Here is a 144,179-nt window from a genome sequence, read left to right as displayed (position 1 = left end):
TGGTCTAAGATTGGTGCTGTCAAAGGACAAATGGAACTTGGTTTATACGCCTCGTTGAAGATGTGTTAAAGGTTTTTCTGTCGGCTATAAAAATGCCATTTTAGCGTAGGAATAATTTATTTTTAAATAACAAAGGACTCAGACGTTGGGAAATTTACGAAACCTTTCTGGTCACGCACGACATGACTGAGTTGTGTTACGAGTTTTAGCATAATACGATTTCTTAAGTAAGAATATTTGCAGCATACTCTAGTGTTAAGGTGTTCTCATGATGGCGATCAGCAATGCCAGTTACGAGAAGGTTTTCTCGAATAAGTTTTTCAAATACAGGTAGGTTATATTTGGCTATAACACTATCCCTTCAACACGGTTCATCGCTTTTGCTAATTTAAATCGTACTCGTAAAATTTCAAAGATAAAATTTGAGCTTAATATGTTTTTATATGAAGGAGTATAACCAAAATTGTTTAATGATTAGATACTTTCTCCATTTATCTCCAATTTAAAGGGAGGGTGAGGAGGAAAACCAAGTGATCGATTCCTCTCCTTATTATAAGACCATTCTGCATAGTGAAACAACCAGGAAATGTCTCCGAGTTATTTTAAAATTCAAATTACGTTCATATTTTATAGGTAATTTCAAAATAAGGACCTCCGAGCAATCGCGTAACTCCCTGCCTTCTTGTTGACAAAATTTCCGTTGCACGCTCTACATCTCACGCCACGATTGTCACATCGCAAGCAACTTCTATCAAATCTTGCGCTAAATTTCATTCGGCATGAAGCGTACCACGAGAATTTTGTTAACAAAAAGGCATGGCGTTACGCGATTGGTCGGACGTCCTTATTTCCAATTTTTCTTAAAATCAGAGCCTATTTTGAATTTTAAAATCATTCGGAGATATTTCCTGGATGTTTCACTATGCAGAACTGTTGATTCGATAAAAAATCAATTGGATTTCCACTTCACCCTCCCTTTAAAGGGTTAACACCTCTTATACGAGAATAATTTAATTTCATAAACAAGTCAAGATACTGTTTTATAAGAATAAACATATTTAATGATAATTCTATAATTTTAGTTTAGAGAAAGTCTGCTTGGTTCCGATAAAATATTTGTTCTGATAGTCTTAAAATATTTTCCGAAGTTATTCTCCTTTCCCCTTTCGACTTTGACAAGTTAAATTTTATAGTTTAGTATATTGTGGGTGGGTTTATTGGGGAAAGGCGTAATTTTACCTAGTTCATAAACTGATAGAATTAATCTTAAGTATTTTTTATTAATTTTTAAAAGTATAAGCTTTCGGCGCCGCTCCGATCACTGCCCCCTCTATAGTCGTTTGGTAAAAACACGAGCGAAACATCTACATTACCCCCGCTACCCTCCTCTCACATGGAGAAATAGTAGATTTAAACCTAAAAGTAGTTTTCATACTATTTTGCATTTTCTCTAATTTAATATTTCTCATTTCGATATAGATGCTTTGAAAGTTATAAAAGAAGGTAAATAGTTTCACTGTAATTTTGGCGTTCAAAGTAATAGCTTTACTATGTTTAATTGTAAAAAAATATGTTAAAGTTTAGATTAGGGCCATTAAGCTAAAATAAAGCCTTACCATTATTATACATGGAACCTAAGCCGTGCCAAAATAGCATAAAAATGTGAGGTTTTGGACATTACTTGTAAAAATTTTGACAAATCGCTATCATCCTTACTCTACAATGTAACCAAGAGTTAAGAGAACAAAGGATGATAAACATGAAAACTCAAAATTATGTTTACAAAGGTCTTCTCAAATACGTGCCGCTTCCCAGTGGGCCGGTGAAGGTGAAAAGCTAGTATACAGTGGTCTAGAGCTCCCTAAATTCTCCTATTTCCAAACAACCAATGAGTCAAAGTCCCATTAGCAACGTCACTACGCCGAAAAACAAGTTGGGCGGTATTTCGCGGCTGGTTTGAATTTCAAACTATCGACCGTACTTTTCTTAATTTTAAACGTTTTATTCGATTTTTCTGACCCACATAATTTTAGGCACATTTTTTTAACTGAAACTGCTCTCATCTTGTACTAGTCGGAAAACAATGAGAGTAATACTTTAACCACAATAAGATAATCAACAACCAGCTTAAGAATGAGGGTATTGTGTGTCAGGTTCTCGCTGACGAACGTCTCATCTCGGGTGTTCATAAAAGTTAACATCCCAAGGAGAGGCCGAACGTATTTACTGTAGAGTAAACAGCTGTTGAACACCCAAAGTTTTTCTCTCCTAACATATTTCTCGGCCCAAACTAAAGCTTGCCACGGAAAGCTGGGTCTCCTTAAACACAAAATTCGCCACCCCCCTTAAAGAGACGAAAATTGAATTTTTTTGGAAAGTAGGTTTGTTCCGCAAATGATGAGCTACTCAGCCAATACGTTTCATTTCTTAAAGGGTAGGTGAAGCGGAAAATCAAGTGATTCTTGGTCAATTCTTCTTCTAATTATAAGACCAGCCTGCATAGTGAAACATCCAGGAAACAATTCTGAACGATTTTAAACTTAAAATTAGGTTCAGATTTTTAGGATAATTTGAAATTAGGACCTCCAACCAATCGCGTAACACCCTGCCTTTTGTTGACAGAATTCTCGCGGCACCCTACATGTCTTGCGCCACGATTGTCACATCGCTCGCAAATTTTATCAAATCTAGAGCTAATTTTCATTCGGCAAGGAGCGTGCCACGAGAATTTTGTTAACAGAAAGGCAGGGCGTTACGCGATTGGTCGAAGGTCCTAATTTCAAATTATCCTTAATATCTGAACCTAATTTGAATTTTAAAATCATTCAGAAGTGTTTCCTGCATGTTTCACTATGTAGACTGGGATTGCACTTTATCTAACTAACTCAACTAACAGCGGTTTCTGACTAATTAGACCACGGGGAGTTCGGAAAAAATAGTAAAAAAATTCTAAACCTGCCGCAAGTTGGTCAAAAAAATTTTTTAAAATTTTAAAATTGCATGTATTTACCATAACCCCCGAGAATTCCAGAAAAACCTAACTCCGTCGTCTGCAGCCGAGCTCGATCTTACCAAATGGACTCGCGACGAAAATAGTGTTATAGCTCATTCTAGAAAAGGTAAATCTACAAAAATATGAGATTTATGCTAATAATATTTGAAAAGGTGGATTTTAATTGAGAAAAAAATTAGGAAAAGGTCTCATTTTGTTTGAGTTGTTAAAGAAGTAAGCATCAAAATTTTGGAAAAGGCGGATTTTAGTTGAGAAATATTTCAGAAAAGGTTGCATTCTATTTGGGTTGTAAATGAAGTAATAATCTAGTTTTTGCAAGAGGCTTCAAATAATTTGGGAAGCAAATGAACGTAAAGGCAAAATTATGGAAAATTACGCGAATTATTTGGAAATTAATGGTAATATTTGGAAAAGGCGTCATATTTTACAGCAATATTTTGGAAAAGGCGTCATATTTTAAAGGAATATTTTGGAAAAGGCGTCATATTTTACAGGAATATTTTGGAAAAGGCTTCATATTTTACAGCAATACTTTGGAAAAGGCGTCATATTTTACAGCAATATTTTGGAAAAGGCATATTTTACAGCAATATTTTGGAAAAGGTTTCATATTTTACAGCAATACTTTGGAAAAGGCGTCATATTTTACTGCAATATTTTGGAAAAGGCATCATATTTTACAGCAATATTTTGGAAAAGGCGTCATATTTTACAGCAATATTTTGGAAAAGGCGTCATATTTTACTGCAATATTTTGGAAAAGGCGTCATATTTTACGGCAATATTTTGGAAAAGGCGTCAAATTTTACAGCAATATTTTGCAAAAGGCGTCTTATTTATTTTGAAATGTCTAAACACAAACAGCAATATTTTGTAAAGGGTTTCAAATTACCAGAGAAGAACTAAATACAATTAGAAATTCCAAATATATATTTATGGCTATGCCGTAAGTGTGGCACTCAGCGTTACCCGAGAAACACCACTTGGAGGAGGCCACACTTCGTTTCTCAAGGAGAGTTTTTTTATGATATTGCTGTAATATTTGACGCCTTTTCCAAAATATTGCTGTAAAATATGACATCTTTTCCAAAATATTTCTGTAAAATATGACGCCTTTTCCACAATATTGCTGTATAATTTGACACCTTTCCCAAAATATTGCTGTAAAAATTGACGCCTTTTCCAAAATATTGCTGTAAAATATGACGCCTTTTCCAAAATATTGCTGTAAAATTTGACGCCTTTTCCAAAATATTGCTGTAAAATATGACGTCTTTTCCAAAATATTGCTGTAAAATATGACGCCTTTTCCAAAATAATGTTGTAAGATTTGACGCCTTTTCCAAAATATTGCTGTAAAATATGACGTATTTTCCAAATATTACCATTTATTTCCAAATAATTCGCGTAATTTTCCATAATTTTGCCTTTGCGTTCATTTGCTTCCCAAATTATTTGAAGCCTGTTCCAAAAACTTGATTCACTTGATTACTTCATTTACTACCCAAATAGAATGCAATCTTTATGAAATATTTCTCAACTAAAATCCGCCTTTTCCAAAGTTTTGATGATTACTTCATTTACAACTCAAATATAATGCGTCCTATTCCTAATTTTTTTCTCAATTAATATCCACCTTTTCAAATATTAGTAGGTAGGGTTAGGTTTGGTTACTTATTAGCTAATTTACCACCTTTTCCAAAATTTCTGTTTGCGATTAGGCCTAGTTACTTAAAAACCAAATACAGCCTTTTTTCCCAAAATATTGGTTTACTTACAAGTTTAATGCATTTTTTTAGAAACTAAAATATTGCTAATGTAAATTTCGCCATTTCTCGCCAATATTCTCCTTTTCCTTATTTTTGGCCTTTCTAAATTTTTCTTTACGCAATATTTTGGAAATTCCTCAGATTACTTTTCGATCCCAGTACCAAAAATTAATGGTTTTGATAAATTCTGTAGGTCTTAAAATTTTCATAGCTATACTTCCGTCGCGAGTCCTTGAAGTTCTTATAGTTGCCCTACCCCCCCCCCCCCCGGCATATTATCAAAGATTGAGTGCATAATGCGTTTAGTCTATAGCGGAAAGTACATGCAATTTTAAAATTTTCAAAAAATGTTTTGACCAACTTGCGCCGGGTTTAGAATTTTTTCACTATTTTTTCCGAACTCCCCGTGGTCTAATTAGTCACTTAGCGCTGTTAGTTGGGTTAGATAGATAAAGTGCAATCCTACTTCTTGCTTTCAGTTTAGAACTCGATATTACTATTCTTACAGGGTGGAGTAACAATTTAATTCCTTCCACTCTTCACCAAAGTTATACAAAAACAAAACATCAGTATCCCTATGCAAAGGCTTAGTGTTTAAGGGGAAGTAAACGTCATCTTTTCTCGAAATTATTATAGCATTCGTTTTCAATACTGAATTGCGAGCTACACTAACTTCTAAATCGTCGTCTTGTTTTACAGTTAGAGAAATTTCCGCTTCTAAAATGGCAAATTTCTCGCACTTCCCGGCCATTTCCGAGCTGAAACTGAATCAGACGACAGCTTAAAAGGTCATGATCTCGACTCTGTCCTACACATTCGCATAACCAATGAGACGCGAGGAAAGAGGAGCAGGCAGGGCTCTACATAAGGATATTTTTTTTAGTAGTCAGCCCGACAAGTGAGCCCCCAATCCCAATTTTTTTAGTAGTCACTGACTACCGGTGAGACGCATGGTTTTCGAATATTTGGGACATTTTTTACTAGTCAAGTTGACTAGTGAACACCCAGATTTCGATTTATTTTAGTAGTCAAAGCATTTTTTTAGTAGTCAAATGCCTTGACTAGTGCCTTATGTAGAGCCCTGGGAGCAGGCGGTTTAAATGTTTTTGGCTCTTCCCCTCACAGTCAATCAGATATTTGTATGGGGTCTATGGCCTCTTAAAGATTCAAATCCTGGTTAAAGCCGGATATAGGATCTTGATGTTGATTATCTTCAAGATTGTGATAAAGTGAATTCCTTACAAAGAATTAATATTTTAAAACGAATAGTATAAAAATTAAATAAAAAACGCTTAATAGTTCCAACAAGGGTTCCCTACCATTGAACCGAATTCCCATTCGATCAAAACCAAAATTTGGGGCCCAATCGACCGAACTACCGCACTTTTGGCGGTTTTCGAAAAGTGATAAATAGCCTCAAAAGACTGCACTCAACGAAAGTGTTCGATGCTATTTTCTCTCCAATAATAACAGAGTAGCAATGAGTTACAGTTTGAATGCTTATCTAAATATAAGGGTAAAGTGAAATAAGAAATATTTTAATATTCCATATCATTTTCCTTGATATTATTGTAAAATGATGCTTAAAAAGATAAATTTATATTGAAATCAGGGTAAATTAATAAAAACTGTCATTGTTGACAAAGACCGGTAAGTGTGAAAGATAAGTGTAGAAAATTAACTGCTTGAAGTAACAGATATTACAATTTTCACTTTAGAAGACATGATTATAAAACATCACTTATTTTAAGAAATTCTTATCTTACTTTTTTCACCAAAATTACTTCATTAAAATATTTTATTATTATTAAATTACCAGTCGTCGGTTATCTAGTTTAATTAATTAGGTTTTTATTAATACCTGTCACTAGAGTGTTCATAATAATTAAAAATATTTAGAAAACATAGGACAAAAAGCCTTAAGGCGTTGCGCGTCCATCGGTAATCTAGCTTAATTACCAGTCGTTAGTAATCTGGCTTAATTACCAGTTGCCGGTAACTCTTCTTAATTGCCAGTAGTCGGTAATTACCATCCGTCGGTAATCCTGCTAAATTATCAGCCGTCGGTTATCTAGTTTAATTACCAGTCGTGGGTAATCCAGCTAAATTACCAGTCGTCGGTTATCTAGTTTAATTAATTAGGTTTTTATTAATACCTGTCACTAGAGTGTTCATAATAATTAAAAATATTTAGAAAACATAGGAGAAAAAGTCTTAAGGCGTTGCGCGTCCATCGGTAATCTAGCTTAATTACCAGCCGTCAGTAATCTGGCTTAATTACCAGTCGTTAGTAATCTGGCTTAATTACCAGTTGCCGGTAACCCTTCTTAATTGCCAGTAGTCGGTAATTCAGTTAATTACCAGCTGTCGGCAATACAGATAAAATACCAGCCCTAGGTAATCTAGCTTAATTGGCAGTAGTAGGTAATCTAGCTTAATTGGCAATAGTCGGTAATCTAGCTTAATTGGTAGTCGTCGGTAATCTAGCTTAATTGGCAGTCGTCGGTAAACTGGCTTAATTACCAGTCGTCGGCAATCTGGCTTAATTACCAGTCGTGGGCAATCTGACTTAATTACCAGTCGTTGGCAATCTGGCTTAATTACCAGTCGTTGGCAATCTGTCTTAATTACCAGTCGTCGGTAATCAGGCTTTTGACTAGCCGTTGGTAATCCGGCCCAATTGCCAGCCATCAGTAATCCGGCTTAACTACCAGCCGTCGGTAATCCGGCTTAATTACCAGCCGTCGGTAATCCGGCTTAATTACCAGCCGTCGCGAATCCGACTTAATTACCATCCGTCGGTAATCCTGCTAAATTATCAGCCGTCGGTTATCTAGTTTAATTACCAGTCGTCGGTAATCCAGCTAAATTACCAGTCGTCGGTTATCTAGTTTAATTACCAGTCGTCGGTAATCCAGCTAAATTACCAGTCGTCGGTAATCAACCTTAATTACCAGTCGTCGGTAATCAACCTTAATTACCAGTCGTGTTAATCTAGCTTAATTACCAGTCATAGGCAATCTAAATTAATTACCAGTAATAGCTTAATTACCAGTCATAGGTAATCTAGCTTAATTACCAGTCATAGGTAATCTAGCTTAATTACCAGTCATGTGTAAACTAGCTTAATTACTAGTCATGGGTAGTCTAGCTTAATTACTAGTCATGGATAATCTACATTAGTTACCAGTTGCCGGTAACCCTTCTTAATTGCCAGTAGTCGGTAATTCAGTTAATTACCAGCTGTCGGCAATACAGATAAAATACCAGCCCTAGGTAATCTAGCTTAATTGGCAGTAGTAGGTAATCTAGCTTAATTGGCAATAGTCGGTAATCTAGCTTAATTGGCAGTCGTCGGTAATCTAGCTTAATTGGCAGTCGTCGGTAAACTGGCTTAATTACCAGTCGTCGGCAATCTGGCTTAATTACCAGTCGTGGGCAATCTGGCTTAATTACCAGTCGTTGGCAATCTGGCTTAATTACCTGTCGTTGGCAATCTGTCTTAATTACAAGTCGTCGGTAATCAGGCTTTTGACTAGCCGTTGGTAATCCGGCCCAATTACCAGCCATCAGTAATCCGGCTTAATTACCAGCCGTCGGTAATCCGGCTTAATTACCAGCCGTCGGTAACCCGGCTTAATTACCAGCCGTCGCGAATCCGGCTTAATTACCATCCGTCGGTAATCCTGCTAAATTATCAGCCGTCGGTTATCTAGTTTAATTACCAGTCGTCGGTAATCCAGCTAAATTACCAGTCGTCGGTAATCCAGCTAAATTACCAGTCGTCGGTTATCTAGTTTAATTACCAGTCGTCGGTAATCCAGCTAAATTACCAGTCGTCGGTAATCAACCTTAATTACCAGTCGTCGGTAATCAACCTTAATTACCAGTCGTGTTAATCTAGCTTAATTACCAGTCATAGGCAATCTAGCTTAATTACCAGTAATAGCTTAATTACCAGTCATAGGTAATCTAGCTTAATTACCAGTCATAGGTAATCTAGCTTAATTACCAGTCATGTGTAAACTAGCTTAATTACTAGTCATGGATAATCTACATTAGTTACCAGTTGCCGGTAACCCTTCTTAATTGCCAGTAGTCGGTAATTCAGTTAATTACCAGCTGTCGGCAATATAGATACAATACCAGCCCTAGGTAATCTAGCTTAATTGGCAGTAGTAGGTAATCTAGCTTAATTGGCAATAGTCGGTAATCTAGCTTAATTGGCAGTCGTCGGTAATCTAGCCTAATTGGCAGTCGTCGGTAAACTGGCTTAATTACCAGTCGTCGGCAATCTGGCTTAATTACCAGCCGTGGGCAATCTGGCTTAATTGCCAGTCGTTGGCAATCTGGCTTAATTACCTGTCGTTGGCAATCTGTCTTAATTACCAGTCGTCGGTAATCAGGCTTTGACTAGCCGTTGGTAATCCAGCCCAATTACCAGCCATCAGTAATCCGGCTTAATTACCAGCCGTCGGTAATCCGGCTTAATTACCAGCCGTCGGTAATCCGGCTTAATTACCAGCCGTCGCGAATCCGGCTTAATTACCATCCGTCGGTAATCCTGCTAAATTATCAGCCGTCGGTTATCTAGTTTAATTACCAGTCGTCGGTAATCCAGCTAAATTACCAGTCGTCGGTTATCTAGTTTAATTACCAGTCGTCGGTAATCCAGCTAAATTACCAGTCGTCGGTAATCAACCTTAATTACCAGTCGTCGGTAATCAACCTTAATTACCAGCCGTGTTAATCTAGCTTAATTACCAGTCATAGGCAATCTAGCTTAATTACCAGTCATAGGTAATCTAGCTTAATTGGCAGTAGTAGGTAATCTAGCTTAATTGGCAATAGTCGGTAATCTAGCTTAATTGGCAGTCGTCGGTAATCTAGCTTAATTACCAGTCATGTGTAAACTACCTTAATTACTAGTCATGGGTAGTCTAGCTTAATTACTAGTCATGGATAATCTACATTAGTTACCAGTTGCCGGTAACCAGGCCTTCTTAATTGCCAGTAGTCGGTAATTCAGTTAATTACCAGCTGTCACCAATACAGATAAAATACCAGCCCTAGGTAATCTAGCTTAATTGGCAGTAGTAGGTAATCTAGCTTAATTGGCAATAGTCGGTAATCTAGCTTAATTGGCAGTCGTCGGTAATCTAGCTTAATTGGCAGTCGTCGGTAAACTGGCTTAATTTGCAGTCTTCGGCAATCTAGCTTAATTACCAGTCGTGGGCAATCTGGCTTAATTACCAGTCGTTGGCAATCTGGCTTAATTACCTGTCGTTGGCAATCTGTCTTAATTACCAGTCGTCGGTAATCAGGCTTTTGACTAGCCGTTGGTAATCCGGCCCAATTACCAGCCATCAGTAATCCGGCTTAATTACTAGCCGTCGGTAATCCGGCTTAATTACCAGCCGTCGGTAATCCGGCTTAATTACCAGCCGTCGCGAATCCGGCTTAATTACCATCCGTCGGTAATCCTGCTAAATTATCAGCCGTCGGTTATCTAGTTTAATTACCAGTCGTCGGTAATCCAGCTAAATTACCAGTCGTCGGTTATCTAGTTTAATTACCAGTCATCGGTAATCCAGCTAAATTACCAGTCATCGGTAATCAACCTTAATTACCAGTCGTCGGTAATCAACCTTAATTACCAGTCGTCGGTAATCAACCTTAATTACCAGTCGTCGGTAATCAACCTTAATTACCAGTCGTGTTAATCTAGCTTAATTACCAGTCATAGGCAATCTAAATTAATTACCAGTAATAGCTTAATTACCAGTCATAGGTAATCTAGCTTAATTACCAGTCATAGGTAATCTAGCTTAATTACCAGTCATAGGTAATCTAGCTTAATTGGCAATAGTCGGTAATCTAGCTTAATTACCAGTCATAGGCAATCTAGCTTAATTACCAGTCATAGGTAATCTAGCTTAATTGGCAGTAGTAGGTAATCTAGCTTAATTGGCAATAGTCGGTAATCTAGCTTAATTGGCAGTCGTCGGTAATCTAGCTTAATTACCAGTCATGTGTAAACTACCTTAATTACTAGTCATGGGTAGTCTAGCTTAATTACTAGTCATGGATAATCTACATTAGTTACCAGTTGCCGGTAACCAGGCCTTCTTAATTGCCAGTAGTCGGTAATTCAGTTAATTACCAGCTGTCACCAATACAGATAAAATACCAGCCCTAGGTAATCTAGCTTAATTGGCAGTAGTAGGTAATCTAGCTTAATTGGCAATAGTCGGTAATCTAGCTTAATTGGCAGTCGTCGGTAATCTAGCTTAATTGGCAGTCGTCGGTAAACTGGCTTAATTTGCAGTCTTCGGCAATCTAGCTTAATTACCAGTCGTGGGCAATCTGGCTTAATTACCAGTCGTTGGCAATCTGGCTTAATTACCTGTCGTTGGCAATCTGTCTTAATTACCAGTCGTCGGTAATCAGGCTTTTGACTAGCCGTTGGTAATCCGGCCCAATTACCAGCCATCAGTAATCCGGCTTAATTACTAGCCGTCGGTAATCCGGCTTAATTACCAGCCGTCGGTAATCCGGCTTAATTACCAGCCGTCGCGAATCCGGCTTAATTACCATCCGTCGGTAATCCTGCTAAATTATCAGCCGTCGGTTATCTAGTTTAATTACCAGTCGTCGGTAATCCAGCTAAATTACCAGTCGTCGGTTATCTAGTTTAATTACCAGTCATCGGTAATCCAGCTAAATTACCAGTCATCGGTAATCAACCTTAATTACCAGTCGTCGGTAATCAACCTTAATTACCAGTCGTCGGTAATCAACCTTAATTACCAGTCGTCGGTAATCAACCTTAATTACCAGTCGTGTTAATCTAGCTTAATTACCAGTCATAGGCAATCTAAATTAATTACCAGTAATAGCTTAATTACCAGTCATAGGTAATCTAGCTTAATTACCAGTCATAGGTAATCTAGCTTAATTACCAGTCATAGGTAATCTAGCTTAATTGGCAATAGTCGGTAATCTAGCTTAATTGGCAGTAGTAGGTAATCTAGCTTAATTGGCAATAGTCGGTAATCTAGCTTAATTGGCAGTCGTCGGTAATCTAGCTTAATTGGCAGTCGTCAGTAAACTGGCTTAATTACCAGTCGTCGGCAATCTGTCTTAATTACCAGTCGTGGGCAATCTGGCTTAATTACCAGCCGTCGGTAATCCGGCTTAATTACCAGCCGTCGCGAATCCGGCTTAATTACCATCCGTCGGTAATCCTGCTAAATTATCAGCCGTCGGTTATCTAGTTTAATTACCAGTCGTCGGTAATCCAGCTAAATTACCAGTCGTCGGTTATCTAGTTTAATTACCAGTCGTCGGTAATCCAGCTAAATTACCAGTCGTGTTAATCTAGCTTAATTACCAGTCATAGGCAATCTAAATTAATTACCAGTAATAGCTTAATTACCAGTCATAGGTAATCTAGCTTAATTACCAGTCATAGGTAATCTAGCTTAATTACCAGTCATGTGTAAACTAGCTTAATTACTAGTCATGGGTAGTCTAGCTTAATTACTAGTCATGGATAATCTACATTAGTTACCAGTTGCCGGTAACCCTTCTTAATTGCCAGTAGTCGGTAATTCAGTTAATTACCAGCTGTCGGCAATACAGATAAAATACCAGCCCTAGGTAATCTAGCTTAATTGGCAGTAGTAGGTAATCTAGCTTAATTGGCAATAGTCGGTAATCTAGCTTAATTGGCAGTCGTCGGTAATCTAGCTTAATTGGCAGTCGTCGGTAAACTGGCTTAATTACCAGTCGTGGGCAATCTGGCTTAATTACCAGTCGTTGGCAATCTGGCTTAATTACCTGTCGTTGGCAATCTGTCTTAATTACCAGTCGTCGGTAATCAGGCTTTTGACTAGCCGTTGGTAATCCGGCCCAATTACCAGCCATCAGTAATCCGGCTTAATTACTAGCCGTCGGTAATCCGGCTTAATTACCAGCCGTCGGTAATCCGGCTTAATTACCAGCCGTCGCGAATCCGGCTTAATTACCATCCGTCGGTAATCCTGCTAAATTATCAGCCGTCGGTTATCTAGTTTAATTACCAGTCGTCGGTAATCCAGCTAAATTACCAGTCGTCGGTTATCTAGTTTAATTACCAGTCATCGGTAATCCAGCTAAATTACCAGTCGTCGGTAATCAACCTTAATTACCAGTCGTCGGTAATCAACCTTAATTACCAGTCGTCGGTAATCAACCTTAATTACCAGTCGTCGGTAATCAACCTTAATTACCAGTCGTCGGTAATCAACCTTAATTACCAGTCGTGTTAATCTAGCTTAATTACCAGTCATAGGCAATCTAAATTAATTACCAGTAATAGCTTAATTACCAGTCATAGGTAATCTAGCTTAATTACCAGTCATAGGTAATCTAGCTTAATTACCAGTCATAGGTAATCTAGCTTAATTGGCAATAGTCGGTAATCTAGCTTAATTGGCAGTCGTCGGTAATCTAGCTTAATTGGCAGTCGTCGGTAATCTAGCTTAATTGGCAGTCGTCGGTAATCTAGCTTAATTGGCAGTCGTCGGTAAACTGGCATAATTATCAGTCGTCGGCAATCTGGCTTAATTACCAGTCGTGGGCAATCTGGCTTAATTACCAGCCACCGGTAATCCGGCTTAATTACCAGCCGTCGCGAATGCGGCTTAATTACCATCCGTCGGTAATCCTGCTAAATTATCAGCCGTCGGTAATCCTGCTAAATTATCAGCCGTCGGTTATCTAGTTTAATTACCAGTCGTCGGTAATCCAGCTAAATTACCAGTCGTCGGTAATCAACCTTAATTACCAGTCGTCGGTAATCAACCTTAATTACCAGTCGTGTTAATCTAGCTTAATTACCAGTCATAGGCAATCTAAATTAATTACCAGTAATAGCTTAATTACCAGTCATAGGTAATCTAGCTTAATTACCAGTCATAGGTAATCTAGCTTAATTACCAGTCATGTGTAAACTAGCTTAATTACTAGTCATGGGTAGTCTAGCTTAATTACTAGTCATGGATAATCTACATTAGTTACCAGTTGCCGGTAACCCTTCTTAATTGCCAGTAGTCGGTAATTCAGTTAATTACCAGCTGTCGGCAATACAGATATAATACCAGCCCTAGGTAATCTAGCTTAATTGGCAGTAGTAGGTAATCTAGCTTAATTGGCAATAGTCGGTAATCTAGCTTAATTGGCAATAGTCGGTAATCTAGCTTAATTGGCAGTCGTCGGTAATCTAGCTTAATTGGCAGTCGTCGGTAAACTGGCTTAATTACCAGTCGTCGGCAATCTGGCTTAATTACCAGTCGTTGGCAATCTGGCTTAATTACCTGTCGTTGGCAATCTGTCTTAATTACCAGTCGTCGGTAATCAGGCTTTTGACTAGCCGTTGGTAATCCGGCCCAATTACCAGCCATCAGTAATCCGGCTTAATTACCAGCCGTCGGTAATCCAGCTTAATTACCAGCCGTCGGTAATCCGGCTTAATTACCAGCCGTCGCGAATCCGGCTTAATTACCATCCGTCGGTAATCCTGCTAAATTATCAGCCGTCGGTTATCTAGTTTAATTACCAGTCGTCGGTAATCCAGCTAAATTACCAGTCGTCGGTTATCTAGTTTAATTACCAGTCGTCGGTAATCCAGCTAAATTACCAGCCGTCGGTAATCAACCTTAATTACCAGTCGTCGGTAATAAACCTTAATTACCAGTCGTGTTAATCTAGCTTAATTACCAGTCATAGGCAATCTGGCTTAATTACCAGTAATAGCTTAATTACCAGTCATAGGTAATCTAGCTTAATTACCAGTCATAGGTAATCTAGCTTAATTACCAGTCATGTGTAAACTAGCTTAATTACTAGTCATGGGTAGTCTAGCTTAATTACTAGTCATGGATAATCTACATTAGTTACCAGTTGCCGGTAACCCTTCTTAATTGCCAGTAGTCGGTAATTCAGTTAATTACCAGCTGTCGGCAATACAGATAAAATACCAGCCCTAGGTAATCTAGCTTAATTGGCAGTAGTAGGTAATCTAGCTTAATTGGCAATAGTCGGTAATCTAGCTTAATTGGCAGTCGTCGGTAATCTAGCTTAATTGGCAGTCGTCTGTAAACTGGCTTAATTACCAGTCGTCGGCAATCTGGCTTAATTACCAGTCGTGGGCAATCTGGCTTAATTACCAGTCGTTGGCAATCTGGCTTAATTACCTGTCGTCGGTAATCAGGCTTTTGACTAGCCGTTGGTAATCCGGCCCAATTACCAGCCATCAGTAATCCGGCTTAATTACCAGCCGTCGGTAATCCGGCTTAATTACCAGCCGTCGGTAATCCGGCTTAATTACCAGCCGTCGGTAATCCGGCTTAATTACCAGCCGTCGGTAATCCGGCTTAATTACCAGCCGTCGCGAATCCGGCTTAATTACCATCCGTCGGTAATCCTGCTAAATTATCAGCCGTCGGTTATCTAGTTTAATTACCAGTCGTCGGTAATCCAGCTAAATTACCAGTCGTCGGTTATCTAGTTTAATTACCAGTCGTCGGAAATCCAGCTAAATTACCAGTCGTCGGTAATCAACCTTAATTACCAGTCGTCGGTAATCAACCTTAATTACCAGTCGTGTTAATCTAGCTTAATTACCAGTCATAGGCAATCTAGCTTAATTACCAGTAATAGCTTAATTACCAGTCATAGGTAATCTAGCTTAATTACCAGTCATAGGTAATCTAGCTTAATTACCAGTCATAGGTAATCTAGCTTAATTACCAGTCATAGGTAATCTAGCTTAATTACCAGTCATAGGTAATCTAGCTTAATTACCAGTCATGGGTAAACTAGCTTAATTACTAGTCATGGGTAATCTAGCTTAATTATCAGTCATGGGTAATCTAGCTTAATTACTAGTCATGGGTAATCTACATTAATTACCAGTCGTCGGTAATCTAGGTTAATTACCAGTCGTCGGTAGTCTAGCTTAATCACAAGTCGTCGGTAATCCGTCTTAATTACCAGCCGTCGGTAATCCGGCTTAATTACCAGGCATACTTATCGCATCTTACATATTTCTAACATGAACTTTGGCAGAAGCGTTTGATAGAGAAAGAATTCGGTAAAACACCCAACTTTAGTTCTTTCCCTGCGTAAATTTCGAAGTGTATATTTTATAGAAAGTTTTTAGGTTTTTAGAATAGTCACGGCTTAAAGCATGAGAAATTTTGAAGACAGAGTAAGATTTCACATTTAATGTAAGGCGATTTGACAGATTTGTGTTCTTAAAATACCAGTGCTTGCTCATTAATATTATCACCTTAACACAACTTCTCCCTTTTCATTCTAGGTGGTTCATTAATATATGCATAGTGCATTCGCAATCCACTGTTATATACAAATCATCATAGAATCAAATATTTTAAAAATAGGAATAAAATTGTTCATATTTTAAAAATAGGAATAAAATTGTTCATATTTTAAAAATAGGAATAAAATTGTTCATATTTTAAAAATAGGAATAAAATTGTTCATATTTTAAAAATAGGAATAAAATTGTTCATATTTTAAAAATAGGAATATTATTGTTTTAATGTGGCACTATATTATTACTAGTTTTAAAATGTTTTAAAATAATCTGAATCAGTTATGTTTGACTTAAGTAAATAATTAATGTTCTGTTTTAACATTCCTGTTTTTAAAATTAGATAAAAATTTAGGCATTCGGCGAATTAAAAGGTACCGAAAAAATTCTCAGGGGAGCGTGCTCAGGCGTGTATTAATAATGTTGGCGAGGCTTGAATACTGGGCGCGTGGTATATTGGTGAGAGATATTGAGTTTTGCACGGCAGAACCATGGGTCGTAAGTTCGATTCCACACGAAATAATTTTTTTTTACGTTTTATTTTAATTAAAGATGTTTCGGGACGAAATTCATCTTAAGATAATAAGGAAAAAGTTTGAAAATTATAACTTAAGTAAATTTATTGAATGATTGCGCTGTTAAAGAATTCGCAACGAGGGGCTACTCACTCACTTCTATTATTGTGTTTAGAGATGTGAGTCGGTAATTTACCGTCCGTAAATTACCGGTAATTTACCAAATACCGCGTAAATTACCGTTTTATATCTTACCGTAATTTTACAATGGTAATTTACCGGTAAATTACCGTGGTAAATTGCCAAACATTTTTATTGCGCCTTAAAACTTCATTTTACACTTAAACGATCAATTATTTCTGTCTTTACTTCCAAAATGACTCACCAGGCGCTACACGCTAGCCAGTATTTACAAAGTTGCCCTAGAAATTAGTCTTTTAATAAATTTTTAGTAAGAAATCAGATAAGAAAGGCCACGGCTACCGTCTTGGTAGCAAAAGCCGCAAATACGTGTAAAGCAGTCAAGATAGTGCTCACAATTAAACGTTGTTTAAAGTAATGGATTGTAAGTACGGGGAAATATTTATTACCAAAAATTACCGGCTGAACGGTAATTTTTGTTTTCCCTGAATTTCAATCGGTAATTTACCCGATAAATTACCGTTTTTAAAAATTACGGTAATTTCACATCTCTAATTGTGTTGCACTATTAGAATAATAATAGAAGTAAATAAATTGACGTTAGAAATACGGGTAATCGTTTTAGCATAGTTACTGCTATTCACGTAAATTTTCTATACGCCTTTTAAGTTCGGTACGCTGTGGCTACTATTATGAGTCCATCCCTGGGCCATTTTTTGATAGTAATAATAGTAATTCGACAGTTGCCGTGCAAAAGTATTCTGTGCCCAGCCGGGCACATCTTGTTTTCTCGACGATGACACAGCTTAAAATACAAGACCGCCCAAGGGCTCGTATCGTACGAGTGAATAGCCCCTTTATAACTTACCCTAATGAGTGGATAACCTCTCTCTACCTTACCCTAATGAGTGAATAGCGCTATCTTTTACAATGCTTAAATGATTTACCATACGTAAAATCAGAGTGAATAGCCCTTCGATGCCCTACCCTAAACAGTGATAAAATTATTACCCGTATAAATTTGCTTGTGGTATAATTGTAATATTCCGGCGAATCGAAGAACAGATAGTTTTAGTGATAATCCCCTCGATGAGTTTACAACATAAACTTATGCTGATGCACACTTATCGCATCTTATAAGTTTCTAACATGGACTTATTAACAGAACCTTTTGGAAGAGAAAGTGATTACCCATTTTAGTGATTATCCCCTCGATGAGTTACATTTAGCAATGCTAAATTGATCAAACGCATAACGCCGAGCATAACGCTCACACCCAACTTGAGTTCTTTCTTTGTGTAAACCCCGAACTTTTTATTCTATAGAAATTTCGGATTCTTAGAAAGGTCATGGCTTAAAGTATGAGGAATTTTAAAGAGAGACTGAAATTTTTCGTTATAGGTAAGGCAATATGATAAATTTGTGTGTGTTCATAAAATACTACAGATATTACTGTTTGCTCATTAATATTTTCACAATGCACCCGCATTGTACTGTTAGAGATATATCATAAGCCAATTATGAAAAATATTACCTTAACACAATGTATCCCTTTTCACTCTAAGTGCGTTCTTTAACACGTGCGTTGTAAATTCGCATTGCACTGTTATAGACAAACCATAGTCCCCACCCTTTGGAAATCAAAAACCCCCTTTTCACTCTCCCTTTAAAAAGACGAACGATTAAACAGTGCTAACATAAAGGCTTAAAAAATAAATAATAGTAGCCACATCGTTATCTATTTAATTAGCACATAAATAAAAAGAAAAGAAACATAAATCCCAAAAGACACAAATTCAGAAGTAGCCGACCCCACAAATAAATAGGGCCCTCCCGCATTCCCGACCCTTTAGAGATAAATTAAAGGAAGAAAATTCGCTATTTTTGTCAAGCCCTCGTTGTACCAAAGAGGAGGGAAATAGGGAGAGAGAATCAGCATGCATAGTGAGAAGAGGGGAAAATGTACCGTACGCCGCGGCTCTTAACGCGCAACTTATTCGCGCACAGTTGACGTTACAGGTTCTCCTCTTTCGGGCTACCAATACTAGAGAGAAATTTCAGTTACGTAGGGGATGACAGAGACAGAGGCGGTTAGGTCCGCCCTTGCGCGAAAGAAGTGCGTCCTAAATCTTATCGTACCAGAAATGTTTGTTACTACTTGAAGGAGAGAGTAATGGAGTGGTAACCCCCATACCTTAAGCGTTGCCTTTGTACCCCCACCTACGGCACCATAGTCCTCCCATCATCCCCAGCGGTTAGGTAGGGTCGTGCCGGACGAAATTGTAAAGGACGCTCCCTCTATCTCAAAAATAGAAGCTAGTTCTCATTCAAATAAAATGGCGCTACGCGGCAGCACTTAGCAATCGCCTACGGAAGGGTAGGGGCGTGCGCGAGGTACACTAGGAGAGATATGGTGCCGCAGGTCGCCCATCATCATTTCCAATCCATCTGACTCCCTTATCCTAGGTTACTACTCCCCTTATTTTTTCCATTTTTCGGCAGGGTTGCCATATTGGGCTGGAAAGCCGCCAATTGGGCTTCTTCTCAAAAATATTGCCTGGAAATAAAAGGGTTGGCTGTTGGCTGGAAATTGGGCTTGTCAGGGTTTTTCTTTGGCTTTCTTTACTTAAAATACCGCCAATAGGCAAAGATCATTAGAATGCCCAAAAAACTGAAAAATGGTGTTGTCAAACCTTTTGAGCGACTAATAATTCGTCAATTCATGATTAAATGAAATAGTTTCATTTTGTTTTGGGTTTTGAAAATGGTGTCAGTATAGAATATGCATTGAAATTTTTAATAGAAAAACTAATTTCAAATTTTCATGATAAATTTTTGGCTGGTTTTTGGGCTGGATAGCCTAGATCTTAGGAAGTTTTTGGGCTTCTTTTCGAAATACAGATTGGCGGTTTTTTGGGCTTGTTTCCAATTTGATTTTGGCGGGTTGAAGGTTTTCAATCTGGCATCCCTGTTTTTCGGCGGATTTTATAGAGCGCGTTTCTATCTCCCTATTTCCCTCCTCTTTGGTTGTACAGTGGTAAAGTGACTTACTGCGTGAGCAACCCGGGTGTACTATCAAATTCCTTTTAAGCTAAAATCTAACGATAACAAAGGGACAACCCCGGTCACTACTACTAATTTGAACGTAATTAACGTGAAATTAAACCGAAATATACATTTTTTTGGATGAAAACTCAGATAACTCTTAAATGATGTTCTTGATTAAGATTGTATCTACCCAAGCTGTTGGTAAAGCCTCATGTTTTCTCTTTCACACTTAAGCTAATTTAAATTATCTCCAAAGTACCTTAATAGGCGCGAAATTCAAAACTTTAGCGTAAAATGAGAATCGAAAACTCCACTAAAAATTGCAATTAAGGTGAAGTATAAATTTAAACTCATTTTATAACCTAAATGTACACTGCCAAAACACAGTCCTACGTTAATTTTAACTCAATTAAATATAATTAACGTGAAATTACAGCAAAATATACATTTTTTTGGTGAAGCCCAATATTTTCTATTTCACACTTAAGTTAGTTTAAACCATCTTTAAAGTACATTAATTGCCGCGAAATTCAAAAGTTTTGGGTTAAAAAATGAATATGTGGAAAAAATATTAAACTGCACTAAACATTGCAATTAGGGTAAAAAATTCAAATAAATTTTAAGCTTAATCCACTCTCACGAACCACGCTCAAATTAAGAGTAAAACATCACAAGTTTTTCGTACAGCCACAGTAGTTTCCCATTTCACTTTCAAATTAATTTAAATGATCGTTAAAGTACATCAAAAGCGCATACATTAAAATTTTAGGGTAATTGCAATTAAAGTTAATATTTTATTGAAACTTGTATTATAAACTAAATCCACACTAGATAATCAAGATAAGCCGTTAAATTAAACTTAATCAAGTATAATTAATGTGAATTTACCCAAAAACACAAATGTTTTGGGTAAATTCATGGATACCTTATAATTAAACTAACAAATTAGAATTAAAACTACACTTATCTTTCACCCAGCCTCCATTTTCCTGTTTAATTCTTAAGATTAGTTAAGTTGTCATTTAAAAGCATTTTCCCATTTTTAAAAGAGAGCCATTGAAAAGGCGCGATATTTAAAAGTTTTGGGGCAAAATAGTGATTGTAAGAGTCAAACAGTCACTCTCTTAAGTTTGCAGTTTAGGAGATTTTCTTATTCAAACTCGTATAATAAAATGCAATGACACTAATAAAAGAAGATAAGCCGTTAATTTCAACTTAATAACCATATTTAACGTGAAATTAATCGAAAACAACAGGTTTTTAGGGTAACTATAGATAACCCTTAACTGAAATGAGAAAATAAGATTGAGCTAAGCGAGTTGTTCTTTCAGCCTAAATGTTTTACTATTTAACACTAAAATTAATTACATTATCACTATAATGCATTAATAGGCTCCAAATACAAAATTTACGGGTAAGGAATGTGTCAAAATGTAACTTTTCTATTTAAATTTTAATATATAATTAACATAGTTCACCAGCAACAATTTAATCTGGCAACATTCAATGTAATAATGTTGCCAATAAAACAAGGGCGTCTAGCCCATAACTAAGCCACATCGCTAGCCATCTCTCGCTATCCCTAATTCAATAAATTTTCTTCCTCTGAAATAGCACCTAGCATACCAGTCAAGTGGGGGGAGCAACAGAAAATTTTAAAGCACAGTCTTACGATTAGTCTTGGAATATGGGCCTCAAATTACAACCTCAAATCTGTTTGGTACACATCAACGTCAACGTAAATGTTCATTGTGATTACCATTGTGGTGCAGGCACTCTTCATCTGTCCATGTCTCACAATAACTTTACAAGCAACGAACTCATGACGCAGGAAGTCCAAGTAAATGCCTTCAGAGATTCTCTTAACAAGAAAAAGGGTCCGATAATTTGGTTTCCGAGAATGCCCACCCAAAAATGCACGCTATGAAGGTTGAAGGTACCATCCCTAAATAGCTTCGTCAGAGAACAGTACCTTTCTAAAAAATAATGGATCGGCTTCAACTAGTTCACGCAAAGGTTTTGCCGTCTTCGTAAACATCATGTTCAATTTGCCTGGTTTGAATACACTGGCATTTTGCCAAAAGACGAGACTAACTAATTAAACTTGATCCTAACTGCTACGTAACGACGATTACTTTTCACTACGGCCTTTTTTCTCGGTTCCACAGACAACTCTGACCTTCTTCAAAGTTATTCCCAAAAAAACCTTTTCTTTCTTTATTTTGTCCAAAGTTTAAGGTTAGGAGTGTTTAAAAATTGGCCAACCATTATTACAATGGTTTTAATTACAGTATTTGTGCCTTTTTAGAAGGCGTATTGTTACAATTGTAACACTACAGACCTTGTATTTCCAATGAGACCGGCAATACCGCAACACTGAGCCGAAAAACTAGGATGGTATTTGTTTGCGCCTATCGGGTCAGGACATTGGAGGAACAAACATACCGCGGTGTCACGTGTCGAACGTTAAAGCGACCTTCACCATTATACACACCATGACCTGCTCTAGCTGGCAAACTTTGAAAACTCAACTTTGTGGAACTTCCGGTCTCTTTAGATATACAGGGTCTTTCAGTGTAGCAGCTAAGTAGTAGAATTACAGTAGTTAGTCTCGTTTCCTAGCAAAATGCCAACCTGTTCTAACCAGGACAAATTGGACAGCACGTTTATTATGGGTGAAGGTCGCGGTAACGTTCAACTAAAGGCAGTGCGGTCTCCACACCGACAGCATTCGGGTGCGAGCACCTTCGTGATTTCGGTAGTGCAAGATCGTGAACGTAGAAGAGACTGTATAGTCTGTAATGAGGATAGAGACTTTGACGTCGTAGAAAGTTTTCAAGCCAATCTCATGCTAGTATAGAGCGGTGGAACAAGAAGTTGCACTAAGTCATTCTACTGTTCGTGCCAGTTTACAAGGGCATTACTACCGGCATTATCGTACCCCCTACATCAAGCCTTAACGGACGAGGATTTCCTAAGACGGCAATACCATTAGTCTTACCATGCGTCATGAGTTTACTGATTGCAAATGTATTGCAAGACATGGACAGTCGTCTGGATGAGTGCTTCAACCACAATGGTAGACACTTCGAATATTTACGTTGAGCTGTTTGCCAAACAGTTTAGAGGTTGCAATTTGAGGCCCAGGTTCTAAGACTAATCGTATAGGACTGTGCTTTAAAATATTTTGTTGCATTCAGGCATATTCTCCAGTATTCTTTTGGTACCTTGTCACTCGTTGTCACTTGCATACAGTAAAACATGAATTCTAAACATTTTTTTACACCCTGTATAATTTAGTATGACATCACCCGTTGGCAGTATTGGGGGTTGTACATAAAGGAAGCTGTTGGTCTGATCTCGACAACACTGTATGTGTATACAGTGTACGAAACAAATATTTTCTTCCATATTTCGAATACCGTCGTTTTTAAACTTCTTTCATAAATAAAGTACAACATTATATGCTTATCGAAATTAATGTTATTGGATATAAGTTAAATGTAATTAACGATAATTAAGTACTTCTTTAAGCAATTAGAAATAGATAAACCCCAAATGTATGACGGTAAAGCAAAAATAAAATTATTCAAATTTTAATTACATTAAGACTGAAGTGACAGATATTATAAAAAAACGTCTTGGTTTAGACCAAGGCCGAAAAAACAAACGATATGTGTGGGGTTTATCATTTGACTGAAGTTTCAGATATTGAAATTGTTTTAGTTATTTTTATCCATTTAATCCTTATTCAATATTAAATTGAATCAACTAATTTTACTGTTAATCGGTCCATTCACTCTAAATTAATTGAAAAAATTACATATCTACGCTTTTTCAAGAACAATTACATTTTCCGAAAACATTTTATCATGAAATTAATTATTTTGAAGGGATTTCGAGTCGATGATTACTAACTTTAAAGCACCTTGACGGGTATAGTTTTAATTAAGGCTGGCTTGACAAATTTTAAAGTTTGCACCAAAAAAGTTTAAATCTGTAGTAAGTTTCTGAGAAGACTGATCTTCAAGAAATTATGATAAATAACTTATTTTGCTCAAACTAATTTATAAACTAATGTCGTCAGAAGTAAATAGGGGGAAGTACGTTTCTCCAGCTTTAGCTAGTGTAAGGCGTCCCTTTATTGTAAAATCACGCTTTGCGGCCCAAAATTTGAATTCGTCCAATGAGAGTGAGGCAACTTATCCAGGGAAATTTTCTATCATGCGCCACCACTCGGTCATAAAGTTCACTATTCAGGCTAGTTGTGTTGTTAAGCTTAGGCAGAGGCTTAAGTTCATTTTAAAATTTTACGCATCTGATCATTCTGATTCTAATCACATCTAAATTAATATAACCAGTAAATATTTAGTTTTATTATTCTATTTTTTTATTTAGAAAACATTCAGTTATTATTAAAAATGTACTAAAACAGGATATCAGGCCGAATAAAATTTACGCTGTTACTAGGGCCAGGCAGTCGACTCCGTACTCCCGGTCCCGGTCCGTAGCTTGCCGGGCCGACTACAGAGCGAAGGTACGGAGCCGACTTGACTCAGGAGCAGAGGAAAAGAAAATAGTTTCGGGGAAATGTATTCATCCGCGAGTTGCCGCCAAAAACGCGGTTGCGGAAAGGCGCGAAAAATACCATAACTCGACGCCTCTCGAAACCCCCTTTGATACGTACTTCACCCTATTTACTTCTGATGTCGTCTTCTTAAGACAAAGCAAGAACGTTTATCCTGTGTGGTTTCTTTTAGTAGGGGCACTCTGTAGCATACGAAAAATATATTATTTTATTTTAAAGTATGCGCTTTTGATGTAACTCACCCCCCCCTTCCTCATTATTCCAAATATATACAATTTTACAATCACCAGTGGTTACAGTGTATGGGTCATCTGAGCCGTCGCAACACACTCAGCCAATATTATCATATAGTTCGGAACCTTTTCACATTAGTGAACGGTACATGACTCTCCGGACTTGCCCGCCAACCTAAATAACCTAAAATTGTAAAAACATTCGTGTACATGAATGATTGCGGTTGTGGCTTGACACTCGCTAGCGTCTGAAGCCTGAAGTACCGATCACTCAGTGTAATCGGTGTACATTTGTAAGTGAGTGGACCATTTTGGAAATTACATACAGATAATTAAAACACAGGGGTCATGACACCATTGAGGTCTTATCTCTCTTGCCTACACAGAAAAAACGATGTTTAGATTCTAAACGTTTTCCTAAACGGGAAAATGCAACGCCTTTTTAAACACGAGCCCAGCCTATACGCGTTTAGTTCTGAAATTTTTATTTTTCAAACGCGTATAGTTTGAAAATGTTTACGTTTCAAACGCGTATAGTTTGAAAATGTTTACGTTTCAAACGCGCATAGATTGAAAAAGTATCTGCTTCAAACGCGTTTAGATTGAAAACGTTTATGTTTGAAACGCGTTTAGATTGAAAACGTTTATGTTTCAAACGCGTTTGTTTTGAAAACGTTTAGGTCTCAAACGCGTTTAGGTTGAGAACGTTTATGTTTCAAACGCGTTTAGATTGAAAACGATTATGTTTCAAACGCGTTTAGATTGAAAACGTTTATGTTTGAAACGCGTTTAGATCGAAAACGTTTATGTTTCTAACGCGTTAAGATTGAAAACGTTTATGTTTCAAACGCGTTAAGATTGAAAACGTTTATGTTTCAAACGCGTTAAGATTGAAAACGTTTATGTTTCAAACACGTTGAGATTGAAAACGTTTATATTTCAAACGCGTTCAGATTGAAAACGTTTATGTCTAACCCGCATGTAGTTTTCCAACGTTAATGTACAGATGTGGTATAGCTTAAGTAATATATAAACAACTATTTCAAATTATAATATAAAAATTATTCTTGGAATATCAAAATAAAACGAATCTTTATAGCTACAAAACTACCAAAGGCATCGAAATTGCGAAAAATATATCTATATATTACTTTTAAATTATGAAAAAAGAAAATATTAAGGTTTTGTAGGATTTCTTTACACGAGGCGAACTGCTAACGCGTTGCACTAGTGTAACAAGTTCTAAAAACCAAAATATTACCTCTCCGAGTCAAGAGGAGGACTACTACTACAAACTTATTAACCTAGATATAGACTTATTTCTCTTTTTTGAAGTAAAAATTTACGAATTTTTAAACCAGTATTCCGAGCATAGCGAATATACAGTAAAGCAGACGACATTTACATCCAATAATGATACGTCTTGGACACATTTAATAAGTAAATGGGAAAAAAACAGGAAATGAAGTGTATAGATTTTGGAGAGATATAACCTTTATGTCTTTGAAAAGGCCCAACTGTCTATGCCTCAACTGTTAACCCTATTTTCTTATAGCTACATTCACAACTGGTTAGCAGTATAAACACTACACTCAGAAAGCATTTGATTAGGCGCTGCTCCTGCGCGCGGGGGCATCTACAGCGCCCCCCCTCCTGCCATCATCCCTGTGCCCAAAATGGTACCTGCGGAACCGCCGTCAAGGCACACGGGATCGGCCAGCGGGCCCGGCAACGCCCCTTAAGCAGGTGACAGAGGCGGGACACCGTCGGCGGCGAGCCCAGCCAGGAGGTGGTCGGTGACAGGGCTCGGACCAAGGCAGCAGAAGGCTCGAGGGGCCGGGGGATCGCCCTCCGAGCACAGCAGTGCCATACAGTCCAAAAATGTATCCGCGACCCCCAGAGGGTTGCCAAGAGCTGGGGATGAGCCATAGCAACACCTGGGCGGGGGCGAAGCGGCCGAGCAAAACGTTCGCGGAACGGGGCAGGGAAAGGTCCGAACCAAGGGCGAACCCAAGGAACCATCCTAACCGGCACGCCGAACTCGGGCCCCCTCCGCCACGACAAGGCCTTTTGCTCTACTCCCAAGGGGGGGCACCCAAGGGAGCGGGAGGGGGCAGTATAAACACTACAGTCTCGTGTCACCTCAACGATTTTCTAAGTTTGCCAACATGAGTGTTAACGTTAAATATCACCAAAGCTGACTTGTGGTTGGACGCACTGAAAGTCAATACGCACCATAATAAGAATTAAAACTTCTAAGCTATAACCCAATAACGATTAGCCCTTCCACTGATCTAATTGCCACCATGATGCATTCCGTAGCTAATACCCGTTTACCATTAGGCTTTTCACTGGTCTAAATGCCAATATGATCTTTTCTTCTGTTATTAAATCTAAACCTGATTATTTAAACGTGTAAATAACTTTCGACTCACTCTGAACCGTTAATGTCCCTTCATTACAGACACGAAAATAAAACCCACAGTTTAGTTCACCTTAAGTCTCAATTATTTACTCTTTGGTTCACTAAGCCTATTGCGGATAATATTTGATTTACCCGATTGAGTCCAGGCCTAAGCTTCCTTCTTGAAATCTTTAGATCAAGGATTATTCTATATACAGATATAGTATAGCTTAAGGAATATATAAACAGCAATTTCAAATAATAATATTAAAAATATCCTTGGAATATCAAAATGAAACAGAGCTTTAAAGCTAGAAAAGTACTAAATGCATCGTAGTTACGAGAAATATTTCCACATATTCACTTTATATTATGGAAAAAGTGAATATTAAGGTTCGGTAGGATTTCTTTACACATTAAAGCAAAGCGAACTGCTAAAGCAGCGCGCTAGTGTAACAACGGACCGACACACACAGACAAAAACATAGACTGCTTTTTAACTCTTTCCGTATTAATTTTGAATTGAGAAACAAAATTATCTTAAATATTAAAATAAATATATAATTAATATTTGATATTTTATTCGTTAGTTGTTCGCCTTATTGAGCTTTACATCGTTTTAAAAAAGAACAATTAAACATTCTTGAAAGACTTGACTAATATTGACGTTTGAAATGAAACATACGTCTGTTGCTTCGCCTTACTCAAATAGGTAGTATATAAAGGATTCGAATCGCAGCTGTAGATAAGAACATCGCAATTGCGTGAACCTTTGGAGGAAGACCCCGCCATTGGAAGGCTAGACGTTTCTCGTAACCCTTGCCGATCGCCGCGTACAAATATAAGTACCCTGGTAATGGTAAAACAGTCAACGTGGTCGTCCCCTAGCAAAAACGTTGAACTGACCGGTCCCAGGTGCCTAGAAAGGCTTAAAATAGTGTTAACATATTCTATACACTAATTTGCAAGTTTAGAATCGTCTTGATTTTTAATAGAAAACCCCATTTTGATGTTTTTACGTTGGTACGCCAAGATAACAAATAATATATTTTGATCGGTTATATGTACTAAACCTCTGATCTAAACTTACAGTTCACAACAGAAATGGTCACTGAAACATTTTTGAAGGCAATTTTAGCGTGAGTCAAACCGTTTAATGAGCAACACTTTTCTAAAATTAGAATTCATAACTCAAAATTAAACCCAGTTATAAACCAAACTAATATAAAAATAAAATTTTATTTATTTACTAAATATGGGCGAAGTTCTAATACGGCTTTTTTGTGAGTAAATTCTGACTTTTGACGTGTCAAGCACCAGCGAATGAATGTACCCCATTCCCAAATTTCTGAACCTTGGCCTCTCGGCATGAGAAGGGGTTAAAACCGATTCACCAAATAAAATATTAATTATTCTTCCTCAGATGCTCGAGTTAACTACATGACGTCAATATGTTTATATCCTTTACACCTAGAGTAGGTTTTGAACACGTTTAAACCCTGGCGTTTCGGTTTATGTCCACTTTACGATAAGTTTAGATTTTAAACGTGTTTTTAAAGGCTTTCAATGCGCTGTTGTGTTTAGTTTTTATATGTTTAGCTATTACACCCATTGGTACTAGTTGGTGTTTAGTTTTCGTACGTCAAATCTAGGGGTTTAGATTTTCAACATGTTTAAATCAAATGGATGTGCTCAAAACCTAAACGTTGTTTTTTCTGTGTAGAAGCACCGCTATAGGCAGTGAGAGTTGACTAGCCTCTTGCCTGTAGTGAACTTTGTAACAGTCTGGCGGTGACCCTTGGTGTGAGGGAGAATACCCCAATGGTGGCCTCGCCCCTGTGTGTTTTCCGAAATGGTCTTTATGCGTACTAAAATGATTACCCGTAATACGTAACCGGTGTACAAGTAGCGCCAACAATGTAGAAAGGGGTGGTGACGTTTCAAATGAAGACTGAATTATGACCAAGAAATTCTAAAGCACGGAGAGGGAAATTGCAGTGCAATCTTTTCTTCATAGAGGAGACAATAGAAATGTAGCATTTCGATATACGAAATTAAATGTGTAAATTCGTGCAACACCCTTGTTTGGCATCCACTATTAAATATTTACATTTTCCTTTCGAATTATTGAAACCTCAACACGTACTCCCTTCAAAATAATTAATTTCATGATAAAATGTTTTCGGAAAATGTAATTGTTCTTGAAAAAGCGTAGATATGTAATTTTTTCAATTAATTTAGAGGGAATGGATCGATTTGTTGGAATGTGGTACTTAATATAAGCAACACCAGGGGGAAGCACTTTACGTGGCCTTAAGCCAAAGCTCACTGTTTATAACTCTATTTTGTATTTGTAGTAGTCTGTCTTCGTGTAATCATTAAAGTGTGTTGATTTTCTGTTATTCAGTTCTCAGTTCTTGTCATTATATTGTTTATTCCACTACTACGCCATAAAACAATAGGTTATGGGTTCAGCAACGCACTGCGGTTTTAGTTCCAGTCAATAGTATGTTTATTTCTTTATCAACTACGCGGTATTATTAATATTGAATATAGTCGCCAAGGCTTAAAAACTGTCACGTTATTGCATCATTCTGAAGGGTGTGGTCTGAACATTAAACTTAAAGAGTCGAGTTAAATTAGTTAAGACTATCATGGCAGCAGTATTAAAGATTACACCGCTTGAAAAGGACAATTTTGACACATGGAAAATCCAAGCTTAAGCGCTATTTGTGAAAAATGGTTCGTGGATCTACGTTAATGGCATGAAAACTCGACCTGTGGCTGGAGCAGCAGCGGATGATATTGAAGCATGGATAACTGCAGATTCAAATGCTATGTCGGATATCATTCTATCGATGAGCCCAGGAGAACTCAAGCAAATTAAATATTGTGAGACATCTAACGAGATCTGGAGTCAAAAGGTCCCGCTAAGAAGGCTTCGCTTTTGAAAATACTTATTCTCAATAATTTAAAGGAGGGAGAAAACGTTAGGGAACACACGAGACAATTCTTTGATGCCGTGGATCGACTTAAGGAAATGGGACTCGACGTCAATGATGAAGTTTTGGCTATTCTACTATTGTATTCCCTACCTAGCAGTTATGAAATCTTTAGATGCGCCATTGAGACTCGTGACGACTTGCCAACGTCAGATATCTTACGAATTAAGATTATTGAAGAGGCTGATGCACGTAAAAGTCAGAATGGAGCTGCTAATGCACTATTTGTCAAGAAGATACACAAAAAGGGCAAAAAGACTGAGCAAACTGAGAAGATAGCGAAAAGCGCAAAAGAAAAACCAAAAGGAGCTTATGGAGGTGTTTGCTACGTTTGTGGTAACGGAGCCTCCGGGATGAACTAGGCCCATGCGTGTGGCGAAGCGAGAATATTTTTCTAACTAATTTAGTTCGCCGTGTTTTCCCGTTTGGGGGCGCTGATACGACCGAAAAATAAACAAAGTTCAACCCCGTGACCCTGTCGACTGCTTAAGTATTTGGGCCAAGGTCGCGGATTGTAAGTATACGTTTTTATAACTCTTACTGAATTATTTAAATTGAAATAATTTATTTTGTTGTCATCAATACCATCTAACCGAAAGATTCAGTAAAAAGTGAATAGCCCCAAAAACATTTACGTTAATTTTAGGATGAAACTTTTCTCTATCATAAAAATTTTAAGACTGACCCCTAAAATATCAACGATAATTTAAGGAAGACCCCTGTCACAACGGAAAAATAAGCGCCATCTACACTGTAAAAAATAATGGTGCATTCTTACACCATATATGCTGTTTTTTTCGGTGCCAAAATTGACACCATTTAAGGTGTACTTCTACACCATTTTTATGATAAATTCACGCCATTTACAAATATTATTTGCAAGTATGAACGAAATATTAGGCATTTATGCACCATTTATAGTGCTTTTTAACATCTTTTTCAGGAAATCTTTTGAACTCTAATATTACTACTTAGTTTAATGGTGTTAAATGTAGGCAAAGTTACGCCACGTATATCACATTACTACACCAAATGAAGTGAAGGTGTTAAATATTTTTTCTATATTTAGCACCACGTTTAAGGTGTAAAACAAAGCCATTAATACACCATTTCAAGTCTCTGTTCACTCCATTTTAAAGCCCTATTTACTCCATTTCAAAGCGACTATTTACTCCATTTCAAAGCCCTATTTAATCCATTTCAAAGCCCTATTTACTCCATTTCAAAGCCCTATTTACTCCATTTCAAAGCGACTATTTACTCCATTTCAAAGCCCTATTTACTCCATTTCAAAGCCCTATTTACTCCATTTCAAAGCGACTATTTACTCCATTTCAAACCCCTATTTATTCCATTTCCAATCCCTATTTACTCCATTTCAAACCCCTATTTACTCCATTTCAAAGCCCTATTTACTCCATTTAAAAGCCATATTTAGTCCATTCACACCTCAATTTGCTCCATTTCAAACCCCAATTTACTCCATTTCAAACCAAGTTGATTTTACTACGGCAATTAACAGATTGTCTTCCATTCGGCTGAAAAACCCCGCAATTTGGCGGATTTTGGATTCGGTATATTATGATTAAAAGTTCCCGATGGAAATAGAGTAATTCTCGGGAACACGAAGACTCTATACCCGAGATAATCTGATTATCTAATGAAGATTGAGTGGTTAGGTAAAATGAGCAATAATTCCATGTATTTTTTTAAATATTAAGCAAAATTTAGAGTTTAGAAGAACGAAATATTTTCAAATCGAAGAAATGTACCTTGATAAAGCGATTAGCAAATTGTTATATTTAAGTCATATGCATTATGTAACACAGTAATGAAGTTTGAACATAGAATGAGTACCCAAAATCTATTTTCTAACGTAACATAGTTCCTCTAAAAAACGACATTTCATTTTTAAACGCTGTCACCGATAAAATGTTTATTATCATTGAAATGGTTTTAAAATTTTTAGCATTTATAGGATATGAATATATGCATACGCTTATTATCACGAGGTCAAATGCTTAATTTAGGAACCGTAGGTCTCAAAGACGCCTAAGCAAAACTAACCTATATGCCTTTCCTAACCCTAAGGAAAGGTAGTGAAGTCCCACCGAACACGACAATAATGATCCCAGTAAATGGGGTGAATAGGGGTTTGAAATGGGCAAATAGTGACAAGAAATGGGGTAAATAAAGACTTGAAAAGAGGTGAATAGGGGTTTTACAATGGTGTAAATAGGGCTTGAAATGAGGTAAATTTAGACTTGAAATGGGTTACATTTAGACTTGAAATGGGGTAAATATAGATTTTAAATGGGATAAATAAGGACTTGAATTGAGGTAAATAGGAGTTTTCAATGGCGTAAATAGGTTTATAATGGGGTAAATATAAGGAATTGAAATGAGGTAAATAGGGGTTTTGCAATAGTGAAAATAGGACTAGAAATGGGGTAAATAATATAGACTTGAAATGTGGTAAATATAGGCTTGAAATGGGGTAGATATGGAGTTGAAATGGGGTGAATAGGGACTTTAAATGGGATAAATATAGATTTGAAATTGGGTAAATAGGAGTTTCGCAATGGTGTAAATAAGGCTGGAAAAGGGGTAAATAGAGACTTTAAATGGGGTAAATAAGGGTTTTGCAATGGTGTAAATAGGGGTTTTGCAATGGTGTAAATAAGGCTTGAAAAGGTGTAAATAGGGGTTTTGCAATGGTGTAGATAGGGGTTTTGCAATGGTGTAAATAGGGGTTTTGCAATGGTGTAAATAGGGGTTTTGCAAAAGTGTAAATAGGGGTTTTTCAATGGTGTAAATAGGGGTTTTGCAATGGTGTAAATTGGGTTTTGCAATGGTGTGAATAGCGGTTTTGTAAAGGTGTAAATAGGGGTTTTGCAATGGTGTAAATTTGGTTTTGCAATGGTGCAAATAGGAGTTTTGCAATGGTGTAAATAGGGGTTTTGCAATGGTGTAAATAAGGCTTGAAATGGGGTAAATATAGATTTGAAATTGGGTAAATAGGAGTTTCGCAATGGTGTAAATAAGGCTTGAAAAGGGGTAAATGGGGACTGTAAATGGGGTAAATAGGGGTTTTGCAATGGTGTAAATAAGGCTTGAAATGGGGTAAATATAGACTTGGAATGGGCTAATTAAGGACTTAAAATGGGGTAAATAGGGGTTTGCAAAGGTTTATTTTCGTATTATTTTAACACCATTTAATGGTATAATCGAAGGTGTTATTTTAATTCATTTATGTATAATTTGAGCATCTTTTATCGAATGATGTTTTATGAATCCGTTTTTTGCACCATTCAGTTTCGCTAATGGTGTTTGTAAAATATCGCACTATTTTCAAACAATTTCAACACATTGTCAAGGTGTACAAATACTGCGGAATAAATTTTACAACACTACAACACTTTTTAGGTACCTTAATTTAGAGTGCATAACTCCATTTTCACGTTATTTCACCATCTTTTATATGAGTCTTGCTCACCTTTTCGAGGATGAGGTTTCTTCAGTCGTTTCTTACACCTTCTATTTAAGCGAAAGGTGTTTAAAAGATAACTCCATTTTCACATTATTTCAACATCTTTTTAAGGGCCTGCGAAGGTGTTATTTTATATCAATTTCGCACCTTTCCGAGGATGAGGTTTTTTCCGCCCTTATTTACACCTTCTATTTAAGCCAATGGTGTTCAAAACATAACTCTATTTTCACATTATTTGAACACCTTTTATATGGGCCTTGCGAAGGTGTTATTTTATATCGTTTGGGTATCATTTGTGCGCCTTTTAATGAATGAGGCTTTTTCAACCCTTATTCACACCGTTTATTTAAGCGAATGGTGTTTAAAAAATATCGCACTAATTCTATGCCATTTGAGCACCATTTAATGGGGTATTCAATGGGGTTATTTTATATAATTAAGGTATCATTTGCACACCTTTTAAAGAATTATGCTTTATAAACCCATTTCTACACCATTTGTTCAAGCTAATGGTGTTATTAAAATATTGAACCATTTTCGTACTATTTCCGCACCTTGTCAAGGTGCACAAATAGTGCACATTGTTTTAACACCATTATGGCACTATTTAGACACCACAATTTTTTACAGTGTATGGTGAAAATATTTTTCCTAACAAACTGGATATTTCCCCACATAAAATTTGACATGCATGGGCCTAGTTCATCCCGGAGGCTCCGGTGGTAAAAAGGACCATAAGGCATACACATGTCCAAGTAGAAAAACCGGAACTACAACTAGTTCCAACTCCTCAAGCATGGCTGCTTCAACCATGTTTGTCGCGGAAGTAAGCGCTGATGCTACAAGCACTGTTTCACAACTGTCCCAAGATAAATGGTGTGTTGACAGCGGCTGCACGTCCCATATGTTCTCAAGAACTGATGACTTTGAGCAACTGAGTCCACGATCTGATGTAAGGTTACACCTCGCCGATAACAATTCTACCACTACAGTAGAAGCAACTGGTCGCGCAAAGATTATCGTAAATGATGGTACAAACAAGCGTGCCATCAAATTGGAAAACACACTCCATGTTCCCAACTTACGAACAAATCTACTATCCGTTAGCAAGATGATCGAAAGAGATTATACAGTTGTATTCCAAAAGAACAAGGCATACGTGATGGATAGCAACGAGACGGTCGTTTTGCTCGCTGATAAACAAGATGGACTTTACTTTGTACGGACATCATTAGAAGAAAGTAGAGAAGAAGCTAAAGCAGTAGCTAATGTTCCTAAAACAAGGTTACAAAATTGGCATGAAAAATTTGGACACCTTCACGAAGCTGCTCTACGAGACGTGTTGCAAGTTAATGGGATCAAAATTTCTCCTAATGAATACCTTCCACCGTGTAACATTTGTATGGCTGGAGAGATGACGCAAGCACCTTTCCCAAAGGCACTTGACCAACGTACCACAGAACCACTCGAGATCGTACATACTGATATATGTGGGCCTATGCGTACAAGATCTTTGGCTGGATCATTGTATTTCGCCACCTTCATCGATGACAATACTCGTTGGTGTGAAGTACACATTTTTGAGGTTAACTATACCTGTACATTTAATTTGGGAATTTAGGTTTTGGGATTAGATAAGCTAAAGTGTAAATGATAATTTGATGTTTAATTTTGTATTGGCATTCGCAATGAAATATTTCTATTAACGTTTGATTACTCAAATAATCCTGATAATAAATTTTACGAAGCACAAGCACTTTCTAAGGTTCTTTTCACTTTTCAGTAACAAATTTTGACAATGAAAAATTATCATTTCAAGTTTAAATTTGCCTAAAACCGATAATGATAATTTATTTAATTAACTCTTAATTGGGTTCTTTTCAGTTACATATTTGCCAAAGACAAAATATCGTTTCAAGTTTAAATTTACCTATAAACGTTAATGAGAATTTATTTAATAAACTCTTGATTTTAACTAATAAGAATAATCAATTACTAATCATCACTTATGATCACTAACTTTAAGAAAAAATGTTCAATATTATTTTTATAAACGTAATCAAACTAAGCATTGTTAACATGATAATTAATAACCTAATACTACAACTTCACATTAAGTAATGAGTTCAGAAATAAATGTACTTGTTTCTCTCACCAGAAGGAAAACAATTATCTAGACATCAAGAAACAATATCAATATCATCATCCCATTCGTAAACGCAACAGTTATGAACCAAATTTCAAAATTTGCACAAACTATCTTCGAACTTACTTCCTTGCAGATTGCAGACGCTTTTCTATGCCTACGCAGCCTACCGGCGTTTCCCTATTGTAGCGTCATCTACGTACACTACTTTTAGCAACAATTTGGAAGAAATAATTATTCATTGTTAACTATCTATTAAATTTAGTTTTTAATTGTAAATTTTATGTATGAGCAAAACAGTTTAAAATTACTTTGGCATATGTATTAAAATTAGGCCGACATGATGGCGCTAAATAGAGCCTAGATCTGACTTAGATAACCAGCCTTCATTCGACCATTTCCGACTCTCCACCCCATTTTTCCTTATAACTACTCCCCCAGTTCAAAGAATTCGATTTACATGTATAAGCGCGACTTTTGAAGAAAATTCGAAGGAACTGAAAATTAACATTAAGTTTTATGGGAGGAGGTAGGTTTTTTGCCAGATCCTTCCTTTGTCCTATTGATCGAAATGACCTTAAATTGTACTGAGACGTGTGTTTCAATGTGTTTTATTATACTAAGAAAGATTAAAGCTTTTTTGTGTAAAAATTATTTTCCAAGGCCAAACTGATGATATCTTCGGATCTACTGATCCAAATGACCTGAAATTTTACCCTGAGGTGTGTACCGTGTGTTTCAATCTATTCTATTATATTAAGTAGGACAAATATTTTAATAAAAATGGATTTTTAATGTAAAAATTGTAAATTCAGCATTTAATCCACAATTCAGTACTTACAACCATTTTCCAAGAAAAAACCCATCCCCATCCTTGTCCAAAACAGGCCTTTTAGAGAGTAATAGATCATAAAACCCAGACCTCTTGAACCAATATTCTTAGATTTGTAAACGTGCAGAGGGGCAAGTCTCGCGAAACCTGATCAGTTGAATAACACATATAATGAGAACGTTCTGCGTTCGTATCCAAATGATACTGATTAAAAATTATTGCATTAAAATGTAAGGTCTACCTCGCGAGAAGCTTCAGAATGTCATCGAAAAAGCAGAGTACCGCTGCGAGGAAGCTTTTTTCTTCTTGGACCTCCTTGACAACTAAGTATTATTTAAAACTATATCTCAAGTAAATCCTGGTTTTTTTACCAACAGTAACTGATATTGTGATACTTTTCCCCCACCCTTTCAGTTAGTTTCTTAATCATGATTTTTCTACTCTTCATTGTTTTTCAAAATATGTAATATTTCCAATAAATACAGTTTTGAACTAAAATTGCGTTTACATAGTAACGTTTACTTGGTAGAAACACAAGGGCTCTTCTGAACTTTCCCATTTAGGTGTGTTGTAAGCTTTATGGCCTGTAATTTGGTTTAGTTACAGGATTTTTAGTGCCATGTGTAAGCGATTTAGTGCCATGTGTAAGCGATATATTTAATCTTGGAAAGGGCCTGAAAGTACTAAATTTATTATTTTGACAAAGCTAATTAATTTGAAGGTTTTTAACCATTTTTAGATATAATAGATTGTAGCACATCTCTCATTAAAGTTTCATTGCATTTGGACCATTACACCTAAATGTATTGTGGATTGAATACTGAATTTACAATTTTGGCATTGGATATTATTTATCAACAGATAATTAAATAAATTATTAAGAACGCTTACAGGCAAATTTAAACTTCAAATAATAATTTTGGTTTGTCAAAAATTGTATGTGAAAAGAACCTTACAAACTGCCTGGTACAATTTATTATTAAGGGTTATTTGAGTAATCAGACATTAATAGAACGATTTTGTTGCGAATACTAATGCTTATAATTTAATCTACAAATTATCATGTGTGTTTATAAAAAAATTGTAACTGAAAATAACCGTTGAAAGTGCTTTGTCGAAACTATCATTAAGTTTATCAAACCGCACTAGAAAGATTTTATTGTGAATACTAATTCAAAAAAGTTTGTATAGTATAAAAACAACTGTAATTGTTTTTGTTAAAGAATTTATTTTAAGGTCAAAATGATCAGTGATGTTTATATTAAACCAAAGTCATACTAAATTGATTTTGTTCATAATCTAAAGGATATTTGATAAAGAAAAAGAGAATACCGCGAAAAATATTTGCCGGAATCATACCAGTTCTAGCCAATAGAGGGCGCGCAAAGCATAATATGGCCGGGGCCATCTTGTTTTTTAAATCTGGCACTTAGTCATTCCATTTTTAGCCACATCGTAGTATACGATGAGGCTCTTAGTTTTACCCGAGCCGTAGTAGTAGTAGTAGTGGCCGGGGTTGTCGCTTTCGTTATCGTTAGACCTTAGATTAAAAGAAATTCGATAGTAGGGATAACTGAGCTCAGTTAGAGATTTTATAATAATTAAAAATTGAGGCTTGTCCACAAAGGAAGGTGTTGGTCTGATCTCGCCCACACTGTATGTTCGTTTCTAGTTTGATGACAGCCTTCTAATGGAGTCCTGGCAAAACTAGAGTCATTAGGGTTTCCTAAAAATACTCGTTTTATTAAGTTTTGTGATTATTCATGTCATGAATTCAAACTCTTCATTAGTTAGAAACATCCAACTCTTAGTTGACTAGTTGAAATAACACGGCTTTATTAGACCGTTTGAAAAATAACAAAATTTTATTTTATTGATATCACACCCAATATTGGAACTGCTAATTAATGAAAAAGTAATCCAAGAGGGAACGTTTACATTTAGGCTTACTGTATCCAAAACGTTGACTTTGCAATTATGCAACGTTTTTTATTTCATGACATCGTAAACTGTAATCTTATTGACCCGTAATATACACATAGTGTAACATTTTGTTTTCGATATCCCCGTAATAACAAATATTATTAACAAGTAAAATTCGCTTTCATCCCAAGTAGCACGTGAAGTTCCAATAACAGTCGGGATATGGTCTCAGCAATTGGGCTAGAGACGTACAATTTTGAAATTTTATTTGAGGCCAAAGTGCCAAGTCGGACGACAGCGTTTTTCAGTGTATTTCTACAAATTAATCTTGTCTCTAATGATATGTTGTCCATATCTTTGAGGATTACAGTCCAACAAACCGACTAAAGTTTCAAAGTTTATTTGGCATAGTTTAGTACAAAAGCTCATGAGGAGGGACCAAGTCTTCAAGCGACTTATTGCCCTCCTTAAATTTCTTAAGATTAACGTCAATTGGACAACAAAATTAGATAAAGAACATTAAAAGAGAATAACCATAAAAAAATATAAATTAAAATTTAAATAAAGTTTTGCAAATACATGAATATAGTTTAATATCTTTTGTAAAGCATGACTTTTTTACTTCGTTTAATATAAAATATAAAAGACTATTCAGCCGACTCTCCTTTTGATGGTCGGATTGATTAGTCGGTTGGCAGTCTGCCCGAAATTCCAACTACAGGTACATATTGGATCACGTGGATATCCGGTGCCGAGTTGAAATGCCCTACCTACCAAACCGTCGGCCGACTTCTTCTATCTTGAATGAAAACAGACCATTGTCGTTCTCTTAACTGTCATGTAGGCCGAAGAGAATTTCGCTAGTTAACCGATTCCATACATGAAGGCAAAAAAATTCATTAGCCGACTTTAGTATCCTAGGTCTTCCGACTTATGGCCGTCCGAAATCTTAAATTGTGTCCAACTTCGAAATGCCGTTATAAAATCAATTGGTTTGGACTTAATTTATAGGTTTGCTATCTTAAACGTGTTATTCCTAAACCTAAAATGAGTATATTCTGAATAATCATGGTTGTGTAAGGTAAGAACAGGCTACCATAGTTTTTTGGTGTCCTCCCATTGGATCGAATCCCATTCGACCCCATTACCAATCGACCGACTTTATCTTAAATATGACTTGAAATCTCGCCGTTTGTGCGGTTTCAGCTTATTGGGATTTTTTTATATTTTACTTATCTATTTTCTATATCGATATAAATCAACGTCCTGACTGACTGTCTGACTGATAATCAACACCCAGCCCAAACCGCTTGCCCTAGAAGGCTGAAAATTTGCACGAACGTTACTCATATGTAGTAAGCGCGTTCTAAGAAAACTTTTTCCAAACCATCTTAAAAAACGGCGCACAGAAATGTAAAAAATCTCTGTGCAACAAAGTCCGCGCGTTTCAACCGATTTCGAAAATATTTAGTACACTGGTTTCCTTTAACTTATAGACGGGCTGAAAGGTCTTTCGGGTTCGATTTATCGCTATCTTTTTAAATGACGGCCAAAAACTTAAAAACCTTTCATTGTGAAATAAGGTCCGCGTGAAAAATAATAAAAAATAGTGATGCCGCGAATATTGATTTTGCCGAATACCGAATACCGAATATTCGGCCATGCTCTCGGCCGAAGCACCGAATATTCGGCCACCGAATATTCGGCCGTGAGATATGTGCAACTCGCGCGAAACCGGTTATGAGCTGTAACCCGTTCCGCGAAATACGTACATCCCCCGCACGGACCGCAATAGAGTGCTGTCAGTTGTGACGTCAGATCCAAGGTTAAACGTCATGAGTCTGCCTTTAGCAATGGGCGGCCATGACAGTTACCGTTTTTTCTTTATGGGAAAACAGCATGGGTGACGTCACACCGGCGCTTCTGACAGCACTCTATGGGACAGGTCTCATGGTGAGGTGAATAGGCAGACGGCTACGCGAAATCAAGGAAGATGTAGATAGGGAAGTTTGGTCAGTATAGGAATCTCTCTTCACGAAATGTAGCAGGTCACGTGACTTATATTCGGCGTTTGAACTGCGCAGGAAACCGGTAGTGCCGCCTATCCTCAACACGATGCGCGAGAAAAGTGCGGCGCGTGCGCACATGCACATCCACACCGAAAACGGGATTTTTGGGCGACCGGAGTTATAGCGTTACACGAAACTTCCCTATCTCCATATTCCTTGGCGAAATGTAGGGTCACGTGGGAAAACTCTCCTCTCCTCTCGGCACTAGCTGTAACGCGATTACTGCTCTGCGCAATATTGGCGCGCAAGCAGAGAGAGGGATACACTGTTTAGATCCGCTCTCTACCGCCTCTGCTACAGCGCGCCTGCGCGGAAGCTTTCAACGTTGGTGATAAACTCGGGAAGGAGGGAATGAAAAGGGCGATTTTTCAACGCGCTCTCTTTAACACTATAGGACCCGTCTATAACGTCTTTAGGTTTTTGGTTCATTTGCGAGTAGATCGTGTCACTATAGGGAGAGGGCAAACCCATTCTTGCCACGTCATAGGCTTATATCTCTTACCTTGATTCCATCCCCCTAACGGGGGAATTTCAGTATCGCGCCTACAAACGCTCCCCTAAGTAGAGGTATAAAACGACGTCGGATGTTCTTTCCCTCCCTGACAAACGCCCTCTCCCTATATACTTTTTTTTATTCATCACAACTTACCACTGATAGATTATAAATATTAAAGTAAAAATTGTTATTGAAATAAATAATTTTTTGAGTAATTTTTCCGTTTTTTTCCTTCATGATTGGATATTCGGTATTCGGCCGAATATTACGAAATATTCGGCCGAATACCGAATACGAAAAAAATGGCCGAATAGGCCGAATACCGAATAGTAACCGAATATTCGTGGCATCACTAATAAAAAATGTCCCGACGGGCAACGCCCAGTGCCTTCGCTCCGAGGGTGCTACAAAAATATTAGTCATCAGTTAAATCTACTCATTCTTTATATCTTTTTGATGGAAGTTCTTATTACACGCGAGCGACGCCGCGGGTAACAGCTAGTAGTGCTATATAATACAACGTCAAAAGATAATTTAGCGATAGAAGGGTTCGTCTCACCGTGGTGCAGTGGAAGAGTATCGGACTATCGTGCGACAATCCAAGGACCGAATCCCCGAAAGTAAAAGTTAATTACGTAATTATAGTTTCGAGCTGTTGATTATTAATTTATTTTGAACTTAATTGCAGTTACGTTAGATAGTGTGGGGAACTATTATTTAATTGCCACCATGATCTTTTCTTTCTATTATAAAATCTAAATCTGATTATTTAAACGTGTATTTAACTTTCCGCTCACTCTGAACCGTTAATTTGTCTTCATTACAGACATGAAATCAAAACCCCTTTTTTATTTCACCTCCGGCTTCAATTAGTTACCATTTGATTCACTAGGCCTTTTACGAATTCTCGAGGCAGTCTTGATTTAAACGATGAGTTAAGATATATTTATAGCCAAATTTATTTTTAAGGTCAAAATATAAGTCTTTAAGAGACTTAATAGAGATCAGCAACCCTTTTTGAAAAATTTGTAGGCATTTCGTTCCTTTACACCTCATGTCATCTATTAGATTAGACATTTCATTCAATGCCTCTAACTGCTCTGTTAAATGAACACCAAACGCACATTTAATTTTAACAGGATCATTTTCAGTGTAGGAATTGAAAATTTGAAACCACGCATTGACCTTTTCTATGAATTTGGATAGATTTTGGTAGTCTTCAAGATTTTCATCTGAAGAATGACTTTGTTTTTTAGAAATGTAAATTGAATATAATGCTTTTGAAACATTGTTAGATAACAGCTGAGCAGCTAGTTTTACATTTTGCCTTGTTGGCCCTCGGCATTCTAAATGAATTGTTCTTAGTTTGTGACACATTTTAAGTTCGTTAAAGTCTAATTTTAGTAATTCGTCTAAAGGTTTTCTATTTACATAAACATCCCCATCTTCCAGAATAAATCCCTTTTCGAATTATTTTTGTGCATGGGGTGCATCTGCGAAGCAGTAAATTAATTGTTCACTAACACTAGGATGATAAAACCAATTTCTGTTAATATTTACTCCAAGTTCACGCCACAACCCCATGTTCCCTCCACCCATGTCACAAACTGTTGATACAACAAGATATCCAGCTTCGTGAAGCTTGGCAATAATTTCTAACAGTAAGGTTTTCGTCATTTTTTGGTCAAAGCCAATGTATATTGGTTGTTTCCAATTTCCATACAGCCCTCGGACCATAGCCACTTGCATTTGTTCATGTTTGCCCACTACCTGGTCTGCTTTAACATCATACTCATATTGACTTTGAACTTTCATTTCATCAAATGTCAAAACTGCAAGTTTCTCACGCGTGGGTTTTACACTACCAGTAACTTTCATCAAATTTAAAACATCTGTCAATATACCTTGTCTTAAATTAAGTTTAGAGGCGTAAGCTCTCAAGGTAGATAGACCTGGTAGGGGAATATGAAGGTCCTTTTTCAAAAATACGTTGGCTCGTTTGCTAAAATAGCGCAGGGTGAATGCATTTTGTAAATCCTCAGAACCCCAATTAACCCTTTTTTTCCTCAAAAGTCTCTTTATCTGACTATCTGAAAACACCACCCGCAAAATATCAGCTAATTTTGAATTATACTTTGCTTTTTTGTTTTTCTTGGTTTTTAAGATCTTTAAGAGCTCTTTTAGAAACAAGGGTTTGCATTGAAAGTTGTACTTTCAAGTCTCGAATTACTGTGTCTTTTTGCTTACGTTGCTTAATTACTCGACTACGACTCTTTTCTAAAAAGCTTATTCTAGCCTTTAAGTTCTTGATTAGATCAATATTTTCACTGGGTATTTCTACAAGATTTCTTGGTGTATCTTCTTGGATTAGAGAAATTTCAACCTCCACAGCATTTTGGTTGTTAACCATTTCTGGCATTTCATTACCTTCTGATGCAACAGACGTTGATGCTATGATATCTTAGGCAGTTTTTCTTCTGTTTCTTCTACATAACCTTGCCTCTCTGTCACACAGAGAAGCAGTTTTTCCAGTGTTACGTTGTAATAAGTTTTCAGTTGGCACTGCATTGAACTTCAAAACTTTGCGTTCAGGAAGTCCTAAAAGTTCCGCTTGCATATCACGTTCAAAATTATCATCTTTGAAGTGTTTGGAACAGATTCGACTAGTCGATGGATTCCATTTCCCAACCCTTCTACATTTGTTGACCCAAATTTTTCTAGGCCCAGGTTCTTTAGGAAAAGAATAATAACGAATATTGGCTGTAGACTTATTATTTTTGGTTTTAAGCAGACTATTGTTACACACGGCAACTGCACATCTTGTTCCCGGCATTATTTACCAATTTACACCTTCCCTAAATAGAAAATAATTATAATCTATTAAATTACAACCGTATAGAGAAAGTTCTGACAGAAATTATCATAATGGCACAACTGCTTAAAGTTCTTCAACAGAAATTATTACCAATTTATCTACTTTTGTTATTACCCAAACGCCAAACGTCCAAAACCATACCAAAAGTCTTTACCATAAGCCTTGCCCATTGCGCTACTTTTAACTTTAAATTTATAAGAACTCAACGGATGTAACGTTTAAAAACCTAATTAAGATAATCTACAGATCAATTTCAAGAGTTAAAAAACTTACAATTCAATAAAATTGGCACGCTATCTTAACTCTAAATCCTATCAATCAGCCATCACAAATTCAAAATCATCGAGCCGTTTGTTTTTTGGGTCTCTCAGTGACGTCAAAACTAACAGCCAATGAACAATCTTTAAAAAAGATAAGCTTTTGCCCTTGATTGAGCAAACCTATTATAGCGATTTTATACTTTACTAACCTTGGTGTGTAGAAGCCAGTGCGTCCAGGCTGGTGTCCATGTGGGATGGACAAAGAGCAGTTGATGATTTGAAGCCAGTAAGTACAGACTGGTGTTCATGTGGGATATAAAAGGAGCAGATGATGGTGGTGATTAGAAGCCAATGTGTATAGGCTGGTGTTGTGGTATTTTGAGGAGGATTTTGTAGAACAAAAAGATGTGCAAGACGATACAGTTGTGCAAACCATGTTAAAACTTCAGTTGATGTTAGATTAGTTTCAAAAATATAAGGTGATGCTTCCAATCAAGTATACTATTTTCTGAAGGGTTTTCAGAAAACAAAAAATGTGTACAAGAGTAACAAGACGCCAAAGCTGTGCAAACCACGATGAAATTTTGCATTATTTTCGAAAGGGTTCTAAATAGCTCTCCGTGACGTCATAGTCACTGGGACAGGTATTAAAATCAATTGTCCCGTTGAGGGTTGTTGAGCGCAGTCTTCTTGAAATTGTGATCTTATAAGGAAAATAAGAAATTTAATCCAAGAAAATAATCAGCGTTCTAATGTTTGTAAGAATATTGTCTCTAAATAAGTATATAGCGGCTTAAAGTCTCTTTCTGAATTCAGTGGTTTATAGTCTGTCAAACGAAAGAAGAGCCCTGAGAAATTTGTCCAAAATGGTGTCGCCACCATCGACTCCATAGTACTTTATCAACTTGTTTTGTTTTGTCAATAGTCGTCTGTAATATAGTCTGCTATAAACAGATAGGCTTAATCGCAATAGAACCAATACATTTTGCAATTTATATATAATATGTTTATATTGTCTATATGGTTTTTTACGATCATCGAGTATTAAAGAATATAAAACAAAATTAACGACAAGACACCAGTTTTATCTTTGTTGAACTAGCATTGCAATATATTTTAATGACATAAGTTAAAGTACTTCTCCATTAGTAGTTCAGCATCAAAGCTTCTTCAGTCCACGTCTTCATCAGAGTCTTCGCTGTCTTCTTGCATATTAATTTTAAGAGGTTCAATTATGGTTTCGATGATGGGATCTTTTTCCCAATACTCATGCATTATATCAGAAGGGAATAAGAGAGAAGGGAGACATTAGAGCCTGCTTTGGTAACGAGAGTCCAACCAACCTCAAGAAAACCGCGAAAACTTTGCGCAAGTACACAGCTTTTAACCAATTTACTGCAAAAATAGTTCTTTAAGTTCTCCGCGGTATCGGCCCATTTGTCTGCTAGATTTTCATTCTCCAAAGGCTTAGGGCTATCGATGTTCCGTTCTTGTGTAATTATAGCCTCAAGTATGTATTTTATTGAAACTAATTTGTATTTTTTAATATTAATTCAGAATAATTAGTTTTCATCTATTTATTACCTTCAAATTATCTGATTTTGGTATGCTTTCAATACCCGTGTATCTAAATTAATTGCGCAGCTTGATTTAGTTTATCAATATGAAATTTGGCCATTTTTATCTCCTTCAATGTAAAGTTGTAAACAAAACTACTTTTTATTCGTCAACCGAGACGTCACAGCTAAGGCAGAAGTTACATAGCCAATCAGTGAAGGGTAGTTGATTTGAGGTTAGTAAGACTGTTGTTACGAGTGCAAAGCATTATGGAGATATAAAGTGTGTCCCTTCTCTCTTATTCCCTTCTGATTATATTCTCGACGTGCTCTATTGCCATTCGCAAATTCTCTGGTGTCACACGTTCAATGGCCCTCAATGTTGCGTCTTTGACCGTCGAGAGTTTTAAACCAGAATTCTGCTTCGCAACGTCGTTCTTCACTTGTGCCGATATTAGTTCAATCGGGTTAAACTGGCAATGGTACGGAGGAATCCTCACTACCGTGTGACCTCTACTTTTAGCAACCTCGTCAATTTCGTACTTCAGGGTACTGGACTTGTGACGCTTTATTATTTCATAAAGTTCACGTCGAGAATATAATGTATGAGTATTGGGAAAAAGATTCCATCATCGAAACCACAATTGAACCTCTTAAAATTAATATGCAAGAAGACAGCGAAAAATCTGATGAATACGTGGACTGAAGACGCTTTGATGCTGAACCACTTATGGACAATTACTTTAACTTTTGTCATTAAAATATATTGCAATGCTAGTTCAACAAAGATAAAACTGGTGTCTTGTCGTTAATTTTGATTTATATTCTTTAAACCTCGATGATCGTAAAAAACCATGAAACATAAACATATTAAATATATATTGCAAAATGTATTGGTTCTATTGCGATTAAGCCTATCTGTTTATAGCAGACTGTATTACAGACGACTATTGACAAAACAAAACAAGTTGATAAAGTACTATGGGGTCGATGGTGGCGACATCAATTTGGACAAGTTTCTCAGGGCTCTTCTTTCGTTTGACAGACTATAGTAATGTTCCTTCATACATACTTAATAGTTTCTAATGACATTTTGAACCTAATTTCCAAAAAGATGATTAATGCGATTTAGTTGTTTTAATACATTTTCCATCGAAATATTATAGTCGCAGTGACTAAAATCTTTCGGATTCAATGCTATTTCGGATTTGGAAATATACCGTATACAATACCAGGCATAGATTTCATTTTAGAAGTAGGAATGGAGAACGGTTAGTATTTACTTCAGTCCGACTCATAGCCCGGTAAAGAGCCCCTCCCTCCAACACGTAACGAATAGTTTAAATTATCTTATTGGCTCACTCAAACTACGTTTTGATGACGTGGCTGACGGGGACGGCGAAAATACGTAATTCCTTTTTACCTCTGTCGCTATGAGCCGCCTCTTCTTTCTTACCCCTCCGTCCAGTGGAAGGGGATCCGGGACTTTGACGCGCGCCCAGATTACTCTGTTTTCCATTCCTACTTCTAAAATTAAATCTATCCCTGGCAAAACCTAAGTATAAGTATTGAACTTGTATTTTCATTCATTTTCCAAATAGATTTACTCAGATGGTTATTGCCACTTTTGCAATAACAAAGGTAACAATATATCTTTTCTACATGAATTGTTATAAAAGGGCACCACCAGAGGCTTGCGGAAGCTCTGTGCCTACACGCACAAACGGCTGAGCCGCGGACTTGCTTTTACTTGTTGCAAAGCTACCGCGCCCGCAAGCCTCCAGTGGCGCTCATTAATGCATTGTAAACACACGTTGTTTTTTCTTGACAGGAATCGAAAATGTTTCCTCAGGAAGTAGAAAGGCTTATGTACATCACTGAGTATTTGGAAAGAGTCCATAATTTCACGTAAATATATTAACAATAGAGCAATTTTATATTCGGCATTAAACGTTGATTAACTTGAGTCCGATAAAATTTAAGATGCAAAATACAGGATACTTCGATCTGGTTTTAGAGTCAATTCTGAAAACTTTACACATGTACAGTCACCCGTCCATGTCCGTCGTTGAAATAAAAATATATACCAGTATGATTCTAGATTCTCTTCCAATGGACCGAATTCTCATTGGACTGAAACCAAAATTGGGAGGTCTTATTCGACCGAACTCCAGCAACTTGGGTGGTTTTCGATAAGTGGGAAATTGCCTCAAAAGACTGCACTCCAAATATTTTCTTAATTTTCAAAAGGAAAATACTTAGTGCGATCAAATCCGAATTTTCACATCAGAGCGATCACCGTAATCAGTAATATTCAACATGAACGATGGGAATTATAGTTAAAAGATAGAGATGATTCCGAGGTTTAGTGGTGCCCTTGAAAGCCTTATCACACTGGAAATATTATCGACGAAAACAGAGTTTTTTTTAGTGCAAAAACAAAAAGGCCATTGCAGCGTTGTTTCCTACGACACATCCCCACTTTTAGTGGAGCACCACACCGGGCGTTGTCTTCAATTAGTCTATTCATTCCAGGAAAAGTAACATTTATTCACCTGTTACTTCAATACTACTAATTCCTACAAAACCAAACTTTCAGGATATTGTAATCATGTACTGAGATAAATTTACGCCCGAGATTTATACAAATCTTTTTTTTATTAGAGAATCAGGGCCGATCGGGATTTATACAAATCTGGGGAGGGGGTAAGGCTTTCAAGAGCACCACTAAACCTCGCGATCGTTCCTCTTTTAACATTGAAGCCCATCGTCCAAGGCGAATAAGAGAGTAGGGGTCACGGTATAAACCGAAAATTTTTACCCCCCTTCTTTCCACCCTTTCAGGGGGGGGTGGGTAAAATTTTTTGGTTTATACCTTCACCCTTTAGGGGGGGATAGGGGGGATTGATGACGTCACGTGATGTTGTTGACGGGAAATTTGAATTGTTGTACCACCTGGCGGTGGTTTTCTTGATGACGTCACGGCTAATTTTTTGATGACGTCACGTGGCTGATACCTGTACGGATAGGCTTATGCTATTGTAGGCTTATGCTATTGTAGATGCTTGTAGGCTTATCCTATGGTAGATCCTGAAAGATAGGCTTTTCCTAGGTTATTCTAGGCTTATTATTATTATGAATCAGATTTTAAATCAAAAAACATTTAATTAGCGTGATAATAACATACATAATTAAGTTAAATTAATAATAAATTGGTTAAATATTTAAAAAACCTCCTTAAACTTGATTCAAGCCGTATCTAAAGATGTTTTTTTTTCTATACCGGACTAATAAAGCGCCGTTGGTAGGAAGTCGAACCCTGGAATCGAAACTCAAATGTTGTTGAAACAACACAGAGCTGGACGCAATGCCACCAGGCAACCACACGGTTTGTTAATAAGCTCCTTTTACACTTTTTTAGTCGCCGTATGTGATTTTGAAATTGTTTAGCAATTTTCATATCGTTAATTTTTCGATTTGCGGTAAAAGCTTTTAGAAAAGCTTTCGTACTTTTCTTCTTACTTCTATGAATAAGATAGAGGGCGCTATACTGCCCGCATACGCTACTTTCTAGCCTCTGAAGATGTCGTTTACCAAAAGTTCATTTTCTGCAGTTTAAAGATAAAAATCTTCTTGTACTAGGCAGAAATGGTGGTAAACCGTAGCTATCGAAATAATACCCTACACGAGATCCGTCTATAAAGACCGAGACCCGGTGAGACCCCTTTTCATAGTGCTGATCTAAATTTATAAATAACGATGCGGGATATCTGGTAACCTTAGGTAACCTATTTGACGCGAAAACACCCAAAAAGTTGGGCGTATCTGATAAAGCGAGAATCAAGTCTACGGTGATAGTTGTTGACATTTTTATAATCTACAATTACGTTTCTTTTTTTATCGATTTGAATCATGCTTTGAAATTCGGCGTGTACAATGCAGACTGCGGCTTCGGGCAAAGGTTTAGCGAATCCCATGTCCAATCTTAATTGTCTTTGCTTAACGGGGTTCCAGTGGTTTGTTTCGCTAGCAGATAGGTCCAGTGTCAGACCAAAAGCGTACAGAGTTAACCCGTTGGCAAACTCGTTGGGAGTAATATCGTTACCGTCGTCTTTATAATGAATACCCGCAGAAGAAAATAGGGGAAGTGGGTAGCCGTAGCCTTGAGCCATACAAGTCGTCCAGTGATTCTCACTTACAATGGTCGATTCCCCTACCACCCTTAAAATTTGAATCTGGCCAATCGGCCAGAAGCATAAAATAGTACCAGATTTCATTGCGAACGCCACCATGTAGCGATCTGTGGAACTAACTTGTGAAGTCTGCTTATATTTCTGCTGTGCTTCAGTTTGAGTTAGGGTTACGTCAGGCAACGGGTTAATGCGGATATTGGTTTAATTATGGACGAAAATTCGGTTATTTAATAAAATGAATGTCGTTAAGAGTACGCAGTGTGATTTAACGTACAAGGAAACTACCGATAAGAAAACTCAGGCTGTGTTGAAAGGAAAAGTAAGATCTACCCAAACCAATCCCAATGTTAAAAATCAAACTACAACAACTTGGATACAACTTTATTACTTTGAACTCTTCCCTATCACAGTTTAAAACTTCGGACAAGTTAATTTTTTCCCTGGAACTTAGAAATACCATTGTATTTAAAAATAAAGACATATTTTAAAATAAGTTATGAATTTAGTACTTACCTCTCGATTCCAGCCTCTGCCATTCTGCCTGAGTGCCTCACTGCCTCTAGCAGACGCCTCTAGTCAGTTGGAAGGCGTAGGACCGTACTGTCCACAGAATTACGTCACTCGTGTGTTAATGCGCGTAAAAACCTATCTCTCTTCACCCCCACGGGGAGGGAAATGGCGCGAAAAATCCGTAAACGGGACGCCTCGCGAAGTTGCCCAAGCTACCCACTTCCCCTATTTTCTTCTGATACCCGTGCCCGCGAACAATGTTTGATATGCTCTTATATACAAGTTTTTACCGAAATCAGGATTCAACGGTTTCGAAGGTATTTGTTCGTTATCGAGGTACAGAGACAAAAAATTTAAATCGTAAGTTTTAAAGTTAAAGGGATTCAGAGCGTAACTGCCCTTGAACGCCGCGTTGGAGACTATTCCCGTAATGACGCGATTAGGCTGAGGGCCTAGATATATATTGTTAAAACTCTCGGTGCTACTTCCGCTAGAGATAGTTTTAGTTTTAGTTTTAAGTTCGGTGCGCGTAAAATTATATTTGGCAGTACCGTTATTAAGCGCTGCTTCATGGGCTAACAATATTTTAGGACTGAGTTTAACTTTACGTACTGCGAGTGATGCGTCTAGTATCTTGACTTTACAGTTTTTGAGAGTGGCTGTATCTTCACACATTATGGTAAACTCGTCCTTGTTGCGAGTAAACACCACTTTAAGGTCCAACCCGTTTAAGAGATATTCGGGAATATTAAACACGTCGATAAACACGGGTGTAAAAAATTCAATCACGGCCGATTTAGCAGTTTTAGCCATTCGAGCGACGAAACCTTTATTTGAAAAGTCGTCGAACTTTCCGGCTTCGTCCTTTTCCCATCCGGCCATCATAAGGTGAGATTTTTGGCCGCGGGTCCGTAATTTGAGACAGTTTCGATAAAAGAAGTGAAGGCGTAGTTTTGAGCGGCTGAAGAAACTCGGGTATTGTTCAAGAAAACATCGCAAGTTCTCCACAATGCGTGGCCAGCGTTGTTCACGAAAGCTACCACGGCGGCATCGGGAAGATCACTTCCATCTTCGTTGGTGATTTTGAGTTTGTTGTAATGCATGGTGTGGGCTACATCGATGTAGCTATCTCCATTGCCCGAGATGAGGTATTCGAGGGTAGAGCTATCACCAATGGCCGCCAAGGGTTTTGCCCATACACATTGAGCATGTTCGACACTAGTTTGAATCGGCACAGGGGCAAAAATATCCAATTCACTCTTAAGAGCTTGGAGAGAAAACATGATTTTTTCAGGAGCTAAATATATCGCGTGGCGTCTGCTTTGAATGACGGTGATAAACTGATAGGCGTTTAACTTTGTGTCTCTTTATCTTTAATCCTGAACCTTGCTGAGCAGCAGTCATGTTCTCATAAGTTTCCTACAATCTCTTTTTCGCGGCACTTTTCACATTCTGACCTTGGATTACGTCACCAAGAATCTTTTGTCCCGTACTAATGGCTCTAGGTGCCAAATACTTTGCACCTCTAATTAATAAGGGGCGTGCCCATCTAAATAACCCTTTCAGGGCGCTCCCTATCCCGTGCCCTTTTTGGTGGGTGGTCCCGACAAATACTTTTGACACCCCTCCACCCCTACCTGATCTAAATAATACCTCCTATACTCGCAACGAGACTCTAATGTTTGGGGTTTTGGCATGGTCTAAAGTGTAGTTTACAGGTCGACGTTCCAAACTCGAATGACGCGGCTTGGCCTAAACTATTCCTTATATCAATGTCTATAGTATCAAAGTAACGTTTAGCAACTTTAACGTAATGGGGAGAGTTAAATGATTTAGTTATAGTCGAACCGTGAGGCTTTTCGCTGTCTACGCCTACTATACGAAGTAGCGGGGCTACCGTATCGCCTATAAGTTCATTAGCTACTATATCGGAATAAATAAACAATTGGTCGGGAATATTATAATTTAAATTAGCGGGAACAGAGCTTCTATACGTTTGGCAGGTTTTAGCGGAAGGGCAAGAGAAATACGTACTTTGGCCTTTTGGGGTTTTAAATCCTAATATCCTATTCAAAGTGGGAGAAAGAGCCAGTATACCGTTAGGTTGAATAGTTAAAGAAATGTAATCAGAGAGGGGATCCGAATCAAATTTAAACTTTGAACCGTATTGAAAGCCGTTTAATCCGGAAGCTATCTGCTTAAGGAGGTCTTCTAATGATTTGTAATAACCCCCAGGAACTATAAAGGCCTCGGCTTTAACTATAGGCTGTGATTTTCCGTCCCTACCTTTTTAATTTTCATGCGAGACCACCTGCACGTGACCTTCCTCACTGGGTATGTTAAAAAAGGACATTGGGTACAAAACTTCTACTATAGCAACCTCCCAGTCATCCCCGATCAGCTCTATAGCCTGGGGCAACTTGGAAGTGTAAGAACAGATCTTGTTGTTGTCATAAATTTTCATGCTAGCGTTGCTTGGTAGCGTTAGGTAAAAGGGAGACTGCATCATTAGCCGGAATCCAACAATTCATAGAAGGGGGATAAGCCTAACCACTTTACAAAGAGCTCCTTTTGTCCTCTCCTAGTGCGCTTACGAATTACTTTCTCGATCTTGTACGTCTCGGGTCTAACTACCGACTGAAGTTCCATCCCGTAAAACACCCCCTTTATTGGTTCCCCGTTTAAATCTTCTAGTTTGAATACCGGAGGGCGTCTGTCTATTTTTCCCACTATTTTAAAAACCTCTATTGTGTAACTTCGCTCGTACCCTTTTTCAAAAATCATCTTATTTCTACTTACTCGGACGTATTCGCCCACCTTTAATTTTTTCCCGTAAACTTTCTTTTCACTTAAGTACTTTCCGTATACATTTTTAAAACCTGAAGGACATTGGTTCCTGTAACTTCCAAAGGAGTCATTTTTATCGCGGAATGCACCGAGTTATTGTAAGAATTTACCAGATCATCTGGAACATCTATATATCTATTGGTATTCTTTTCTGTAAAATACCTGTACATGCGTGACTTTAAAGTTTGATTTAATCTTTCTACCATACACGCTTTTATATCGTCATTCTCAGTTGTAAAAAATATAACCCCTTTCTCCTTCAAGTATCCTTGTAATTGGGAATTTCTAAATTCGGTACCTTTATCCGTCTGTAGCTTCCTAGGAACCCTTTCTCTAAAGACAGACTTAAAAGCCTCAACCGTTTCAACACCGCTTTTTGATTTTAAAGGTACGGCCCAAGCTCTTCTGCTAAAGCAATCTATTAAGGTTAATATGTATTTGTACCCGTCGTTGTACTGACTCAAAGAACGCATGTCGTTCAAATCCGCCTGATATTGATCCCCTATGTTAGTTACAACCACCTTGTTTCTTTTAAACTTTCTAAAAACTTTCTTATGTAAAGTGTACGCGTCTTTTCCCTTTAACAAATCTAGTACTTGTTTCTTACTAATCCCCTTTAATTTTACTGCTAAATATAATTTTTCAGCACCCCCGAAACTGGCGGGGTGGGAAGGGTTAAAGTAGATACCTTATAAAATTTTGGAGATTTTACGTACGCTGCCCATTTCGGAGGCTCGGTTTTAAGTTTTTTAACTGCTGCCTCAAGACTAATGTCAGATTTAAGTTTTTTAGCTGCTATCTTGACACTAACTTTGGGAGCTCTAGTTCTTTTGATTTTAATTTGTTTGGGTATAGTATACGAGGTTAGAGGGGAAAAACTAGAAAGTAGGTTTGTAAATGCGTAAAAACCTCTAGGTTTTGGGGCTTTGTTAGAGGAAGGCTTGACAAATTCTAAAGCAATATCTCTAATATTCGAGCCGGGTATTATTGTATCATTAACTATAACTTCCCCACTATCTGTCCACCTAAGCTTTTCAGGACTAGTGGAAATCTGATCAACGATACTATGTACATGACCTATATATTTAAGGGGGATATCGTCTAACCAAGCCAAGTTAAAATAGTTGGATGATGATTGGGGGACTGTGGGTATAGGTTGCTTAGCGATAATAAGTATATTATTATATCTTTGTAGAGTCTGTTTGTATAAGCGCCATTTTGAAGCTTCGTCTAAATCTTTAGGAGCTAAAATAACATTCATCTCATTGTCCAATTCCGAAACTACCTGTTGTTGGGGGTGTGGAAAGGGGTCGTTTTTAAAGGTAGAGCTAGGGACAAGGACCATTTTCTCAGCGTACTGCATTTTTTTTTACTGACTACCTCCTGTTATGGCGCCGATAATAGAGGAAACGAGAGGAAAAAGGAAAGAAAAGAAACTACCACCCTCCTGAACTAATATATCACGTTTTGTTTTCCAAGATATTCTATTATTAGCAATTTTTCTAAGTTATGCGGAATGCCTAGCTAATCTAGCTTAATTTTTGACTTTTATTTAATTTAACGTTACCGCGTAAAGTATTTTCAACACACTGCGATTGCGTCAATTAAGGGTTTCTTGGCGTTACGTTGTTTTCGAGGGGAATTGGCAATAACGGAGAGCAAATTTCTTTGCGACCGTACGGCATAAGGCATAGTGACTAAATGAAGAGATGGCTAAACACCCGTCTATTATTATAATTATTTGGGAATGTAAACTTCGCAAGGGTTGTCGGGAAATATTCCAGTCCTTAGTCTAAGATTCTCGGGGCATCTTTGGTGTAGATCGAATAATAAATATCCGAAAGGTAAACTAGTAGCGTAACGGTAGGCGTCGACAGCGAAACGCCATTTATCGGCAAACATTGGTCTAGCTATTATTGAACTTTGCAATTTGTCTCTAGGAGATTTCATAAGAATAAGATAATGAGCGTTCAAAGAAACATCTCTAGAATCTTTGGATCGTTGGAATACGTTTTGGACGATATAAATTACGCTCAAGTTGCGATGATGCGTTCCCTTGGTAAAAAGAGAACCAACGTCTCCTTTGTTCTCGGTCATCAAGTCATCGATGATTAAAAGGCAGGGCTTACCGCCTGTATACTCTGATAAATCTGGCATACCTTGTTTGAAAACCACAAATTTTCTCAAGCTTTCGAAAAAAGGTTGCCATTCACCGTAGAACCAATGTATTTCGCTTATATTAGGGGAAAACATGGCTTCCATATTCTATAATATTTTTAAAACTAATTGAGTTTTCCCGCTTTTAGACGGGCCTGCTATGGGACCGTCCATAAACTACGTCACACTCTTATGGGGGGAGGGGGTTTTCTAAATTTTTTTGACGGTCCGTGACAAGGGGGAGGGAGGAGTTCTTCGATGCGTGACGTCACATTTAGCATTAATTTTGTTACGAAGTCAGTAAGAGGCCGATTGGCTCTCTTATGTTATAGAAGAAGAAAGACAACATTCCATAGTCCACCGTTACAATAATTTACCAAAATTGTTATTCTATCATCGCTTAAATAGTAGAAATTTAAGCAATTATCTACTATTTACACCTTTATATAGCCAATTTAAATAGCGCATTTAAAATAAACAGCGTAAACTCTCTTATGTCTCTGTTTATTCGCCCCTATTATTTGTGAGGATGAATCAAATCTCCCTGCCGATTGAAATGGTTTCGATTAGAGATGGCCGATACCAGGCTTAACCCGATACCGATCGATACCGGTACAAATATGAACCGATACCGATCGATACCGATATTTACTCACTATGATCCAAAACCCGATACTTCAACCGATACCGATATGGTATCGGTTCATCCCTAAGAAAGATTTTCGCTTATTAGTTGTTAGATAAACCGAATTCAGGTACTTTATATATAAATGAGAACTCGTCACGATTGAAATTCATAGAAATGAGATATTATCAACACCATTACGTTACCAAAAGACTTAAAAATGTCATGTTTCGAGTATCGGTTTAGTATCGGTATCGAACCAACCGATCCGATACTATCGGGAAACCCCGAGTATCGGTGCCGATACCGATACGGTATCGGTACCGGTTCATCCCTAGTTTCGATTCTTTGGCAAATTTTCTAAACCTCAAGCTCGATTAGTCTGTTTTCGGTGACAGTGTCGAAACCTAAAAATTGTGCCCCTTTAACTAAGCTTTATGGAACTATTTTGAAACTTATAAAAAGCACATCGAGACATTAAAATTCTAAAGGTCAATCAGAGGGAAAAAGCTTAAAACGGAAGAGAACTTGAATTTTCAGCCGAGCAAAATATTTCTGAGAGGGCGGCATATCACTCAAGAAATTTATCAAATTAAATTTGTAAATTAAGACAAATCATAGTGCGGAGTGGGGAGTTAAAGAAATGTGACGTGGTTTTTAGGGGAGGGGTCTGAGAATAGCGTGACGAAGCGTGATCTGCGGGGACGGGGGGTCAGAAAATGCTTTTTTTCGCGTGACGTAGTTTTTTGTCTGCAAGATCGCTTATTGGGTTTTCGCTACTTTGCGCAAGGGGTCCGACATTCCCAAAAGAGAGTATGGGATTTCGTGATTTCTTCAAAGATTTCATGATTTCACGATATCGGAAAGATTTCTTGATTTGATCTTTGATTTCGTGATTTTGAGAAAGATTTTCCGATTTCTTCTTTGATTTCGCCTAAATTTGGAGATTTCTTCTTTGATTTCGAGAAAGATTTGACGATTTCGGGATTTCTTCTTTGATTTCGCGATTTCGAGGAAGATATCGTGATTTCGCCAAAGATTTCGTAATTTCTTCTTTAATTTCGCGATTTTGCCTAAAATTTCTTCCTTGACTTCACGATTACGCAAATGATTTTTTGGTTTCTTCGTGGATTTCGGGATTTTCTTCTTGATTTCACAATTTTTGCCAAAGATTTCGGAATTTCCTCTTTAATTTCGTGATTTTGTGTGAAAAATTTCGCGATTTTGCGAGAAGCGTACGGGATTTCGTGTAAATGTCGGACCCCTCGAATTTGCGTCCTCATCGCGAAGATACAAATTTCTTGCAACTAGGCCAAGAATTTTGCGCCTTCGCAACAAAAGCACCAATCACAGACGAGAAGAAGGGTGGTTTGTCGAGGGCGTCGATTAGTTTCGTTATTGTCACTTTTTCCTAATGGCGGAAGCAGCGTGCAGCTCAGTGACCCAGCCGAGTCACTATTAATTAATATGGACGGCGTAGATGGCGCAATGATTGGTCAAATTCCATTGGCTCTCAAAATAGGAAAATAAAAATTTGCGTGTATCTGAACAGTAGAGCAAAAGTCTTTCGTGATCTGTTGCGAAGATGCGAATACACAAAGGCGAATCTAATTTGGACAAAGCTTAAGACTTAAAGGAAACGCCTGCTTTTCTCTTTAATGCTTAAATCACTAGTTTCTAAACCATTTTAATTAATAAACATTATAGTGAAGTACAGAACAGATATTAGTAAAACTGTTTTTGTAGGCAAAGATACGAAAAAGTAAGAGATAAGTGTAAAAAACTAATTATCTGAAGTACAGATAATGAAATTATCAGTTTTAAAGGCATGATTATAAAACATCTATTATTAGGAAAATAATTTATTCTTGGTTTTCTTCACTTACTAATTTTAAGATGATGCACATATTTCCTAAGAAAATATTTTTATTGAAGAAATGGTGATAAAATATAAGATTAGAAATTCCTTTTCAAAAATTGATGATTTATAATCATATTTTTAAAACTGAAAATTTTAATATCTGTATTTCAGGCAATTAATTTTCTACACTTATGTTTTCTTTTTCGCGTCTTTCTCTACAAAGACAGTTGTTATTAATTCATTTAAAAGTTTATCTTTTTACTTTGAGTAACATAATCTTAAAAAATTAATAAACACTGTCTTTGTAGACAAAGACGGGAAAGTTTAAAAGACAAGTGTAGAAAATTAATTGCCCGAATATTCAAATACAGATATTCAAATTTTCACTTTTGTAGACCTGATTATGAAGCCTCAATTATTTTTAAAAAAATGTTTTTCTTAGTTTTTTTACCAAAATTACTTTAGTACTAATATTTATCATGAAATATGTGCATCATTTTAAGAAAAGTATGCGTATGCATTTTTTTTTCTTTCATAAATATAAAATTGGGTTTGAGGATTTGGTCCTATAAGGAGAATAAAATATAAAATCGTTGATAGCTGTTAAAATAAAAACCGTATGAAAACTTAACAAAACATGTTCGTTAATTTTAAAGTTTCAAAACTAACGCGTTGTATAGCTCCAAAATGATCACTATCAATCAAATCTTTTCGACCTTAATAACTATATCACAGTGAAATGGCCTTTTCTATTTTCCGCTTCGCAATATTTCCAATTATAAAATTTAAACTCATTAAACTCAGTTTTTCAGATATCCGAGAATTGAAACCTCCAATGTTAGTCAAAGTCAAAACCTAGTATCTAGCTAGTATCTCTTAAAAATACCTGAAGATGCCAGTTTTCAAGAACTACTATTGAGAGATTTATGCTCGTGTATATAATGTTGAAAATATCTTGGACAAATGAAAAATTGGTGAAAAAATTTGGATAAAAGAAAATTTGAATATGTGGACTTCATGCAATTCATTTTCTACACTTACCTTTTATACTTTCCCGTCTTTGCCTACAAAGACAGCATTTATTAATATCTGAACTTCAGTCTTACTATTTATTAAAATTGTTGGAAACTTTAGAAGAGTAAAAGTCTTAAAGCGTTGTGCGTCCATTAGTTATCGCGTTTGTACTAACCAACCATCTATTAAATGACTGGGAATAGTGACTGCTTGACTTGACAATCAACGTCCAGTCAAATTCAAATTGCTTTCCCGTCATTTTCACATGCAAATCACAGAGGAAGCTTTAGTTATACCACAAAAATATTCCGTAGACCTGTACAATAGACTTGTGCACCAACTCATGTCATAGACTTGTAAACAACACATGCCATAGACTTGTGCACAAACACATGTCATATAATTATCTAGTTTAATTACATTTGATCGGTAATCTAGTTTAATTTCCTTTGATCGGTAATTTAGATTAATTTTCTATGATGGTTAATCTTAATTACCTTTGATAGGTACTTTAGTTTAATTACCGGTAATCGGTAATCTAGATTAATTTCCGGTAATCGGTAATCTAGTTTATTTTCCTTTAATCGGTAATCTAGTTCAATTTCCTTTAACCAGAAATTTACCTTAATTTCCTATGATCGGTAATTTAGTTTAATTACTGGTAATCGGTAATATAGCTTAATTTCCGGTAATCGGAAGTAATCTAATTCAATTTCCTTTAACCAGTAATTTACCTTAATTTCCTGTGATCGGTAATTTAGTTTAATTATTGGTAATCGGTAATATAGCTTAATTTCCGGTAATCGGCAATCTTATTTCCTTTAATCGGTAATCAATTTCAATTTCCTTTAACCAGTAATTCACCTTAATTTCCTATGATCGGTAATTTAGTTTAATTATTGGTAATCGGTAATATAGCTTAATATCCGGTAATCGGCAATCTAATTTCCTTTAATCGGTAATCTAATTCAATTTCCTTTAACCAGTAATTTACCTTAATTTCCTATGATCGGTAATTTAGTTTAATTACTGGTAATCGGTAATGTAGTTTAATTTCCCGTGATGGGTAATGTAGTTTAATTTCCCGTGATCGGTAATCTCGTATAATTTCCTTTAATTGGTAATCTAGTTTAATTTCCTTTAATCAGTAATCTAGTTTAATTTCCTTTAATCGGTAATCTAATTCAATTTCCTTTAACCAGTAATTTACCTTAATTTCCTATGATCGGTAATTTAGTTTAATTACTGGTAATCGGTAATATAGCTTAATTTCCGGTAATCGGCAATCTAATTTCCTTTAACCAGTAATTTACCTTAATTTTCTATGATCGGTAATTTAGTTTAATTACTGGCAATCGCTAATGTAGTTTAATTACTGGCAATCGGTAATGTAGTTTAATTTCCCGTGATCGGTAATCTCGTATAATTTCCTTTAATTGGTAATCTAGTTTAATTTCCTGTAATCGGTAATCTAACCTAATTATTGGTAATAGGATACCTAGATTAATGACCTATAATCGGTAATCTAGCTTAATTACTGGTAATCCGTAATCTAGCTTAATTACCGGTAATCCGTAATATAGTTTAATTTCTATTATCGGCAATCTAGATTAATTTCCTGTAATCGGTAATCTAGCATAATTTCCGGTAAACGGTAACCTAGCTTAATTACCGGTAATCCGTAATCGAGCTTAATCTCCTTTAATTGTTACTGTCCCTAGGCAGTCAGGACGGCATCAGTTTCGAATTTTGAAAATATTTTTTTGACCAAGGCTTCAAAGTTTATTTAGCATAGTTTTTTACATTAACTCTTAAGGAGGGACCAAGTCTTCAAGCGACTTATTGCCCTCCTTAGCAAAATCAATTAATTATAACACAAATTATCGGTTAATTCTAATTTTTACCTTAAAAGTGTTTTTTATTTTAATATCATTAAGTTTTTGCTACGAAATGTAGTTGAACCAGAACAAAATACCCTACACTTTTTTCACTTAGTTGATAAGAGCAGTTTGGACTCGACGGTTTTAGCAGGCTGAAGGTGCGATTACTCAAGCTTAAGGGGGAAGTCTAGCGTTTTGAAGTAATAAAGGCAAATTTTCTTGAACTAAATACAAGATAACTAAATAAGATAGAACATCGCGGTTTGTTTTAAAAATAAATTTAATGACCATTGTAGCGATTGATATAGTTTTGAAAATATTTTAAGTATAATTACTATTAGTTAATTTTAATTTAAAATAAAGAACTCCCTGAACTGGAATCTCCAGTTCTAAACACTCGAATTGCAAAATTCCAATTGTCAGCAGTCCGTACCGAGGTTTTGTAGCGAATGATTTGCTTTGGTGACTCTAGCTTAAATATATTTAAATTAAATGCGAAATTTGTAATCCGAAGCCAGCTTTTCAGGTTTTCTAAAGATGGCACCACTATGTATGAGTTGGCTTTTGATATAAAACTTATCTCAACCCTGGCCGAGTTCTAGTCCTTCCTGTCAATCATTCGTCCACGCCTTTGTATAACCCCATGCTCCCCAAATTTTACCGTCATATTATCTTTCTCTACACCGTCCTTCCATTGAATGGGGAGGGAGAGACTTTTTTCTGAATAGGCTATTCTTGTGTATATAGAGCTTTTACCTTGTGTATCCTTTCTCGAAGGTGGGTGAATTTTGTAGCTCTTCATATATGGTTTGATAGATACCAAATATTTCTCAAACCCCCACCCCCATCTTCTTTGTCCTGTTAGGGATTAACCTTCAATGCTTTTTCTATGAAGGGTTCGACAGTTTTACCCTTCATTATTTTATTTCCATAGAAATAGTTTCGCCTGCATTAGCAGCTTAGATTGTCGCCATGAAGTTTATTTAGACATGATATTTTTCGCACCTCCCCCAATCCGCCCTTATCAAGAGACGATTTTTCGAGCCATCTATATTTATATCTATAGTGGCTTATCTGCGTACTTCAAATCGCTAGACTTCCCCCTTAATTCACCTTCGTTAGAATAGTGGTGGAAAATTTTAAATCTGATTTTGCGCGTTTAAAGGTATTGACATTATCAGAATAGATAATGGATGGTACACCTCGTCTAGAAATAGCTCTTCTCAATGCCATCAGGAATTCGTAGGTACTTAGGGATGGAACTAATTCCAAGTGTAACGCTCTTGTTTTAGCGCAGGTGTACAGGCAGATATATATGCCTTCTCTGTGGTATTCCCCATTTTTACTAGAAGTGGGCCGGCGAAGTCTACTCCGACAGCAGTGAAAGGTTCCGATTGGTAGTAGTCCAGTAGGGGCAGTGGCTGGCTTAGCCGCGTACCTTTTGCATTTGGTGCAATTTCTGACTATAGTTCTAGCTAATTGACGTCCGCCAATCTCCCAGTATTTTTCTCTTGCTTGTGAAGCGGTAGCTTGAATACCAGAACATTTGAAGAACTTCCTCGTGACATCTTTGCATTAATTTTCGGGAAAGCTCTTGGTTTTTATTTAAAATAATTGGATGCTTTGATTCAAAACTGAAGTCCGACTCTTCTAGTCGGCCGCCAACGCACAAAATACCATCTTGATTTAGCATTGGTTTAAGTGTTAGAATGGGAGATGTTTTCGGAATGTCTCGTTATCCTTTTAGTGCGTTAATTTCGTTAAAATAGCTTTCTTTTTGGACGTCTTTTATCAATTTATTTTCGGCGTTGAGTAATTCTTCGGTTGTAATTGGGCCCGTAATCATTTTTTTATATTTAGCTTTCTTAGCCACGCGGTATAAGCAGGCTATTATTCTCAGCGCTTTGTTGAGATTCCTGTATTTATTTAAGTCTACGACTCGTTGAATTCCACCAGGTTCTTCAATTTTCACAGCAAGAACCACTTTCCTTCTTTCCTCATCTACTTCTTGGTAATTTACTTCTGGAAATGGTACAGTGGGCCATTCAGATTTTTCTTTTGAAAACCTAAGACCATTAAACACAGATGGACTAGAATGATAAGCTAAAACCCCTATCTTGAAATTTCAGCGCGTATCGTAGCCCCTAGCGGGAGACTCCCGAAACATTTCGAGGCATCTTTGTGACCTTTATTATGTCGTCTGCTCTGTTGAATCTGTATGATTGTATGGTCTAGGCATGGTTAGGTTTTTCCTCTCCGCTTTTTCGCCTTTTATGTTCGTTTTCTTATATGAAATTTAAAGGATTAGTTTGGGTAATTAAGATGCCAAGCAAAAGGTGCGTTTTCGAAGTTTGTAAAAATGATCAACGTTATTCTGATAAATCCCATATGAAAGGCATTACTTGCTACACAATACCAAACCCCAAATATCAACTTTCTAAAAGTGAACTATGGATTAAGGCTTGTATAGTAATTCTTATACCTATTAAAATAAAAAAGATAATTGAAAGTAACTTAAATTCAACTAAACACTTTCTCTAACTTAGGTTACGTTCTAACCTAACATAGACTTTCGAGCTTTAACGGGCCTAATGTCGTCTGCTATTTCACGCGCCTGGAAATAGTTTCAATATTGGTCGCGGCGTGGCGCTAAAGAGACGCTTCCCACAAGGAACCACCGCCCTATCTCCATTCCAGTCATCTGTGTTTAATGGTCTTAGTGAAAACCAAGATGGTCCCTCGAACCACACATTGTTTTCCGTCAATTCCCGTGGAGTTGACCCCCTAGTATGTAGGTCTGCGGGGTTTTGTTTTCCTGGACAAAAACTCCAACTTTCTGGTCTAATCAATTTTTGAATGTCCACAATGCGATTTTGCACAAAGGGTTTCCATATTTTGGAGGATACTAATATTTTTTGTGTTTTGGGTTCTAAACTGTCCTCGAATTTTACGGTGGAATTAGCGTCTTCCTTTTCTTTTTTCCAAATTTTTCTTAGGTCTTCGCTAATTGTATTCCATTTTCTTAGTGTCATGTTTGCTTCTTTAAGAATTTCTGATGACTGCTTAACTAGGTTCCAAGCGCCTTGTACGTCATCTTTACCACTAATTAGGTCGTCTACATATAGATCCTGGCTCAGATCTTCACACGTGTCGGGATATTTTTCGACATAATTTTGTACGTGAGTTTTTATAGTCGCAGCCAAAAGAAAAGGACTGGAAGTGATTCCAAAGGGAACCCGAGTCATTCGTAGAACCCTGAACTTCTTTTCATTTACTTTTCCGCCATCCTCTTCTTTTGTCCATAGGAAACGAACGGAATTGCGATCTTCTTTAGCAAAACCGACCTGGAGAAAGGCCTTTTCTATATCTCCAGTGACAGCAATTCTATGGCCACGAAACTTGAGAATTAAGAGTAATAAATCTGGATTCAGATTAGGGCCGCTATGCAAGCAATCGTTTAGAGAGGGAGCTCCTTGGATATGGGAGGAACCGTCCATCACGACTCTAAACTTGGTGGTCGTGCTACCTGGCCTCGTTACACCCTGGTGCGGGAGGTAATACGTTCCCAGTGGTTTATCTTCGGGTTTATCTACGTCTTCGACAATTCGCAAGTTAAGCTGGTTTTCCACGACCTCTTTGTATTTTTCGTAAAACTGGGGGTCTCCGTTGAACTTTTTGACAAGGTACTCCATTCTTTTGGTCGCCATGCTTAGGTTATCCGGAAAGCTGCTTTTACTAGTGATCCAGGAGAAATTAACCTGGTATCGGTGATCTTCAAACTATATTTCTTTTTGGAAATTTTCGAAGATTTCCGTCCCAGTGGAATCTATTTCTTCATTTTCTTTGACTCCCATTATATCCAACGAAAAAATGATTCCATTCTTTTTGATATTTCCTTTTCGGTTATGCTGACATCTTGGATTTATAATAGAAGCTTACGCTTCATGGATATTTCACTGTAGCCTTCAGCAAGGCATTTTGATTTTAAACACATTTATGTCATAAAAATTCGCCCGGGTGGGGACTGGGGGGGGGGCTGATGACGTAGAAATTGAGGTAAACTATTTTCATTCGGCGTTATTCAAAATTAGAACTCGATCACGTGAAAAACTTCAACCCCCCTCTGAAATTGCCTCAAATTCTACGTCACAAACGCGCGTGCCAGGCTGGTACTATTTCAGACGAGGAATAAATGTTGTGCGCGTTTTAAGGTGAGTCAAATATCCAGGAAGCGTAAGCTTCTATTATAAATCCATGCTGACATTCATAACTCTGACAGCGTAGCTTACTACTGCTAGATTTCCCATGTTCGCGGGACCTCCAATAGCCCAACCAAACGTGGTTTGCACGGCAACCAATGATTTTGAAAATCTTTCAATTTTACCGGTTACAAACTCCCAATAGGTGTCTTCTCCAATTAGAATACCTATAGAATTATCGGGTGATATCGCTAAGTCAGATTGATCCGCGAGTTGTAGATTCTTGATTCTCATTTGTTCTTTCATATTTTTGCATCTGGATAACTGGAAGGCTTCACAGATGTAGGGTACTTCCAAGGCAAGAATTTCCACAGCGTTGCCAGTTTTGTAAGCGTTTTCCAAGGTTAGCTTAACGATATTTCTCGTGGCCGCAGTGGGCTCTTGACTGCCAAAGTTGTTAATTTCCACGGTAAATTCGCCAACTACCGGCAGGTTTAAGTTTTTAGCGATGTCTTCAGTGACAAAGCTGGCTTGACTACCTTGATCCATCAAACACCTGACCACGGTTCCGGTTTGGGTTTGAGGGATTTTTGTTAGCACATGCGCCGTTTGGGGTAAGACCATCTTTTCCTTTTTCGCACTTTCCTGAGTTTACCGTAACTTCTATCTTATCTGCTTCTGTTTTTTAATTTTTCTTGATAGTTTTCTTTCGCTTTCCCCCGAAAATTCGGCAGCTATTATAGTGTGAGGGACATTCAATCATTTGGTGCCCGAATCGCGTGCATATATAACAACTATTATCTTCTGTTATCATCCTTTTCTTTTGGTCCAGCGTGAAATTAGCGCAGTTGGTAGTAGGATGGCACGTGGCAGAAAATATAGAAAACGTTACGCGTTCTCACCGGAGGAATTTCGAAATTGGTTTTTGTTTTCAAAACGACGGTTTTGGACAATTTGGCGATTTTGGTCAATGCGACGATTGAACTCATGTCGTGGGGGTTTACATTTAAATCTTTCTTCCGCACTATTTTCACCTTTTTGATAATTACTTTGACTATGCATATCACCAAATTGGTCACACGTTTCCCTACTCTCTACTTCCCCTTTTAAGAAATCAGTTAAAGCGTGTAGGTCCCATTCAGCGGAGCTGCCGCGTTATTTAATGTATTCTAATCTTATATCTCGGGGTGAACACCCAATTAATTTTGGGCATAAAAATGCTCCATTTTCCATTGTATCATAGCCTAGAGCTCCTAAACTTCTAACATTAATTAATTTCGCATGCACGCAAATCGTTTTAATTTATTTAATTTATGCATATGGATATTCGAGATTACATCTTCCTTGCCATATCTATTACGTAATAATACTACAGCCGAATGATAGTTCTTTTCCGAAGGGTTTAACCTTTTAATGGTTTGTAGGGCTTCGCCTACTAGATAAGACTTAAAGGTAAGTTCCACCCTGGGTAACATATGGGCTTTAATCAAGGGCACTATAGTATAATTCAATATTCAATTAGTTATTTTAATAAAAAACGTCTAGTTTAATTATAATTACCAACTTTTCACCTTATAATTTGAATATTACTACCCTGCGTGTTGGCTTTCCTGCCAAACTTTACTTCTTACCCTGGCCAACATAGTGATTGGCTGAGAAAATGTGTGGCTGGTATTGGTTGAATTCACTCGTCTGCTCTTTCTCCATAGACATGAATTTAGGGTTACTAATTTCAGGCAATTTTTGACAGAAAAACCTAATTTTATAATGCCGCGAATTAACCCATATGACGTTGAGCCAGAATATACTGAAGAGGAGTTACAAGAACGAGAAAATGCTCTTCAAAACCAGAGTGAGGAAATTTTATACGACGTAAACATAGAACAAATGATAGAAAATTGCTCTTGTGAAAACTGTGTTCCTGGCTGGTTAGGCCTTGGTTCCCATGAGGAAAAAACAGTAATATTGAAGACCTACCTAAATCAAAAAGATATCAGGGCTGGCTTCATTTGCTGCCAGCAGATTGATCAATTTGCTTTATTGTTGAATACAAATACTGACCAACCATTGAAATGTATAACTGAAGATTACGATTATCAGGCCATGTGTACGCGAAAAAGGGTCTTAGAAACATTTTATAAAAGTTATTTACATTCTCGAAGGCTTCCTCGTCCACCAGCGGTTATAGCTAATCGTACTTATCGATATACCGCGTATCCGGAACAGGAAAATTTGGTCTCGCCGAATTGGTCTCGCCATTTTGGTCTTGCCGATTTGGTCGCGGGACCAATTGGTCTTGCCGATTTGGTCGCGGGACTAATTGGTCTCACCGATTTGGTCTCGGTACTATTTGGTCTCGGGACTCTTTGGTCTCGGTACTATTTGGTCTCGGGACTCTTTGGTCTCGGGACTCTTTGGTCTCGGTACTATTTGGTCTCGGGACTCTTTGGTCTCGGGACTCTTTGGTCTCGGGACTATTTGGTATCGTGATTATTTGGTCTCGGGACTATTTGGTATCGTGATTATTTGGTCTCGGGACTATTTGGTATCGTGATTATTTGGTCTCGGGACTATTTGGTATCGTGATTATTTGGTCTCGGGACTATTTGGTATCGTGATTATTTGGTCTCGGGACTATTTGGTATCGTGATTATTTGGTCTCGGGACTATTTGGTATCGTGATTATTTGGTCTCGGGACTATTTGGTATCGTGATTATTTGGTCTCGGGACTATTTGGTATCGTGATTATTTGGTCTCGTGATTATTTGGTTACCTAATTAGTTACCTCCTTTTCCAAAGCAATGGTCCAAATAATTCGATGCTACCTTTTCCAAAGCAATGGTCCAAATAATTCGTTGCTACCTTTTCCAAAACAATGGTTCCAATAATTCGTTGCCACCATTTCCAAAACAATGGTTCCAATAATTCGTTGCCACCATTTCCAAAACATTCTCCTACCAATTAGCTGCCACCTTTTCCAAAATATTCTCCTATTAATTAGCTGCCACCTTTTCCAAAATATTCCCCTAATAGTTAGCTGCCACCTTTTCCAAAATATTCTATAATTAATTGGCTGCCACCATTTCCAAAATATTCTCCTATTAATTATCTGACACCTTTTCCAAAACATTCTCCTATTAATTATCTGACACCTTTTCCAAAACATTCTCCTACTAATTAGTTGCCACCTTTTCCAAAATGTTCTCCTAATAGTTAGCTGCCACCTTTTCCAAAATGTTCTCTTAATAGTTAGCTGCCACCTTTTCCAAAACATTCTCCAATTAATTAGCTGCCACCTTTTCCAAAATATTCTCCAATTAATTAGCTGCCACCTTTTCCAAAATATTCTCCTATTAATTGTCTGACACCTTCCAAAATATTTCTATTATTGCTAATAAATGGTTCGTTGTAAGAGGCGGGCTTTTAATACTCATAAAATAATCTTCTTACCTTCAAACAAGGTTGAGTTGGGTTAGGTCCCGAGACCCATTTGTCCCGAGACCCAATTGTGCCGAGACCCAATTGTCCCGAGACCCAATTGTCCCGAGACCCATTTGTCCCGAGACCCATTTGTCCCGAGACCCATTTGTCCCGAGACCCAATAGTCCCGAGACCCAATAGTCCCGAGACCCAATAGTCCCGAGACCCAATTGTCCCGAGACCCATTTGTCCCGAGACCCATTTGTCCCGAGACCCAATTGTCCCGAGACCCATTTGTCCCGAGACCCATTTGTCCCGAGACCCAATTGTCCCGAGACCCATTTGTCCCGAGACCCATTTGTCCCGAGACCAAAACGGCGAGACCAAAACAGCGAGACCAAATCGGCAAGACCATAGCGGCGAGACCAAATTGTCGCGTACCGCGCGTATCGCAGCTGTACGCATTTTGTTTACAATAAACTTGGCAGAAATGTAAGAAAAGCGTTGCCCGTTTGCGTCATTCTCAACATCAGGAAACATTTTCCAGAATTAAACGTCAAAGATTATATGAGTTATAAACCAGGAGTTGAAGATTTTCGGCGCAACTGACATGTTTTTAGTTCTTTCTCAAAGGGAAATATTTTTGTCTTTACCCTAAACGTTCCTCAAAACAAAAATTTTTAGTCATTAATTACCATAACGTTTATAAACAAGTAAACTCAAAATAATTTGAAAAATAGCTTCAAGTGATATCAATAGTCAAAAATACTAAATGTGATATATGAAAGTAGGGCCAACTAATTAAAAACAGCGACTACTGTGATACTGAATATACGTAGGGTAGTAATATTAAAATTGTAAGTTGAAAACTGGTAGTTATAATTAAACTAAACGTTTTTATTTTATTAAAACAACTAATGGAATATTGATTTATATGATACTGCCCTTGATTAAAGCCCATATGTGACCCAGGGGGAACTTACCTCTAAATTGAATATTCGTAGATGTTAAAATTCTGATCCATGGTTTATCACTAATTAAATTCTAAGTTTTATTAAAAGTCCGCTACTTCATGGAGAAATATATTTATTTTATTTAAAGCTCCTGATTTTAAACTTTAAATAAAATAAATATATTTCTCCATGAAGTAGCGGACTTTTAATAAAACTTAGAATTTAATTTAAATTGAATATTATTTACGCGTTGGTAATTAACATTTTGGAAACTCTGCTGATAAATCAAGTATTGCCTTCTCTAATACTATGCGTGGGCAGGGTGAAATAAATTTAAAATGTGGTATCTCAGATTTGACGAGAGTCCACGTTAGATATCGCTTTTTGAAGGAAAAACTATTTAAAGGGAAGAGTTTGAAATCTCGATTACGATTGCCCGTGTTTAAAACCAACCTAGTTGGTTTACAACGCATTAATTTATTACTATTTACTTTCATACTAAATAGAATATTACATTTGACGGTTGATGGGGCTTTTAAATTCAAAAAACTATAAATTCAAAAAGCAAGCACCATCTTTCTTTTTATTTTACTTTAAAAATATTTAATGGTTAACAATGATTAGTTTAACAAGCACATTCACTAGTTTCACTTTCAAATCTTGCTCATAGTTGTTTAATTATACAGATATACATTTTAGAAATATAAAAGGCAATGATTCAAGAGTTTATAGAATATAGTAAATTTTTCTAAAATAATCGGCGTTTTTTAGCAGTTCTGACCAATTCACCTTTATCAGGGCAAGGAATTGGAGCCGTGTTTCTTTTTCCTTTATGAATTTTTGCTAAATCTACAAGAGGAATATCATCTTCATCCATTAGTTTTCTTTTAACAATATTTTCAAGAATATCGTAAATGAAATCGTAGGACTTCGGTTCTTTCAAGGGCCTGGCATGCCATTCACCAGTAGCTTTTGAGAAAACATATTCAAATTCCTCTTTGTTTTGATTCTGACCCGAGTCCTCTTTCTCAAAAAAAAATTTTCGGCTAACGTTGAAGTTGTGATCCAGCGCCGTCAGCATCGTTCTAGCTTCCATCACCTCACTGTCAAACTCTTGCCGTTTAGGGCAATATTTCACCATTAAACTGTGATACGATTCCAAAGATGAAGTATGCGAGAATGCATTCACTTGCTTCAAATCTTTTAAAAGATTAGCATTGTGGACTATATTTACAAGCGCATCATGAGGATCTGTGTCTGGTGTAAGCCACTTTTTCTTTCTTTCAGCTTCGTGGGATAACTTGTCATGGATACAAGATTGAAAATGGGGGAGGCTGGGAAAGACGTGTACATTGGTGACATGAAAGCATACAGATTTCCACATGTCTATTAAGACATCAACATCGCCGTTACACATTTCCGAGCAATACCACATATGTCGGCTCAAAGATTTAACCCACGCATCTAAGTCATGGTTTTTTTTCTTACGAGCAGCTAATTTAATTTTGTTTCGAAGACTTTTAGAAAGATGCCACACGTCGAACTGATGATCTATTTCTTCGTAGTTTTCTCTAAGAAATTTTCGAATTTGGACATGGCGATCACTAGTCAGTTGATTAATTTTTACCCCACGCTCATCCATATTCGCCAAACATCTTTTTAGGCCTTCCAATTCCATGTTAGTTGATTTATAATTAACTTCCGCTCTGTTAACTAATTCGAAATGAATGCATTTGTTTGTGCTTTGGTCCATTAAAGTTACTGTGCAATATTTTGAGTTATGCCCCGGAGAATCGTAACGGCCATCAGTAGAAACTATTTTTTCTGGGCACTGTTTGAACTCCGCTATTACTTTATTTTCTTCTCTTCTCCAAGCTGCTTTTATTTCCGGAACTACGAAATTACGCTGAATATCATAATAGGTGGATTTTCCAATACCCATCAATCCCATATATTTAAAAATAGAATCGACTCTGTGAAACGTTGTCCCAGAAAGTAAAATGCTAGAAGCTAAAAGTAAATTTCCTGCGGGCATTTTCCCCAATAAGGGCTGTGATTTCCAAATACTGGTATGTCCACTTGTACACATTAATTTAATAGTTACTTGAGTACCTTCATTTTCACTCTTCAACGATTCAGAAACATCTATTGGGCTTGTACAGTTATTTTCATGGCAACGTACTCGACAAAGCAGTTGGTCAAGTTGACTTTCGAAAACTATGTATTTTCTATCTTGTACTAAGCTTTCTTTCGATTGACTAGTTTCTGATTCCAAGAGGGAAGTGGTAGTATTGTCAAAACTAGGCTCGTACAATGAGGCATTCGCTGAATCACAATTTTCTTCCTCAAAGTTGTCGGACTCCTCAGAAATCAAGCTCAGACATGGTGACAGAAGTTTTTTTTGCACTCCTAAATTTATCTTGGGAGTGGAAGTTAACTCCACTGTACCTGCTTCAATACGCATTGGGCTTAACAAGTGAAGCGATGACGCTGCGTAAGTGTGGTCTTTTTTAACAAGAGTGACTGCTTCTATACGTAAGTTATCCATTTCTGTCCGGATACTCTCTTCAGTACATGTATCTGTTCCAACGCTAACTTTAGCAGCATCATCCGCCAAATTACTATTGGTCTGTACCTCAACTGACCTTGAGATTGTTATAGCACTAACTTCAACCGAAACTGTATTAACTGGTGGACGTGGATGATCTAATATTTCTTCTGATACAGTTTGGTCTTCACTGGGAATATCCGTCGCTTCAGAGGAACACTCACTCGTTTCGGGGAGATTTAATGTTGGAAAGGAACCAAATTTCAGAGACCGTTTATTTTTTCCATCGACAGTGATACAGTCTTTTGTAAAATGATTTTCACAAACACGAAAATGATCAAACTTTTCTTTACCCCGACTGGTGGACGGCAAAGGCTTATCTGTTTTGGGCCCAAAATAATGTTCCCTAACGTGATCTTTCGCAGCTATAAGCCATTTTTTTGCAAGTACTGAATATTTTGTAGGATCAGGAACTCGGAAAAAACTAATTCCCCACCTGGAAGCGTAGTTTTTACACCCTTTAATTATACAAACTGGCATTATGAAAGCAATAATTGGCGAGACGCGACTGCCTAATAGAAAAGCGTCTGCACTCAGCGCCAGCAACAATTTCATTCGTTTAAAACATCAGCCTATCAGCGAACTGACCGGAAAATCTTTACAGGGAAGCATCAGTGCAGGGGAAATGGAGGCGCTCATTTCAAATAATAAAAATGCATATATCTTAATTACAAATAATAATTACAAAAAATAATTTGGTAATTTCACTTTTTGTCCTAGTACTATTCATTTGAAACCATATGTTACTCAGGGTGGAACTTACCTTTAATATAGCAAAATTTTTGTACCTTTGAGATACCTGCCTTGCTATCCACGGTGGTTGAGAACTGGCTCCAGAATCCGGTCCATTCGGTAAAATCGCCGGAGAATTTGTTGATGATGAGCGGCGGCAGCCTGGAGTCGCTGGCCACCTACTGAAGTAGATTAGCGGCGAATTCTTGATTTGAGACCGTTGAGCTGGCTGACGAGGCTTCGTGTCCATTGTTGGAACTATTTTGAAACTTATAAAAAGCACATCGAGACATTAAAATTCTAAAGGTCAATCAGAGGGAAAAAGCTTAAAACGGAAGAGAACTTTGAATTTTCAGCCGAGCAAAATATTTCTGCGAGAGCGGCATATCACTTGAGAAATTAATCAAATTAAATTTGTAAATTAAGACAAATCATAGTGCAGAGGGGGGAGTTAAAGAAATGTGACGTGGTTTTTAGGGTAGGGGTCTGAGAAAAGCGTGACGAAGCGCGAGTTGGGGGGACGGGGGAGTCAGAAAATGCTTTTTTTCGCGTGACATAGTTTATGGACGGTCCCCAAAGTGATTTCCGCCCGTTTTAATTTTCTTTTAACTTGTGTTTTCATGAGATGAATCGAGGTTTTGTATTCCTCCACCTTATCATTTTCCTTTTTTAAGTCAGGTTTTTCCGGATTTTGACACCTTTTTGTCGTTTATGGAATTTTAACTGTTTTCTTTTAAGCCCAATATCGCAAATTGGTCCTCGATGTCATCCGCGTCTAAGATAATCGCAGAAATTAAAGTTTTTAACGTGTTTATTGCCGACGTAGTATTTGAGCGTACGGTCGTTCGCGTAGCGCGTAGTTTCTTTTATTCACTGTGTTCGTCCGCGTCTTGGTATTCGTTATCCATGTTTTTTTTAAACGTCCGTTCAGTTTTTACTCCCGGGTTCCGGAACCATGAAGATACCCATTTTTTTATTTTTGCAATCTTTAATTTCGCTAGTGAAAATCCGATTTTTTATAACGCCGATTTTATATTTTTTTTTATTTATTTTACTCTGGGAGAGACTTTAATTTTTAGTAGATCGCCCGACTGAAAAAGCTGATTACTTGATTTTTAGCCATATCGTAATATACGATAGGCTCTTAGTTTGACCCGAGCCGTCGTAGTAGTAGTAGTAGTAGTAGTAGTGGCCGGGGTTGTCGCTTCGTTATCGTCAGATTTTAGCTTAAAAGGAACTTTATATTACCACAACCCATCCATAGGGGTTAATGGGCTCGGTTAGAGATTTAATTTTATTTAAAATTTTTTCAGGTCAGACCCGGGAATCGAACTCGGGTCGCTGGCGTAGTAGACAAACATTCTATCACTCAACCACAGAGACTTGATAGAAACCCCGAGTTTTTTATCATTTATTTTTATCTCTAAAATGTCGGGGTGATGTGGGGTGGGGTACCTCTTAAGGGACCGTCCATAAACTACGTCACACTCTTATTGGGGGAGGGGGTTTCTAAATTTGTGACGGTCCGTGACAAGGGGGAGGGAGGGGTTCTTCTATGCGTGACGTCACATTTAGCATTGATTTTGTTACGAAGTCAGTACGAGGCCGATTGGCTCTCTTATGTTATAGAAGAGGGAAAGACAACATTACATAGTCCACCGTTACAATAATTTACAAAAATTGTTTTTCCATCATCGCTTAAATAGTAGAAAATTTAACCAATTTTCCACTATTTACACCTTTTCATAGCCAATTTAAATAGCGCATTTAAAATAAACAGCTTAAACTCTCTTATGTCTCTGTTTATTCGCTTATATCCCATTGGATAGAATCCGTTGGGCAGAATTTCATTGGGCAGAATCCCATTCGACCGGCAATCCCATTCGATCGATGACGCGGAAGCCCATTCGATAGAATCCCATTCGGCCGAAAATCAAATTCGACAGAAATCCCATTCGGCCGAAAATCCCATTCGACAGAAATCCCATTCGGTCGGAAATCCCATTCGACAGATTGGCCATGTGAACGCATCCCATTCGGAATAAATGAATTCGTCTATATCCGATTAATAACCGAACCTAACCTAACCTAACCTAACGTAACGGAACCTTACCTAACCTAACCGAACCTAACCGAACCTAACGGAACCTTACCTAACCTAACCGAACGGAACCTTACCTAACCTAACCGAACCTAACGGAACCTTACCGAACCTAACGGAACCTAACCTAACCTAACCGAACCGAACCGAACCTAACCTAACCGAACCGAACCGAACCTAACCGAACCGAACCGAACCTAACCGAACCGAACCGAGCTAACCTAACCTAGGCCAACCTAGAAAATAAGAATATTTTGGAAAAGGCCCATGTTTATTTTTCAAGGACCTGAATAAATATAGCATTATAAAATGCGAAATCGCACCAATGGGAAATTCGCTCCAACGAGACTTCTGTCCAGCAGGAATGGGAAGTCTGCTCAATGGGAATACGATAAAATGCGAAATCGCGCCAATGGGAAATTCGCTCCAACGACACTTCTGTCCAACAGGAATGGGAAGTCTGCTCAATGGGAATTAGGTCCATTGGGAACAGCCGGCTAGCTTCGGTCAATTAGAACAACTTATTTTTTATTTCGGTCCAATGGAATTTCGTTCCAATGGAATTTCGTTCCAATGGAATTCTGTTCAATGGTTATATACCGTTTATTCGCCCCTATTATTTTTGAGGATGAATCAAATCCCCCTGCCGATTGAAATGGTTTTAGTTTCTTTGGCAAATTTTCTAAATCTCAAGCTCGATTAGTCTGTTTTCGGTGACAGTGTCGAAACCTAAAAAGTGTGCCCCTTTAACTAAGCTTTATGGAACTTTTTTGAAGTTTATAAAAAGCACATTCAGACATTAAAATTCTAAAGGTCAATCAGAGGGAAAAAGCTTAAAACGGAAGAGAACTTTGAATTTTCAGCCGAGCAAAATATTTCTGCGAGAGCGGCATATCACTTGAGAAATTAATCAAATTAAATTTGTAAATTAAGACAAATCATAGTGCAGAGGGGGGGGGGTTAAAGAAATTTGACGTGGTTTTTAGGGTAGGGGTCTGTGAAAAGCGTAACGAAGCGTGATTTGGGGGAACGGGGGGGGGTCAGAAAATGCTTTTTTTCGCGTGACGTAGTTTATGGACGGTCCCTAATCTGTGGGGTCGGATACTTTTGATTTTTATCTGTGGGGTCGGATACTTTTGAATTTTTATCTGTGGGGTCGGATACTTTTGAATTTTTATCTGTGGGGTCGGATACTTTTGAATTTTTATCTGTGGGGTCGGATACTTATGAATTTGTATGTTTGGGGTGTTTATATTCATTTTCTTTTTATGTATGTGCTAATTAAATAGATAACGATTTTCCCCGTTTCCTACCGCGCTCCTCAAGTGTTTCGTTCTCGTTCGGTAGCTATCGTCATCTATGTTCAGTTTGACTGGAACGTTTTGGCGGTGAATTCAAATGTGGGTTTAGATAGAGCTAACATAGTGTTAAATGAGCGTTAGGCGTTTGATCATTTTAGCATTGCTAAAGGTAATTCGAGGGGATAATCACTAAAATGCGTAATCACTATAACTAAACTTTCTCTTTCAAACGTTTCTGGGCATAAGTCCTTGTTAGAAATTTATAAGATGCGATAAGTGTGCATCGGCATAAGTCTATGTTGTAAACTCATCGAGGGGATTATCACTAAAAATTATCTGTTCTTCGATTCACCGGAATATTAGAATTACAGCATAAGTAAATTTATACGGTTATAATTTAATCACTGTTTAGAGTAGGGAATCGAGGGGCTATTCACTCTGATTTTATGCACGGTAAATCATTTAAGCATTGAAAAAGATAGCGCTATTCAATCATTAGGGTAAGGTATAGAGGGGTTATCCACTCATTAGGGTAGGGTATAGAGGGGCGATTCACTCGTACGATATGGCTACTATTACCAGCCCTTGGGCCGTCTTGTTCTTTCTATTTTCTCTTTTTAGTTTAGGTGGAATGACATTATTTCCTCAAGATCTTTTAAGTTTTTTAAATTTTCTTTATTTTTTTTTGGCGATGACCCTTCCCTTTCGAGTCAGGAGCGAGAATCATGATCTTCTTTCGAAAACCAGTGGTTTTGTACAGTTTTTTTTGTGATTGAAAGTGTGAGATAAGGTGTTTCTTTAGCTTTGGTTTACAAATTTTTCCACCTTAGGGGTGGTCTTAGTGCATACAAAAAGGGTAAATTTTGGCCTGAGCCACGGAAACATTTTGCTGAAAACCCATGACGTAGGTATACCTGGTTTTTTTTCTTTTTAACCATGAGGGTACAGTTTTTGGGGTCTTAGATATATTTTTCGCTTATATCAGAGTATTTTTATTTGTAATTTTAATTTTGAATAAATGGGAATTTGAGATTAAACTAGCGAAAAAATATGAAAGTATTTGCAGTGCATATCAATCGAATGGGAGTGCGTGTCATTGGGAATTCAGCCCATTGGGAGGATACGTTTCGAGAATACGTTAATCTAGTTGAATATAAAAAGATAAGAATTAGTATCTTTTAAAAACGTTTTATTTCATAAAAATGTCTGTAAAATAGAAAAGAGTATTAGTTAGACTCGTGGTAAGGGTAACGAGATTTTATTGAGTTATCTGTGAGATTTTAAATTGTTTTCCGATTGGAAAATAAACTAACATTATTAAGAACCTAACATTATAGTGAAAGAACTTGAGAAGCGATTATAGCTTTTAGGAGAGATATTTATACTGGAGTGGCTTACTCTCAGCTCTAACAAGAGAGGACTCTTACCATGCATGGCCGTAAAATTTACCGATAGTACCATCTTTTTAAGTGCGAACTGGTTACAGCAAGAAGAACACGTGTCTAAGCTATTAAAATATTTCCACGCCTTTTTGATGCCTAATATGGAAAGCATGATTGGATTTGAGTTTTTTAACTCTCTTATTTATTATTATTAATTATGTACTTATTATGTTTTTTTATCTTATATATTTGTGTAATCTAGGGCCAAAAATCGCAAGTTGACTTAGGCCCATGTAAAACCTAATTATACTTTGTACAAGTCTAACTAAATTACCAAATTACACAATGCTCTGATTTTAAACAGCCGCGGATTTTCCTCAGCTATTCCACTCCAGTATCAAAATTCCCTCCTCCAAGATTATAGGGGGATTTTCTGAAACGTATGTTCTGACATCTGAGAACAGCAAACTTATTTCTAATTCATTTACGTAGCGTAAATATCGAGAATCCAAGTTACGAGGACACCTTAATGGCAGTAACGGGTAATCAACCGAAGAGTGTAAGTATTTTGCACTACACAATATCCTGCCCAAAAATACATTTCTGTTTTCAAAAGCCTTTGGAGAATATAGACATGATTTTCGTTCCAACTGATATCGCTGCCACTAAAAATTGGAAGGGCTTTGTTTCAAGCGGTTTACTAGATACCACCGAAGCTATCATATTGTCAGGGGCACCAAAATTATCATTGACGACTTCAATGTCGTTTCTTTCAATGGAATTAACAGTACGTACTCTACATACATGTACAGCCCCGGACAAAAGTTTATGGACATTTCTATTTGACTACCATTTGGTTTCTATTAGTACTAGAGTAACAAAATAGGTCTTCCGAGAGAGGTTGACTACTTGACTTCACGAAATTATTTTGCAATGAAAAATGACACCGTTACTGGGGTGTTAATTATACAGGAAATAGTTAAAACCCCGATACTGACGTAATGGAATAATGCCTCTAATGGATATAAATTGCACGCGTCTTGTCACATAGAATCCATAGCTGTTTTTAATTGAAACTCAGAAAGTCAAAGGTTATGACACACAAATTGAGTAACGAAAATTATACCTCTTATATATGTTAATTATTGCTTTTAATCGACGAGAAAGTGCTGAAATTAAAGTTAATTAAATATTCAACAATTATTCAAAGCTATTTTCATAAGTAGTTTGGCGTGTAAACATATCCTCTCGCTATAGCTGAGAGAAATTCTTAGTTTACGAGCCTGGCTTCACGAAACCAAATCTGATTTTCTTCTAAAAGCACTAAATAAGAATGTTTATAACAAGAATGGAAGATTCAAAGTTATAACCTGATTACGATTCGACCTTGAACAGTCGCGATCATGATATCTAAAAATATTCTTTGAATGTGTATTTAACTTTCGGCTCCCACTGAACAGTTAAAATCTCTTCACAGTAGGCACGAAAAACAAGGCACAGATTTTAATTTATCTCATGCCTTTAGTTTGAACATTCCGGTTCACTGCAAAAAGAGAAACGATCAATGAAAGGAATGACATCCGTCTCTACTTCCTTATTTACCTTGCAGTACTAGAATTAGCGTTTAAGCTGTAAATAAATGTAGTATATTTTAATTAATATCAAAATATGTTATTGAAATATCGTAGTGAAACAGAGATTTATAGCCACAAAACAAGAAAAGGCCTCGCACTTCCGAAAAATATTTCCCATATGCACGTTCTTCGCTTTGCGAAGGCTGGCTGGTTTTGGTGTGACCTCATGAGTTTCGTCGTAAATTAGTATTTCGAATTTCCAGCGAATTTTCAAGAAATATTTCACCCACAGTTCACATTACCCTACATAGGTGGCGTAATATAATCTATTTCAAATGACATATTAGTATCAGAATGAGACTTGGACGGCAGTGATGCACAGTTGACGCCTGACACCAAGATGGCGTCCTCAAACTTGGTGTCAGATTTTGAGGTAGGGAAAAACCCAAGGGAAGCATTGACCCCTTGGCACCGTGTTGACTTTGTGAGTGGCGCGGAAATGTCATGATATGGATGGGGGAATACGTGAAGAAGTAAACGGTTGGTGAGAAAGTTAGGTTTAAGAAACGAGAGCGCCGTAACGAATTTCCGCGAAGTGGTCGGCGAGGAAAAATCCAAAGGTGTTCATTGTCCACTTGGCGCCATATTTTCTTTGACCACATGGTCGGTAGAGGAATTTGTAGAGGAAGGTGGGGAATACTATGTTAGGACTTTGTCAACGTGGTAGATTCTCTTATCAGTTCAAATCGAGTCTCTTATCAATTTGATAAGTGCAAAGTTGTAAGGGCGATAAATTTGAAAATTACAAACGTGAACAATGGATGGAAAGTCTTACTTAGTTGAGAAGTACAATTTGACTCTCAAATGTGCAATTGAAGTTCTCCGATGTAACGTTTCACGTGATTCTTCATTTACTATGGTTTAGAGCTCAAATAGATGCAAGTACGAACCTATAATTCAACAAATACTGAAACTTAAACTACACACAGAATAAAAATGCTGTAAAATAAACACTATGGTAATGGCAATAGCGTAAACTAAAGTAAAGTTCAAATTATAGTATGCAAAACTTTAATTTACGGTGGATTATACAGTAAAATATACGTTAAATTTATACTTAATAGTGTAACTATCTGTGTTTTTAATTTTACACTACTGTATTCTTCACGGCAGCATACTTTTTCCCCGGAAAACAGCAACGTTCTATTAATAATAACATATCCTGCACTTCCGTTTGAGAAATAAAAACTAGCTGTTTTTTCCACAGTCGTTAACATAAAAAAAACATTGTTCTGCTGTATATTTAAAATTAAGGAAATGTAATTTCAAAAAACAGCGACTACCTGTATGTATTAAGGCTTGTTAGAGGTTTTTCTAGATAACAGCATTAAACAATCAAAAACACGGTGAAAACTATTGTTTATTTGACATTAGTTTCTCAGTGTGTAGAGTTGATTACACCATTTTCATCAGACCACATGAACTCAAGGCAATATGGAAAATTTTAAAGTGCTAACCCTAACCGCAAGGCAAACCATGGGATAAACCTCTTGAAGGGGGGAATTTACACGAAATTTAATTAGTAGTTATTATTTTCTTGTGAGAAAATCTAAATTGTATTGCTCATTTAGGGGAATAGGGCAAGCAGGAAAGAGCATGATATACGGTAATTAATTTGGTTTGCAATGCAAATAAGTGCCAGGTTACGTGACTTAAAGGTGGTGATTTCGATAAATTTTAAAAATAAGAATATTTGTGGCGGTGATCTGGCCGCCACGTGTTTCAAACATCCTAGACGAAGAAATTTGGAATTGGCAGCTCCCGGCAACCCGAGGAAATCGGCTTAAAATATTCCCAATTTTACTTTTCCATGGAATACCTTATACCAAATATTTTAAGGTATTTATACTTATTTTGATATTTCAATCATTGGCAATAATTCTCGAGGAGTTCAATAAGCTTGAATGTCTTGGAATTAGAGGAATTCATAAAAAATCTTTTGAACTTCCCCTTGACACAGGTTTTTACCTCTCCGAGTGACGATGACGTCACAGAGAGGTGTTACACTGGATGTGTCTGTGTGTGCCCAATGGCAGGGCTTCCACCAAAGGTTCACGCAATCGCACTTATTCCAATCACTCGTGAAACTATCGCCATATATACCCTAAATTTTCAAAAATTGTGGAAACGGTGTACGCTAGAAGTCAAACGTCAACAATCATTTTAAGAATAACGTTTCTTAAAACGACTTACTAGAACTAAGGCAAAATACTGACGATTTAAAAATATCAATATCAGTTATATTTAATTATTTAACATAATCTTCCTTCTTCGGAACGACACAAGTGAAAGTTTATATAGAACGAGTAATGAAGATTGCATCTGAATAGAAACACTATACGCATATCAAAGTTAACATAAAGCGAGTAGGATGAAATGATCTCTTACAAAACCATAACATTTTCTTATTGCAGAATATTATATGAAAATATGTTAAATCAAAAACGGATTTATGTACTACGAACGTCGGATCATAGCTTTAGCTTCTGGTACCATCCTCGAAATTGCGCCAGTGGTAAAAAAAGCGAAGTGGACAACAATGCGATATAACTCCGATTTAGTGAAATTAAGTTTTAAAGTTAAGAGTATATATGGTATGCCTGGTTTTTCTTTCTTTGTACTAAAATATTTACTGTAGTACATTTATAAGTTGTGTAGTAAATTTACTTGCCTTATGCAGTATATATATTTAAAGGCCAAAAAAGGCCGATAGATGAAGAGCGCGAGTTTTGAAATTATAAGCCACTCCCATCAAAACATACAAAGTAGTCGAGGATGGGTAGGGAAATTTATTTCAAAAAACACCTTTTACAGAGTCTATAGACACTTTTCTGGTATAATTATACACCTCTATTAAGGGTGATGTTTAACACCTAACAGGAATTAAAAAGCACCATCGTCAACGGAATTTAAAACACCAAATTAGTCTCAAAAAGACCTTTTTTTAAAGGGTTTATAAACACATTTTCTGAAATTAATATACACCTCTATTCAAAGTGATTTTTAACACCTAACAGGACTTCAAAAGCACCTTCAGAGAAGGTATTATTTCGCACCATTTTCAAAGGTGCGTATTGACATCTTCTGGAAGGGTGCTTTTAAACACCAATAGGAGTGCTACTGGGATGCATTATTTTTAACAGTTCAGTAGATTAAGGGTGTACGATTTTTTCTGCCGTAAGCCTTATTAAACCGTGTTAGAATTGACACGCGTGCGAAATGGTTACGTTTAGCCTTTACTGTATATCCTCATTAATTTTATTTAAGGACCTGATCTATATCATTCAAATGTGTATTTAATTTTCGGCTATATTAAGACCTCCTCAAAGAGGACACGAATCAAGGCCAATTCTGGTTTAGCTATAAGATGACTTAATTCATGGAACCAATCCGAACAACACTTACTAAAATATTAAGTAGTAACATCCATTGTAACTAGGAAAGTTAAAGGGATAGAATCAATCTTTTGACTACTAATGAAAAGCTTTCATTTTTTTAAATCAGATAGAACCTAAAATTACGTTTTCAAAAATATATAGATATTGATAGTTTTAATAACTTAACTAATTTTAATTAATTTATAAAAGTATTAGTTTTCGGCGCCGCTCCGATCACTGCCCCCTCTACAGGCGTTTGCAAAAACACGAGCGAAAAAAACTAAATTACTCCCGCGACCCTCTTCTCGCTTGGAGGTGCAGTAGATTTACTCCTAAAAGTAGTTTTCATACTATTCTGCAATTTTCGCCAAATTAAAATAACTCATTTCGATACGGATGCTTTCAAAGTTATAAAGGAAGGTAAATAGTTTCACTGTAATTTTGGTGTTCAAAGTAATAGTTTTACTATGTTTAATTACAATTAAAAATATGTTAAAGCTTAGATTAGGGCCATTAGGCTGAAATAAAGCCATACCATTATTATACATGGAAGCTAAGCCTTTGCCAAAAAGCGCAAAAATGTGGTGTTTTGGACATTACCTGTAACAATTTTGACAAATCTCTATCATCCTTACTCTACAACGTAACCAAGAGTTAAGAGAACAAAGGATAATAAACATGAAAAATCAGAATTATGTTTACAAAGGTCTTCTCAAATATGCGCCGCTTCCCCGGTGATAGTGAAGGTGGTCTAGAGCTCCCTTCATTCTCCTATTTACAAACAACCAGTGAATCAAGAGACATTAGCAACGTCACTAGGGTAAAAACAAGTTGGGCGGTATTTCGCGGCTAGTTTCAAAATGTCTAACGTACTTTTCTTAATTTTAAACGTTTTAATTCATTTTTTTTGGGCACACATAATTTAAGGCACATTTTTTTACCTAAAACTGCCCTCATCTTGTACTAGTCGGAAAACATTGATTCTATCCCTTTAAATTCACGTTTACACTGAATACAAATGTAGTAAAGCAGAATGAAAAGGTAAACACCAAATTTGATATATTAATATAAAAGATGTTCTTGGAATATTGAAATGAAGCAGAGCTTTATAGCTACAAAACTACTAAATGAATCGTAATGCCGAATCATACTTAACATATTTTCATTTAATATTCTGCAATAAGAAAGTGTTATGGTTTTGTAAGAGATCGATTTATCCGTGCAATTTTTTGCGCATTTACAGACCTTGGATTTATCCTACTCGCTTTATATTAACTTTTGATGTGCGTACAGTGTTTCTATTCAGATTCAATCTTCATTACTCATTCTATATAAATGTTCCTTGTGTCCCATTCGACCGAATCCCATTCGACCGAACGCGTTTCCCATTCAACCGAAAACAGCCCAAATGTGCGGTTTTGGGAAAATATATATCAAAATTTAAATAGCAAACGTTTTCACTTTTTTTAAGGATTTTTTTTACCCTACAGTTTTCGTTGTATATATATATTGATATTTGAAATGCAAAATTTAATTTTAAGAGTGATTGATAATGGAGAAAATTGCATTGTTTTGGAAAAGGTGGCAGCTAACTATTAGGAGAATATTTTGGAAAAGGTGGCAGCTAATTAGTAGGAGAATGTTTAGGAAAAGGTGGAAGCTAATTAGTAGGAGAATGTTTTGGAAAAGGTGGCAGCTAATGAATAGGAGAATATTCAGGAAAAGGTGGCAACGAATTATTGGAGCCATTGTTTTGGAAAAGGTGGCAGCTAACTATTAGGAGAATATTTTGGAAAAGGTGGCAGCTAACTATTAGGAGAATATTTAGGAAAAGGTGGCAGCTAATTAGTAGGAGAATGTTTTGGAAAAGGTGGCAGCTAATCAGTAGGAGAATTTTTTGGAAAAGGTAGCAGCTAATTAGTAGGAGAATGTTTTGGAAAAGGTGGCAGCTAATTAGTAGGAGAATTTTTTGGAAAAGGTGGCAACGAATTATAGGAACCATTGTTTTGTTAAAGGTGGCAGCTAACTATTAGGAGAATATTTTGAAAAAGGTAGCAGCTAATTAGTAGGAGAATGTTTTGGAAAAGGTGGCAGCTAATTAATAGGATAATAACCTAACCTAACCGAACCTAACCTAACCTAACTTACAATTTCCTTCTCTGGGTTTGAACCCGAGCATCAGAATTAAAAGCCTGATATTCTACCATGCTGCTGCGGTGATTCGAAATCCTCACAGACATTTAATTAACTAATTCTTTCAAATAAATTCCCATTCAGCAGAAACCCGCCATTGGGCTGGAAATTTAAATATATTCTTCATAAAAAACCAAAAAGCGGTTCCGGTCCAATGGGATTCGGTCCAGTGGGACTATACCTAAATGTCCACTTGTGTTACGAAGAAAGAAGATTATCTTAGATAATTAAATAAATATAAATGATATTAATTTTTTTAATTGTCAGTATTTTACCTTAATTCTAGTTAAGTCGTTTTAAGAAACGTTATTCTTAAAATGATTTTAATCATACCTATTGTTGACGTTTGACTTGTAGCGTAAACCGTTGGAAATTTAGGGTATCAATCGATTCACAAATGATAGGAATAAGCCCAATTGCGTGAACCTTTGGTAGAAGCCCTGCCATTGGGAGGCTAGATGTTTTTCGTAACTTTAGCCAATCGCGAGTACATCTTAATCCCAACGATGATAATGGAGTGGAAGCCAATGTTTCAGATTTGCGTGTATGTAATGTGTATATGATGGTGTTGACAGAAGCCATAAGTATATAATGGTGGTATATACCATTAGAAAAACGAGTGTGGAGAGAGCGTAATGAAGTAGAATTTTGCTAATTTCTGTTAATTACGAACGGGGTCCGGAAATTGCGAACACGTTTGCTCCGATTTGCAAACTGCGAACGCGGTGACAGACAGACACATACACAGATACGTCCAGTGTAATACCTCTCCACGACGTCATCGTCACTGGGAGAGATAAAAACCTGTGTCAAGTGGAAATTCAAGTGATTTTTTATGAATTCCTCTAATTCCAAGACATTCCAGCATATGGAACTCTCCTAGAATTATTTCCCAATGATTGAAAAATCAAACTAAGTATGAATTTCTTCAAATATTTGATATAAGGTAGTCTGAAGAAATATAAAATAATTTTGATTTTTAAAATCTTGGGATATTTTTAGGATGTTTCACTAAGCAGGTAGAATTAGTAGATGATTTCCCTCTAAGCTCATATCGAAAACCTTCCACTTTAAAAAAAACACCATATAAGCTAATAAAAGCGTTAAGTAAAGCCCAAGTGTGTTTATCCGTGCACCATTCAAACAGTTTTATATTAAAAACAGTATTTTCGTTTAAAAACATTTCAATGAGAGTCAATTAACACCGTGCCGTTTTTCGAAGCACCCAGTGATAGAACACCTTCCAACTGAAACAAAAACACCTTTCAGATTAAAGCACACCTGAAAGAGTTAATAAAGCCTAAAAATGTTTCTACGTACCAGTAAATCACCATTTCCTTAAAAAATACCTAAAAAGAGTCCACTAGCACTTTTTAGGGAGAAAACACCATCTCAATTAAAAACACTCTAAAAGAGTATATACACCTCAAGGCATTTCCAAACAGCCATGAAACACCGTTTTTTCTAACAGAGTACTAATAACGCAATAATATTTCCAACGTGTCATTTTTCATTGAAAATTTATTTTGTGAAACCAACGTGTCTAGAAAGTCATATCTTCTTATTCTAGATCTTTAAGAAATAAAATGGCAGCTAATAAAAAATGTCCAGAAACCTTCGTCCAGGGCCGTATATGTACCTGCACACGACATACTTGATAGGCTAAAGAATTATTTTCAGGCTGGCACAAGTATATTCGCGTTTGCAATCATTATTTCTTTTCTTTTGACTCGAAATCTATGGCTTACTACCATTTCAAAGGGAAGACATATTTTATGGAGAACAATCTCTCGGTATTTTAAGGTTTTATGGAATATTTTATCCATATTCTTCTTCGAACGTAAGTTACGTGGAAAGTTCAAGGTTTTGATTCTTTATATCTAGGGATCATTTAGGAAAATTAAGACGGTCGATCTTTTCAAAACTTTTAAATCACCATTCAAAGAATAAGGGCAACAGTCCATAAAATTTGGGGCGAAATAATGTTAAAAAATTATTGTTCGTTGTTGCGGTGTGTTTGCTTGCTTTTTCTACGAGACTTAGTTGGAAATAGGTTTGTCGAAAGAAGAGACAATGAATCTCAATAATCTAGGAGTTGAGGACAGTTTAAGTTTCGCTCCTCAATGTTAAAATAAGGCAAGCAGATGGATAAAAAATCGGAGTAGACTGTCTTCCACCTCTTCAATTGAACTTAAATTTGGAATATATCTGAACTAACAACCAAAAACAATTCTGGGAAAGTTTCATCTTGAAACTGTCAAGGGACACCGAGAAAAATGTCCCAGAAATCTGGCCTAATTTCTTCTTTTTTAGACCAAAGCCCTGTACAAATGTTTAACACGTCTGGCACCAATGTATTGCGTATGATGCGGAATCAAGAGGCTGGACAAAGAACTTATCAGGGTGTTTTTTAAAAGTTCATCAATAATGAAAGAGCGTGTTTATTGGGCTCAACTCAGTGGAAAGTATCAAAGAACATGGGGTTTACAACCTGGTTCACGGGTAAATAAATGATGTGGCTTGAGGGAATTTTTCAGCAAGCAATAAAGACGATTCAATTCGATCGAGTATGGTAGGGAACCTTATTGTTTAAAATGCTTACCATAACTAAACCTGTTTAAAATAATAATTAAATGCTTATAGTGAACACAGTATTTCGTATTTCCATGACAATAATGTCGATATTTCTTTCGTATTTATTAATCACTTCTGGGAACAATGTTGGTATTAATTGTCAGAAGCCGATTAGGCTTTACACATGAAGTACGTAACATATGCATGGGGGAGCAACACGATATTCTCTAAGCTCCTAGGAAAGAACCTCCCCTTACGTGGAGGAAAATAGTTCAGTAAAGCGGCTTCTTCGGATCGGTGCGATCCTTCGCCTTAAGAACCGATTTATCAAGTACATAAACTACTATAAAGATTGAGTAGGGTGTCCAAAATAAAATAGATAAAACTATTCACAATGCCAAAGATTATTTGGGAGTAAGGAACGAAGATCTTATCAATCTGGGTAGCTTTTGCTTGGATTATTCAAGACGCCATGTATCTGTTTTTTTTTACGAGGAATGTTTTCTGTTCTCGCGGCTACGACGAACCCAGCCGCCGGTGGCTCGGGAATCGGGATACCGCCGATATCTAGCCAAGACTAAGTGTAGTTTTCGAGTCTACTATTATTCGCAGAGCTATTTTCTCTTGAAATTAAAAACATTCTTATAATATTTAGTTGAAGATTTATTAGGTGACTCGGAAATTTTCGGAATTTGAGCTTTAAAACGTTGAATATATTATAAAGGCTAAGAACGATACCTCAAATTTGCCTTCCGAGCTTCCCGGTTAGGTTGACGGCGAGGTCGAGTCGAGGTCCAATGCAAGAAAATAGTACTGTAGCCGTCGCCGATTGGTCTGGCATCAAAGAAGTTATCTAAGGTTAGGGGGCTCATGATTGGTCAAAAGCTTTTTTGTTCGTCTGCTTAGTTTTTACTTCGGAAAATGTCATGAAATCCACGGCCAAAGCTTTGGAAAGTGGGACTTACGTACTTTGTGTCCGCTTTTGGTATTATTGTACTTGGATATTTTTTACTTCGGTGAAAATAGGACTATACAACCAGCTTATATAGCAATATATTTGTCGTTGGGTCAGTCCCTTGATTTTGCATCATCCAAAATACCTAGGTGTCAGACGTGTTAAAATTTTTTATGGGGTTTTGGTCTAAAAGAGCTCAAATTGGCCAGATTTTTCTCGGTCTCCCGAGACAGTTACAAAACGAAACTTTCCCAGAATTATTATTGATTCTGAGTCCAGATATATTCCAAATTTCTGTTCAATTCAAAGGGAAAGACAGTGTACTCCGAGCCTCCGAGGTCTATTCCATTTGTTTGCCTATATAAAGCATTAAGGTGTGAAATTTGAACTGATCTCAACTCCAAGATTATTGAGATTTATTGTCTCTTTTTTTCTCGATAAAACGATGACAAACCAAGCATCGTAGAATACGCAAGCAAAACACCGCACTAGAGAACAACAATTTTTTGACAATAGTTCTCCCAAAATCCTATGGGCGGTTGCCAATATTCTTTTCCATGCAGCTAAGCAACTTATGTACACATCACGCGGGGCCAAGAAATTCTTAACTTAAATCTCTTTAAAAGCTTGAAACTTCTTCGGAATCGTGTATCAGCAACAGAATGTTCCTAAATGTTCCTTAAGTGTAAAGCCAGGAGGTAAAACTTCGGTTAACTTTAAATACATTTACCATAGCGTATCCTGAACATTTGCGTCATATATCTGAGCGAATCTTGTTGGCGTCCTGGTTAATAGGCGTCATGTTCATAGGATTTTTGATGAGTTGTTTCCTGAAGTCGGAGTTCTTTGACGAGAAATACTTCTTCATTGAGACAGTCAAAGACGTTCAACATTTTCAACAACGAGGCGAAATTCAACCAATGATTGGAGAAGGTGGCTTGGTTCATAACATCTTTAAAAACCGAGCGAGTATTCCTTATTTAAATCTAAGCCTACTCAAGCTACGCTACAATAGAATATTAATAAACAGAAAGCCTTCAATAGTTTTACATAAAGTATTTAAGTTGAGTTAAGACTGGTTTTCACCGACCAAATTTCACGGAACCGTTAAAAACATTTCTGCATAATTTTGCGGATAATTCCACAAAAAACCCGCGGCAAACCGTTTTTACCGAAACTTGTAATACGAAAAAGCGCGAGTTCACGGAGACCAAGGCTTACCAGTCATGTTGAAAATGCACCAACAGCAACTTATCGATTTTCTTAGTTTTTATTGTCTTTGTAAAAACGTTTATTTTATAATATAAGCCAAACGTACGACTTTAACAAATTCGTTAAAATGAAACAGTTTTATTAATTTTACTCGACAAAATAAACGCCTTCAATTGAAACAAGATGGGCTTACCCATAATTAAGCCACATCTCTTATGAACTCTCGCTATCCCTACTACAATAAATATACTTCTAGGGAAATATCCCCTGTTATACCGGTAAGGTGGAATTACTTTTCAATAGCTGCTTGGCAACGTGAATCACATGTCTCCAGCACCCTTTACTAATTTAATTACTAATACTTCACCTACTACCAGCACTCGGGTAAAACTATTAGTCCCATCGATATCTTGTAGCTAAGAAGAAACCAAAAGATCTATGGGCAAAATTGCCATAGCGCGCTTCTATAGAATTCTCGCCCGCTCGTACCGATTCTATATCCTATATTTCTCTCTCTCTTACTCTCTCTCTCTCACTCGCTCTCTCTCTCTCTGTGCTCATTGAGCTCGGACCGCTCATATGCACTTTCGTTCTCTCTCCTACTATCTCTGCAGCCCTCATTCAACAGGCGACTGTAGAGGTGGCAGTATAGTAACAGGCTGGCGTGCTGTAGGTCCCGGGTTCGATTCCCGGTGGTGGTGGAGAGGAAAGTAAATATTATAAATTTAAAATTAGTTGACAAAACATTGCTCAGCCAGCGCCACCTAGAAGTGGTTTTACGAAAAACTATCAAAAGCGGATTAGGCTTCACACATAAAGTACGTAAGTAACACTTTTCCATAACTTTCGCCGTGGATTTCATGACATTCCCGAAGTAAAAACTAAGCAGACGAACAAAAAACTTTTAACCAATCATGAGCCCCCTAACCGTAGATAACTTCTTTGATGCCAGACCAATCGGCGACGGCTACAGTACTATTTTCTTGCATTGGACCTCGACTCGACCTCGCCGTCGCTCGGAAGGCAAATTTGCGGTATCGTTCGGTAGTCTTTATAATATATTCAACGTTTTAAAGCTCAAATTCCGAAAATTTCCGAGTCACTTAATAAGTCTTCACCTAAATATTATATGATTTTTTTTAATTTCAAGAGAAAAATAGCTCTGCGAACTATAGTAGACTCGAAAACTATACTAAGACTTGGCTAGGTATCGGCGGTATCCCGATTCTGGAGCTGACGGCGGCTGGGCTCGCCGTAGCCGCGAGAACAGAAAACATTCCTCGTTACCAAACAGATACACGGCGTCTTAAATAGTCCAAGCAAAAACTGCCCATATGGATAAGATCTTCGTTTCTAACTCTCAAATAACTTTTAGTATTGTGAATAGTTTTATCTAAAGAATATTTTAAACACCCTACTCAGTCTTTATAGTAGTTTATGTACCTGATTAATCGGTTCTTAAGACGGAAGGATCGCAAGGATCAGAAGGAACCGCGTTACTGAACTATTTTCCTCCGCGCAAGGGGAGGTTCTTTCCTAGGAGCTTAGAGAATATCGTGTAGCTCCCCAAGCACATGTTACGTACTTCATGTGTAAGCCTAATCGCCTTCTGGTACTATTTAAAAATAACGAACAAAACATCTTCTACATCATCATCAAAATTGCCAAAGCAGGCTTCTATAGAATCCTCGCCAGCTATTACCTCTTATATATCTTATTTCTTTCTCTTGGAGCTCACTCAGCACCGCTTGGACCGCTTCTATCCTATTCCTATCTCTCTCTCGGAGCTCACTAAGCACAGCTCGGACAGCTCCTATATATCAGGCTGGCTAACCAAACGTGCCAGGCTCGATTCCCGGTGGTGGTGGAGAAGAAAATATATAAACTAAAAGTTGTTGATAAAACATTATGAGGCCAGCTCCACCTAGAAGTGGTTATACGAAGTAATTTTTAAAACTAACGAGCAAAACAGCTCATCTTCTTCTTCGTCTTCACACACCTGGTCAAACTAATAGTCCATCGTATATACGATGTGGCTAAAAATAAATGGTGTCGAAAAAAACCTCTAGCAAGCTGACCAAAACCAGGCCTGTGACGTCATTCATATTGTTTGTCGATTCCTATTGGCCACCGCCTTCCTTTCGGTAAAAATTTGCGGAATAATAGAAAACCAATTCCGTGCTTGGCTCCCAGAAAACGCGAAAATTTGCGGAAAATTACCTCTGAAAAAACGGCACGGCACGTGGACTTTCCAGCGTTTTGGTCCGGTGAAAACCAGCCTTTAAACATCAACAAACGCTTTTTGATGTTCTAGGCCAAGCAAGAAAATAATTTTGATAATTGGATGAAATATCATTTGAGCGCTCAGAATTTCATTAATATGTTTGCACTACTTGAGATGAAGTTCTATAAGAACATCCTTAATGGCAATATAGCTTTGATGGTGAGCAGCCATTTCTTGACGTGGCTTTTCGACAAAGCTCTCACAATTGAACCAGCCAATTTAACAAACTTGAAATCCATGTACGAGGGTTTCTACTTTTCGAAATCGGTTGATGCGAGCCATTTTCTTGTTTACACCGTTAATGCGTCCTTCTTCGAAAACAAAGTATTTTGCGATAATTTCATGAACAGGTAAACGAAGGAATTAACGACAATAATACAGTATTTTAAACAATATCAAAATTTCAAACCTTATCTTTCCATTGTCTGTTTCATTTATCAGTATTTTGGTGTTATTTGAGACTAAACCTTTCAAATATGGAGATTTCAACAGCGAATACTCACTGAATTATTTGACTTGGGAACGACCGATACAAACCGTATCCGATTTGAATTTGTTCGCCGTCGCTGGAGCTTTTTACATAACCTTCATGGCGCAAGCTTTTTGTAGCGTCTTATTCTTCGTCGAGTTGTTTATCGGATGGAATAACAGAAACGGGAATAGAAAGAAAAATCACTTTGAAATTTCAATTAATATGAGGCAGCATTCGTTTCGAAGGCGCAGAAATCGAGGCCTCACGAGAATGAACACTTACTTGGGAACTGCACAAATATCTATGAAGACAAACCTGGAAAGTGAGAAATTTAGATAAAAGTTTATTGGTAGTATGACGATCACATTTTAAATGCAGACTAGCAACTGTTTTTCTTTGTTTAACCACGTAGTATAACCAAGAACGAATTCAGGATACCATAAGAACGTGGAATGGTAACATTGTCCCCTGGTACCACGAAGTCATACTTCTTTCGATAACCGTTACCGCCTTCGTTCTAGGTAACGACTTAAAATCCGTTTTTAGCGCCGTCGGTGGGTTATAAATCAATTAAATTGGCTCGAATCACATTCAGGTTCTCTAGCCTTAAGCCTTGGCGTTATACGGCCAAGTTTGGGAAATCCGTTGTAATGACTTTGTCCCAGATAAATCAGGCTCTCTTATAGAAAAATCTAGATTCTTTATAACCACTCTTTTTAAATATATCAGTTCATCATTAAAGATTTTAACAAGTTTTTTCTCAACACTCCCAGACCTAGGAGACTAAATTTTCCATATTCCCAAAAATGGGCCCCTCCCTCATATTATGAAAAGTATGACTTCATGGCGCCAACATTGCCTTGTTTCAACGTTCTTATTGTATCCTGAATTCGTTCTTGGTATAACTAAAATCTGCGATATGTCAACGATCGGATCCATTCTTCGGTCTATATATGGACGAAAATAGTTTTCATTTAAATCTTGACACTACTTGATGTCTGACAACGTTCAACTAGGTTTACTACGAATGTTTTTTAACTTGATTCCATATAGATAAAATAAGTTTATTTTTCGAATTTTTTATAAAATCTAAATCGACGTATTTGCGAATCTATTAACTTTTCTTCGAAGAAAATCGATGAAGACTTTTTTTGTATTTTCATATTAATTTAACTATTTATGGCAGTTTTCATCGAAATACTCTGATTTGTATAAGTTTTCTATAAGATAACGTATTTGACGATTTCACATTTTTTACACTAAAAAACGGTAAAAAGAAATTTTTAAAAGTAAGTTTTTCTTGAAAAATATGTGACGAAATTCAACTAAGTTGTACATAACGGTATTACCTAAATATAAACTGTAGGCTAATAAGCTATGATTATAATATTTTTCGTAAGTAAAACTATATTGAAATTTAATTAAAAAATAATTAAAAAGTCGGATTTAGTTAAATTTATATATTCATCGGTTTAATTTAACGATTTGACTAAGCCTCGGTCAAAAGTTGCCATCCAGGCACTCATGCATTAAATTGATTAGAGCCTCAAAGGTCCATCAGAGAAAAAGTAGATGTTTGCAACATGATTAGAATCATGGAATTGAAAGACCAAACTTACTAACACGCCCAGAGTACATGAAAATGATTTTGCAAAATTTAAAAAAATCCATATATATACGGGATCTCCGGCAAGGCTTATTTCGGTCTCAGTCTCGAAAATATGAAGGCAGTTCGCTTTTCTAACAGACTCGCGGTGAAAATATATATATAGAATATTAAAATTCTATTAAAAACAATAAGTGTTAAGGAATATTAGGGAGTTACTATATCTGCACATTGTAAAAATGTAATTGTTTCTAGTCAAATTGATAAAAGTTCAGACTGAACCTAGACGTATTAATGAAAACTGTTTCGAAGGCTTAAAAGATAAGTGAAAAAATAAAATGACTGAAGTCCCAGATATTGTAATTTTTAAGTTTAGAGACATGATTTTAAAACATAAATTATTTAAAAAAATTGTTTTAGTTTTTTCCCAAAAACGTTAATCATGACATTTTCCATTCTTTTCGTGACATTTTCCATTCTTTTCGAAAGAGCTCGTGTCGTGCATAACGATATAACAAAAAACACGTGCAGCATCGTTTTAATTTACCACTAGCATGTCTATACTCCATTGTAGTTCCTGGAAGAAGAACTAGCTGATTAAGGATAATGAAATAGATAGTGGCATTTAATTTCTTCTGAGTTATTTTAAACTAATCCCGATAGTGAAATAAATACACAGACGAATTTTTGTTTGTGTCTTTGTAATTGAATTTTGCATTTAGTGTGTTCACCGTAAAACTTAAGTCAACGTCTAAAGATCGTCGAATTCTGCAAGATAATGCTAAATTGCTTTCACAGCAACTTTTCGATGATTGATTTATAAGTCATTTTGAATTGCCGACACAAAATGAGGGAAACGATGGCCGTATAAGCGGAGCGAGTTGCGAAACAAAAGTACCCTATAGCAAGGAAAAAATTATTTTTCATGATTGCCCTTTTTATATCGAAAAGCTAATGTAACGCTTCCTTGCTCTTTTGAAAATATTGCAAAATTAATGACAAAATGTTTGAGCAAATGGAATTGACATTGAAAAAATTACTTTATTTTCCCAAATTAATTTTGGAAAACATTTTTACTGGAATATTCTCCCAAAATTCAGGTAGGTTTCCTTCACAGTGCTAACCAAAAATTCATTTTAAATCGATTGAACTCTTAAAACGTATTCAGTTCGATTTTCATATCGATTTTTTAAATCAACGTGTTTCGGCAAGATAAGCACTTTTTATGATATTTGAACTTATTTTCAAATAGAACCTATGAATACATTCTTTTTCTATTTGTTATTGTATTTTAACTATATAATGCGATATTCATTTAAATACGCTGTTTAGATTTAGTTTTCAATGTGAAAACGTTTCGCTGATTGCATACTTTTACACTAAAAACCCCAATTTGTTTTCCTCAAAATAAATTTTCAAGAGTTTCTTTCTGGACAAATTTCCAACTAAGATCACAGGTAAGAGAGTAAGGACGGCCTTATAACCCAGGTTTTACCCCCCTTCTTTCCCCCTTTCAGGGTAAAATTATTGATGACGTCACGTGATGGTGTTTGGGGGGGAGAGATGGGGGAATTGATGATGTCACGTGTATGGAACGCCAATCGTGTCACATGCAACACAAATCAACGCGTTAAAATTTAAAATCAACACGACAAAAATTTTTTGTCGCGTTAAAATTTATAACCAACCAAATCCACGGATATTTTTGATAAAAATATTTCAACGAATCATATTACGGAAATCAGAAGGGAGTGGCAAGGGCGTGTCTTTAAATTTTAACGCAACAAAATAATTTTAACGCGTTGAAAATATTTTAACGCGATGAAATCGTCTCGTCGCGTTGATTTTCATTTTAACGCGACAAAATCGTGTCGTTCATTTTCGATGGTTTTCTATTGGCTCAAGCTTTGTCCAATAACCAGAAATATTTGCCCAAAGGGAGTTGTTAAATGATGTTCATTAACATAATTCGTCCATTACCAGTTTCACGACATTTAATCTAGTATATCATTGGTCTAAATTATCGTCGCGTCAAAATATTTTCAACGCGTCAAAATCATGTAGCATGTGACACGATTGGCAAGTTTGTCGCGTTAAAAATGAAATTCAACGCGACAAAAAACCGATATCATCGCGTCAAAATATTTTTAACGCGTCAAAATCATGTAGCATGTGACACGATTTGCGAGTCTGTCGCGTTAAAAATGAAATTCAACGCGACAAAAAACCGAAATCATCGCGTCAAAATATTTTTAACGCGTCAAAATCATGTAGCATGTGACACGATTGGCGAGTCTGTCGCGTTAAAAATGAAATTCAACGCGACAAAAAACCGAAATAATCGCGTCAAAATCATGTAGCATGTGACACGATTGGCGAGTTTGTCGCGTTAAAAATGAAAATCAAAGCGACAAAATCATGTAGCATGTGACACGATTGGCGAGTTAACGCGTTGAAATTCATGTCGTTCGGAGCTGAACACCGGTAATTCACCGATCCCTATTTTATTCCAAACCACGGGCTACGGTTCTTAGTTCAGAGCGTTTCGGAACACACTTCTTTTTAAATCCAAGAAAAAAAATCCCAGCAACCAACCGAAGATTGCACAGTGCATAGTCATAGGTTCAGTTGTAACTTTAAGGTTTTCTATCACTGAAGAAGAGCCCTTAAAAGTATGTAGGCATTGAAATCTACGCCTGGCTTCGCTTTTAGCCAACCAGGCATCGCAAATCGTTTTGAATAGCGATATTAACATGGCGGATTTCAGGAGGCGTATTGCCAAATAAATTCTATTATGAGACCTCAGAAAAGTTAATTACTTTATTTAATCACTGAAAATGAGGTAAATTTGGTTGTAAGAATCGCCAAATTAAAAATTATTATTTTAACAATTATAATTGAACGTTAACATTCGTGTGAGTTCAGCTCTATAATCTAAGCCTTGGCGTAAACTGCACCTCAGATTAATAACCCCTGGATATGAAAGGCAAGCAAAACCGGGCGTTTTCAAATAGTATCGCCATGTGGCGCCCTCAGACGGCAAAACGTAGAACTTTGTCACCCCATGCAGACGACGCAGTTTGAATTGTATGGTTATTCGAATTTCTGGCAATGCCTAGCAAACGTAAACGGTTTTTTTGTGTCTTCGAAGACCATTATTGCTTTCCTGTCATTTGATTTATCAAATTTATAGTTTAATCTAATTTTTACATAAATAAAAAAACCAAAACCCTACCGAATTTAGTGACCAAACCCTCCGGACCAGGTACCGCGATGAGAAGAGAAAAAGAAACTGGAACCGCGGATAAAAAGTAGCCGAGCATGGAGTAGCAAACGCGGTCACGCGCTTACTGAGTCTGTTTGGGGTAACTTTTTTCCAAGTTTTGACTATAGGGGCGCTAGAGATGCCGATGCCCTATTCAAGTATGCCTCCCTATTTCCTTTCATATCCAGGGGGTTATTAATCTGAGACTGCACTATAGAAGCCCGTTCAATCGGCCAATAAATGAGACCTTTGGATAATCGGCGGGAAGTTCGAATGATGGCAAAAGTAACAAATAAGTTCTATGGGATGAGGTAGCTTTTTTGGCCAGTTTTTTTTTGTTTGATATAAAATAATTTTCCAAAAGTCAAAGTGATGACTGAATATTTCTTCGGATCTACTGGTCCAAATGTCCTGAAATTTGAATGAGAGGTGTGTTACAATCTATTCTATTATAATGAAGAAGATTTAAGCTTATAGAATGAATAGTTTTTTTAAATAAAAATTAATTTCCTATGTCAAAATTGTAAATTCAATGCTTACAACCAGTTTCCAAGATAAAACATACCCAATCTCATCCTCCTTTTCCAAATTAGTCTTTTAGAGAATATTAGATTTAAGAAACCTAGACCTCTGGAACCAATTTTCTAAGATTTCAATCTCATCGAGACAAGGCCTTACATCTTGGCACCAATTAAGACATGGAGCCCATGAAATCCTGTTGCCACAAAGAATGTGGCGCCATAAATTGAGTCGGCAATGGAGAAAGGGACTTCAATGTATTTTCAAGCTTAAAATAATGATTGTATAATAGTGACTAAAAGTGATTTTTAGCCTGGTTTGGGTTATAATTCAAGATGCTTTGATGTGATCATGTAATTGAAATTCCTGATAAAAAATGAATGCATTAAAATATAAAGTTTACCACACAAGAAGCCAAACGCGCTAACCATTGCGCCACGGAAGCCCAAAAATTAAATGGTCGTCAGGTATTGTTGAAAAACTTTGGCTTTTTACGTTACATTTGGGATCTCACAACTCCGCTCCCGGGTGCGCTCGAACCACCAACCTTTCGATTAACAGCCGAACGCGGTATTCATTAAGTCACGGAAGCTCAGAAATTAAATGGTTGTCAGGTATTGTGGAAAACTTATGACTTTTTATGCTACAACTGAAACCCCACAACACCTCTCCCGGGTGGGCTCGAACCACCAACCTTTCGGTTAACAGCCGAACGCGGTATTCATTGAGCCAAGGAAGCTCTGAAATTAAATAGTCGTCAGGTATTGTGGAAAAACTTTGACTTTTTACGTAACATCTTAAACCTCACAGCACCGCTCCCGGGTGTGCTCGAACCACCAACCTTTTGGTTAACAGCCGAACGCGCTAATTATTGCGCCACGGAAGCCCGAAAATTAAATGGTCGTCAGGTATTGTTGAAAAACTTTGGCTTTTTACGTTACATTTGAGATCTCACAACACCGCTCCCGGGTGCGCTCGAACCACCAACCTTTCGATTAACAGCCGAACGCGGTGTTCATTAAGTCACGGAAGCTCAGAAATTAAATGGTTGTCAGGTATTGTGGCAAACTTATGACTTTTTATGCTACAACTGAGACCCCACAACACCTCTCCCGGGTGGGCTCGAACCACCAACCTTTCGGTTAACAGCTGAACGCGGTATTCATTGCGCAACGGAAGCCCAAAAATTTAATGTTCGTCAGGTATTGTGGAAAAACTTTAACTTATTATGTAACATCTGAAACCTCACAGCACCGCTCCCGGGTGTGCTCGAACCACCAACCTTTCGGTTAACAGCTGAACGCGCTAGCCATTGCGCCACGGAAGCCCAAAAATTAAATGGTCGCCAGGTATTGTTGAAAAACTTTGGCTTTTTACGTTACATTTGAGACCCCACAACACCTCTCCCGGGTGGGCTCGAACCACCAACCTTTCAGTTAACAGCCGAACGCGCTAACCATCGCGCCAGGGAAGCCTAAAAATTAAATGGTCGTCAGGTATTGTTGAAAAACTTTGGCTTTTTACGTTACATATGAGATCTCACAACACCGTTCCCGGGTGGGCTCGAACCACCAACCTTTCGGTTAACAGCCGAACGCGGTATTCATTGAGCCAAGGAAGCTCTGAAATTAAATAGTCGTCAGGTATTGTGGAAAAACTTTGACTTTTTACGTAACATCTTAAACCTCACAGCACCGCTCCCGGGTGTGCTCGAACCACCAAACTTTCGGTTAACAGCCGAACGCGCTAATTATTGCGCCACGCAAGCCCGAAAATTAAATGGTCGTCAGGTATTGTTGAAAAACTTTGGCTTTTTACGTTACATTTGAGATCTCACAACACCGTTCCCGGGTGGGCTCGAACCACCAACCTTTCGGTTAGCAGCCTAACGCGCTAACCATTGAGCCACGGAAGCACAGAAATTAAATGGTTGTCAGGTAATGTGGAAAACTTATGACTTTTTATGCTACAACTGAAACCCCACAACACCTCTCCCGGGTGGGCTCGAACCACCAACCTTTCGGTTAACAGCCGAACGCGGTATTCATTGAGCCAAGGAAGCTCTGAAATTAAATAGTCGTCAGGTATTGTGGAAAAACTTTGGCTTTTTACGTTACATATGAGATCTTACAACACCGTTCCCGGGTGGGCTCGAACCACCAAGCTTTCGGTTAACAGCCGCACGCGGTATTCATTGAGCCAAGGAAGCTCTGAAATTAAATAGTCGTCAGGTATTGTGGAAAAACTTTGACTTTTTACGTAACATCTTAAACCTCACAGCACCGCTCCCGGGTGTGCTCGAACCACCAACCTTTCGGTTAACAGCCGAACGCGCTAATTATTGCGCCACGCAAGCCCGAAAATTAAATGGTCGTCAGGTATTGTTGAAAAACTTTGGCTTTTTACGTTACATTTGAGATCTCACAACACCGCTCCCGGGTGCTCTCGAACCACCAACCTTTCGATTAACAGCTGAACGCGGTGTTCATTAAGTCACGGAAGCTCAGAAATTAAATGGTGGTCTGGTATTGTGGAAAACTTATGACTTTTTATGCTACAACTGAGACCCCACAACACCTCTCCCGGGTGGGCTCGAACCACCAACCTTTCGGTTAACAGCCGAACGCGGTATTCATTGCGCAACGGAAGCCCAAAAATTTAATGTTCGTCAGGTATTGTGGAAAAACTTTGACTTATTACGTAACATCTGAAACCTCACAGCACCGCTCCCGGGTGTGCTCGAACCACCAACCTATCGGTTAACAGCTGAACGCGCTAGCCATTGCGCCACGGAAGCCCAAAAATTAAATGGTCGCCAGGTATTGTTGAAAAACTTTGGCTTTTTACGTTACATTTGAGACCCCACAACACCTCTCCCGGGTGGGCTCGAACCACCAACCTTTTGGTTAACAGCCGAACGCGCTAACCATCGCGCCAGGGAAGCCTAAAAATTAAATGGTCGTCAGGTATTGTTGAAAAACTTTGGCTTTTTACGTTACATATGAGATCTCACAACACCGTTCCCGGGTGGGCTCGAACCACCAACCTTTCGGTTAGCAGCCTAACGCGCTAACCATTGAGCCACGGAAGCTCAGAAATTAAATGGTTGTCAGGTATTGTGGAAAACTTATGACTTTTTATGCTACAACTGAAACCCCACAACACCTCTCCCGGGTGGGCTCGAACCACCAACCTTTCGGTTAACAGCCGAACGCGGTATTCATTGAGCCACGGAAGCTCTGAAATTAAATAGTCGTCAGGTATTGTGGAAAAACTTTGGCTTTTTACGTTACATCTGAGATGTCACAACTCCGCTCCCAGGTTGGGCTCGAACCACCAACCTTTCGGTTAACAGCCAATTGCGCTAACCATTGCGCAACGGAAGCCGAAAAATTAAATGTTCGTCAGGTATTGTGGGAAAACTCTGACTTTTTACGTTACAACTGAGACCTCACAACACCGCTCCCGGATGGGCTCGAACCACCAACCTTTCGTTTAACAGCCGAACGCACTAAGCATTCCGCCACGGAAGCCCAAAAATTAAATGGTCGTCAGGTATTGTGGGAAAACTCTGACTTTTTACGTTACATCTGAGACCTCACAATACCGCTCCCGGATGGGCTCGAACCACCAAGCTTTCGGTTAACAGCCAAACGCGCTAACCATTGCGCAAAAGAAGCCCAAAAATTAAATGTTTGTCAGGAATTGTGGAAAAGCTCTGAATTTTTAGGTTACATCTGAGACCTCAGAACACCGCTCCCAAATGGGCTCGAACCACCAACCTTTCGGTTAACAGCCGAACGCGCTAACCATTGCGCCACGGAAGCCCAAAAATTAAATGGTCGTCAGGTATTGTTGAAAAACTTTGGCTTTTTACGTTACATTTGAGATCTCACAACACCGCTCCCGGGTGCGCTCGAACCACCAACCTTTCGATTAACAGCCGAACGCGGTATTCATTAAGTCACGGAAGCTCAGAAATTAAATGGTTGTCAGTTATTGTGGAAAACTTATGACTTTTTACCTCTCCGTGTGACGTAGTCCAGGAGAGGTTCTGTAACGGCCGTGTCAGTGTGTGTGTCTGTCTGTGTGTGTGTCTGTGTGTGTGTCTGTGTGTCTGTCTGTCTGTCTGTCTGTCTGTCCGTTGTTACACCCACGTGACCGCGTTCGCAGTTTGCGTATCGGAGCAAACGTGTTCGCCATTTCCGAACTGCTTTCACAGTCACGGAAATGGCTCCTCTACTTGAGTTCTCACACCACCATCTTCTGGTCTTTGTCCATCCCACACGGACACCAGTCTGTTCTTACTGGCTTCTAATCACCACCGTCTTCTGTTCTTTGTCAATCCCACATTGACACCAGTCTGCACTTACACTGGCTTCTAACACCACCATCCACTGGTCTTCCGTCTATTCCACATAGACACCAATCTGTATCATTGGCTTCTACTCCGTTATCATCGTTTGGTTTTAGGATATACGCGGCGATCAGCTAGGGTTACGAGAAACGTCTAGCCTCCCTAAGGTGGGATCGCCACCAAAGGTTTTCGCAATTGCGCTTTTTCCTTACTATTATAATGGAAACGAATCGTATATATACCCCAAATTTGAAAAAAGCGGGCAAGAGGGGTACCCTTCACTTTAAACGTCAATATTAGCAAAGTTTGAGAAGATAATAGGTATAACTTTATTTTAAACGATTTAACTATTATTAATGTTAATTATTGAAGATTAAAATAATTAAAAATAATTATATTTATTTAAATATTAAAGATAAACCTCTCGTGCAAAGAGAGAGATTATCATTGCCTCCTATATCTACCAAGGCCCGTGCATGCGATATATTTCCTTCATTGCCTCCTATATCTATCAAGGCCCGTGCATTGTGATATATTTCATTCATTGCCTCCTATATCTATCAAGGCCCGTGCATTGCGATATATTTTTCAAAACAACAACAAAAATGGGAAACCCCAACTCAGAAACATAATAACGTTTTCATTGGATACTTAAGTTTATATAATCTTCTTGACACGGAGAGGTAATATTTTGGTTTTCCCAACTTGTTATGCTACAACTGAGACCCCACAACACCTCTCCCGGGTGGGCTCGAACCACCAACCTTTCGGTTAACAGCCGAACGCGGTATTCATTGAGCCTAGGAAGCTCTGAAAATAAATAGTCGTCAGGTATTGTGGAAAAACTTTGACTTTTTGCGTAACATCTTAAACCTCACAGCACCGCTCCCGTGTGGGCTCGAACCACCAACCTTTCGGTTAACAGCCGACCGCGCTAGCCATTGAGCCACGGAATCTCAGAAATTAAATGGTCTTCCGGTATTGAGGAAAAACTATGACTTTTACGTTACTTATAAAACTTAACACCAACGTTCCCGGGTGGGCTTGAGCCACCAACCTTTCCGATAACAGCCGAACGAGCTGAAAATCCGCCACAGAAGCCCGGAAATTGAAAGGTCGTCAGGTATTGTGGAAAAACTCTGAATTTTTACGTTACATCTGAGACCTCACAACACCGCTCCCAGATGGGCTCGAACCACCAACCTTTCGGTTAACAGGCGAACGCGCTAACCATTGCGCCACGGAAGCTCAGAAATTAAATGGTAGTCAGGTATTGTGGAAAACTTATGACTTTTTATGCTACAACTGAAACCCCACAACACCTCTCCCGGGTGGGCTCGAACCACCAACCTTTCGGTTAACAGCCGAACGCGGTATTCATTGAGCCAAGGAAGCTCTGAAATTAAATAGTCGTCAGGTATTGTGGAAAAACTTTGACTTTTTACGTAACATCTTAAACCTCACAGCACCGCTCCCGGGTGTGCTCGAACCACCAGCCTTTCGGTTAAGAGCTGAACGCGCTATCCATTGCGCCACGGAAGCCCAAAAATTAAAGGGTCGCCAGGTATTGTTGAAAAACTTTGGCTTTTTACGTTACATTTGAGACCCCACAACACCTCTCCCGGGTGGGCTCGAACCACCAACCTTTCGGTTAACAGCCAATTGCGCTAACCATTGCGCAACGGAAGCCGAAAAGTTAAATGTTCGTCAGGTATTGTGGGAAAACTGACTTTTTACGTTACAACTGAGACCTCACAACACCGCTCCCGGATGGGCTCGAACCACCTACCTTTCGGTTAACAGCCAAACGCGCTAACCATTGCGCAACGCAAGCCCAAATATTCAATGTTCGTCAGGTATTGTCGAAAAACTCTGAATTTTTACGTTACATCTGAGACCTCACAACACCGCTCCCAGATGGGCTCGAACCACCAACCTTTCGGTTAACAGCCGAACGCGCTAACCATTGCGCCACGGAAGCCCAAAAATTAAATGGTCGTCAGGTATTGATGAAAAAACTTTGACTTTTTACGTAACATCTGAAACCTCACAGCACCGCTCCCGGATGGGCTCGAACCACCAACCTTTCGGTTAACAGCCGAACGCGGTATTCATTGAGCCACGGAAGCTCTGAAATTAAATAGTCGTCAGGTATTGTGGAAAAACTTTGACTTTTTACGTAACATCTTAAACCTCACAGCACCGCTCCCGGGTGTGCTCGAACCATCAACCTTTCGGTTAACAGCCGAACATGCTAACCATTGCGCCACGGAAGCCCAAAAATTAAATTGTCGTCAGGTATTTTGAAAAACTTTGGCTTTTTACATTACATTTGAGATCTCACAACACCGCTTCCGGGTGCGCTCGAACCACCAACCTTTCGGTTAACAGCCGAAAGCGCTATTCATTAAGTCACGGTAGCTCAGAAATTAAATGGTTGTCAGGTATTGTGGAAAACTTATGACTTTTTATGGTACAACTGAGACCCCACAACACCTCTCCCGGGTGGGCTCGAACCACCAACCTTTCGGTTTACAGCCGAACGCGGTATTCATTGAGCCACGGAAGCTCTGAAATCAAATAGTCGTCAGGTATTGTGGAAAAACTTTGACTTTTTACGTAACATCTGAAACCTCACAGCACCGCTCCCGGGTGGGCTCGAACCACCAACCTTTCGGTTAACAGCCGACCGCGCTAGCCATTGAGCCACGGAATCTCAGAAATTAAATGGTCTTCCGGTATTGAGGAAAAACTATGACTTTTACGTTACTTATAAAACTTAACACCAACGTTCCCGGGTGGGCTTGAGCCACCAACCTTTCCGATAACAGCCGAACGAGCTGAAAATCCGCCACAGAAGCCCGGAAAATGAATGGTCGTCAGGTATTGTGGAAAAACTTTGACTTTTTACGTCACATCTGAGACCTCACAACACCACTCGCGGATGGGCTCGAACCACCAACCTTTCAATTAACAGCCGAACGCACTAAGCATTCCGCCACGGAAGCCCAAAAATTAAATGGTCGTCAGGTATTGTGGAGAAACTTTGGCTTTTTACGTTACATTTGAGATGTCACAACACCGCTCCCGGGTGGGCTCGAACCACCAACCTTTCGGTTAACAGCAAAACGAGCTAACCATTGCGCAACGGAAGCCCAAAAATTAGATGCTCGTCAGGTATTGTGGAAAAGCTCTGAATTTTTACGTTACATCTGAGACCTCACAACACCGCTCCCAAATGGGCTCGAACCACCAACCTTTCGGTTAACAGCCGAACGCGGTATTCATTGAGCCACGGAAGCTCTGAAATCAAATAGTCGTCAGGTATTGTGGAAAAACTTTGACTTTTTACGTAACATCTTAAACCTCACAGCACCGCTCCCGTGTGGGCTCGAACCACCAACCTTTCGGTTAACAGCCGAAAGCGCTATTCATTAAGTCACGGTAGCTCAGAAATTAAATGGTTGTCAGGTATTGTGGAAAACTTATGACTTTTTATGGTACAACTGAGACCCCACAACACCTCTCCCGGGTGGGCTCGAACCACCAACCTTTCGGTTAACAGCCGAACGCGGTATTCATTGAGCCACGGAAGCTCTGAAATCAAATAGTCGTCAGGTATTGTGGAAAAACTTTGACTTTTTACGTAACATCTGAAACCGCACAGCACCGGTCCCGGGTGGGCTCGAACCACCAACCTTTCGGTTAACAGCCGACCGCGCTAGCCAGTGAGCCACGGAATCTCAGAAATTAAATGGTCTTCCGGTATTGAGGAAAAACTATGACTTTTACGTTACTTATAAAACTTAACACCAACGTTCCCGGGTGGGCTTGAGCCACCAACCTTTCCGATAACAGACGAACGAGCTGAAAATCCGCCACAGAAGCCCGGAAAATGAATGGTCGTCAGGTATTGTGGAAAAACTTTGACTTTTTACGTCACATCTGAGACCTCACAACACCACTCGCGGATGGGCTCGAACCACCAACCTTTCAATTAACAGCCGAACGCACTAAGCATTCCGCCACGGAAGCCCAAAAATTAAATGGTCGTCAGGTATTGTGGAGAAACTTTGGCTTTTTACGTTACATTTGAGATGTCACAACACCGCTCCCGGGTGGGCTCGAACCACCAACCTTTCGGTTAACAGCAAAACGAGCTAACCATTGCGCAACGGAAGCCCAAAAATTAGATGCTCGTCAGGTATTGTGGAAAAGCTCTGAATTTTTACGTTACATCTGAGACCTCACAACACCGCTCCCAAATGGGCTCGAACCACCAACCTTTCGGTTAACAGCCGAACGCGGTATTCATTGAGCCACGGAAGCTCTGAAATCAAATAGTCGTCAGGTATTGTGGAAAAACTTTGACTTTTTACGTAACATCTTAAACCTCACAGCACCGCTCCCGTGTGGGCTCGAACCACCAACCTTTCGGTTAACAGCCGAAAGCGCTATTCATTAAGTCACGGTAGCTCAGAAATTAAATGGTTGTCAGGTATTGTGGAAAACTTATGACTTTTTATGGTACAACTGAGACCCCACAACACCTCTCCCGGGTGGGCTCGAACCACCAACCTTTCGGTTAACAGCCGAACGCGGTATTCATTGAGCCACGGAAGCTCTGAAATCAAATAGTCGTCAGGTATTGTGGAAAAACTTTGACTTTTTACGTAACATCTGAAACCGCACAGCACCGGTCCCGGGTGGGCTCGAACCACCAACCTTTCGGTTAACAGCCGACCGCGCTAGCCAGTGAGCCACGGAATCTCAGAAATTAAATGGTCTTCCGGTATTGAGGAAAAACTATGACTTTTACGTTACTTATAAAACTTAACACCAACGTTCCCGGGTGGGCTTGAGCCACCAACCTTTCCGATAACAGACGAACGAGCTGAAAATCCGCCACAGAAGCCCGGAAAATGAATGGTCGTCAGGTATTGTGGAAAAACTTTGACTTTTTACGTCACATCTGAGACCTCACAACACCACTCGCGGATGGGCTCGAACCACCAACCTTTCAATTAACAGCCGAACGCACTAAGCATTCCGCCACGGAAGCCCAAAAATTAAATGGTCGTCAGGTATTGTGGAGAAACTTTGGCTTTTTACGTTACATTTGAGATGTCACAACACCGCTCCCGGGTGGGCTCGAACCACCAACCTTTCGGTTAACAGCAAAACGAGCTAACCATTGCGCAACGGAAGCCCAAAAATTAGACGTTCGTCAGGTATTGTGGGAAAACTCCGACTTTTTACGTTACATCTGAAACCTCACAATACCGCTCCCGGATGGGCTTGAACCACCAAGCTTTCGGTTAACAGCCAAACGCGCTAATCATTGCGCAACGGAAGCCCAAAAATTAAATGTTCGTCAGGTATTGTGGAAAAGCTCTGAATTTTTACGTTACATCTGAGACCTCACAACACCGCTCCCAAATGGGCTCGAACCACCAACCTTTCGGTTAACAGCCGAACGCGGTATTCATTGAGCCACGGAAGCTCTGAAATCAAATAGTCGTCAGGTATTGTGGAAAAACTTTGGCTTTTTACGTTACATTTGAGATCTCACAACACCGCTCCCGGGTGCGCTCGAACCACCAACCTTTCGATTAACAGCCGAACGCGGTATTCATTAAGTCACGGAAGCTCAGAAATTAAATGGTTGTCAGATATTGTGGAAAAACTTTGACGTTTACGTAACATCTGAAACCTCACAGCACCGCTCCCGGGTGTGCTCGAACCACCAACCTTTCGGTTAACAGCTGAACGCGCTAGCCATTGCGCCACGGAAGCCCAAAAATTAAATGGTCGCCAGGTATTGTTGAAAAACTTTGGCTTTTTACGTTACATTTGAGACCCCACAACACCTCTCCCGGGTGGGCTCGAACCACCAACCTTTCGGTTAACAGCCGAACGCGCTAACCATCGCCCCAGGGAAGCCTAAAAATTAAATGGTCGTCACGTATTGTTGAAAAACTTTGGCTTTTTACGTTACATATGAGATCTCACAACACCGTTCCCGGGTGGGCTCGAACCACCAACCTTTCGGTTAGCAGCCTAACGCGCTAACCATTGAGCCACGGAAGCTCAGAAATTAAATGTTCGTCAGGTATTGTGGGAAAACTCTGACTTTTTACGTTACATCTGAGACCTCACAATACCGCTCACGGATGGGCTCGAAACACCAAGCTTTCGGTTAACAGCCAAACGCGCTAACCATTGCGCAACGGAAGCCCAAAAATTAAATGTTCGTCAGGTATTGTGGAAACGCTCTGAATTTTTACGTTACATCTGAGACCTCACAACACCGCTCCCAGATGGGCTCGAACCACCCACCTTTCGGTTAACAGGCGAACGCGCTAACCATTGCGCCACGGAAGCTCAGAAATTAAATGGTAGTCAGGTATTGTGGAAAACTTATGACTTTTTATGCTACAACTGAAACCCCACAACACCTCTCCCGGGTGGGCTCGAACCACCAACCTTTCGGTTAACAGCCGAACGCGGTATTCATTGAGCCAAGGAAGCTCTGAAATTAAATAGTCGTCAGGTATTGTGGAAAAACTTTGACTTTTTACGTAACATCTTAAACCTCACAGCACCGCTCCCGGGTGTGCTCGAACCACCAACCTTTCGGTTAACAGCTGAACGCGCTATCTATTGCGCCACGGAAGCCCAAAAATTAAAGGGTCGCCAGGTATTGTTGAAAAACTTTGGCTTTTTACGTTACATCTGAGAAGTCACAACACCGCTCCCGGGTGGGCTCGAACCACCAACCTTTCGGTTAACAGCCAATTGCGCTAACCATTGCGCAACGGAAGCCGAAAAGTTAAATGTTCGTCAGGTATTGTGGGAAAACTCTGACTTTTTACGTTACAACTGAGACCTCACAACACCGCTCCCAGATGGGCTCGAACCACCAACCTTTCGGTTAACAGCCGAACGCGCTAACCATTGCGCCACGGAAGCCCAAAAATTAAATGGCCGTCAGGTATTGATGAAAAAACTTTGACTTTTTACGTAACATCTGAAACCTCACAGCACCGCTCCCGGATGGGCTCGAACCACCAAGGTTTCGGTTAACAGCCAAACGCGCTAATCATTGCGCAACGGAAGCCCAAAAATTAAATGTTCGTCAGGTATTGTGGAAAAGCTCTGAATTTTTACGTTACATCTGAGACCTCACAACACCGCTCCCAAATGGGCTCGAACCACCAACCTTTCGGTTAACAGCCGAATGCGCTAATTATTGCGCCACGGAAGCCCGAAAATTAAATGGTCGTCAGGTATTGTTGAAAAACTTTGGCTTTTTACGTTACATTTGAGATCTCACAACACCGCTCCCGGGTGCGCTCGAACCATTAACCTTTCGATTAACAGCCGAACGCGGTATTCATTAAGTCACGGAAGCTCAGAAACTAAATGGTTGTCAGGTATTGTGGAAAAACTTTGACTTTTTACGTAACATCTGAAACCTCACAGCACCGCTCCCGGGTGTGCTCGAACCACCAACCTTTCGGTTAACAGCTGAACGCGCTAGCCATTGCGCCACGGAAGCCCAAAAATTAAATGGTCGCCAGGTATTGTTGAAAAACTTTGGCTTTTTACGTTAAATTTGAGACCCCACAACACCTCTCCCGGGTGGGCTCGAACCACCAACCTTTCGGTTAACAGCCGAACGCGCTAACCATCGCCCCAGGGAAGCCTAAAAATTAAATGGTCGTCACGTATTGTTGAAAAACTTTGGCTTTTTACGTTACATATGAGATCTCACAACACCGTTCCCGGGTGGGCTCGAACCACCAACCTTTCGGTTAGCAGCCTAACGCGCTAACCATTGAGCCACGGAAGCTCAGAAATTAAATGTTCGTCAGGTATTGTGGGAAAACTCTGACTTTTTACGTTACATCTGAGACCTCACAATACCGCTCCCGGATGGGCTCGAAACAACAAGCTTTCGGTTAACAGCCAAACGCGCTAACCATTGCGCAACGGAAGCCCAAAAATTAAATGTTCGTCAGGTATTGTGGAAACGCTCTGAATTTTTACGTTACATCTGAGACCTCACAACACCGCTCCCAGATGGGCTCGAACCACCAACCTTTCGGTTAACAGGCGAACGCGCTAACCATTGCGCCACGGAAGCTCAGAAATTAAATGGTAGTCAGGTATTGTGGGAAAACTCCGACTTTTTATGCTACAACTGAAACCTCACAATACCGCTCCCGGGTGTGCTCGAACCACCAACCTTTCGGTTAACAGCTGAACGCGCTAGCCATTGCGCCACGGAAGCCCAAAAATTAAATGGTCGCCAGGTATTGTTGAAAAACTTTGGCTTTTTACGTTAAATTTGAGACCCCACAACACCTCTCCCGGGTGGGCTCGAACCACCAACCTTTCGGTTAACAGCCGAACGCGCTAACCATCGCCCCAGGGAAGCCTAAAAATTAAATGGTCGTCACGTATTGTTGAAAAACTTTGGCTTTTTACGTTACATATGAGATCTCACAACACCGTTCCCGGGTGGGCTCGAACCACCAACCTTTCGGTTAGCAGCCTAACGCGCTAACCATTGAGCCACGGAAGCTCAGAAATTAAATGTTCGTCAGGTATTGTGGGAAAACTCTGACTTTTTACGTTACATCTGAGACCTCACAATACCGCTCCCGGGTGTGCTCGAACCACCAACCTTTCGGTTAACAGCTGAACGCGCTAGCCATTGCGCCACGGAAGCCCAAAAATTAAATGGTCGCCAGGTATTGTTGAAAAACTTTGGCTTTTTACGTTAAATTTGAGACCCCACAACACCTCTCCCGGGTGGGCTCGAACCACCAACCTTTCGGTTAACAGCCGAACGCGCTAACCATCGCCCCAGGGAAGCCTAAAAATTAAATGGTCGTCACGTATTGTTGAAAAACTTTGGCTTTTTACGTTACATATGAGATCTCACAACACCGTTCCCGGGTGGGCTCGAACCACCAACCTTTCGGTTAGCAGCCTAACGCGCTAACCATTGAGCCACGGAAGCTCAGAAATTAAATGTTCGTCAGGTATTGTGGGAAAACTCTGACTTTTTACGTTACATCTGAGACCTCACAATACCGCTCCCGGATGGGCTCGAAACACCAAGCTTTCGGTTAACAGCCAAACGCGCTAACCATTGCGCAACGGAAGCCCAAAAATTAAATGTTCGTCAGGTATTGTGGAAACGCTCTGAATTTTTACGTTACATCTGAGACCTCACAACACCGCTCCCAGATGGGCTCGAACCACCAACCTTTCGGTTAACAGGCGAACGCGCTAACCATTGCGCCACGGAAGCTCAGAAATTAAATGGTAGTCAGGTATTGTGGAAAACTTATGACTTTTTATGCTACAACTGAAACCCCACAACACCTCTCCCGGGTGGGCTCGAACCACCAACCTTTCGGTTAACAGCCGAACGCGGTATTCATTGAGCCAAGGAAGCTCTGAAATTAAATAGTCGTCAGGTATTGTGGAAAAACTTTGACTTTTTACGTAACACCTTAAACCTCACAGCACCGCTCCCGGGTGTGCTCGAACCACCAACCTTTCGGTTAAGAGCTGAACGCGCTATCCATTGCGCCACGGAAGCCCAAAAATTAAATGGTCGCCAGGTATTGTTGAAAAACTTTGGCTTTTTACGTTACATCTGAGATGTCACAACACCGCTCCCGGGTGGGCTCGAACCACCAACCTTTCGGTTAACAGCCAATTGCGCTAACCATTGCGCAACGGAAGCCGAAAAGTTAAATGTTCGTCAGGTATTGTGGAAAAACTCTGACTTTTTACGTTACAACTGAGACCTCACAACACCGCTCCCGGATGGGCTCGAACCACCTACCTTTCGGTTAACAGCCAAACGCGCTAACCATTGCGCAACGCAAGCCCAAATATTCAATGTTCGTCAGGTATTGTCGAAAAACTCTGAATTTTTACGTTACATCTGAGACCTCACAACACCGCTCCCAGATGGGCTCGAACCACCAACCTTTCGGTTAACAGCCGAACGCGCTAACCATTGCGCCACGGAAGCCCAAAAATTAAATGGTAGTCAGGTATTGTGGGAAAACTCCGACTTTTTATGCTACAACTGAAACCTCACAATACCGCTCCCGGGTGTGCTCGAACCACCAACCTTTCGGTTAACAGCTGAACGCGCTAGCCATTGCGCCACGGAAGCCCAAAAATTAAATGGTCGCCAGGTATTGTTGAAAAACTTTGGCTTTTTACGTTAAATTTGAGACCCCACAACACCTCTCCCGGGTGGGCTCGAACCACCAACCTTTCGGTTAACAGCCGAACGCGCTAACCATCGCCCCAGGGAAGCCTAAAAATTAAATGGTCGTCACGTATTGTTGAAAAACTTTGGCTTTTTACGTTACATATGAGATCTCACAACACCGTTCCCGGGTGGGCTCGAACCACCAACCTTTCGGTTAGCAGCCTAACGCGCTAACCATTGAGCCACGGAAGCTCAGAAATTAAATGTTCGTCAGGTATTGTGGGAAAACTCTGACTTTTTACGTTACATCTGAGACCTCACAATACCGCTCCCGGGTGTGCTCGAACCACCAACCTTTCGGTTAACAGCTGAACGCGCTAGCCATTGCGCCAAGGAAGCCCAAAAATTAAATGGTCGCCAGGTATTGTTGAAAAACTTTGGCTTTTTACGTTAAATTTGAGACCCCCAACACCTCTCCCGGGTGGGCTCGAACCACCAACCTTTCGGTTAACAGCCGAACGCGCTAACCATCGCCCCAGGGAAGCCTAAAACTTAAATGGTCGTCACGTATTGTTGAAAAACTTTGGCTTTTTACGTTACATATGAGATCTCACAACACCGTTCCCGGGTGGGCTCGAACCACCAACCTTTCGGTTAGCAGCCTAACGCGCTAACCATTGAGCCACGGAAGCTCAGAAATTAAATGTTCGTCAGGTATTGTGGGAAAACTCTGACTTTTTACGTTACATCTGAGACCTCACAATACCGCTCCCGGATGGGCTCGAAACACCAAGCTTTCGGTTAACAGCCAAACGCGCTAACCATTGCGCAACGGAAGCCCAAAAATTAAATGTTCGTCAGGTATTGTGGAAACGCTCTGAATTTTTACGTTACATCTGAGACCTCACAACACCGCTCCCAGATGGGCTCGAACCACCAACCTTTCGGTTAACAGGCGAACGCGCTAACCATTGCGCCACGGAAGCTCAGAAATTAAATGGTAGTCAGGTATTGTGGAAAACTTATGACTTTTTATGCTACAACTGAAACCCCACAACACCTCTCCCGGGTGGGCTCGAACCACCAACCTTTCGGTTAACAGCCGAACGCGGTATTCATTGAGCCAAGGAAGCTCTGAAATTAAATAGTCGTCAGGTATTGTGGAAAAACTTTGACTTTTTACGTAACATCTTAAACCTCACAGCACCGCTCCCGGGTGTGCTCGAACCACCAACCTTTCGGTTATTAGCTGAACGCGCTATCCATTGCGCCACGGAAGCCCAAAAATTAAATGGTCGCCAGGTATTGTTGAAAAACTTTGGCTTTTTACGTTACATCTGAGATGTCACAACACCGCTCCTGGGTGGGCTCGAACCACCAACCTTTCGGTTAACAGCCAATTGCGCTAACCATTGCGCAACGGAAGCCGAAAAGTTAAATGTTCGTCAGGTATTGTGGAAAAACTCTGACTTTTTACGTTACAACTGAGACCTCACAACACCGCTCCCGGATGGGCTCGAACCACCTACCTTTCGGTTAACAGCCAAACGCGCTAACCATTGCGCAACGCAAGCCCAAATATTCAATGTTCGTCAGGTATTGTCGAAAAACTCTGAATTTTTACGTTACATCTGAGACCTCACAACACCGCTCCCAGATGGGCTCGAACCACCAACCTTTCGGTTAACAGCCGAACGCGCTAACCATTGCGCCACGGAAGCCCAAAAATTAAATGGTCGTCAGGTATTGATGAAAAAACTTTGACTTTTTACGTAACATCTGAAACCTCACAGCACCGCTCCCGGATGGGCTCGAACCACCAACCTTTCGGTTAACAGCCGAACGCGGTATTCATTGAGCCACGGAAGCTCTGAAATTAAATAGTCGTCAGGTATTGTGGAAAAACTTTGACTTTTTACGTAACATCTTAAACCTCACAGCACCGCTCCCGGGTGTGCTCGAACCATCAACCTTTCGGTTAACAGCCGAACATGCTAACCATTGCGCCACGGAAGCCCAAAAATTAAATGGTCGTCAGGTATTTTGAAAAACTTTGGCTTTTTACGTTACATTTGAGATCTCACAACACCGCTTCCGGGTGCGCTCGAACCACCAACCTTTCGGTTAACAGCCGAAAGCGCTATTCATTAAGTCACGGTAGCTCAGAAATTAAATGGTTGTCAGGTATTGTGGAAAACTTATGACTTTTTATGGTACAACTGAGACCCCACAACACCTCTCCCGGGTGGGCTCGAACCACCAACCTTTCGGTTAACAGCCGAACGCGGTATTCATTGAGCCACGGAAGCTCTGAAATCAAATAGTCGTCAGGTATTGTGGAAAAACTTTGACTTTTTACGTAACATCTGAAACCTCACACCACCGCTCCCGGGTGGGCTCGAACCACCAACCTTTCGGTTAACAGCCGACCGCGCTAGCCATTGAGCCACGGAATCTCAGAAATTAAATGGTCTTCCGGTATTGAGGAAAAACTATGACTTTTACGTTACTTATAAAACTTAACACCAACGTTCCCGGGTGGGCTTGAGCCACCAACCTTTCCGATAACAGCCGAACGAGCAGAAAATCCGCCACAGAAGCCCGGAAAATGAATGGTCGTCAGGTATTGTGGAAAAACTTTGACTTTATACGTCACATCTGAGACCTCACAACACCACTCGCGGATGGGCTCGAACCACCAACCTTTCGATTAACAGCCGAACGCACTAAGCATTCCGCCACGGAAGCCCAAAAATTAAATGGTCGTCAGGTATTGTGGAGAAACTTTGGCTTTTTACGTTACATTTGAGATGTCACAACACCGCTCCCGGGTGGGCTCGAACCACCAACCTTTCGGTTAACAGCAAAACGAGCTAACCATTGCGCAACGGAAGCCCAAAAATTAGATGTTCGTCAGGTATTGTGGGAAAACTCCGACTTTTTACGTTACATCTGAAACCTCACAATACCGCTCCCGGATGGGCTCGAACCACCAAGCTTTCGGTTAACAGCCAAACGCGCTAATCATTGCGCAACGGAAGCCCAAAAATTAAATGTTCGTCAGGTATTGTGGAAAAGCTCTGAATTTTTACGTTACATCTGAGACCTCACAACACCGCTCCCAAATGGGCTCGAACCACCAACCTTTCGGTTAACAGCCGAACGCGGTATTCATTGAGCCACGGAAGCTCTGAAATCAAATAGTCGTCAGGTATTGTGGAAAAACTTTGACTTTTTACGTAACATCTGAAACCTCACAGCACCGCTCCCGGGTGGGCTTGAGCCACCAACCTTTCCGATAACAGCCGAACGAGCTGAAAATCCGCCACAGAAGCCCGGAAAATGAATGGTCTTCAGGTATTTGGAAAAACTTTGACTTTTTACGTCACATCTGAGACCTCACAACACCACTCGCGGATGGGCTCGAACCACCAACCTTTCGATTAACAGCCGAACGCACTAAGCATTCCGCCACGGAAGCCCAAAAATTAAATGGTCGTCAGGTATTGTGGAGAAACTTTGGCTTTTTACGTTACATTTGAGATGTCACAACACCGCTCCCGGGTGGGCTCGAATCACCAACCTTTCGGTTAACAGCAAAACGCGCTAACCATTGCGCAACGGAAGCCCATAAATTAGATGTTCGTCAGGCATTGTGGGAAAACTCCGACTTTTTACGTTACATCTGAAACCTCACAATACCGCTCCCGGATGGGCTCGAACCACCAAGCTTTCGGTTAACAGCCAAACGCGCTAATCATTGCGCAACGGAAGCCCAAAAATTAAATGGTAGTCAGGTATTGTGGAAAACTTATGACTTTTTATGCTACAACTGAAACCCCACAACACCTCTCCCGGGTGGGCTCGAACCACCAACCTTTCGGTTAACAGCCGAACGCGGTATTCATTGAGCCAAGGAAGCTCTGAAATTAAATAGTCGTCAGGTATTGTGGAAAAACTTTGACTTTTTACGTAACATCTTAAACCTCACAGCACCGCTCCCGGGTGTGCTCGAACCACCAACCTTTCGGTTAACAGCTGAACGCGCTATCCATTGCGCCACGGAAGCCCAAAAATTAAATGGTCGCCAGGTATTGTTGAAAAACTTTGGCTTTTTACGTTACATCTGAGATGTCACAACACCGCTCCCGGGTGGGCTCGAACCACCAACCTTTCGGTTAACAGCCAATTGCGCTAACCATTGCGCAACGGAAGCCGAAAAGTTAAATGTTCGTCAGGTATTGTGGGAAAACTCTGACTTTTTACGTTACAACTGAGACCTCACAACACCGCTCCCGCATGGGCTCGAACCACCTACCTTTCGGTTAACAGCCAAACGCGCTAACCATTGCGCAACGCAAGCCCAAATATTCAATGTTCGTCAGGTATTGTCGAAAAACTCTGAATTTTTACGTTACATCAGAGACCTCACAACACCGCTCCCAGATGGGCTCGAACCACCAACCTTTCGGTTAACAGCCGAACGCGCTAACCATTGCGCCACGGAAGCCCAAAAATTAAATGGTCGTCAGGTATTGATGAAAAAACTTTGACTTTTTACGTAACATCTGAAACCTCACAGCACCGCTCCCGGATGGGCTCGAACCACCAACCTTTCGGTTAACAGCCGAACGCCGGTATTCATTGAGCCACGGAAGCTCTGAAATTAAATAGTCGTCAGGTATTGTGGAAAAACTATGACTTTTACGTTACTTATAAAACTTAACACCATCGTTCCCGGGTGGGCTTGAGCCACCAACCTTTCCGATAACAGCCGAACGAGCTGAAAATCCGCCACAGAAGCCCGGAAAATGAATGGTCGTCAGGTATTGTGGAAAAACTTTGACTTTATACGTCACATCTGAGACCTCACAACACCACTCGCGGGTGTGCTCGAACCATCAACCTTTCGGTTAACAGCCGAACATGCTAACCATTGCGCCACGGAAGCCCAAAAATTAAATGGTCGTCAGGTATTTTGAAAAACTTTGGCTTTTTACGTTACATTTGAGATCTCACAACACCGCTTCCGGGTGCGCTCGAACCACCAACCTTTCGGTTAACAGCCGAAAGCGCTATTCATTAAGTCACTTTAGCTCAGAAATTAAATGGTTGTCAGGTATTGTGGAAAACTTATGACTTTTTATGGTACAACTGAGACCCCACAACACCTCTCCCGGGTGGGCTCGAACCACCAACCTTTCGGTTAACAGCCGAACGCGGTATTCATTGAGCCACGGAAGCTCTGAAATCAAATAGTCGTCAGGTATTGTGGAAAAACTTTGACTTTTTACGTAACATCTGAAACCTCACAGCACCGCTCCCGGGTGGGCTCGAACCTCCAACCTTTCGGTTAACAGCCGACCGCGCTAGCCATTGAGCCACGGAATCTCAGGAATTAAATGGTCTTCCGGTATTGAGGAAAAACTATGACTTTTACGTTACTTATAAAACTTAACACGAACGTTCCCGGGTGGGCTTGAGACACCAACCTTTCCGATAACAGCCGAAATAGCTGAAAATCCGCCACAGAAGCCCGGAAAATGAATGGTCGTCAGGTATTGTGGAAAAACTTTGACTTTATACGTCACATCTGAGACCTCACAACACCACTCGCGGATGGGCTCGAACCACCAACCTTTCGATTAACAGCCGAACGCACTAAGCATTCCGCCACGGAAGCCCAAAAATTAAATAATCGTCAGGTATTGTGGAGAAACTTTGGCTTTTTACGTTACATTTGAGATGTCACAACACCGCTCTCGGGTGGGCTCGAACCACCAACCTTTCGGTTAACAGCAAAACGAGCTAACCATTGCGCAACGGAAGCCCAAAAATTAGATGTTCGTCAGGTATTGTGGGAAAACTCCGACTTTTTACGTTACATCTGAAACCTCACAATACCGCTACCGGATGGGCTCGAACCACCAAGCTTTCGGTTAACAGCCAAACGCGCTAATCATTGCGCAACGGAAGCCCAAAAATTAAATGTTCGTCAGGTATTGTGGAAAAGCTCTGAATTTTTACGTTACATCTGAGACCTCACAACACCTCTCCCGGGTGGGCTCGAACCACCAACCTTTCGGTTAACAGCCGAACTCGGTATTCATTGAGCCACGGAAGCTCTGAAATCAAATAGTCGTCAGGTATTGTGGAAAAACTTTGACTTTATACGTCACATCTGAGACCTCACAACACCACTCGCGGATGGGCTCGAACCACCAACCTTTCGGTTAACAGCCAAATGCGCTAACCATTGCGCAACGGAAGCCTCAAAATTAAATGGTCGTCAGGTATTGTGGAAAAACTTTGGCTTTTTACGTTACATTTGAGATGTCACAACAACGCTCCCGGGTGGGCTCGAACCACCAACCTTTCGGTTAACAGCCAAACGCGCTAACCATTGCGCAACGGAAGCCCAAAAATTAAATGTTCGTCAGGTATTGTGGGAAAACTCTGACTTTTTACGTTACATCTGAGACCTCACAACACCGCTCGCGGATGGGCTCGAACCACCAACCTTTCGGTTAACAGCCGAACGCACTAAGCATTGCGCCACGGAAGCCCAAAAATTAAATGGTCGTCAGGTATTGTGGAAAAACTTTGGCTTTTTACGTTACATTTGAGATGTCACAACACCGCTCCCGGGTGGGCTCGAACCACCAACCTTTCGGTTAACAGCCAAACGCGCTAACCATTGCGCAACGGAAGCCGAAAAATTAAATGTTCGTCAGGTATTGTGGAAAAACTCTGAATTTTTACGTTACATCTGAGACCTCACAACACCGCTCGCGGATGGGCTCGAACCACCAACCTTTCGGTTTACAGCCGAACGCACTAAGCATTGCGCCACGGAAGCCCAAAAATTAAATGGTCGTCAGGTATTGTGGAAAAACTTTGGCTTTTTACGTTACATTTGAGATGTCACAACACCGCTCCCGGGTGGGCTCGAACCACCAACCTTTCGGTTAACAGCCAAACGCGCTAACCATTGCGCAACGCAAGCCCAAAAATTAAATGTTCGTCAGGTATTGTGGGAAAACTCTGACTTTTTACGTTACATCTGAGACCTCACAACACCGCTCCTAAATGGGCTCGAACCACCAACCTTTCGGTTAACAGCCGAACGCGCTAACCATTGCGCCACGGAAGCCCAAAAATTAAATGGCCGTCAGGTATTGTTGAAAAACTTTGGCTTTTTACGTTACATTGTCAGGTATTGTGGAAAACTTATGACTTTTTATGCTACAACTGAGACCCCACAACACCTCTCCCAGGAAGGCTCGAACCACCAACCTTTCGGTTAACAGCCGAACGCGGTATTCATTGAGCCACGGAAGCTCTGAAATTAAATAGTCGTCAGGTATTGTGGAAAAACTTTGGCTTTTTACGTTATATCTGAGATGTCACAACACCGCTCCCGGGTGGGCTCGAACCACCAACCTTTCGGTTAACAGCCAAACGCGCTAACCATTGCGCAACGGAAGCCGAAAAATTAAATGTTGGTCAGGTATTGTGGGAAAACTCTGACTTTTTACGTTACATCTGAGACCTCACAACACCGCTCGCGGATGGGCTCGAACCACCAACCTTTCGGTTAACAGCCGAACGCGCTAACCATTGCGCCACGGAAGCCCGAAAATTAAATGGTCGTCAGGTATTGTGGAAAAACTTTGGCTTTTTACGTTACATTTGAGATGTCACAACACCGCTCCCGGGTGGGCTCGAACCACCAACCTTTCGGTTAACAGCCAAACGCGCTAACCATTGCGCAACGGAAGCCCAAAAATTAAATGTTCGTCAGGTATTGTGGGAAATCTCTGACTTTTTACGTTACATCTGAGACCTCACAACACCGCTCCTAAATGGGCTCGAACCACCAACCTTTCGGTTAACAGCCGAACGCGCTAACCATTGCGCCACGGAAGCCCGAAAATTAAATGGTCGTCAGGTATTGTGGAAAAACTTTGGCTTTTTACGTTACATTTGAGATGTCACAACACCGCTCGCGGATGGGCTCGAACCACCAACCTTTCGGTTAACAGCCGAACGCGCTAACCATTGCGCCACGGAAGCCCGAAAATTAAATGGTCGTCAGGTATTGTGGAAAAACTTTAGCTTTTTACGTTACATTTGAGATGTCACAACACCGCTCGCGGATGGGCTCGAACCACCAACCTTTCGGTTAACAGCCGAACGCGCTAACCATTGCGCCACGGAAGCCCGAAAATTAAATGGTCGTCAGGTATTGTGGAAAAACTTTAGCTTTTTACGTTACATTTGAGATGTCACAACACCGCTCCCGGGTGGGCTCGAACCACCAACCTTTCGGTTAACAGCCAAACGCGCTAACCATTGCGCAACGGAAGCCGAAAAATTAAATGTTGGTCAGGTATTGTGGCAAAACTCTGACTTTTTACGTTACATCGGAGACCTCACAACACAGCTCCCGGATGGGCTCGAACCACCAACCTTTCGGTTAACAGCCAAACGCGCTAACCATTGCGCAACGCAAGCCCAAAAATTAAATGTTCGTCAGGTATTGTGGGAAAACTCTGACTTTTTACGTTACATCTGAGACCTCACAACACCGCTCCTAAATGGGCTCGAACCACCAACCTTTCGGTTAACAGCCGAACGCGCTAACTATTGCGCCACGGAAGCCCAAAAATTAAATGGCCGTCAGGTATTGTTGAAAAACTTTGGCTTTTTACGTTACATTGTCAGGTATTGTGGAAAACTTATGACTTTTTATGTTACAACTGAGACCCCACAACACCTCTCCCGGGAAGGCTCGAACCACCAACCTTTCGGTTAACAGCCGAACGCGGTATTCATTGATCCACGGAAGCTCTGAAATTAAATAGTCGTCAGGTATTGTGGAAAAACTTTGGCTTTTTACGTTATATCTGAGATGTCACAACACCGCTCCCGGGTGGGCTCGAACCACCAACCTTTCGGTTAACAGCCAAACGCGCTAACCATTGCGCAACGGAAGCCGAAAAATTAAATGTTGGTCAGGTATTGTGGGAAAACTCTGACTTTTTACGTTACATCTGAGACCTCACAACACCGCTCGCGGTCGCGGATGGGCTCGAAACACCAACCTTTCGGTTAACAGCCGAACGCGCTAATCATTGCGCCACGGAAGCCCGAAAATTAAATGGTCGTCAGGTATTGTGGAAAAACTTTGGCTTTTTACGTTACATTTGAGATGTCACAACACCGCTCCCGGGTGGGCTCGAACCACCAACCTTTCGGTTAACAGCCAAACGCGCTAACCATTGCGCAACGGAAGCCCAAGAATTAAATGTTCGTCAGGTATTGTGGGAAATCTCTGACTTTTTACGTTACATCTGAGACCTCACAACACCGCTCCTAAATGGGCTCGAACCACCAACCTTTCGGTTAACAGCCGAACGCGCTAACCACTGCGCCACGGAAGCCCGAAAATTAAATGGTCGTCAGGTATTGTGGAAAAACTTTGGCTTTTTACGTTACATTTGAGATGTCACAACACCGCTCGCGGATGGGCTCGAACCACCAACCTTTCGTTTAACAGCCAAACGCGCTAACCATTGCGCAACGGAAGCCCAAAAATTAAATGTTCGTCAGGTATTGTGGGAAATCTCTGACTTTTTACGTTACATCTGAGACCTCACAACACCGCTCCTAAATGGGCTCGAACCACCAACCTTTCGGATAACAGCCGAACGCGCTAACCATTGCGCCACGGAAGCCCGAAATTTAAATGGTCGTCAGGTATTGTGGAAAAACTTTGGCTTTTTACGTTACATTTGAGATGTCACAACACCGCTCCCGGGTGGGCTCGAACCACCAACCTTTCGGTTAACAGCCAAACGCGCTAACCATTGCGCAACGGAAGCCCAAAAATTAAATGTTCGTCAGGTATTGTGGGAAAACTCTGACTTTTTACGTTACATCTGAGATCTCAAAACCCCCCTCCCGGATGGGCTCGAACCACCAACCTTTCGGTTAACAGCCAAACGCGCTAACCATTGCGCAACGCAAGCCCAAAAATTAAATGTTCGTCAGGTATTGTGGAAAAACTCTGAATTTTTACGTTACATCTGAGACCTCACAACACCGCTCGCGGATGGGCTCGAACCACCAACCTTTCGGTTAACAGCCGAACGCACTAAGCATTGCGCCACGGAAGCCCAAAAATTAAATGGTCGTCAGGTATTGTGGAAAAACTCTGAATTTTTACGTTACATCTGAGACCTCACAACACCGCTCGCGGATGGGCTCGAACCACCAACCTTTCGGTTTACAGCCGAACGCACTAAGCATTGCGCCACGGAAGCCCAAAAATTAAATGGTCGTCAGGTATTGTGGAAAAACTTTGGCTTTTTACGTTACATTTGAGATGTCACAACACCGCTCCCGGGTGGGCTCGAACCACCAACCTTTCGGTTAACAGCCAAACGCGCTAACCATTGCGCAACGCAAGCCCAAAAATTAAATGTTCGTCAGGTATTGTGGGAAAACTCTGACTTTTTACGTTACATCTGAGACCTCACAACACCGCTCCTAAATGGGCTCGAACCACCAACCTTTCGGTTAACAGCCGAACGCGCTAACCATTGCGCCACGGAAGCCCAAAAATTAAATGGCCGTCAGGTATTGTTGAAAAACTTTGGCTTTTTACGTTACATTGTCAGGTATTGTGGAAAACTTATGACTTTTTATGCTACAACTGAGACCCCACAACACCTCTCCCAGGAAGGCTCGAACCACCAACCTTTCGGTTAACAGCCGAACGCGGTATTCATTGAGCCACGGAAGCTCTGAAATTAAATAGTCGTCAGGTATTGTGGAAAAACTTTGGCTTTTTACGTTATATCTGAGATGTCACAACACCGCTCCCGGGTGGGCTCGAACCACCAACCTTTCGGTTAACAGCCAAACGCGCTAACCATTGCGCAACGGAAGCCGAAAAATTAAATGTTGGTCAGGTATTGTGGGAAAACTCTGACTTTTTACGTTACATCTGAGACCTCACAACACCGCTCGCGGATGGGCTCGAACCACCAACCTTTCGGTTAACAGCCGAACGCGCTAACCATTGCGCCACGGAAGCCCGAAAATTAAATGGTCGTCAGGTATTGTGGAAAAACTTTGGCTTTTTACGTTACATTTGAGATGTCACAACACCGCTCCCGGGTGGGCTCGAACCACCAACCTTTCGGTTAACAGCCAAACGCGCTAACCATTGCGCAACGGAAGCCCAAAAATTAAATGTTCGTCAGGTATTGTGGGAAATCTCTGACTTTTTACGTTACATCTGAGACCTCACAACACCGCTCCTAAATGGGCTCGAACCACCAACCTTTCGGTTAACAGCCGAACGCGCTAACCATTGCGCCACGGAAGCCCGAAAATTAAATGGTCGTCAGGTATTGTGGAAAAACTTTGGCTTTTTACGTTACATTTGAGATGTCACAACACCGCTCGCGGATGGGCTCGAACCACCAACCTTTCGGTTAACAGCCAAACGCGCTAACCATTGCGCAACGCAAGCCCAAAAATTAAATGTTCGTCAGGTATTGTGGGAAAACTCTGACTTTTTACGTTACATCTGAGACCTCACAACACCGCTCCTAAATGGGCTCGAACCACCAACCTTTCGGTTAACAGCCGAACGCGCTAACCATTGCGCCACGGAAGCCCGAAAATTAAATGGTCGTCAGGTATTGTGGAAAAACTTTGGCTTTTTACGTTACATTTGAGATGTCACAACACCGCTCCCGGGTGGGCTCGAACCACCAACCTTTCGGTTAACAGCCAAACGCGCTAACCATTGCGCAACGCAAGCCCAAAAATTAAATGTTCGTCAGGTATTGTGGGAAAACTCTGACTTTTTACGTTACATCTGAGACCTCACAACACCGCTCCTAAATGGGCTCGAACCACCAACCTTTCGGTTAACAGCCGAACGCGCTAACCATTGCGCCACGGAAGCCCAAAAATTAAATGGCCGTCAGGTATTGTTGAAAAACTTTGGCTTTTTACGTTACATTGTCAGGTATTGTGGAAAACTTATGACTTTTTATGCTACAACTGAGACCCCACAACACCTCTCCCAGGAAGGCTCGAACCACCAACCTTTCGGTTAACAGCCGAACGCGGTATTCATTGAGCCACGGAAGCTCTGAAATTAAATAGTCGTCAGGTATTGTGGAAAAACTTTGGCTTTTTACGTTATATCTGAGATGTCACAACACCGCTCCCGGGTGGGCTCGAACCACCAACCTTTCGGTTAACAGCCAAACGCGCTAACCATTGCGCAACGGAAGCCGAAAAATTAAATGTTGGTCAGGTATTGTGGGAAAACTCTGACTTTTTACGTTACATCTGAGACCTCACAACACCGCTCGCGGATGGGCTCGAACCACCAACCTTTCGGTTAACAGCCGAACGCGCTAACCATTGCGCCACGGAAGCCCGAAAATTAAATGGTCGTCAGGTATTGTGGAAAAACTTTGGCTTTTTACGTTACATTTGAGATGTCACAACACCGCTCCCGGGTGGGCTCGAACCACCAACCTTTCGGTTAACAGCCAAACGCGCTAACCATTGCGCAACGGAAGCCCAAAAATTAAATGTTCGTCAGGTATTGTGGGAAATCTCTGACTTTTTACGTTACATCTGAGACCTCACAACACCGCTCCTAAATGGGCTCGAACCACCAACCTTTCGGTTAACAGCCGAACGCGCTAACCATTGCGCCACGGAAGCCCGAAAATTAAATGGTCGTCAGGTATTGTGGAAAAACTTTGGCTTTTTACGTTACATTTGAGATGTCACAACACCGCTCGCGGATGGGCTCGAACCACCAACCTTTCGGTTAACAGCCGAACGCGCTAACCATTGCGCCACGGAAGCCCGAAAATTAAATGGTCGTCAGGTATTGTGGAAAAACTTTGGCTTTTTACGTTACATTTGAGATGTCACAACACCGCTCGCGGATGGGCTCGAACCACCAACCTTTCGGTTAACAGCCGAACGCGCTAACCATTGCGCCACGGAAGCCCGAAAATTAAATGGTCGTCAGGTAATGTGGAAAAACTTTGGCTTTTTACGTTACATTTGAGATGTCACAACACCGCTCCCGGGTGGGCTCGAACCACCAACCTTTCGGTTAACAGCCAAACGCGCTAACCATTGCGCAACGGAAGCCGAAAAATTAAATGTTGGTCAGGTATTGTGGCAAAACTCTGACTTTTTACGTTACATCGGAGACCTCACAACACAGCTCCCGGATGGGCTCGAACCACCAACCTTTCGGTTAACAGCCAAACGCGCTAACCATTGCGCAACGCAAGCCCAAAAATTAAATGTTCGTCAGGTATTGTGGGAAAACTCTGACTTTTTACGTTACATCTGAGACCTCACAACACCGCTCCTAAATGGGCTCGAACCACCAACCTTTCGGTTAACAGCCGAACGCGCTAACCATTGCGCCACGGAAGCCCGAAAATTAAATGGTCGTCAGGTATTGTGGAAAAACTTTGGCTTTTTACGTTACATTTGAGATGTCACAACACCGCTCCCGGGTGGGCTCGAACCACCAACCTTTCGGTTAACAGCCAAACGCGCTAACCATTGCGCAACGCAAGCCCAAAAATTAAATGTTCGTCAGGTATTGTGGGAAAACTCTGACTTTTTACGTTACATCTGAGACCTCACAACACCGCTCCTAAATGGGCTCGAACCACCAACCTTTCGGTTAACAGCCGAACGCGCTAACCATTGCGCCACGGAAGCCCAAAAATTAAATGGCCGTCAGGTATTGTTGAAAAACTTTGGCTTTTTACGTTACATTGTCAGGTATTGTGGAAAACTTATGACTTTTTATGCTACAACTGAGACCCCACAACACCTCTCCCAGGAAGGCTCGAACCACCAACCTTTCGGTTAACAGCCGAACGCGGTATTCATTGAGCCACGGAAGCTCTGAAATTAAATAGTCGTCAGGTATTGTGGAAAAACTTTGGCTTTTTACGTTATATCTGAGATGTCACAACACCGCTCCCGGGTGGGCTCGAACCACCAACCTTTCGGTTAACAGCCAAACGCGCTAACCATTGCGCAACGGAAGCCGAAAAATTAAATGTTGGTCAGGTATTGTGGGAAAACTCTGACTTTTTACGTTACATCTGAGACCTCACAACACCGCTCGCGGATGGGCTCGAACCACCAACCTTTCGGTTAACAGCCGAACGCGCTAACCATTGCGCCACGGAAGCCCGAAAATTAAATGGTCGTCAGGTATTGTGGAAAAACTTTGGCTTTTTACGTTACATTTGAGATGTCACAACACCGCTCCCGGGTGGGCTCGAACCACCAACCTTTCGGTTAACAGCCAAACGCGCTAACCATTGCGCAACGGAAGCCGAAAAATTAAATGTTGGTCAGGTATTGTGGCAAAACTCTGACTTTTTACGTTACATCGGAGACCTCACAACACAGCTCCCGGATGGGCTCGAACCACCAACCTTTCGGTTAACAGCCAAACGCGCTAACCATTGCGCAACGCAAGCCCAAAAATTAAATGTTCGTCAGGTATTGTGGGAAAACTCTGACTTTTTACGTTACATCTGAGACCTCACAACACCGCTCCTAAATGGGCTCGAACCACCAACCTTTCGGTTAACAGCCGAACGCGCTAACCATTGCGCCACGGAAGCCCGAAAATTAAATGGTCGTCAGGTATTGTGGAAAAACTTTGGCTTTTTACGTTACATTTGAGATGTCACAACACCGCTCCCGGGTGGGCTCGAACCACCAACCTTTCGGTTAACAGCCAAACGCGCTAACCATTGCGCAACGGAAGCCCAAAAATTAAATGTTCGTCAGGTATTGTGGGAAATCTCTGACTTTTTACGTTACATCTGAGACCTCACAACACCGCTCCTAAATGGGCTCGAACCACCAACCTTTCGGTTAACAGCCGAACGCGCTAACCATTGCGCCACGGAAGCCCGAAAATTAAATGGTCGTCAGGTATTGTGGAAAAACTTTGGCTTTTTACGTTACATTTGAGATGTCACAACACCGCTCGCGGATGGGCTCGAACCACCAACCTTTCGGTTAACAGCCGAACGCGCTAACCATTGCGCCACGGAAGCCCGAAAATTAAATGGTCGTCAGGTATTGTGGAAAAACTTTGGCTTTTTACGTTACATTTGAGATGTCACAACACCGCTCGCGGATGGGCTCGAACCACCAACCTTTCGGTTAACAGCCGAACGCGCTAACCATTGCGCCACGGAAGCCCGAAAATTAAATGGTCGTCAGGTAATGTGGAAAAACTTTGGCTTTTTACGTTACATTTGAGATGTCACAACACCGCTCCCGGGTGGGCTCGAACCACCAACCTTTCGGTTAACAGCCAAACGCGCTAACCATTGCGCAACGGAAGCCGAAAAATTAAATGTTGGTCAGGTATTGTGGCAAAACTCTGACTTTTTACGTTACATCGGAGACCTCACAACACAGCTCCCGGATGGGCTCGAACCACCAACCTTTCGGTTAACAGCCAAACGCGCTAACCATTGCGCAACGCAAGCCCAAAAATTAAATGTTCGTCAGGTATTGTGGGAAAACTCTGACTTTTTACGTTACATCTGAGACCTCACAACACCGCTCCTAAATGGGCTCGAACCACCAACCTTTCGGTTAACAGCCGAACGCGCTAACTATTGCGCCACGGAAGCCCAAAAATTAAATGGCCGTCAGGTATTGTTGAAAAACTTTGGCTTTTTACGTTACATTGTCAGGTATTGTGGAAAACTTATGACTTTTTATGCTACAACTGAGACCCCACAACACCTCTCCCGGGAAGGCTCGAACCACCAACCTTTCGGTTAACAGCCGAACGCGGTATTCATTGATCCACGGAAGCTCTGAAATTAAATAGTCGTCAGGTATTGTGGAAAAACTTTGGCTTTTTACGTTATATCTGAGATGTCACAACACCGCTCCCGGGTGGGCTCGAACCACCAACCTTTCGGTTAACAGCCAAACGCGCTAACCATTGCGCAACGGAAGCCGAAAAATTAAATGTTGGTCAGGTATTGTGGGAAAACTCTGACTTTTTACGTTACATCTGAGACCTCACAACACCGCTCGCGGATGGGCTCGAAACACCAACCTTTCGGTTAACAGCCGAACGCGCTAATCATTGCGCCACGGAAGCCCGAAAATTAAATGGTCGTCAGGTATTGTGGAAAAACTTTGGCTTTTTACGTTACATTTGAGATGTCACAACACCGCTCCCGGGTGGGCTCGAACCACCAACCTTTCGGTTAACAGCCAAACGCGCTAACCATTGCGCAACGGAAGCCCAAAAATTAAATGTTCGTCAGGTATTGTGGGAAATCTCTGACTTTTTACGTTACATCTGAGACCTCACAACACCGCTCCTAAATGGGCTCGAACCACCAACCTTTCGGTTAACAGCCGAACGCGCTAACCACTGCGCCACGGAAGCCCGAAAATTAAATGGTCGTCAGGTATTGTGGAAAAACTTTGGCTTTTTACGTTACATTTGAGATGTCACAACACCGCTCGCGGATGGGCTCGAACCACCAACCTTTCGTTTAACAGCCAAACGCGCTAACCATTGCGCAACGGAAGCCCAAAAATTAAATGTTCGTCAGGTATTGTGGGAAATCTCTGACTTTTTACGTTACATCTGAGACCTCACAACACCGCTCCTAAATGGGCTCGAACCACCAACCTTTCGGATAACAGCCGAACGCGCTAACCATTGCGCCACGGAAGCCCGAAATTTAAATGGTCGTCAGGTATTGTGGAAAAACTTTGGCTTTTTACGTTACATTTGAGATGTCACAACACCGCTCCCGGGTGGGCTCGAACCACCAACCTTTCGGTTAACAGCCAAACGCGCTAACCATTGCGCAACGGAAGCCCAAAAATTAAATGTTCGTCAGGTATTGTGGGAAAACTCTGACTTTTTACGTTACATCTGAGATCTCAAAACCCCCCTCCCGGATGGGCTCGAACCACCAACCTTTCGGTTAACAGCCAAACGCGCTAACCATTGCGCAACGCAAGCCCAAAAATTAAATGTTCGTCAGGTATTGTGGAAAAACTCTGAATTTTTACGTTACATCTGAGACCTCACAACACCGCTCGCGGATGGGCTCGAACCACCAACCTTTCGGTTAACAGCCGAACGCACTAAGCATTGCGCCACGGAAGCCCAAAAATTAAATGGTCGTCAGGTATTGTGGAAAAACTTTGGCTTTTTACATTACATTTGAGATGTCACAACACCGCTCCCGGGTGGGCTCGAACCACCAACCTTTCGGTTAACAGCCAAACGCGCTAACCATTGCGCAACGGAAGCCGAAAAATTAAATGTTGGTCAGGTATTGTGGCAAAACTCTGACTTTTTACGTTACATCGGAGACCTCACAACACAGCTCCCGGATGGGCTCGAACCACCAACCTTTCGGTTAACAGCCAAACGCGCTAACCATTGCGCAACGCAAGCCCAAAAATTAAATGTTCGTCAGGTATTGTGGGAAAACTCTGACTTTTTACGTTACATCTGAGACCTCACAACACCGCTCCTAAATGGGCTCGAACCACCAACCTTTCGGTTAACAGCCGAACGAGCTAACCATTGCGCCACGGAAGCCCAAAAATTAAATGGCCGTCAGGTATTGTTGAAAAACTTTGGCTTTTTACGTTACATTGTCAGGTATTGTGGAAAACTTATGACTTTTTATGCTACAACTGAGACCCCACAACACCGCTCCCGGGTGGGCTCGAACCACCAACCTTTCGGTTAACAGCCAAACGCGCTAACCATTGCGCAACGGAAGCCGAAAAATTAAATGTTGGTCAGGTATTGTGGGAAAACTCTGACTTTTTACGTTACATCTGAGACCTCACAACACCGCTCGCGGATGGGCTCGAAACACCAACCTTTCGGTTAACAGCCGAACGCGCTAACCATTGCGCCACGGAAGCCCGAAAATTAAATGGTCGTCAGGTATTGTGGAAAAACTTTGGCTTTTTACGTTACATTTGAGATGTCACAACACCGCTCCCGGGTGGGCTCGAACCACCAACCTTTCGGTTAACAGCCAAACGCGCTAACCATTGCGCAACGGAAGCCCAAAAATTAAATGTTCGTCAGGTATTGTGGGAAATCTCTGACTTTTTACGTTACATCTGAGACCTCACAACACCGCTCCTAAATGGGCTCGAACCACCAACCTTTCGGTTAGAAGCCGAACGCGCTAACCATTGCGCCACGGAAGCCCGAAAATTAAATGGTCGTCAGGTATTGTGGAAAAACTTTGGCTTTTTACGTTACATTTGAGATGTCACAACACCGCTCGCGGATGGGCTCGAACCACCAACCTTTCGGTTAACAGCCGAACGCGCTAACCATTGCGCCACGGAAGCCCGAAAATTAAATGGTCGTCAGGTATTGTGGAAAAACTTTGGCTTTTTACGTTACATTTGAGATGTCACAACACCGCTCCCGGGTGGGCTCGAACCACCAACCTTTCGTTTAACAGCCAAACGCGCTAACCATTGCGCAACGGAAGCCCAAAAATTAAATGTTCGTCAGGTATTGTGGGAAATCTCTTACTTTTTACGTTACATTTGAGATGTCACAACACCGCTCGCGGATGGGCTCGAACCACCAACCTTTCGGTTAACAGCCGAACGCGCTAACCATTGCGCCACGGAAGCCCGAAAATTAAATGGTCGTCAGGTATTGTGGAAAAACTTTGGCTTTTTACGTTACATTTGAGATGTCACAACACCGCTCCCGGGTGGGCTCGAACCACCAACCTTTCGTTTAACAGCCAAACGCGCTAACCATTGCGCAACGGAAGCCCAAAAATTAAATGTTCGTCAGGTATTGTGGGAAATCTCTTACTTTTTACGTTACATCTGAGACCTCACAACACCGCTCCTAAATGGGCTCGAACCACCAACCTTTCGGTTAACAGCCGAACGCGCTAACCATTGCGCCACGGAAGCCCAAAAATTAAATGGCCGTCAGGTATTGTTGAAACACTTTGGCTTTTTACGTTACATTGTCAGGTATTGTGGAAAACTTATGACTTTTTATGCTACATTTGAGACCCCACAACACCTCTCCCGGGAAGGCTCGAACCACCAACCTTTCGGTTAACAGCCGAACGCGGTATTCATTGAGCCACGGAAGCTCTGAAATTAAATAGTCGTCAGGTATTGTGGAAAAACTTTGGCTTTTAACGTTACATTTGAGATGTCACAACACCGCTCCCGGGTGGGCTCGAACCACCAACCTTTCGTTTAACAGCCAAACGCGCTAACCATTGCGCAACGGAAGCCCAAAAATTAAATGGTCGTCAGGTATTGTGGAAAAACTTTGGCTTTTTACGTTACATTTGAGATGTCACAACACCGCTCCCGGGTGGGCTCGAACCACCAACCTTTCGTTTAACAGCCAAACGCGCTAACCATTGCGCAACGGAAGCCCAAAAATTAAATGTTCGTCAGGTATTGTGGGAAATCTCTTACTTTTTACGTTACATCTGAGACCTCACAACACCGCTCCTAAATGGGCTCGAACCACCAACCTTTCGGTTAACAGCCGAACGCGCTAACCATTGCGCCACGGAAGCCCGAAAATTAAATGGTCGTCAGGTATTGTGGAAAAACTTTGGCTTTTTACGTTACATTTGAGATGTCACAACACCGCTCCCGGGTGGGCTCGAACCACCAACCTTTCGTTTAACAGCCAAACGCGCTAACAATTGCGCAACGGAAGCCCAATAATTAAATGTTCGTCAGGTATTGTGGGAAATCTCTTACTTTTTACGTTACATCTGAGACCTCACAACACCGCTCCTAAATGGGCTCGAACCACCAACCTTTCGGTTAACAGCCAAACGCGCTAACCATTGCGCAACGCAAGCCCAAAAATTAAATGTTCGTCAGGTATTGTGGAAAAACTCTGAATTTTTACGTTACATCTGAGACCTCACAACACCGCTCGCGGATGGGCTCGAACCACCAACCTTTCGGTTAACAGCCGAACGCACTAAGCATTGCGCCACGGAAGCCCAAAAATTAAATGGTCGTCAGGTATTGTGGAAAAACTTTGGCTTTTTACGTTACATTTGAGATGTCACAACACCGCTCCCGGGTGGGCTCGAGCCACCACCCTTTCGGTTAACAACCAAACGCGCTAACCTTTGCGCAACGGAAGCCCAAAAATTAAATGTTCGTCAGGTATTGTGGAAAAACACTGACTTTGTACGTTACATCTGAGACCCCACAACACCGCTCCCGGATGGGCTCGAACCACCAACCTTTCGGTTAACATCCGAACGCTCTAACAATTGCGCCACGGAAGCCTAAAAATTAAATGGTCGTCAGATATTGTGGAAAAACTCTGGCTTTTTACGTTACATTTGAGATGTCACAACACCGCTCCCGGGTGGGCTCGAACCACCAACCTTTCGGTTAACAGCCAAACGCGCTAACCATTGCGCAACGGAAGCCGTAAAATTAAATGTTGGTCAGGTATTGTGGGAAAACTCTGACTTTTTACGTTACATCTGAGATCTCACAACACCGCTCCCGGATGGGCTCGAACTACCAACCTTTCGGTTAACAGCCGAACGCGCTAACCATTGCGCAACGCGAGCCCAAAAATTAAATGTTCGTCAGGTATTGTGGAAAAACTCTGAATTTTTACGTTACATCTGAGACCTCACAACACCGCTCGCGGATGGGCTCGAACCACCAACCTTTCGGTTAACAGCCGAACGCACTAAGCATTGCGCCACGGAAGCCCAAAAATTAAATGGTCGTCAGGTATTGTGGAAAAACACTGACTTTGTACGTTACATCTGAGACCCCACAACACCTCTCCCGGGTGGGCTCGAACCACCAACCTTTCGGTTAACAGCCGAACGCGGTATTCATTGAGCCACGGAAGCTCTGAAATCAAATAGTCGTCAGGTATTGTGGAAAAACTTTGACTTTTTACGTAACATCTGAAACCTCACACCACCGCTCCCGGGTGGGCTCGAACCACCAACCTTTCGGTTAACAGCCGACCGCGCTAGCCATTGAGCCACGGAATCTCAGAAATTAAATGGTCTTCCGGTATTGAGGAAAAACTATGACTTTTACGTTACTTATAAAACTTAACACCAACGTTCCCGGGTGGGCTTGAGCCACCAACCTTTCCGATAACAGCCGAACGAGCTGAAAATGCGCCACAGAATCCCGGAAATTGAATGGTCGTCAGGTATTTTGGAAAAACTTTCACTTGTTACGTCACATCTGAGACCTCACAACAACGCTCCCGGGTGGGCTCGAACCACCAACCTTTCGGTTAACAGCCGAACGCGCTAACCATTGAGCCACGGAATCTCAGAAATTAATTGGTCTTCAGGTATTGTGGTAAACTATGACTTTTTACGTTACATTTGAGATGTCACAACACCGCTCCCGGGTGGGCTCGAACCACCAACCTTTCGTTTAACAGCCAAACGCGCTAACCATTGCGCAACGGAAGCCCAAAAATTAAATGTTCGTCAGGTATTGTGGGAAATCTCTTACTTTTTACGTTACATTTGAGATGTCACAACACCGCTCCCGGGTGGGCTCGAACCACCAACCTTTCGGTTAACAGCCAAACGCGCTAACCATTGCGCAACGGAAGCCCAAAAATTAAATGTTCGTCAGGTATTGTGGGAAAACTCTGACTTTTTACGTTACATCTGAGACCTCACAACACCGCTCCTAAATGGGCTCGAACCACCAACCTTTCGGTTAACAGCCGAACGCGCTAACCATTGCGCCACGGAAGCCCAAAAATTAAATGGCCGTCAGGTATTGTTGAAACACTTTGGCTTTTTACGTTACATTGTCAGGTATTGTGGAAAACTTATGACTTTTTATGCTACAACTGAGACCCCACAACACCTCTCCCGGGAAGGCTCGAACCACCAACCTTTCGGTTAACAGCCGAACGCGGTATTCATTGAGCCACGGAAGCTCTGAAATTAAATAGTCGTCTGGTATTGTGGAAAAACTTTGACTTTTTACGTAACATCTTAAACCTCACAGCACCGCTCCCGGGGGTGCTTGAACCACCAACCTTTCGGTTAACAGCTGAACGCGCTATCCATTGCGCCACGGAAGCTCAAAAATTAAATGGTCGCCAGGTATTGTTGAAAAACTTTGGCTTTTTACGTTACATTTGATATCTCACAAAACCGCTCCCGGGTGCGCTCCAACCACCAACCTTTCGGTTAACAGCCGAACGCGGTATTCATTAAGTCACGGAAGCCGAAAAATTAAATGTTGGTCAGGTATTGTGGGAAAACTCAAACTTTTTACGTTACATCTGAGATCTCACAACACCGCTCCCGGATGGGCTCGAACCACCAACCTTTCGGTTAACAGCCAAACGCGCTAACCATTGCGCAACGAGAGCCCAAAAATTAAATGTTCGTCAGGTATTGTGGAAAAACTCTGAGTTTTTACGTTACATCTGAGACCTCACAACACCGCTCGCGGATGGGCTCGAACCACCAACCTTTCGGTTAACAGCCGAACGCACTAAGCATTGCGCCACGGAAGCCCAAAAATTAAATGGTCGTCAGGTATTGTGGAAAAACACTGACTTTGTACGTTACATCTGAGACCTCACAACACCGCTCCCGGATGGGCTCGAACCACCAACCTTTCGGTTAACAACCGAACGCTCTAACCATTGCGCCACGGAAGCCTAAAATTAAATGGTCGTCAGATATTGTGGAAAAACTCTGGCTTTTTACGTTACATTTGAGATGTCACAACACCGCTCGCGGGTGGGCTCGAACCACCAACCTTTCGGTTAACAGCCGAACTCGGTATTCATTGAGCCACGGAAGCTCTGAAATTAAATAGTCGTCAGGTATTGTGGAAAAAATGACTTTTTACGTAACATCTGAAATCTCACAGCACCGCTCCCGGATGGGCCCGAACCACCAACCTTTCGGTTAACAGCCGAACGCGCTAGCCATTGCGCCACGGAAGCTCAGAAATTAAACGGTTGTCAGGTATTGTGGAAAACTTATGACTTTTTACGCTACATCTGAGACCCCACAACACCTCTCCCGGGTGGGCTCAAACCACCAACCTTTCGGTTAACAGCTGAACGCGCTCACCATTGCGCCACTGAAGCCCAAAAATTAAATGGTCGTCAGGTATTGTGGACAGTGATGGGCGCGCTCCTTAAAGCTCCGCTCACTAGGAGTATTTTGAGAGATGAGTAGATAGTTTTTTTCTACATGTGAGAGGAGCGTGAGAGGAGAGGGGTAAAATTTCATAATGGAACGGAGTTGGAGATGAGAGTGCTATTTTTTGGAGTTCCAAGAGATGAGTTGCGACGAGTCCAAATGTTTGAGAACTCCTGGAGTTGAGTTGAAGATGAGCGCCAAATATTTAAAACCAGAATAGGTGAGCTCTTGTGAGCGGTATTTCTTTTGTACACCCGAGATATGAGATTTTCCTTTGCTACAATTATTAATGGCTCAATGAGTTGAGTTTAACGTGAGCTGCTATTATTTGCAACTGCATGAAATGATTAACGGGGGAACAGAAATTTTTTGGAGCTCCAAGAGATGAAATTTTGCTGAGCAGCAATATTTGGAGCTCTCAGAGATGAGGTTTTGGTGAGCAGCAATTATTCGGAGCTCCAAGAGATGAGTTTGTGGCGAGTAAAAATAAATTTGGAGCTCCAAGAAATGATTTTTTTGTGAGTGGCAATGACTTGGAACTCCGAAAGATGGGTCTTTGGTGAGGGAACTATTTTGCGGCTTCAAGAGATGAGGTTTAGGTGAGTGTCCCTGTAAATGGAACTCCAGATTCCTATGAGTACTGAACAGGCCCCCTCAAAAATATATCCTGCCCCCTCAAATAAGATTTCGGTTTTCCCCTAAATGCCCCTTCAAAAATTTCCAATGCCCCCTTATCAAATTAACTTTGCCCCTGTAATGAATATTTTCATTTTGGTACACAAATATTAAAACTATTTAGAATGTATATCAACATATTTTAGACTTTATTGTCTCTACCTGTGTATATTCCTGATACACTTGGATTTTTTTACTTGATATATCCCTGATTCATTTGTATGTTTTAAATTCACTTTTGATATGTATCCCATGCTGATACACTGGAATTTTTAGCTTTTTGTTGTTATCCTTGATATATATCGCTGGTTTTGTCATCCAGGACCAAAATATTATGTCGGACGTTGTGGAAAAAGTGTACGGGATTTCGAAATCCAATTTGATTTCTTCGGATTCCGTTTGATTTCGTTCATTTTTCGGAATTCGATAAAATCCAATGAATTTCATCGAATTTTGAGATTTTTCCCGTGATTCCGTCGGATTTTGCTATTTTTCCCGTGATTTTGACGGATTTTGCGATATTTCCCGTGATTTCGACGGATTTTGCGATATTTCCCTTGATTTCGTTGGATTTTGCGGTTTTTACGTGATTTCCTCGGATTTTGAGATTTTCCCCTTGATTTCGTCGGATTTTGTGATTTCTTTGGTTTTTGGATTTCGTGAATTTTGTAATGGATTTCACGATTTCTTTACTGATTTTGTGATTTCGCTTCTGATTTCGTGATTTTTATGTTGATTTCGTGATTTTTATGTTGATTTCGTGATTTTTATGTTGATTTCGTGATTTTTATGTTGATTTCGTGATTTCTTTGTTGATTTTGTGTTTTTTATCCTGATTTTATTTCCACAAGGAATTTATGGGCTTCCTCTCATCTCATTTCAACTGGTTTTTTCAATACTCGAAGCTCACCTCTCTTTATGGTTTTTGTGAACTCAATAGCTTATGACGCTCATCTCATATTTCGCTCTCAATTCAATACCAAATATCATCTCATTAAAATTTTAAGGCTTCTTTTTTTCTTTTCATTTATTTCTGGCGTATGTCATATATTTTACCGCTCGACTCATTGTCAAAGCTCATATTAATGAGCTCTTTTCAAAGCTCATCTCATCTCATTTTAAAATTGTAATCGTGTTGGTACTCTTCTCAATTAAAAATTTCGAACAGTATAACCGCCTGTTGTATCTCATTTATGAAATTCTCTATGTACCACCATTCATCTCATCTCATTTATGCAGGCCCGTAGCCAGAAAAGTTACGCAGAGGGGGCAGTATCTTTCTGTGAGGGGGCATGGCAAATGGAATTTTTTTATAGAATAACATAATATCAAAATATCAGACAATAAATATTTCCGCAATATTTCATTATTGACACTCATTTAACATTTGAAAATCAAACTTTTTTAAAAAGTATAAAAAATAAATTGTTAATAAACAATTCTAAATCTAAACTTCTAGTCAGATCTTTTTCGTAGGCTAGGGAAGTTAAGTTTCACTTTCTTTCATGTGACATAGCTCGTCGTTAAAGTGAAAATACGCGAGTTTGGCAGGAAAAGCTTGCCTCGCGTCAAATGTAAGTCTGTATCCCGAGGGGTGGGTCATTCATGAAATCCCGTACGCTACCCGTGAAATCCAACTTAAGAAATCCGAAATCAATGCTGATTTCGAAATCAATGCTGATTTCGAAATCAAATAAAAAATCCGAAATCAGCAACGAAATCACAAAATCATTAAAGAAATCATTAAGTTGGATTTCACGGGTAGCGCACGGGATTTCATGAATGACCCACCCCTCGGGATACAGACTTACATTTGACGCGAGGCAAGCTTTTCCTGCCAAACTCGCGTATTTTCACTTTAACGACGAGCTATGTCACATGAAAGAAAGTGAAACTTAACTTCCCTAGCCTACGAAAAAGATCTGACTAGAAGTTTAGATTTAGAATTGTTTATTAACAATTTATTTTTTATACTTTTTAAAAAAGTTTGATTTTCAAATGTTAAATGAGTGTCAATAATGAAATATTGCGGAAATATTTATTGTCTGATATTTTGATATTATGTTATTCTATAAAAAAATTCCATTTGCCATGCCCCCTCACAGAAAGATACTGCCCCCTCTGCGTAACTTTTCTGGCTACGGGCCTGCATAAATGAGATGAGATGAATGGTGGTACATAGAGAATTTCATAAATGAGATACAACAGGCGGTTATACTGTTCGAAATTTTTAATTGAGAAGAGTACCAACACGATTACAATTTTAAAATGAGATGAGATGAGCTTTGAAAAGAGCTCATTAATATGAGCTTTGACAATGAGTCGAGCGGTAAAATATATGACATACGCCAGAAATAAATGAAAAGAAAAAAAGAAGCCTTAAAATTTTAATGAGATGATATTTGGTATTGAATTGAGAGCGAAATATGAGATGAGCGTCATAAGCTATTGAGTTCACAAAAACCATAAAGAGAGGTGAGCTTCGAGTATTGAAAAAACCAGTTGAAATGAGATGAGAGGAAGCCCATAAATTCCTTGTGGAAATGTGCCCAATAAATGAGAGCTGACGGACTTGGCTTATGGAAGAGCGGAGAGCACTGTGAGCTCGCCATATTTTTTTGTGTCAGTGTGAGGCGAGAGCTTTTGGTGCCATTTATTTACTAGAGTAATTGAGCAGAGAGCAGCGCCATCTTGGAGAACACGCACAAATTATTTTATGAGAGGAGAGGCTATGACAAATATATTGTAAAAGAAAGCGGAGAAGAGTAGCTACTCTTTTTCCCAAAACCAAAAGTGAGCGAGAGCTGAGAGCTCCTACTCTATGAGTAAATACTCGTGAGCGTGAGCGTGAGAAAATGAAAAATCGGGAAAATGCCCATCACTGATTTGTGGAAAAGCTCTGACTTTTTACGTTACATCTGAGACCTCACAACACCGCTCCCGGATGGGCTCGAACCACCAACCTTTCGGTTAACAGCCGAACGCGCTAGCCATTGCGCCACGGAAGCCCAAAAATTAAATGGTCGTCAGGTATTGTTGATGAACTTTGGCTTTTTACGTTATATTTGAGGTGTCACAACACCGCTCCCGGGTGGGCTCGAACCACCAACCTTTCGGTTAACAGCCGAACGCGGTATTCATTGAGCCACGGAATCTCAGAAATTAATTGGTCTTCAGGTATTGTGGTAAACTATGACTTTTACGTTACTTATAAAACTTAACACCGACGTTCCCGGGTGGGCTTGAGCCACCAACCTTTCCGATAACAGCCGAACGAGCTGAAAATGCGCCACAGAAGCCCGGAAATTGAATGGTCGTCAGGTATTTTGGAAAAACTTTGACTTGTTACGTCACATCTGAGACCTCACAACAACGCTCCCGGATGGGCTCTAACCACCAACCTTTCGGTTAACAGCCGAACGCGGTATTCATTGAGCCACGGAAGCTCTGAAATTAAATAGTCGTCAGGTATTGTGGAAAAACTTTGACTTTTTACGTAACATCTGAAACCTCACAGCACCGCTTCCGGGTGTGCTCGAAATACCAACCTTTCGGTTAACAGCTGAACGCGCTATCCATTGCGCCACGGAAGCCCAAAAACTAAATGGTCGTCAGGTATTGTTGAAAAACTTTGGCTTTTTACGTTACATCTGAGACCTCATAACACCGCTCCCGGGTGGGCTCGAACCACCAACCTTTCGGTTAACAGCCGAACGCGATAACCATTGAGCCACGGAAGCTCAGAAATTGTAAGGTTGTCAGGTATTGTGGAAAAACTTATGACAGGTATTGTGGAAAAACTTTGGCTTTTTACGTTACATTTGACATGTCACAACACCGCCCCCGGATGGACTCGAACCACCAACCTTTCTGTTAACAGCCGAACGCGGTATTCATTGAGCCACGGAAGCTCTGAAATTAAATATTCGTCAGGTATTGTTGAAAAACTTTGGCTTTTTACGTTACATTTGAGATCTATAAACACCGCTCCCGGGTGTGCTAGAACCACCAACCTTTCGGTTATCAGCTGAACTCGCTAATCATTGCGCCACGGAAGCTCAGAAATTAAATGGTTGTCAGGTATTTTGAAAAACTGATGACTTTTTACGCTACATCTGAGACCCCACAACACTTCTCCCGGGTGGGCTCGAACCACCAACCTTTCGGTTAACAGCCGAACGCGCTAGCCATTGCGCCACGGAAGCCCAAAAATTATATGGTCGTCAGGTATTGTTGATAAACTTTGGCTTTTTACGTTATATTTGAGGTGTCACAACACCGCTCCCGGGTGTGCTCGAACCACCAACCTTTCGGTTAACAGCCTAACGCGCTAACCATTGAGCCACGGAATCTCAGAAATTAATTGGTCTTCAGGTATTGTGGTAAACTATGACTTTTACGTTACTTATAAAACTTAACACCAACGTTCCCGGGTGGGCTTGAGCCACCAACCTTTCCGATAACAGCCGAACGAGCTGAAAATGCGCCACAAAATCCCGGAAATTGAATGGTCGTCAGGTATTTTGGAAAAACTTTCACTTGTTACGTCACATCTGAGACCTCACAACAACGCTCCCGGGTGGGCTCGAACCACCAACCTTTCGGTTAACAGCCTAACGCGCTAACCATTGAGCCACGGAATCTCAGAAATTAATTGGTCTTCAGGTATTGTGGTAAACTATGACTTTTACGTTACTTATAAAACTTAACACCAACGTTCCCGGGTGGGCTTGAGCCACAAACCTTTCCGATAACAGCCGAACGAGCTGAAAATGAGCCACAGAATCCCGGAAATTGAATGGTCGTCAGGTATTTTGGAAAAACTTTCACTTGTTACGTCACATCTGAGACCTCACAACAACGCTCCCGGGTGGGCTCGAACCACCAACCTTTCGGTTAACAGCCGAACGCGGTATTCATTGAGCCACGGAAGCTCAAAAATTACATGGTCGCCAGGTATTGTTGAAAAACTTTGGCTTTTTACGTTACATTTGATATCTCACAAAACCGCTCCCGGGTGCGCTCGAACCACCAACCTTTCGGTTAACAGCCGAACGCGGTATTCATTAAGTCACGGAAGCTCAGAAATTAAATGGTTGTCAGGTATTGTGGAAAAACTTTGGCTTTTTACGTTACATTTGAGATGTCACAACACCGCTCCCGGGTGGTCTCGAACCACCAACCTTTCGGTTAACAGCCAAACGCGCTAACCATTGCGCAACGGAAGCCCAAAAATTAAATGTTCGTCAGGTATTGTGGGAAAACTCTGCCTTTTTACGTTACATCTTAAACCTCACAGCACCGCTCCCGGGTGTGCTCGAACCACCAACCTTTCGGTTAACAGCTGAACGCGCTATCCATTGCGCCACGGAAGCCCAAAAATTAAATGGTCGCCAGGTATTGTTGAAAAACTTTGGCTTTTTACGTTACATCTGAGATCTCACAACACCGCTCCCGGATGGGCTCGAACCACCAACCTCTCGGTTAACAGCCAAACGCGCTAACCATTGCGCAACGCAAGCCCAAAAATTAAATGTTCGTCAGGTATTGTGGAAAAACTCTGAATTTTTACGTTACATCTGAGACCTCACAACACCGCTCCCGGATGGGCTCGAACCACCAACCTTTCAGTTAACAACCGAACGCTCTAACCATTGCGCCACGGAAGCCTAAAATTAAATGGTCGTCAGATATTGTGGAAAAGCTCTGACTTTTTACGTTACATCTGAGACCTCACAACACCGCTCCCGGATGGGCTCGAACCACCAACCTTTCGGTTAACAGCCGAACGCGCTAGCCATTGCGCCACGGAAGCCCAAAAATTAAATGGTCGTCAGGTATTGTTGATGAACTTTGGCTTTTTACGTTATATTTGAGGTGTCACAACACCGCTCCCGGGTGGGCTCGAACCACCAACCTTTCGGTTAACAGCCGAACGCGGTATTCATTGAGCCACGGAATCTCAGAAATTAATTGGTCTTCAGGTATTGTGGTAAACTATGACTTTTACGTTACTTATAAAACTTAACACCGACGTTCCCGGGTGGGCTTGAGCCACCAACCTTTCCGATAACAGCCGAACGAGCTGAAAATGCGCCACAGAAGCCCGGAAATTGAATGGTCGTCAGGTATTTTGGAAAAACTTTGACTTGTTACGTCACATCTGAGACCTCACAACAACGCTCCCGGATGGGCTCTAACCACCAACCTTTCGGTTAACAGCCGAACGCGGTATTCATTGAGCCACGGAAGCTCTGAAATTAAATAGTCGTCAGGTATTGTGGAAAAACTTTGACTTTTTACGTAACATCTGAAACCTCACAGCACCGCTTCCGGGTGTGCTCGAAATACCAACCTTTCGGTTAACAGCTGAACGCGCTATCCATTGCGCCACGGAAGCCCAAAAACTAAATGGTCGTCAGGTATTGTTGAAAAACTTTGGCTTTTTACGTTACATCTGAGACCTCATAACACCGCTCCCGGGTGGGCTCGAACCACCAACCTTTCGGTTAACAGCCGAACGCGATAACCATTGAGCCACGGAAGCTCAGAAATTGTAAGGTTGTCAGGTATTGTGGAAAAACTTATGACAGGTATTGTGGAAAAACTTTGGCTTTTTACGTTACATTTGACATGTCACAACACCGCCCCCGGATGGGCTCGAACCACCAACCTTTCTGTTAACAGCCGAACGCGGTATTCATTGAGCCACGGAAGCTCTGAAATTAAATATTCGTCAGGTATTGTTGAAAAACTTTGGCTTTTTACGTTACATTTGAGATCTATAAACACCGCTCCCGGGTGTGCTAGAACCACCAACCTTTCGGTTATCAGCTGAACTCGCTAATCATTGCGCCACGGAAGCTCAGAAATTAAATGGTTGGCAGGTATTTTGAAAAACTGATGACTTTTTACGCTACATCTGAGACCCCACAACACTTCTCCCGGGTGGGCTCGAACCACCAACCTTTCGGTTAACAGCCGAACGCGCTAGCCATTGCGCCACGGAAGCCCAAAAATTATATGGTCGTCAGGTATTGTTGATAAACTTTGGCTTTTTACGTTATATTTGAGGTGTCACAACACCGCTCCCGGGTGGGCTCGAACCACCAACCTTTCGGTTAACAGCCGAACGCGGTATTCATTTAGCCACGGAAGCTCTGAAATTAAATGGTCTTCAGGTATTGTGGAAAAACTGTGACTTTTACGTTACTTATAAAACTTTACACCAACGTTCCCGGGTGGGCTTGAGCCACCAACCTTTCCGATAACAGCCGAACGAGCTGAAAATGCGCCACAGAAGCCCGGAAATTGAATGGTCGTAAGGTATTGTGGAAAAACTTTGACTTTTTACCTCACATCTGAGACCTCACAACACCGCTCCCGGATGGGCTCGAACCACCAACCTTTCAGTTAACAGCCGAACGCGCTAGCCATTGCGCCACGGAAGCCCAAAAATTAAATGGTCGTCAGGTATAGTTGATGGCTTTTTACGTTACATTTGAGATCTCACAACACCGCTCCCGGGTGGGGTCGAACCACCAACCTTTCGGTTATCAGCTGAACGCGCTAACCATTGCGCCACGGAAGCCCAAACATTAAATGTTCGTCAGGTATTGTGGGAAAACTCTGACTTTTTACGTTACATCTGAGACCTCACAACACCGCTCCCGGATGGGCTCGAACCACCTACCTTTCGGTTAACAGCCAAACGCGCTAACCATTGCGCAACGGAAGCCCAAAAATTAAATGTTCGTCAGGTATTGTGGAAAAACTCTGACTTTGTACGTTACATCTGAGACCTCACAACACCGCTCCTGCATGGGCTCGAACGACCAACCTTTCGGTTAACAGCCGAACGCGCTAACCTTTTTGCCACTTAAGCTCTGAAATTAAAAAGTCGTCAGGTATTGTGGAAAAACTTTGACTTTTTACGTAACATCTGAAACCTCACAGCACCGCTCCCGGGTGTGCTCG

General features: G+C 39.9%; 2 protein-coding genes, 1 long non-coding RNA gene and 13 other non-coding genes across 17 annotated transcripts; 2 read left to right on the top strand and 14 right to left on the bottom strand.

The window, feature by feature from the left end:
• Positions 1 to 5,270: 5,270 nt before the first annotated feature.
• LOC149717053 (uncharacterized) lies at positions 5,271 to 6,233 on the bottom strand. Its single transcript, XR_016365556.1, has 3 exons — positions 6,102 to 6,233; positions 5,906 to 6,019; positions 5,271 to 5,590 (listed from the first exon to the last, which is right to left on the bottom strand). It is a non-coding gene; the product is annotated as an uncharacterized LOC149717053 (long non-coding RNA).
• Positions 6,234 to 29,856: 23,623 nt separating this feature from the next.
• LOC149717052 (uncharacterized) lies at positions 29,857 to 31,956 on the top strand. The gene is made up of 2 exons (XM_089834758.1): positions 29,857 to 30,015; positions 30,069 to 31,956. The coding sequence occupies exons 1-2, from the start codon at positions 29,857 to 29,859 to the stop codon at positions 30,453 to 30,455; spliced, it is 546 nt and encodes a 181-aa protein (XP_089690884.1). The 3' UTR covers positions 30,456 to 31,956.
• On the top strand, positions 30,498 to 94,507 carry LOC149717051 (uncharacterized). 2 transcript variants are annotated; one of them, XM_089834757.1, is made up of 10 exons: positions 30,498 to 30,607; positions 47,342 to 47,381; positions 47,572 to 47,648; positions 78,017 to 78,083; positions 78,141 to 78,311; positions 86,409 to 86,568; positions 88,993 to 89,226; positions 91,905 to 92,103; positions 92,195 to 92,547; positions 92,638 to 94,507. In XM_089834757.1, exons 2-10 carry the CDS (start codon positions 47,352 to 47,354, stop codon positions 92,640 to 92,642), a joined length of 1,296 nt encoding a protein of 431 aa, XP_089690883.1. In that variant the 5' UTR covers positions 30,498 to 30,607; positions 47,342 to 47,351; the 3' UTR covers positions 92,643 to 94,507. The 2 variants fall into 2 exon arrangements, with proteins under 2 accessions (XP_089690883.1, XP_089690882.1); XM_089834756.1 differs by having other exon boundaries at positions 92,195 to 94,507.
• Positions 94,508 to 99,457: 4,950 nt separating this feature from the next.
• On the bottom strand, positions 99,458 to 99,530 carry TRNAS-GCU (transfer RNA serine (anticodon GCU)). The gene has a single exon. It is a non-coding gene; the product is annotated as a tRNA-Ser (tRNA).
• A 1,103-nt stretch (positions 99,531 to 100,633) lies between these two features.
• TRNAS-GCU (transfer RNA serine (anticodon GCU)) lies at positions 100,634 to 100,706 on the bottom strand. The gene has a single exon. It is a non-coding gene; the product is annotated as a tRNA-Ser (tRNA).
• A 2,735-nt stretch (positions 100,707 to 103,441) lies between these two features.
• Positions 103,442 to 103,514, bottom strand: TRNAK-CUU (transfer RNA lysine (anticodon CUU)). The gene has a single exon. It is a non-coding gene; the product is annotated as a tRNA-Lys (tRNA).
• Positions 103,515 to 107,989: 4,475 nt separating this feature from the next.
• TRNAS-GCU (transfer RNA serine (anticodon GCU)) lies at positions 107,990 to 108,062 on the bottom strand. The gene has a single exon. It is a non-coding gene; the product is annotated as a tRNA-Ser (tRNA).
• Positions 108,063 to 109,754: 1,692 nt separating this feature from the next.
• On the bottom strand, positions 109,755 to 109,827 carry TRNAS-GCU (transfer RNA serine (anticodon GCU)). Its single transcript has one exon. It is a non-coding gene; the product is annotated as a tRNA-Ser (tRNA).
• Positions 109,828 to 110,489: 662 nt separating this feature from the next.
• On the bottom strand, positions 110,490 to 110,562 carry TRNAS-GCU (transfer RNA serine (anticodon GCU)). The gene has a single exon. It is a non-coding gene; the product is annotated as a tRNA-Ser (tRNA).
• Positions 110,563 to 110,930: 368 nt separating this feature from the next.
• Positions 110,931 to 111,003, bottom strand: TRNAS-GCU (transfer RNA serine (anticodon GCU)). The gene has a single exon. It is a non-coding gene; the product is annotated as a tRNA-Ser (tRNA).
• Positions 111,004 to 111,518: 515 nt separating this feature from the next.
• On the bottom strand, positions 111,519 to 111,591 carry TRNAK-CUU (transfer RNA lysine (anticodon CUU)). Its single transcript has one exon. It is a non-coding gene; the product is annotated as a tRNA-Lys (tRNA).
• Positions 111,592 to 112,400: 809 nt separating this feature from the next.
• On the bottom strand, positions 112,401 to 112,473 carry TRNAS-GCU (transfer RNA serine (anticodon GCU)). The gene has a single exon. It is a non-coding gene; the product is annotated as a tRNA-Ser (tRNA).
• Positions 112,474 to 112,840: 367 nt separating this feature from the next.
• On the bottom strand, positions 112,841 to 112,913 carry TRNAS-GCU (transfer RNA serine (anticodon GCU)). Its single transcript has one exon. It is a non-coding gene; the product is annotated as a tRNA-Ser (tRNA).
• Positions 112,914 to 113,428: 515 nt separating this feature from the next.
• On the bottom strand, positions 113,429 to 113,501 carry TRNAI-AAU (transfer RNA isoleucine (anticodon AAU)). The gene has a single exon. It is a non-coding gene; the product is annotated as a tRNA-Ile (tRNA).
• Positions 113,502 to 130,472: 16,971 nt separating this feature from the next.
• Positions 130,473 to 130,545, bottom strand: TRNAR-UCU (transfer RNA arginine (anticodon UCU)). Its single transcript has one exon. It is a non-coding gene; the product is annotated as a tRNA-Arg (tRNA).
• Positions 130,546 to 143,720: 13,175 nt separating this feature from the next.
• TRNAI-GAU (transfer RNA isoleucine (anticodon GAU)) lies at positions 143,721 to 143,793 on the bottom strand. The gene has a single exon. It is a non-coding gene; the product is annotated as a tRNA-Ile (tRNA).
• Between the last annotated feature and the right edge of the window lie 386 nt (positions 143,794 to 144,179).

The sequence above is a fragment of the Phalangium opilio genome, unplaced genomic scaffold (genome assembly GCF_054372755.1).
Source record: "Phalangium opilio isolate 3A_F unplaced genomic scaffold, DU_Popi_V2 ptg000003l_1, whole genome shotgun sequence".
Classification (NCBI taxonomy): domain Eukaryota; kingdom Metazoa; phylum Arthropoda; class Arachnida; order Opiliones; family Phalangiidae; genus Phalangium; species Phalangium opilio.
Note: the sequence above shows the minus strand (reverse complement) of the source record. Positions and strands in the feature narration are given on the sequence as shown.

Coding starts and splice junctions, on each gene's coding strand:
- LOC149717051 (XM_089834756.1), top strand. CDS start 47,352: ATGGTTATTGCCACTTTTGCAATAACAAAG. Junction 78,084..78,140: donor CGGGTAATCAACCGAAGAGT/GTAAGTATTTTG, acceptor TGTTTTCAAAAG/CCTTTGGAGAATATAGACAT. Junction 92,104..92,194: donor TGCGATAATTTCATGAACAG/GTAAACGAAGGA, acceptor TTCATTTATCAG/TATTTTGGTGTTATTTGAGA.
- LOC149717052 (XM_089834758.1), top strand. CDS start 29,857: ATGAAAACTCGACCTGTGGCTGGAGCAGCAGCGGATGATATTGAAGCA. Junction 30,016..30,068: donor ACGAGATCTGGAGTCAAAAG/GTCCCGCTAAGA, acceptor AATAATTTAAAG/GAGGGAGAAAACGTTAGGGA.